At 36.2% G+C, this 144,179-nt stretch overlaps 1 pseudogene; it reads left to right on the top strand.

Moving 5' to 3' along the window:
* The first annotated feature begins 28,207 nt into the window (after positions 1-28,207).
* Positions 28,208-28,363, top strand: LOC150103372 (U2 spliceosomal RNA; annotated as a pseudogene).
* Positions 28,364-144,179: the final 115,816 nt, after the last annotated feature.

Here is a 144,179-nt window from a genome sequence, read left to right as displayed (position 1 = left end):
CTATGCATCAGAGAGTGCAGATAATATGGATTGGGTTTGCTGTAGGAATCTTTTTGTGACACTTAAGGATGGATTTGAGTTGCTGAAATCCTGGAGCATGTTTGCAAGAGAAGAGGTGATAACAGCTGATAGATTTGAGTGTGGAGTATTCCGGTTCTGGGTTTGTACTATCTGTTTGGAGCGGGCCACATCAGCATATGTTCTTACTTGATGTTGAAGATTCGTTTTCTTAAGGGGCTCAGTTAATGATGGGCGAGCACCAGTTGTCATGTTCTCACTCTTGGAGAACTGAGTAGCCTGAGCTTCAGGAACTCTCGCATTAGATGACGAGGTAGATTGATGACTGGGATCATTCCATCTGTTTTTGGGATGATGCATACACCCTCTATAATTAGCAGGGTGGGGACCCCCACAATTAGCGCACTTAGCCGGGGTGGTTTTTGGCTTGGCGCAGGTGTTTGTGGGGTGATTCTCGCCACATTTTACGCATCTGAACTGAGCTTTGCATAGCTTCTGGGCATGGCCAAATTTTTGGCACCGGTGGCACTGCCCAGAAGATGATTTCTTTCTCAATGGTTCTGTGGTGATTTTGAGTCCACAGATTGATTTTAAATTATAAATGTCTTTGTAGATGTTATGAATTTCTACTAAGACTAAAGGCATAGGTGTCTTATTTGATCTAAACATTCTAGTGACCTTTATGGGGGGTAGTTCCTGTAGGTTAAGGTCAGTAACTATTTCATCTGTGTCAATATCCTCAGAGACTCCTCGTAAGACTACTTTCAGATTTTTTTCAGAGGCAAGTGAAAATGTGTGATATTGGGTTCCTCTAGTATCCAGTTCCTTTGTAAGGTTTCTATAGTCAGCCACCGTGGTGGGCTGAATTCGTATTCCCTCGTCTGCATTTTTAGCAGACGTGTAATGAATTTGTGAATTTGCCATGATGGTTCTGAGTGTTGTCCATCTCTGCTTTTCCCTTAGGATAATCGGTGGCACCTTTTCATTGTGGGAAACAGAGGGATCTGAAATGGGAACATCCTCTTCCATACCAACAACATTTGTTGATTCAGCAGCAAGAATTTTTCTCTTCTTACGTGCGTGAGTTTCTTCTTGATCAGAAGGATTAGAGGTAGAGACAACTAGATTGAGTTTTTCCTCCACTTGTGGGGAGTCTTCATTTTCCTCAACTTCAACTTCAGGTGAGGAATACAAATTTAAGTAGCCGGGCCAATCCCGTTCAAACTTTTTGAGGAGCTTTTTAATAAAACTGAGTGCTAGCTTTTTATCGAGTGACTCAATAATAGTGTCGGGGTCAATCATGCTAGTAGGCCATGTCAACTTGAACTTCTTTTGTAGTTTATCAATGAGTTCAAGAGCTGGCTCTCTTTCGAGCAGATCAGCAAATACGTCCAGGTCAGGCACGCTCATATCGATTTAGTTGCGTATGTGCGTTAATAAAATATCCCGCAGGTCTAAAGACCTGCCAGCAGAAGTTTTTGTAAAATATCCCGCAGCCGCAAAGGACTACCAGCAATATCAAGCATAGGCGCGTCAACTAGCAACAAGATGTTAAAATACAACAACGACACTAATGGCAGTAGGCCTAGCGTATCGCCTTTGCGAAGTCAGTTGACTTACCTTGTATGGGAAATAAAATGTAAAATGCCTGTTTATTGCGGCAAGCAAATAACTGATATTACTAATGAATATAAGCATAAATCTCTGAAAACTTATCAGTCAAATACCGGACTATAAAATTATTCTTTTAAACATTTATGTAAGCAGAAAATGTACATTTTTTATTGGTGTATTTAATTTATTTAAAATATTTGAAAATTTTCAAATTCTTTGTAAAGACACTATATAATTTCTTCGAAACTATTCAGATTTCAGATGGTTTTATATAAATAAGATACTTATCTAAATATAAATAGAAATAATTACAACAAATGTGAATAAATACGAAACTAGTAATACACTTATGAATCTTTGAATCTTTCATCATGTGCTATGGTCAGTAGTGAAGTCTGGGCATACGGATAAATAAAGACGACAACTTGAAACGGTGAAAGAATGGAACCGCTTCGTAATTTTCATATAATGGTAGACGTTGTCTGGGGAAGATTTGATACTTTGTGACTCTGGAAATTCGAGGTTTTAAAAGAAAAAAGAAATCATAATACTAATGTATTATACAGAAGGATATTATGGATATATTCATATTTTATAGCCAAATATAGAAAGAAACTTTAAAAACCTGCCTAAGAGCCCTTATGTTTGCCTTAGTGCTTAAATTAGTGTTGTTAATTTAAATTAAAGTGTGTTGGACTTTATTATTTTTTATGATGGACTTTATTATGGACTTTTATTAGTGCTTAATTGCACTAATAAAAGTCCAACGTACGGGTTCTTCAACTTGTGTCCTTTCAAATAGTGCAAACCAGGCATTTCCGAATCGAAATTATATAAGCTCTCGTATATTTTTAGAAACAGTGTGCGTTTATTTTTATATTTAGCTATAAAATATGGCGCGGTCTATAATGTTCTGCTCCAAGTTATATTAGATATTCAAAATTAATATATTTTGGCCCCATACTTGAGTAATTCACTAAACGAATTGAGTTGTTTAAAATGATGAAAGAAGCTGATATAGTTGTTCATTACAAGCGACAATACCATAAAATAAATGAAAGAAATAACAATACAAATTAAATATATTTGTGTTCCTTTTCGTTCAAAACATTTTTCTCGATATAGACAGAAAATAAGTAATTAATAATTCATAATTTATTTCTGTGTTTGTTTTTTAATATATATACTATGATATTTTTCTATGGTACATTATGTATTCTGCTTTCTCACAAGTATCACTTGCAGTTATCTGAAAGAAATTAAATGAAATTAAAAATTTCTTTCTTTTTTTTTTTTTTTTGAAAACACAGTTGGGTCTCATAGTTCCAACTGTGTTTCCGTCATTCTGATCCTGGAATTTCAGAGGAAATTTCGTTTGAATACTTTTATAACTATGCAGTATGTAGGGCAAAAATCCTGCTAGTCGGTTGCGACTTCTTCACACATTTGGTAATAAAACCTTTGAATCACCATATGAAATTCAGAAAATTAATGCGATAAAACCAGAAATTCCAAATGTCAACATCTTCAGGAGCAGAATAAACTAATAAATAATTCCGAGATGTTGGGTGAAATAACTAATACACCAGGTGCATAATTTGCAATCTTATATGATTATTGTTATTGAAATAGCAGATTACGCACTTGAAGGTTCTAAAATTAATTGTTCAACTACTATGAAGCGCTGGCCTTTAAACTGTGAATTTGTGTTCTATTTTCAAGTCAAGGTGAATCCAAGACTAAATATTTGATAATAAACCATTATTTATAATCTGCACTGTAAGATAATAGTGCAGCTAACTGATATCGCTGATTGAGGTTGATTTTTTGTTATTCGGAATCTTTACACACCCACACACCCATTATCTTGCTGAAAGTGACAATGGTCAGTTCCGTCGAAACATTACAATGTAGGAAGGATTGAATTGTCCTGAAAGTTCAGATACCTCTAGAATTTCAATGTTCATGGACCCCCCCCCCCTCAAAGAAAGGTCGGAGGTCAAATCAGAAGACACAGGAACATACCACCTCACCGCCACTCCGTATTTCATTGTTGGGGTTACGCACTTTGGAAAGAGACGTTCACCGGATATCCACAACGCCCATAACCTTTGATCTGCTCGGTAGAGGGTGTTACGTGATTAGTCGATTCAAAACACAGTTTTTCCAAGCTTCCACGTCCCACTACACGCTCTTTTCACAACTGAAAAGGACTCTGTATGTTGATTCGGATAATGTGAAGCTTGCATATTGCGATCCTACCATGGAGACTCATGTTGTGAGCCTCTGTTCTGAATGCTTTTTGTGTAGACTCGTGTTCCGATGGATACTCGGAAGTTTGAGTTCAACGTGTGTATGCTTCGTAGCACCGGAAGGTCACGTTCGGTGAGTGTGATGAATCGTCTACTGCGGGATGCACTTTGGTGTTGTCTTGCATCTTCAAGAATCAGTGATACCATCAGTATCACTTATTGATGTCATTTCAACTGGACTCAGTTTCACTGGGTTGGGAGCATCATACTCTTGAAATTTATACCGGCTACAAATACGTGACTCGTTACATAGCATATTTCACCTTATATAGTCTAGTGGTTAGTCTAGTACTTTTGGGCTTCATAACCATATGCCTGGGAAGGATACTAGGTTCGATTTCCGTCGGTGACGTGAGGAGCTGAAGGATCTTCCTCAGCCATATCCAGGTTAGCCGGTCTTGAGCGTGGGCAGCAGATTTTTTTTTCTGACTGTTTTTCTGGGAGTTTTTCATCCCGCAAGCAGATAAACCGTCCCCGTGAACGCACAAGAATTACACTCATGAATACTTACAGGCATAGTGTTGACCATTTTACACTCGTATTTCGGTTACGAAATCTAAGCATGCTTGGAAGGTTGTGGACGCTTAAAAGTCTGTTAAAGCCACTCGATAAGATACATGTTTTAAAGAAAAACACTTTCATGCCTATATAGCCGAATGTTAAATTAGAAAATAACTAATTTATTTTTGAAAGGCACAACTAGTTTCGTCTTTCTAGAAGACTTCGTCGGGTACATAATTCATAGAAGGAAAAAAGAGATACACAAAAACGAAATTACTTTGGCACATCGCTAAAGTTCTAAATTATTAACGGTTTGCCCAAATAAGAATGAATTCGTGATCAAGTTGCGTTGTTGTAGTCGTGCACAAGGACGTGGTTTTTTCGAGATCGCCATAACTGAATAGCAGGGAACTGATAATCAGAAAGGTTGTGGCTGAGGTTGACATTAAGGTGAACAGGATGTAGTGCAACTGCTGTTCATTCGAACAGTTCATTCTTTCAACTTCATTATAGCGGTTTTAAATACTTTCCGATCTATCCCAGTTTACCGAGTGCATAGCGGGCTCATGGTGATTTGGATCAGAAGAATAAGCAGATGACTGGATAGGGTAGTGGTGATATCTGTGAGATGATCTTCGATACGAAGTTGATTGATTTTTCTATTTGTCCATGATATGGAGAATTACATCCACACGAAAGAGGGTACACACCTGGATACTTCATATTGTTATGTTTAAGTTGAACTGGTTGAAGCCAGTATTGAAGTTGTCTTAAGGGGATGGATACGATATTACTTTTATATTTTTTGAGAATTTTTGCCAATTTGTTAGAAATAAAACTGATATACGGAATCGTGTTTTAACCTTTCACATCATTACTCTCATCTGCAAGGTGTGTAGGTGTGTAAGATTAAATATAAATCAGGTTGAAAGACGAATAGGCGAATAAATTAAACAATAAAAAACAGTAATCATACCACTTAAAAAGCCGGACAGGTCTTTTACCCAAAACATAGGCCATCCCAAATTAATTAACATCTTAAGACCTTAGAAATTTTAGTTCGGTATAATAATAGCATGGTAGCCAATTAAGTGCAGCATTTAATTGGAGTTGACAATCAAATGCTACCAAACCAACATAAACAAGTATCGTTTCGCTAATGAATGCGTAGCAATCGAAATTAGATACCCATACGTTATCAGAAATATAAAAATTAATACAATTTTTTCAGTTTTTCTGAAAGATCATTGGAAGTATTTCATAAAAGTAACTGAAATCAGATTTTATTTAAATAATTTAACTTTCTTTGATAAATTGAAATAATTTAAGCTACACCATTTTAAATCTTACAGAATTATATTGAAATATTTTACTGGCTATAAGAAGTTGGAATTACAATTTAGTTATTCAGTTAGCCGTTTGTTTCATAGACAATATAAGTGAAATCACTCCCGAGCTGGTAAGGGGAGTTCTTCACATGGAGAAATGGTGGCGTTTTTTGAAAATCTTTACATGTTAAATTAGATAGATTAGATACACGTTAGATGTTAGATATGGTACGAGGAAGTAGATTTACAGAAGAGGTGTTGACAGCTCATCACAAACGGAAGTAGGGAGACTTAAACCTTGACCTACTTACTGCAAGGCACACTAACACCTCGTTGATTTTTTTAAAAAAAAAATAGTTTGTAATTTTTGTCTCAACAGGTTCATGGCTAATCCTTATAGGAGGGGGTAGACCTGAGAACCCGAGCTGCGAAGGCTTACGTCGAGGCGGTGCAGTCCCTTGTGGGCTGCATCACTCGGGCCAGGTTCTTCCCCCATTTTTCTAGTCCCAATTTTGCAGTCTACTTGTTTCATTCTTCCGAAAATTTCTACCAGTTCTCTTTATGATTTAGGCCGGAATTTATTTGTCTTGTTTTTTGTTTTTTGTTCTTTCGTCTGTCAAATATCTTAAAGGTTGTTTGGCGTACGAAAGCTGTGAGAACGGATGTGTGGAGATGATGTCTGCGGACCTTTTTAGCCTCAACCTTTGGATTATATAGTTAATCAGGTCGACTGAGGCCTCTGTTACCTACTACTATCTTGCTCTACCTTTATTTCACCCCGTTTGCTATCTGCTGACCCTCAGCACTCTTTTTACTCCATAGGCCGATGATGAAAGATATGAACTCTCACAATATCTCCTTCAAAATGTAAAGTAACATAAACTGCTCGCGCGTCATCAGAATTTTGTGCACACAAACATTAGAAAATCCTTTTTTTTATTTTTATTTATTTATTTATTAATAGAGTTTTAATTTATTTATTTTGTACGTGTATAACACAGAAGTTTACATTTTTACTATTATGAGTGTTCTATACGTATCAAGTGAGCATCAAAAATGTACTAACTTCCTTCCTTTATTTGTTCTTTTTGTTAAGTTTTCTTGGTTAGGAAGCGAAAACGGACAATAAAAAGTTGTGTTTGTGATTGGTGACTTTTCAGTGACTAGTAAACAAAACTATGGATAGATTAGTTCATCAATTAAATATTCTGTTTTAACATGATTGCGACATATTTTCAAGGCATAAAATTTCAGTGAATTACAGAATTTGCATTTTATTTTTAGATATCACTGCAAAGAAGGTGCGATAATTACTAAAAAATAGAATTACTTTAATTTCATCAAAGGTTATAAACACGATGTTATGACCACGGAAAACCGCCTAATTACAGCACAGAAATCTGTGTACCGTTGCTAAATAACCTGCATACTAAAACCGCTTCTTGTCCTGATTGCATTGCGCAAATTGTTGTCAAACTTTGGCTTCAGAACTTATTCCTCTCCTGTATCGTTTCTACAATGTTATACGTAGCTGATGTTTAACTTAATGCGTGGAAAGAATCACATTTCCAGCTTATTCAGAAAGCGAGAGAGAAAGTCGGAGGTTGAACTCTACAGTCAAACCACCTCCGACCAATCGCCATCTTGTCACTCTTCTCAAAATTAACGGAAAAATTCATCAATAGCCAATGTGTCAGTATTTAGATGAACCACCACCAATTAACCTCCGATCACTAGTATGGATTCCGCCATTCATTCAACATCTCCAGACGACCTCGGCTCACATCACCCTCTACTCGGCACGTGCTATGAAAGGTTCGGAGAAACTTATGCCGTCGTTCTTAACGGCAATCAAAATCTTGACGCGATTAAAAGCTCTGTTCCAGAGTTTAGGATCGAGGCCTTCTAAATAGTTAACTATTACGATTACGCATAAAAAAAAAAGAAAACACACAGTCTTGATGAGGTTCTTCACCAAGACAAGCAATCATTCAAACCCGCTGATCAAGCAAGCTTCAGATTAAAATGAAGCAGAATTCTACAAATACAAATGACCCAAGTGAATTCTATACTCAGCTGAACACAACTAATCTCACTGCCCTTCCAGGGCGAGCTTAAAGCTCAATAACTCTCCACTCAAAGAACTTCCCTCTCAGACAAAAAAGGGGAATATGAAAAGCATTTATGCTTCACCCATCAAACCAGTAACGTTCTGCGTTCGGCGTTTACAATAGTGACTTTTTTTCTTTCATTTGGTGATCATGTGGAAGCCAAATGAATAGGAAACAAGTCTAAAATATTCCTCTAAGATCTTCCAAATGGAATAACTGTTGAATTATTAGACACAAGCGAAGGAAATTTCAGTAAAATAATCAAATTAAATATTAGACTCTTGTTCATAAAATAAATTAAATTAAAATATTAAAAGCGAGTGAATTTGAAGCTTAAAACATTTACGAGAGATTAAAGGGGATAGATGGCGGCTCGGACCAAATCCTAGTCTTACTTATTTCTGTCTGAACACGTCACTATCCCAGAATGCCTACCCATCATCAACTGGGTAAATCTACCTTCCTCTTTTCTTCAGTTCGTAGGTGGAATACCAATAAATATCGAAAAACAAGAAAACCAGCCAACTTGGAAAAAGAATATTAGAAGAGCACGATAGATTACCATCTCTGCTAAGACAAGAATAACTTCTGACAGGCTATCGGATGAAATCAGTCACGTCATCGATAACGAAGGAAAACAAAGTCAAGCCCCGATGCCAAAGAATGACTTCCCCTCCCCCACTCCGGACTGCCAAGTCTTCAGCAAGGATTCAACTCTTGTCCGATTTGGTTAAAAACTGTCGAAGTGGAGGTGGAAAATGAAACTGCAGTCCCCTGTGCACTGAACAAATGTCCCTCTGAAAATGTTCGAAGCTCTTCGTGCGAATGGAAGATACCTATCACCAATACAAGGTGAAAAAAGAAAAAAAAAGTCTAATCCAACTATACAATTGCAGACAACTGTCATTAGAAAACTATAAAAGACAGGATATGACCAGGATTGGATATCCAACAAGATTATCAAAGTGACTGCTACACACATAGCACTTATGCACACGGTGTTGTCATTTGTGTTGAGGATCCGTTACTTCACATCTGGCTGGAAAATAGCCGATATGATCCTAACTCGAAACCACGGAAAGGAGCAGTTCCTTCCGAGACCAATCAGCTTACTCTCCAGTGTGAAGAAAATATCGGAGTGGAAATGAAGCCTTTTGGCTCATTACTTTAGTAAAAGGTTTAAAGACTTTTGGGTTCGCCTTTAATAATAAACTGTGAGTTATATAAATCCCTGTACGATCTACGCATAGTTCTAATTTTTAGCGGATGAAACCTGCTTATGAAACATTAATCGTTTCGTTAGAGAATAAATGATGGAAGATTACGAAACTGATATTAATATTGTGAAAACGTTTATGTCTCTTATATGACACTAGATGGCAGCACAAATAGTCAACATATAACTAGTTTCATTTAAAAAAAAACAAAAAATAAAAATAAAATAAAATAAAATATTTGTAGAATATAAGTTTTTACGCACGTAATTGAGTACGTCGGTACTGAATTTTAAAGATGCTTTCGATTTTTACATTGGTTCTGTTCTTCTAGTCTTTGTCTTAGACAAATTCACTAACGTAAATAATTAACAACCAAGTTAAAGAACATAAACGTCATGCAAAAGTCCTTGTCGTCTCTTCAAGATTCACGTGATTTCATAAGAATACTAAAACTGTTAACTTCAAAACTTATAAAGTACAGTTTCTTCTGCTCTCAGTAACCCCATAAATATAATCATTTCGCTAAGACCTGTTTCCCTTCTAAAACAAGAAAACAATTTAATTTGCGCAAACTTTTCTTAATCGAAACATATTTCTTCTTACATATATTCTGCCCAGTATCAGTTCGTTTCCTATTTGCTTGAAATATGAAGACAATTTTAAAGTTCCCGTTTTCCTTGTGGGAACTTCTTCCTTATCCCTAAACACAAAATGAATTCATCTCTTTCGGGTTTACACCCTCCTTACCAATAACCTTGTACTGCTCACGGGTACGCTGATCACCTTTTTTATACTTCCTCCACAACCTTTACTTTATCTACAACTCCTGATGAATAATACTATTCATTCATCTTACTCCTATTTGATTTCACCCCCTGACTCTGGGAATACAGTCTGATACTGCTGTCCTTAAACACTCTTTGATAATCTTAACAACTTTATAAACTCCATCTCCTTCTTTCCTTTCGGCCGTCGCTTCTTCCAATGTATGTCTCCATTGTTAAAATCCCCCATCTATTAATTACTCGACCTTCACTCATCATCTAAATTTGCCAGTGCATACCATCTACATTCTCCCTTATAGCCTGTCGATTAGAGCAGCAATTGGTTACATATTTCGTCCTGTTAATCTCTATCTCACGCAAAACCGCTTCAAACGAACTGCCATCTGCGTACCACTCATTTTGAGGCACTTTTACTCTTTTTGGCTTCAACTCTTCGTCTATCATTAGCAAAACCCTCTCCCCCATTCTGTACCCTCTGTCCTCCATGAAAATACTGTATCCATTGCATTCTATCCCTATAACTATATCATTCTTAGTTAACCAAGTCTAACTAATTCTTATAATTTTTGGCAATGTTGTACAAAGTAATGCCAAAAAATTCTTCACACTTATTCCGAAGACGTCTGGCATTAGAACACATAAATTGCAATGCTTGCTTCCTCCCACAACCTCCCTGCGTGTGAATTAGCCACGTAGATATACAGTTTATCACCTGGCTCCCTAGTAAATCCCATTTACCTGTTTCTGACACCATTTAATCTACCCTTTATCAAAAAAAGTTCTAAATGGCATGCGTGCAATCCGTTTAAATGCAAACCATCACTCTTAAATAATTCCTTCCTTTTATCAAACTCATCCCAAGATATTCATAAAATGAAGATTCGGTTTCATTTCTTTACCGAAGCTTTTACACAATCTTGACATCATTGCATTTACTATAATCGCTCGTATTTTAATTCAGATGAACGATCATCTCTATCGAATCTTGGTAGCACACTCATGATTTTTCCACTCTCTCTCTCTCTCTCTCTCTCTCTCTCTCTCTCTTTGAATTCATTGCTGTCATTAATTCATTCAAATCTTCCCACAGAAAATCTTTCGCTACTTAGATCATTCGTCCCCCACAACTGCAACAATCTCAACTCACTCCATCCCTCTGAAACTTCTCAGCCTCAATTATATCCCTAATCTTTGACCCTGGATAACATGCATTAATTACTTCACCATCTTTCACACCCTTAATTATAGAATTATCTGCGATGGCTGTAAACTGTGTATTCTGGCCCTTTGCGTTTTCTAGGAAGACAAACTTGAGTTTTTCATTTTCGTTTTAGTGGTTAGTCTAGTAATTGTATTATATTAAATTTATTATATTACATTTAATTTTGGTTATGAATTATATTAACTTATTTTATGATTTAATTTTAGACACCATTTTAGATGGTTAACTTATTGTATTACATTATAAGAAGAAATAAAGAAATTACGGGCTTACGTTAGCTGAAATTTACACTTACTAACCGACAGTATTTTTGAAAATACTTAAGTATTTTAGTTAAGATAAAAAGCCAAATTGCTAGTTTTCTGGCACCTTAATATAGAAAATAACATAGGATGTTCATCCAGTTAAGTATTGTTATATGCGAAAATAATGCTCTAGGATTATGGGGGGAGGATTTTTGTGATGTTAAGAATTTATCAGGTAAAAATTAGTTTATTGGATGCTAAGAATAAATAAATAAAGCATATATATATATATATATATATATATATATATATATATATATATATATATATATATATATATATATATATATATATGCTTTATTTATTTATTTTTATTTTTTAATTTTTTACGTATCTTATTACAATAATTCATTTCGTAGACTAAATGTCATGTGATCTGAGCAAGTTCGATAGTTGCATGCGGACGATATGTCCATTGCAGTAATTAGTTTTTACAGGTTAGATAATTTATGATTCATTTAAATAAATAAATAAATTTAATATTTATTTATTTACATAATATTATAAAAATTAAAATAATTCATTTTTGATATATTTATGTGAAAGAAGGTAATATTCAATAAATACCTCTTTGACGTGTAAGATAATATTTATATATAAATAATAACTTAATTAATAACTTGATTTCAGGGTAAGAATAGCTCCAATGCCGCCCATGCATGTCATACGAGGCAACTAAAATGGGTACCCATGGAGGGTAATGGATGGCAATGCTGTAGCCAATGAGGTTCTAACTGAGGCTCAGTTATTGCTGTTACCCCCCCCCCCCTCTTGCCATGATCAAAGCTTTATATAGCTGAATAACACCCTATCCTTACATTGTCCTCTACAGATAACGGGGAATATGAAAAGCATTCTTGCCAGTCCTTTTAAGGACAATCAGAATCTCGGCGACAATGCTGTAGCCAATGAAGTTGTAACTGAGGCTCTGCTATTGCCGTTACCCTGCCATGACTAGAGTTTTTAGCTCAATAACACCTCATCCACACAGATTACTTCAGTCAGATGAAGGGATAAAGAGTCAAGGACTTGGTCCATCTCTCCCGCACCCAAAAAAAATCGGAATCTCAGATGGGAGGGATGAAAATTAAGTTGAATGGTTCATTTTGAAAAGTCATATTTGGTCTTTATTAACTATAATTGACACAAGAGATATTTGGATTATAAAACCATAAGTTTAATACATATATGTACAAACTAGTAGACACATTTGTCTACTAGTTTGTACGTATATGTAGTAGTAGATATATGTTGTTATACTACAACATATATGTTGTTATCATTTGTACATATATGTACATATATGTTGTAATAGACAAATTTGTCTACTAGTTTGTACATATTTATCTATAAGTTGAATTGTTGTGGAGATCGGACGTGCTATCTTAGACTGTGCCTGATTGTATTTTAGGGAGGGAGATTTTCACTGTGTGCCCAAGTGAGTTCTTTACATTCCTTTTCCCTTTTAGTAGGGCATTACAAATTTAAACATTGCCAGTAGACCACCAGAGTCTACAGGATTTTTTGCTGACAGGCCCCTACCCCTGGGGGATTATATTTGTGGGCCAACAGGCTTACTTCACTGTAAAGACTCCCACAATCTTTAATGCTCTCAAACAGATCCAGCCAGCAGGAGAGGCCACCTCGATATGGAAAACATCAAGGAGCAGATCCGGATCTTTAATAAGGAGCAGTCTCTAGATTTACTGAAGTTCGTAAGGGACAAGCTTGAATCCGACTCTCCGGGTTTTATAAAGCAGTACAGTCAAACTAATGATCAGGATATAGAGGAGGAGAAGATAACACAAGGAGAATTCATTACTGTTCTGCCATCACATCAAAATACCCACGGCAAAACAACTCACAGGGGGAGCATTCAAACAAAAGATGCAGAACTCTGATGACCAGTGGATGAAGACTCACCAACACTAGATGTCCCGAGGAACACCGAAAAGGTTCCCCCAGTTATATTAAGGGACAACTATAAATGGACCATTGTCTCAGCAGCTTTTAGGGAACATAGCATCTCATATTCCTGGGCTAAAAACTTAGAGGAAGAAATCAAAATCCAGCGAGCGTCAGTAAATGACTATTGGCAAATGCAATGCTGATGGACAAAAAAGTCTTCCTTACCATACCTTTGCTTTACTCAGTGAAAGGAATCTGAAGGGGTATTTCGTGGCGTCACCGAAGGTGTTACCCCTGAAGTAATCACTGCTGATCTTATGAGTCAGGGTCTGACCCCAGTCAAAGTGAGCAGGATGCTCAGGTCAGATAAATAAACGCCCTATGCCATTGGTGCTGGTGGGGATTGACAAGTTGCAGAAAATGATATACGAACTGACTGCTACCTGTGGTCTCAGAATTTCTACTGAGCCAGTAAGGAAAACGTCGTCAGCTGGGCAGTGCCATAGGTGCCACAAAGGTTTGGTCTTGCCCAAAAACTATGCAAGGGCAACTTCAGGTGTCTAAAATGGTGCGAGGGCCACCAAACTATCACATAACCAAAATCCACGCCAGCCAAATGCGCCAAGTACGGAGGACCTCATCATGCAAAGAAAAAGGGGTGCAAGAATCTTGAGATAACAGGTATTAAAATTCATACTAACAATACCGGAAGCATCAAAATCTATGCCGCATACAACCCAGCTAGCATCCCAGGGTTGGCATCTGATGTCGATTCCAATTTCGGATCTACTGATTCCTTTATTATGGCTGGAGACTTCAACGACAAACACACACAGCTTGGTTCAGCTCCACAATCAACAATAAAGGCCGTACACTAAACCATTATTCAATATAAAACTTAATAGTTATAACCGGACCTACAGAGCCCCTCCATCACATCCCAGTTCGAAGCTCAGATGTACTTGATATAATCATACTCAGAATACCAGTATCAGCTGAAAACACTAAATGACCTGTCTTCGGACAACAACCCCATCCTGCTTAAACTCGGTACGCTCGAGCAACTCACTCCTTGGAACTTTTTTATACCTTGGGAGACACTCCCTAGATTTCTTCTAGAGCACATTGGCCCAGCCCCTGTTATTCACAATAAAGAGGAGATAGGCTTTGCTCTAAATAACCTAACCAGTCAAATAAGAAAGCACTATATTCAGTTACCCAAACTACAGCCTTTCACCCGATCAGTCGGATCCCACAGGAAATCATGGACCTAATAAAAGCAAAAAACAAAGCTCGAAAATGATACCTCAACACAAGAGCCCCACAAGATAAAACAATACTGAACAGATTAAATCGGCAAGTTCGTAAAACTCTTCAAAAGCACCGAAACCATGTTTGGGTAACCATGTTTGGGTAACCAAATTGACTAATTTAAACCCAGAGAACAAGTCCATCTTTAAATTCTTGAGATCTCTTTGCACTAAAAGGCAATTTATACTGCCAATACAAACCAAGAAGGGAATAGCCCACACAGACAAAGAAAAAGTTGAAGTTCTAATAGACAACTTGGAAAGGCAATGTAATCCTCCTTATGAAAATTTCAACATCAACCGTATCTACAAATTCACAGCCATGTCAAGCAAGACAACAAAAAAATAATTCAGAATCTATCACACCTACTTCTCCAGCAGAAATAACAAGTCTTGTAACCCACCTAAAGAACAAAAAGGCTCCAGAGCCAGAAGACAACCCCAACAGAATAACCAAATTACTACCCAGAAAAGCCATAATTCATTTAGTCAACATAATCAAGGCTACTCTCAGATTTCAGCACTTTTCCATAACCTGGAAGATTGCATCATCACTATCAGAAAGATTGGAAGGAACCCCCTATTCCCATAAAGCTACAGACATATCAGCCTTCTGGCCTGTCTTGGTAAGGCGGCTGAAAAAGTTATACTCACAAGGCTCCAATCTGAAACGGACAAGTTAGGAATCATTCCAAATATGCAATTTGCATTCCGTAAGGACGATAATACTGTACAATAGATACATTGACTGGTTGAGGAAATCACAAAAGCTACAAATGGAAACTCCATACAGCTGCAGTCTTCATGGATGTTACAAAGGCTTTTGACAAGGTGTGGCATCAGGACCTGCTTTATAAATTAATAAACTTTATAAAATCATAGAATTCAATGTACCCATTAAGTTAATAAAATAATAGATGCATACCTCAAAGACAGATTTATGCAAGTCAAAATAAATGAAATTGCATTAACTAGAAGCAAAATCCTGTCTAGTGCCTCAGGGCTCTCTGTCTCTCTCGCTCTCTCTCTTGCCTCCGATTTATTGTCAATTTACAAAGCTGACATTCCCCAAATGTTCTAGCAAGATCACTCACTCCCCCCCCCCCGATTGGCAATTAGTAGACTCCAAAGCAGTATTCATATACTAGAAAAGTGGATGGCTGATGGACTGAAGGATACAAGTAAACCCTCAAAAAAGTTCAGCTATAATGTTTTAATAAAAAGAAGGTCCAGAGCAAGAAGGACATACACCTATTAGGAATCAAGAATACATGGCGGACTGAAGTTAAATAACCAGGCGTGATATTTGACAAAAAATCTTTAATTCAGCAATCACATAAAACACATTGGCTCGAAGAGATCTAAAACAATCGCGCAACTCTACCCCATGATCAACAACAGAAGCAAGCTGGATGTGCGTAACAAGGTACTTATATATAAGACGGTAATACGCCCAGTCATCACCTACGCATCTCCTGCTTGGAGCCATACCTTGAATACAAATATTCAAAAAACTGCAGAGGATACAGAACAAATGCCTGAGGATGATTCTGGATGCCCATGGTTCATAAGAAACTCCCAGATTCAGAGAGAAGTCAACATTCCTTACATCTGCTCCCTTCTCCATGATCTAACAGAAAAGTTCTTCATCAAGGCAAGTAATCATCCAAACTTTCTGATCAAACAAACTTCGGACTACAACGAAGCGGAATACTACATATATAAAAGACCCAAATCAATCTTATGCTCAGCTGAACGCAGCTAATCTCAATGCCTCCCTCACAGACAAAGGAGAATATGAAACGCATTAATGCTTCACCCATTAGCACTTTCATTGCCAAGCTGAAAATTGGAATTTCGTGTGGTAGCCAAATTTTTAAAAATTTTTTATTATTTAGCGACGTCCACGCGATAACGCGTGATCGGCCGTTTGGTGAGAGCTCGCATTGCGCGATATCGCGTGATCTGCAATGAACATGTTAAACCAGCAATGTTCTGCGTGTTCTGCGAATCAGAAATCTCGGGGTAAAGAAACACTGAGAAATTGCAGGGTAACGGATTGCAATGCTGTAGCCCAGGGGTGGCCAACCTATGGCGCATGCGCCAAAAGTGGCGCATTGCATGATTAGAAGTGGCGCACTGAACCCCAGAGAAACATTTTAAAACATTTTGTATACGATTTATATATATATATATATATATATATATATAAACACAATTAACCTACCACTAAATTCCAGAGAGCGCACTTATTATACTTTTTTGATCTTGAAGCAATAGGCACCGGCAAATGCTGACATGCGTCACCAGTTACTCAATCAGTTTACAGCTGGCTCTCGTGTCCTAACGTTCAATGAACTTCTGATTCGATGTCAGTGAACAATTCTGTGTTTTCGACCTTATGTTTTTATTAACAGTTCTTTAAGTTTAAGATAAGATTTCTGTTTTCGTGAAGACTTAATATAGTTCTGTAAATTTAAAAATAAATTTTTTCATTTTGAACGCATATGTCAAGTTCATGCCCGCTCCCCTAATTTGCTGATTACTGAAACCTGCAATTATTCGGTGTATTTGTATGTGTGTTTTTATGTTTTTTTTATACAATATCTTTCCTTTTTATTTACTTATAGTAGGTTTATTCCTAAAATTTAACTGATCATCAGCAAAGCTTTCGTAATGAGGATGTTTGGGTTGTGTGTGATAATTGCCAACTGTTTTATGATCGACTGTTTTATGATCGACTGTTTTATGGCAGGAAATGACCTCGTATTTCATTGGACATAATATACTACGAGAGAGAGAGAGACGAAAACTCTCTATGAAGGAAATATATATGTGATTTTTAAACTTATAGAACTGTATTAGGCTTTCATGAAAAAAGGAATCTTATCTTAAACATGTAGAACTGTTTTTGAATGTTCATAATGTTTAAAACGATAAAATAGTTTAAGTAAATTATTTAATAATAAGCTTTTCTTTTTAAAGTATTTTTTACAGTCAGTTACCCATTACTTTGCAAAAGAAAATGAGCAGAAGAAAAGCAGAAGGTGATAGCAAGCGCCAGTTTAATGAACGCTGGGAAAATGAGTTCTTATTTATTGCGGGTCCTTCAGGAAATCTGTGTGCATTGTTCGTAAAAGCACTCTCTCACATAATAGTAGACATGATCTTAACAGTCACTATAGAAAACATCCAGCTGAATTAGAAGAAAACTGAAGTTAGTTCCTGAGTCTGAGTTGCGAAAATCATATGTGGTTAAGAAAAAGGAAGAAATGAAAAAGAGACAAAATATATTTGTGAAACGAAGTTGTAAAAGTGTGGCAATGCTGGAGACGTCTTATGAAATTGCCTTTGTGTTGGCTAAAAAACACGAGCCTTTCTCTGATGGAGAGGAAGTTGTTAAGCCCTGTCTCGAAAATTTTGCAAAATGTCTTCGTGATAAGAATGTTGAAAGAAAAGTAAACCAAACTGCTCTGTCCAAGCAAACAATTACAAGACGCATCAAAAACTTTCCCATGATGTTAATGAGCAATTGAAAGTCCATGTTCATGCTTGTTCTTTCTTTTCTTTAGCCTTGGAGGAATCCGCTGACATATGCGATGTAGCCCAATTAAGCATTTTTATAAGAGCAATTGATGGTAATTTTAACATCTTTGAAGAACTTATCGGTCTTGAGTCACTTCATGGAAAAACCAGAGGGACAGACATATTTGATAAAGTAAAGTCAAGTCTAGAAAATCAACAACTAGATTCTAGTAAGCTCATCAGTATTTGCACTGATGGAGCACCGTCAATGGTAGGTAGAGTTTCTGGGACCATATTTTATTACGGTTGACTTCCATTTCTGGAGAAAGGAAGAACTCCTGGAAGAAGTCATGTACATGACATCTCTAACTGTCCTAACACTTCTGATTTAACGTAGTTTTTACATCCTTCTGCTTTAGTTTGTTACTCGGTTCAGCTGCTCAGTTAATGTTCAGTGTCGACCAAATCTTGCTTCTCGAACTAACAATTACCCCTAGTCTTTTCTCGTCGTTATGCGATATATACATACACTGCATGGAAAAAAGTCAAACGCATCCCCTCATGGGAAACTTGAACCGTGCCATGTAACCAGTCACGGGAACTCACGAAATTTGAAAGAATTGTTGTGATAGGATAGCAGTGTTCCAGGCCTATCTGTTCGGCAAATTGGACCATCCCTGGTCAACAATCAGTGATACCATACTGAGATGGAAGGGCATCGAACCAATTGTAAGTGCATCTCCTAATGGACGGCTACCACACCCATCGAACGGCATTTATGAAGAGAAAATTATTACCATTTATTTGAAATCTCTTTAAAAAGGGTAAATATCTTTCACACAATGGGATTCACATATGACAATATATAAAGACTTCACTACTGACCGTGGCACATGATAAATACAAATCAATGCAGAGCATTACGGTCTGTAAGAGTGAAGCATAATGATTTTATAATCCCTGCTATCTGATAAGGTTACTGTGTAGGGGAAAGTTTATGAGCTGAGTGCTCTGCCCGAGTGATTGCCAGTTATAAATCATTGCTAGGAACTAGGACTCCTATATTTGAAGAAATTCGATTCATCGTAGTTAGCAGCTTGTTGAACTAATTCATTTGGGCGTGAGGACGAATTTGAGAAGAACTTTACAGGAAAGAGTAGATATATGGGATATTTGTGTCCCGATGAAGTTGAACATCTCTGATATAACATGATGCATTTAGAATCATGCCTAAGCATTTGTTTTGCACTCTGTGTAGTTTAAGGATGTTTGTGTTTGAAGTGTGGCTCCAGGAGGAGACGCATAAGGTATAATGGGACGAATTATCAACTGATAGAGAAGCAAGTTGATTTTGGTAGCTAGTTTACTATTGATTCCTATTGATAAGAGGATAGAGATGCGCGATGACTTTTGATGCCTTTGCACATGAGGCTTTTGTGTGGGGACTGAAGGTTAGATTTCTGTCCAGCAGCACACCGAGATATTTGATTTCTGCTTTCCAGGGAATTTTGATATTAAATAAGAAGATGTCTTCTTTGGGAGATATTGAATTTTTAGTCAAAAGCATATCGATGTTCTTTTGAGGGTTTACGTGCAGTCTCCAATTGGAGATTGCAAGTGCTCTAGTTTCAGCAGGTTTTCTGAAACTAGATGACTAGTGACAAGATGCGTTTTAAGAGATCTGGCTAGTATTGCTGTGTCGTCACCGTAGAGGGCTATCATGGATGACATTTGATTGTCCGCCATGGAAATCGAGAAAAGTATCGGTACCAGGACAGACCCTTGAGGTACTCCTACCAAGGTCCATCGCTGGGTAGATAATGCGCTATTTAATTTGACTTGCATTCGTCTGCCACAAAGAAATAACTTTAAAAGGTGGACAAGAACCAGTGGAATTCCGGTTGAAATCGTTGTATAGTAGTCCAAAATGCCAAAGCTTGTCGAATGCCTTTTCTAAGTCAAGAAAAACTGCTCCGGTGTATTGATGCCATTTGTAGATGGTGGTAATAAACTCAATCAGTCGATGGATTTGTTGAGTAGTGCTGTGAAACTGACCAAATCCAAACTGCTCTTTTGGAAGGGTATTGGACTTGTTTACAGAGACTTGAATTCTGGATAGGATAACTTTTTCTGCAATTTTACTCAAATTAGAAATCAGACTGATGAGACGATAACTTTGAGACAGCTGTAAATTCTTACCAAGACTTATAAACAGGGACCACATCAGCCAATTTCCATGTGGAAGGAATGTACTTGAATCTGAATATGTCATTTATTATTCTGGTAAGATGAACGATGGCCTCTCGAGGAAGCAGTTTAATAACTTTATTAGGAATGCTATCAGGCCCTGGAGCTTTTTTATTCTTTTAAATTCTGTATAATGTCATAAATGTCAGCTGGAGAAGTAGATGTGAGTTGGATGGTAGAGGTACCAGACCGTTTTAGCATGTATCTGATGTGGTGGTGAATTTTATAAATATGATTGAAGTTTAGGTTAGCATATGAAGGACTGCATTGCTTTTCTAAATTTTTACTGTGTTTTCAGCTTTACCAGCATCTGATTGAACAATGCCTAGATTAGATTTGAGAGGAGGAAAAGATTTATTTTTGTGTTTGATATTTCTCAGCAGTTTCCAGATGGCTTGATCACTGGGAGATATGGAGGCTAATTTGTCTTCCCATAATTTGTTTCTGTAGGCTTTAACTGCATCTCTAACTGCACTATTTAATTTGTTTTGAACCTTTTTGTCTTTGTATGCCCTTGTGTTATGATATCGTTTTCTTGCCTTATTTTTTTCCCTGATTAAGTTCATATCTTCTGGTAGTCGTTTAGGCTTATAGGCAGTTGTATTAGAGGTAATAGATGACAAGGTTACGTTGATTTGTTGAGTAAGTTTGTTGACTGCATATTTGACTGCTTCCTTGGAGTTGATATACGTCGATTTGTTGAGTAAGTTTGTTGACTGCATATTTGACTACTTCCTTGGAGTTGATATGAGGAACAGGGCCAGTGCAGTCTGGGAGCATTTTGGATAATTTGACTTCTTCCTTGGAGCTGATATGAGGAAAAGGGCCAGTGCAGTCTGGGAGCATTTTGGATAATTTTTCCAATGGTATGATGCAGAAGGAGGAGTCCCTTCTGAATACTTAGTTGGAGCAGAATTGAGTTGTGGTCAGAGGTTAATTCATTTAGTAAGTCCATGTTGTACTGGACTCACCAAATTGTCCTTATAGTCCTTATAAGGACTGGCTTAAAGGGGCGAAGCAAGAATGCTTTTCATCTTCCCCGTTATCTGTAGAGGACAGTGTAGGGATAAGGTGTTATTGAGCTATTAAATTAAAGCTCTGATCATGGCAGGAGGGTAACAGCAATAGCCGAGCCTCAGCTAGAACTTCTTTGGCTACAGCATTGCAATCCATTACCCTCCAAGGGTATTGGATTCAACGTCTTTAAATTCTTCACCAAATTGTTTCTTGTTTTAAATGTTTATGTAGGCAAAAATGTATATATTTTATTGGTGTATTTAATTTATTTAAAATATTTATATAATTTTCAAACATTTTGTAAAAAAATTATATAATTTCTTCGAAATTATTCAGATTTCAGATGATTTTATATAAATAAGATAATTATCTCAATATATAAATAGAAATAATTACAACAAATATGAATAAATTCGAAACAAGTAATACACCTTACGAATCTTTGAATCTTTCAACATGTACCATGGTCAGTAGTGAAGTCTGGGCATACGGAAAAATAAAGACGACAACTTGAAACGGTGAAAGAATGGAACCGCTTCGTAATTTTCATATAATGGTAGACGTTGTCTGGGGAAGATTTGATACTTTGTGACTCTAGAAATTCGAGGTTTAAAAAGAACAAAAAAACAAAATATCATAATAGTAATTTATTATACAGAAGGATATTATGGATATAGCCATATTTTATAGCCAAATATAGAAAGAAACTTTAAAAACCTGCCTAAGAGCCCTTATGTTTGCCTTAGTGCTTAAATTAGTTTTATGCATTAAATTAAAGTATGTTTGACTTTTATCAGTGCTTAAATTGCACTAATAAAAGTCCAACATACGGGTTCTTCAACCTGTGACCCTTCAAATAGTGCAAACCAGGCAATTCCGAATCGAAATTATATAAGCTGTCGGATATTTTTAGAAACAGTGTACGTTTATTTTAATATTCAGCTATAAAATATGGCTGGATCCATAATGTTCTGCTATAAATTATATTAGATATTTTAAATTAATATATTTTGGCCCTATACTTGAGTAATTCACTAAACGAATTGAGTTGATCAAAGATTAAAATGATGAAAGAAGCTGATGTAGTTGTTCATTTACGAGCGACAATACCATAAAACAAATGAAAGAAATAACAATACAAATTAAATATATTTGTGTTCCTTTTCGTTCAAAACCTTTTTTCTCGATATAGTCAGAAAATATGTAATTAATAATTGATAATTTATTTCTGTGTTTGTTTTTTAATATATATACTATGATATTTTTCTATGGTACATTATGTATTCTGCTTTCTTACAAGTATCACTTGCAGTTATTTGAAAGAAATTAAATGAAATTAAAAACTTCTTTTTTATTTTTATTTTTATTTTTGAAAACAAAGTTGGGACTCATAGTTCCAACTGTGTTTCCGTCATTCTGATCCTGGAATTTCACAAGAAATTTCGTTTGAATACAACACGTTTATAACTATGCAGTATGTAGGGCAAAAATCCTGCCAGTGGGTTGAGACTTCTTTCACACATTTGGTAATAAAACCTTTGATTCACCAAATGAAATTCAGAAATATAACAATTAATTGATAAAACCAGAAATTCCAAATGTCAACATCTTCAGGAGCAGAATAAACTAATAAATAATTCCGAGATGTTGGGTAAAATAGCTAATACACCAGGTGCATTATTTGCAATCTTATATGATTATTGTTATTGAAATAGCAGATTACGCACTTGAAGGTTCTAAAATTAATTGTTCAACTACAATGAAACGCTGGCCTTTAAACTGTGAATTTGTGTTCTATTTTCAAGTCAAGGTGAATCCACAACTAAATATTTGATAATAAACCATTATTTATAATAATGAAATAGACTATTATCTTACAGTGCAGCTAACTGATATCGCTGATTGAGGTTGATTTTCGTTATTTGGAATATTTACACACCCACGCACCCTTTGAATCACCAAAATTATCTTGCTGAAAGTGACAATGGTCAGTTCCGTCGAAACATTACAATGTAGGAAGTATTGAATTGTCCTGAAAGTTCAGATACCTCTAGAATTTCAATGTTCATGGACCCCCCCCCCCCTCAAAGAAAGGTCGGAGGTCAAATCAGAAGACACAGGACCATACCACCTCACCGCCAATCCGTACTTCATAGCTGGGGTTACGCACTTTGGAAAGAAACGTTCACCGGGTATCCGCAACACCCACAACCTTTGATCTGCTCGGTAGAGGGTGTTAAGTGATTAGTCGATATAAAACACAGTTTTTCCAAGCTACCACGTCCCACTACACGCTCTAAAAAGGACTCTGTATGTTTGGGTAATGAGAAGCTTGCATATTGCGGTCCTACCATGGAGACTCCTGTTGTGAGCCTCTGTTCTGAATGTTTTTTGTGCAGACTCGTGTTCCGATGGATACTCGGAACTTTGAGTTCACCGTGTGTATGCTTCGAAGCACCGTAAAGTAACGTTCGGTGAGTGTAATGGATCGTCTACTGCGGGATGCACTTTGGTGTTGTCTTGCATCTTCAAGAATCAGTGATACCATCAGTATGGTACCACCGATTGTTGACACAGATGGCCCAATTTTTCCACAATTCGATGATGCCATAAGCTTCCAACATGAGATCCTATCCCAACACCTCTTTCATACTCAGTCACTTCACTTGTTGATGTCATTTCAACTGGACTCAGTTGCACTGGGTTGGGAGCATCATACTCTTGAAATTTATACCGGCTACAAATAGGTGACTCGTTACATAGCATATTTCACCTTATATATAGCCTAGTGGTTAGGCTATATTTAAGGCATCCATATGCCTGGGAAGGATACTAGGTTCAATTTCCGTCGGTGACGTGAGGAGCTGAAGGATCTTCCTCAGCCATAGCCAAGTTAGCCGGTCTTGAGCGTGGGCAGCAGATTTTTTTTTCTAACAGTTTTTCTGGGAGTTTTTCATCCCCCAAGAGGCAAACCGTCCCCGTGAACGCACATAGATTACACTCATGAATACTTACAGGCATAGTGTTGACCATTTTATCCTCGTATTTCGGTTACGAAATCCAAGCATGCTTGGAAGGTTGTTGACGCTTAAAAGCCTGTTAAAGTCACTGGATAAGATACATGTCTTAAGGAAAAACACTTACATAACTATATAGACGAATGTTAAATTAGAAAATAACTAATTTATTTTTGAAGGGCACAACTAGTTTCGTCTTTCTAGAAGACTTCATCGGGTACATATTACATAGAAGGAAAAAAAGAGATACACACAAACAACATTACTTTGGCACATCGTTAAAGTTCTAAATTATTATCGGTTTGGCCAAATAAGAATGAATTCGTGAACAAGTTGCGTTGTTGTGGTCGTGCACAAGGACGTGGTTTTTTCGAGATCGCCCTAACTGAATAGCAGGGAACTGATAATCAGAAAGGTTGTGGCAGAGGTTGACATTAAGGTGAACAGGATGCAGTGCAACTGCTGTTCATTCGAATAGTTCATTCTTTCAACTTCATCATAGCGTTTTTAAATACTTTCCGATCTATCCCAGTTAACTGAGTGTATAGCGGGCTCATGGCGATTGGGATCAGAAGAATAAGCACATGACTGGATAGGGCAGTGGTGATATCGGTGAGATGATCTTCGATACAAAGTTGATTGATTTTTCTATTTGTCCATGATATGGAGAATTACATCCACACGAAAGAGGGTACACACTTGGATACTTCATATTGTTATGTTTACGTTTAACTGGTAGACGGTAGGATCGAAGTTGTCTTAAGGGGATGAATAAGATCCTAATTTTATATTTCTTGAGAATTTTTGCGAATTTGTTAGAAATAGAACTGATATACGGAATCGTGTTAAAAGCTTTCACATCATTACTCTCATCTGCAAGGTGTGTAGGAGGATTAAACAAGAGTTTTGAAATTATCTGCTTAGGATAATCATTCGTCTGAAAAATTTATCGAGTCAGCTTTAATTCCTTGGCGATCTCGTGTTCATCGCTAATAAGACTACGCGCACAAGATCCTAAACTAGAAATGATCCCGTACTTTTGAGGTGGATAATGATGGGACTGTGAGAGAAGATATCTCCTGGAATGCGTAGGCCTTCTGTAGATGGAGATTTTTAGTTTTTCAAACGAACAAATAAGTTTTACATCAAGAAAAGGAAGTCAACCGTTAAATTTTAGTTCTGCTGTAAATTTTATCCTAGGAAGTTAACTGTTAAGATGATTCAAATAACTCTTGGTGTGAATCTGGACCATGACTCCAAATAAAGAAAACGTCGTCTATATATCTTTTCCATAATCTTGGTTTTAATGGAAAGGAGTTTATTGCTTTACTTCGAAAGCTTCTAGATATATTTATTCGCTAATACAGAAATAGCGTTTCACCATCGTGAGCCGCCCAGTTTTTACGGAATCGTCTTAACCCTGCGATTTTTCACAGAGTAAAAAAACGTTTTTGAAAACAACTGGTGATGTCCTCGAACTTCAACTTACGGAACGTGGAAAAGGGAAGCATTTCGAAGTGTAATAGTATTAACACAGGTTCTTGTGCTTCTAAGGAATAAGCAAGCATGTCTTAAATATCTATATTTCTGGAGAAGTAATCTTATCTTCGTAGAGACCGAATTCTCAATTGTTTAAGCTGTGGACTAAGACAACAGGAATCATCAGAATGTAAGAGATTTTCTTTCTTTTCGTACCTTAGCTATTTATACACAGATTTTTTTTTAAAAAAATTAAACTAAAAAATGAGTTGACTAAATAAGAAATTAACCTGCATATTTGGAAGGTAAGCGTTTAAGTAACAGTCCCTGAACAAAAAGAGTGTGAATATCTAAATCCACTTGGAGATATTCTTAGGTAGGTCAATGCGCTCTCTTAGAATGCCGTGTTTAACATAAATAAATAAATAAATAAATAAATAAATAGATGAAGAAATTCATTTAATAACAATAAAGGTATAATTTGAAGATTAAATATAATCAGGTTAAAAGACGAATAGGCGAATAAATTAAACAAAATAAAAAACAGCAATCATACCACTTAAAAAGCTGGACAGGTCTTTTCCCAAAACATATGACATCCCCAATTAATTAACATCTTAAGACCTTAGAAATTTTAGTTCGGTATAATAATAGCATGGCAGCCAATTAAGTGCAGCATTTAATTGGAGTTGACAATCAGCGATTTCTTTACTGAAAGAATGCTAATACTACCAAACCAACATAAACAAGTATCGTTTCGCTAACGAATGCGTAGCAATTGAAATTAGATACCCATACGTTATCACAAATAAAAAAATTAATATAATTTTTTCAGTTTTTCTGAGATATTATCGGAAGTATTTTATAAAAGTAAATAAATTCAGATTTCATTTAAATAATTGAATTTTGCTCGATAAATTGAAATAATTTAAGCAACACTATTTTAAATCTTACAGAATTATATTGAAATAATTCACTGGCTACAAGAAGTTAGAATTGCGATTTAGTTGTTCAGTTAACCGGCTGTTCCAACAATTTAAAAGTTAAACGGTGCCAAAGTGGTACTTCAGCTCAGCCCAAATAAACAGTACTGGAAAATTTTTGACAAAAATTTGACTTGGAAAAGCCCGATCTAGGCACAAACGAAGAGGTGCTGTTCACCAACATAAAAAAATAGAAGGGGACAGCCCTTTCTCCGGGAGTTACTCTGGAGAATCGCCTACGGCAGACTCCCGGTGAAAGTGGTAAAATCAGCCTACAGCTCGCGACCGTGCAACTCCTTTTGCGGCGCCGTAGAAATCGTAGGGCACTTCTTCTTTCACAGCCCGCCAGTACAGCGTGTTTGGCACAGACTGGCTGAGGTGCTTGCGATCCCACCGCTTACATTCGCCGAAGTAGTCTTGCTACAGTTTCCTCCCCCAGTAACCAAAAACAAGAAACACCTGATTTTCCTAATAAATGTGATTAAACATCACATTTGGAAAAGCAGGAAAAAATACCTTCTTAACGAGGGGGATCGCATCTATCTCCGTGTTAGGAACTGTCTCTCAGCCTTCCTCCGCCGCTTCCTGGAGCTGGAAAGGTACTTACGGGAAGAAGAGCGGTTCCTGAGGAGATGGTGCGACCCACCAACCATCTGCCAGATCATACAGGGGGGAATCCGGTTGTGTCTGCACCTATAACACCTTCAAGTTGTAGGTGTTGACGCTATCTCGATCTTCCTTCCTGATCAGCGTTTAACCCACAGGTATCTCTAGTCCTTTCGCAGTTGAAAGTTTTTCTGTCCCCATGTTGGGGTTGACCTGAACAAATCCGGACTGCGAAGGCCAACATCGAGGTGGTCCCAAGCCCTTTTCAGGGCGGGGTCTTCCTGGCCAGGTCATCTCCCTTCTTTTCCTGGTTATACTGTTCTGGGTTTGCTCGGAAAACTCACCCCTCTATAGAATTGTCTTCCACATAGACAATTCTAAATAAATTGTCTACATTTATAAATATTCTACATAAATGTAGATATATTTACACTTGTTAAATTTGCTTAGTCTCTCCTTTTTTTTCCTTTTCAAAAGTGAAAAATCAACGACCGTTTTAGAAGCACCATTGGGGGAGGGGGGTCAACAGCTAAAACAGGTCAGCTGAGGCCTCTTTCATCTATTGTACTACTATGCACTCTATCTTTATTTCCTCTCCTACTATCTGCTGAACCTCAGCCTATCTTACTCCACAGGCCAATGATGAGATACGTTGAACTCACAAAATATATATGTAGTAATTGCTTCGGTAGTACATTTCTGATCGCTTCTCGGCCTTTTGGCTAAGATCAAAGTGTAGTATCTGTGCGCATCAGCTTAACAGGCTACTAGCATTTCGTAGTATCTGTTCTTACCGTTAATATCGGTACGAGTCCCATCGGGGTTCACGATATTTAACCGGAAATTTACAGATCTTCCCAAAGCCCGGACTGGGGAAATGTTAAACACTTGGTAGTGGTGGGAATAGCTTAGGTCCCCTAACCAGCTATGGCTTTGCCGCGTACGCGGACACTCGGAATAGAAGTGGATGCCGACCTGCATCCTCGATGTTTAGCCAAAGCCCTCATCGAAACAGTCGGTGCTGACCAGAAGTGTTAAATGATGCTGAAAATCCCACATGGAAATCAGGTGAAGTAACCATCTCCCTAGACATGAAAACGCCAGTTCCCAAATTTATTGTCATTGGATCTGCCAGAGTAATGATTAATTACTCTGGGGTGAAGAAACAATGTTTCCGATGTGGAGCCTTCACCTACCTTGGGGCCGACTGCCCGAAAACGAAGTGTAAAAACTGCCTCAAGGCAGGCCACAACCTGGATAAGTGGGAGGTAGCCTGCCTAAAATGTGGTGCCACAGACCACAAAGTGGACACCTGCCCATCAAGAACCCTGGCAGAAAGGATGGGAGGTGCCATCACAACAATTCCGTCAGGCAATACTAGCAGTATAGAAAAGAAAGACTCTCCAAACTTGAAGGCTGCAGCAGAAAGCCATACCATCCCTCCACCTAAGGAGAGCAGTGAGAAAAAAAATGCTGCCATAGAATCCAAACCCAAGAAAAATAAGAAGGGAAAAATCCATGAAGAACCAGCCAAAAAGCAAGCTGCCACACATGTTGAAATCGCAGGAGAAGAAGAAAAAGAAACAGAAAATATGGAGGCAAACAGCGCCCCCTTCAAAAGACCCCTCAGTCCAGAGGAAAAGAAGATGAAAAAAAACAGCAGAAACAGAAGAATTAGAGACTCCACATGCAAAACCAGGGAGACTCTAAAATATCTAGTTAAAGGTATCCCTGGGATGGCAGAAACATTTCAAGAAGCAATAGTGAGAATAGGGGAACCTGAGCTCCTCCTCACTGGGAAATATGGTCCCAATGTAGTTAGTGCAGAATAGGGTGATTTATTTGTTGAGGACATCAGCCAAATCACCCCTGAGCAAGTACAGGTAGCCATGGACATAGACGAGGAGGCGGCATCAGCGTACTTCATTGCGCTCTCCAAATTAGACATGGCCAAGGGAAGTAAGGTGGCTAAAAGAATAATGACTCCCATAACAAGCGACAGCCACAATAACCACCCCATGGTTTCCCATCCACAGCTATACTGTTCTCTAGATCCCACAGGTGGTGGAGGGCCTGAGAACCTGAGCGGTGAAGGCTTACAGCGAGACGGTGCAGCTACTTGTGAGCTGCATCACTCAGGCCAGACACTTCCCTCCAACTTTCTACTTTGGTTTCCAATCCTTTATATTTTTTTATTTTCTATGTACTTCATGTTTTTGATTTTTTTTTACATGTTCCTTTTTAGGATTTTTCCTTTTTTTCTAAAGTGAAAAATCAACGACCGTTTTAGAAACGCCCCTGGGGGGGCAAACAGCTAAAACAGGTCAACTGAGGCCTCTTTAACCTACTCTACTGCTATGTTCTATCTTTATTTTCTCTCCTACTATCTGCTGACTCTCAGCCTATCTTACTCTGTAGGCCGATGATGAAGATTTGTTGAACTCATAAATTATTTATTTCATAGACGACATTTGTGAAATCACTCCCGAGCAGGTAAGGGAAGTTCTTGACATAGAGAGGTGGCAGTGGCGTTTTTTGAAACTCTTTATTTGTTAGATTAGATACATGTTAGATATGGCTCGGGAAAGTAGGTTTGCAAAAGAGGTGTTGACAGCACATCACCGGAAGTAGGGAGACTTAAACCTTGTCCGACTTACTGAAAGTCACAATAACGCCTCGTTGATTCTTTTGAAAAAAAAATAGTTTGTAACTTTTGTCTCAATTCATGGATAATTCTTATAAGAAGGGGTAGACCTGAGAACCCGAGCTGCGAAGGCTTACGTCGAGGCGGTGCAGTCCCTTGTAGGCTGATTCACTCGAGCCAGGTTCTTCCCCCATTTTTCTAGTCCCAATTTTGCAGTCTACTTGCTGCTATGTTAGAACTGGTAGAAATTATCGGAAGATAATTTCTACCAGTTCTCTTTATGATTTATGCCGGAATTTATCTGTCATTTTTTTGTTTTTGTTTTTTGCTCTTTCGTCTGTCAAACATCTTAAAGGATGTTTGGAGGTTGCTGTGAGAACGGATGTGTGGAGATGATGTCTGCGGACCTTTTTAGCCTCAACCTTTGGATTATATAGTTAATCAGGTCGACTGAGGCCTCTGTTAACTATTACTATCTTGCTCTACCTTTATTTCGACCCTTTTGCTATCTGCTGACCCTCAGCACTCTTTTAAACATAAATTGCTCGCGCCTCATCAGAATTTTGTGCGCACAAACATTAGAAAATCCTTATAAAGTTTTTATTTATTTATTTTGTACGTGTATAACACGGAAGTTTACATTTTTACTATCATGAAGTATTCTATACTTATCAAATGAGCATCGAAAATGTACTAACATCCTTTATTTGTTCTTTTTGTGAAGTTTACTTGGATAGGAAAGCGAAAACGGGCATTAAAAAGTTGTGTTTGTGACTGGTGACTTTGTTCTGTGACTAGTAAACAAAACTATGGATAGATTAGTTCATCAATTAAATATTCTGTTTTAACATGATTGCGACATATTTTCAAGGCATAAAATTTCAGTGAATTACAGAATTTGCATTTTATTTTTCGATATCACTGCAAAGAAGGTGCGATAATTACTGAAAAATAGAATTACTTTAATTTCATCAGAGCTTATAAACACGATGTTATGACCACGGAACAAATGCCTAATTACAGTACAGAAATCTGAGTATCGTTGCTAAATAACCTGCATACTAAAACCGCTTCTTGTCCTGATGGCATCGCGCAAATTGTTGTCAAACTTTGGCTTCAGAACTTATTCCTCTCCTGTATCGTTTCTACAATGTTATACGTAGCTGATGTTTATCTTAATGCGTGGAAAGAATCACAGTTCCAGCCTATTCCGAAAGAGAGAGGGAGAGGGAGAGATATATATAGTCGGAGGATTGACTGTAGAGTCAAACCTCCGACCAATCACCATCTTCTCAAAAATAACGGAAAAATTCATCAATAGCCAATTTGTCAGTATTTAGAGTACCACCAATCAAAACCCGATCACCAGTATGGATTCCGCCATTCATTCAACATCTCCAGATGACCTCCGCTCACATGACCCCCCCCCCCCCACTCGGCACGTGCTATGAAAGGTTCGGAGAAACTCATGCCGTCGCTCTTGACGGCAATCAAAATCTTGACGCGATTAAAAGCTCTGTTCTAGAGTTTGGGATCGAGGCCTTCTAAATAGTTAACTATTACGATTACGCATAAAAAAAAAGAAAACACACAGTCTTGGTGAGGTTCTTCACCAAGACAAGCAATCATTCAAACCCGCTGATCACGCAAGCTTCAGACTAAAATGAAGTAGCATTCTACAAATACAAAAGACTCAAGTGAATTCTATGCTCAGCTGAACACAGCTAATCTCACTGCCCTTCCAGGGCGAGCTTAAAGCTCAATAACTCTCCACTCAAAGAACTTCCCTCTCAGATAAAAAGGGGAATATGAAAAGCATCTATGCTTCACCCATCAAACCAGTAACGTTCGGCGTTTACAATAGTGACTTTTTTTCTTTCATTTGGTGATCATGTGGAAGCCAAATGAATATGAAACAAGTCTAAAATATTCCCCTAAGATCTTCCAAATGGAATAACTTGAATTATTAGACACAAGCGAAGGAAATTCCAGTAAAATAATCAAATTAAATATTAGAATCTTGATCATAAAATAAATTAAATTAAAATATTAAAAGGGAGTGAATTTGAAGCTTAAAACATTTACGAGAGATTAAATGGGACAGATGGCAGCTCGGACCAAATCCTAATCTTAGTTATGTCGGTCTGAACACGTCACTATCCCAGAATGCCTACCCATCATCAACTGGGTAAATCTACCTTCCTCTTTTCTTCAGTTCGTAGGTCGAATACCAATCAATATCGAAAAACAAGAAAACCAGCCAGCTTGGAAAAAGAATATCAGAAGAGCACGATAGATTACCATCTCTGCTAAGACAAGAATAAATTCTGACAGGCTATCGGATGAAATCAGTCACGTCATCGATAAAGAAGAAAAACAAAGTCAAGCCCCGATGCCAAAGAATGACTTCCCCTCCCCCACTCCGGACTGCCAAGTCTTCAGCAAGGATTCAACTCTTGTCCGATTTGCGTTAAAAACTGTCGAAGCTAGAGATGGGAAATGAAACTGCAGTCCCCTGTGCACTGAGTAAATGGCCCTCTGAAAATGTTCGAAGCTCTTCGTGCGAATGGAAGATACCTACCACCAATACAAGGTGAAAAAAAAAAAAGTCTAATCCAACTATACAATTGCAGACAGCTGTCATTAGAAAACTATAAAAGAAAGGATAGGACCAGGATTGGATCTCCAAGATTATCAATGTGCCTGCTGCACACAAAGTACTTATGCACACGGTGTCGTGTTGAAGATCCGTTACTTCACATCTGGCTGGAAAATAGCCGACATGATCCTCACTCGAAACCATAGAAAGGAATAGTTCCTTCGAAGCCCAATCAGATTACTCTTCAGTGTGAAGAAAATATCGGAGTGGATAAGACCAAAGAGACTTCAAGACATGAAAGAGTAGATAAAGTCCAAACAACTGTGTTAATTTTTAGAGGTTCCTCAAGAAAAGGACAAAAAGGGCATAGCGATCATCTCGCCTATAAAATCTGGCTAGGGCAACTCGTAAATGCCGGTGAGTGTATTCCTGTACGGTCTCTGGTCAAATTTCGTACGAAACGTTTATAGTTTCTGTACTCAGCATTAAAATAATGTTGGATTTAATATCCACTTGATTTATATAATTGTTCATCGCCGAAATGAAGCTTTTTGGCTCATTACTTTAGTAAAAGGTTTAAAGACTTTTGGGTTCGCCTTTAATAATAAACTGTCAGTTATATAAATCCCTGTACGATGTACGCATAGTTCTAATTTTTAGCGAATGAAACCTTATGAAACATTAATCGTTTCGTTAGAGAGTAAATGATGGAAGATTACGAAACTGATATTAATATTGTGAAAACGTTTATGTCTCTTATATGACACTAGATGGCAGCACAAATAGTCAACATATAACTAGTTGCATTTAAAGAACAACGAAAAAATAATAAAATAAAATAAAATATTTGTGGAATATTAGCTTTCACACACGTAATTTAGTACGTCGGTACTGAATTTCAAAGATGCTTTCGATTTTTACACTGCTTCTGTTCTTCTAGTCTTTGTCTTAGACAAATTCACTAACGTAAATAATTAACAACCAAGTTAAAGAACATAAACGTCATGCAAAAGTCCTTGTCGTCTCTTCAAGATCACGTGATTTCATAAGAGAACTAAAACTGCTAACTTCAAAACGTATAAAGTAGTTTCTTCTGCTCTCAGTAACGCCATAAATATAATCACTTGGCTAAGACCTGTTTTCCTTCTAAAACAAGAAAACAATTTGATTTGCGCAAACCTTTCTTAATCGAAACATATTTCTTCTTACATATATTCTGCCCAGTATCAGTTCGTTTCCTATTTGCTTGAAATATGAAGATAATTTTAAAGTTCCCTTTTTCCTCGTGGGAACTTCCTCCTTATCCCTAAACACAAAATGAATTCATCTCTTTCGGGTTTACACCCTCCTTACCTATACCTTGTACTGCTCATGGGTACGCTGATCACCTTTTTTATACTTCCTCCACAACCTTTACTTTATCTACAACTTCTGATGAATAATACTATCCATCCATCTTACTACTGTTTGATTTCTCCTCCTGACTCTGGGAATACATTCTAATACTGCTGTCCTTAAACACTCTTTGATAATCTTAACAACTCTATGAACTCCATCTCCTTCTTTCCTTTCGGCCGTAGCTTCTCCCAATGTTAAAATTCTCCATAGTTAAAATTCCCCATCTATTAATTACTCGACCTTCACGCATCATGTGAATTTGCCAGTGCATACCATCTACATTCTCCCTTATAGGCTGTCGATTAGAGCAGCAATTGATTACATATTTCGTCCTGTTAATCTCTATCTCACGCAAAACCGCTTTTAGTGAACTGCCATCTGCGTACCACTCATTTTGAGGCACTTTTACTCTTTTTGGCTTCAACTCTTCGTCTATCATTAGCAAAACCCTCTCCCCCATTCTGTACCCTCTGTCCTCCATGAAAATACTGTATCCATTACATTCTATCCCTATAATTATATCATTCTTAGTTAACCAAGTCTCACTAATTCTTATAATTTTTGGCCATGTTGTACAAAGTAATGCCAAAAAATTCTTCACACATATTCCGAAGACTTCTGGCATTAGTACACATAAATTGCAATGCTCGCTTCCTCCCTGCGTGTGAATTTTCCCCGTCGATATACAATTTATCACCTGGCTCCCTAGTAAATCACATTTCCCTGTTTCTGATATCATTTAATCTATCCTTTATCAATAAAAATTTTAAATGGCATGCGTCCAATCCGTTTAAATGCAAACCATCACTCTTAAAAAATTCCTTCCTTTTATCAAACTCATCCCAAGATATTCATGAAATGAATATTCAGTTTCATTTATTTACTGAAGCTTTTACACAATCTTCACATCATTCCTATTCCTATAATCGCCCGTATTTTAATTCAGATGATCAACCATCTCTATTAAATCTACCAAATGGTAGAACACTCATGATGTTTCCACTCTCTCTCTCTCTCTGCATTCATTGCTATCATTAATTGATTCAAATCTTCTCATAGAAAATCTTTCGCTACTCACTCTATCCCTCAAACTTCTAAGCCTCAATTATATTTCTAATCTTTGACTCTGGATAACATGCATTAATTACTTCACCATCTTTCACACCCTTAATTATATAATTATCTGCGATGGCTGTTAACTGTGCATTCTGGCCCTTTGCGTTTTCCAGGATGACAAACTTGAGTTTTTCATTTTCGTTTTAGTGGTTAGTCTAGTAATTGTATTATATTAAATTTATTATATTACATTTAATTTTGGTTATGAATTATATTAACTTATTTTATGATTTAATTTTAAACACCAATTTAGATGGTTAACTTATTGTATTACATTATAATAAGAAATAATAAAGAAATTACGGACTTACGTTAGCTGAAATTTACACTTATTAACCGACAGTTGTATTTTTGAAAATATTTAAGTATTTTTATTTCGGAAATTTTTAGTCAAATGGGAGAATAATGTTCTAGGATTGGGGGGGGGAGGACTTTTGTCATATTAAGAATTTATCAGGTAAAAATTTGTTTATTGGATGCTAAGGAGGCTATGAATACGATGTGTTCGCGTGAAAAGGCGATAGAGATTGATATTATTCAATCGAAGTAAAGAGAAATCTGATAGAGAGTCTTGCCGATCTGGGAATTGCGACAAATAAGACAACTTTTCTGGTTGCTTTGAAGTTATCGAGGTTGAGTAGAAAATGTCAAGAGAGAGATTGGCAACATTTAAAACATTTGTAACGAGAAAACTTGAACACGGAATGTTTGAGCACTGCATAATTTGTGAAAGGAATAAAAAAATTAAAAAAAACAACAACTAAGGACTCTTTAGTATTCTTAATATGAATATATACGCACTGGAAATCCATACAGAAGCTTCCTAGAGATGAAACCTATTTCTCATTCCTTACGTAGAACACAAGCAAGCAAGTTCTTTGAACATCAGAATCACAAGGAAAGAAGAATGAAGCCAAATTCAACAAACAATGAAACCCAACTGGTAAACAAAAATGTACAAACGTATATATATAGAAGCTTTATTTATTTATTTCTATTTTTTATTTTTTACGTATCTTATTACAATAATTCATTTCATTGATTAAATGTCATGTGATCTGAGCAAGTTCGATAGTTGCATGCGGATGATATGTCTATTGCAATTAGTTTTCACAGGTTAGATAATTTACCATTCATTTAAATAAATAAATAAATTTAATATTTATTTATTTATATAATATTATAAAAATTAAAATGATTAATTTTTGATATATTTTTGTGAAAGAAGGTAATATTCAATAAATACCTCTTTGACGTGTAAGATAATAATTATATAAATAACAACTGAACTAATAACTTGATTTCGGGATAAGAATAGCTCCAATGTCTCCTTTTAGCTCACTAACACCTCATCCACACAGATTTCTTCAATAAGATGAAGGCATACAGAGTCAAAGACTCGGTCCATCTCCCCCCCCCCCCAAAAAAAAATCAGAATCTCAGATGGGAGGGATGAAAATTAAGTTGAATTGTTCATGTTTAATAGTTATATTTGGTCTTTATTAACTATAACTGACACAACAGATATTTGGATTATAAGACCATAAGTTTAATACATATATGTACAAACTAATAGACAATTTGTACATATATGAATTAAACCTATAGTCTTATAATCCAAATATCTGTTGTGTCTATAAGTTGAATTGTTTTGGAGATCGGACGTGCTATCTTAAACTGTGCCTGATTGTATTTTAGGGAGCGAGGTTTTCACTGTGTGCCCAAGTGAGTTCTTGACACTCCTTTCCCCTTTTAGTAGAGCATTACAAATTTAAACATTGCCAGTAGGATTTTTTGCTGGCAGGCCCCTACCGCTGCGGGATTATATTTGTGGGCCAAGAGGCTTACTTCACTGTAAAGACTCCCACAATCTTTACTGCTATCAAACAGTTCTAGCCAGCAGGAGACGCCACCTCGATATGGAAAACATCAAGGTGAAGATCCGGATCTTTAATAAGGAGCAGTCTCTAGAGGTACTGAAGTTCGTAAAGGACAAGCTTTTGTTTTATAAAGCAGTACACTCAAACTAATGATCAGGATGGAGAGGTGGAGGAGACGGTGGAGGTAACACAAGGAGAATTCATTACAGTTTTGCTATCAAAATATCCCCGGCTAAACAACTCACATTGGAGAGCATTCAAACAAAAGATGCAGAACTACTGATGACCAGTGGATGAAGACTCACCAACAAAGGATGTCCCGAGGAGCATCAAAAAGGTTCCCTCAGTTATATTAAGGGACAATTATAAATGGACTATTGTCTCGTCAGCCTTTAGGGAACATAGCATCTCATATTCCTGGGCTAAAAACGTAGAGGAAGGAATCAAAATCCAGCCAGCGTCAGTAACTGACTATAGGCAAATGCAAAGCTGATGGACAACAAACGTCTTCCTTACCATACATTTGCTTTACCCTGCGAAAGAAATCCGAAGTGGTACTTCGTGGCGACACCCGTGAAGAAATCACTGCTGAACTTATGAGTCAGGGTCTGACCCCAGTCAAAGTGAGCAGGATACTCAGGTCAGATAAATAAACGCCCTATGCCATTGGTGTGCTAGTAGAGATTGACAAGACGCAGAAAAAGATATACGAACTAACTGCTATCTGTGGTCTCAGAGGAAGGAAAACAAACTGCAGCAGTGACTAAAACTTATGCCGAGGATCTTTAATCTATCGTCCGTACTAACTGTCTCACTAGCTACAGGAATTCATCATGTTACAGGAATTCATCATTACAAACCCTTCGCCATCCTCCACAAAACGATTCCTGAAAGGACCAAATTCAATTCTGACAGCCGTCAATCATGAATAAAAGGAAATATAAACCTAACTCGCTCATCATCACTGCGTGGAACGCAAATGGTCTTAGTACAAAAATCCTGGAACTGCAAGAGTTCACTCAAAGATACAACCCTCATATAGTCTTAGTAAATGAAACACATCTCAGGCCAGCCAATAGCCCTTAATTACGGGGCTTCGTGATGTATAAAACAGACATACTTACCGCCGGTGTCGGAGGCACAGCCGTATATATCAAAACTTATTTAAGCCATAATGTCCTGAGAAATTCTTGAGATAACAGGTATTAAAATTCATACTTCCAATAACTGAAGCATCAAAATCTACGCCGCATACAACCCACCTATCATCCCAGTATTGGCATCTGATTTCGATTCCATTCTCGGCTCTACTGATTCCATCATTATGGCTGGAGACTTCAACGCCACAGCTTGATTCAGCTCCACAATCAACAATAAAGCCCGTACACTAAACAATTATTCAACATAAAACTCAATCGTTATAACCGGACCTACAGCGCCCACCCATCACAGCCCAGTTGGAAGCTCAGATGTACCTGACATAGTCATCCTCAGAATGCCAGTATCAGCTGGAAACACTAAATGAACTGTCTTCGGACCACAACCGCATCCTGCTTAAACTCGGTACGGTCGAGCAACTCACTCCTCCACACTTCTTTATACCTTGGGACACACTCCCTAGAATTCTTCTAGAGCACATCGGCCCAGCCCCTGTTATCCACAATAAAGAGAAGATAGACTTTGTTCTAAATAACCTAACCAGTCAAATAAAAAAGTAAAAATGCACTAAATTCAATAACCCAAACTACAGCCTTTCACCTGTTCAGTCGGATCCCAGAGGAAATTATGGACCTAATAAGAGCAAAAAACAAAGCTAGAAAACGATACCTCAACACAAGAGCTCCAGAACATAAAACAGTACTGAACAGATTAAATCGGCAAGTTCGTAAATCTCTTCAAAAGCACCGAAACCATGATTGGGAAACCAAATTGACTAATTTAAACCCAGAGAACAAGTCCATCTGTAAATTATTGAGATCTCTTCGCACTAAAAGGCAACTTATGCCGCCAATACAAACCAAGAAGGGAATAGCCCACACAGACAAAGAAAAAGCTGAAGCTCTAATAGACAACTTGGAAAGGCAATGTAATCCCTCTTATGAAAATTTAAACATCAACCTTATCTACAAATTCACCGCCATGTCAAGCAAGCTTTAAGGCAACAAAAGGATAATTCAGAATCTATCACACCTACTTCACCAGGAGAAGTAACAAGTATTATAATCCATCTGAACAACAAAAAGGCTCCAGGGCCAGAAGGAATCCCCAACAGAATAATCAAATTACTACCCAGAAAAGCCATAATTCATTCACTCAATATAATCAAGGCTACTCTCAGATTTCAGCACTTCCCATAACCTGGAAGATTGGATCATCCCTATCAGAAAGATTGGAAGGAACCCCTAACTCCCAGAAAGCTACAGGCCTATCAGCCTTCTACCCTGTGTTGGAAAGGCGGCTGAAAAAGTTATACTCACAAGGCTCCAATCTGAAACGGACACGTTAGGAATCATTCCAAATGAGCAATTTGCATTCCGTGAAGACCATAATACTGTACAATAGATACATTGACTGGTTGAGGAAATCACAAAAGCTACAATTGGAAACTCCATACAGCTGCAGTCTTCATGGATGTTACAAAGGCTTTTGACAAAGTGTGGCATCAGGACCTACTTTATAAACTCATTGAATTCAATGTACCAATTAAGCTAATAAAAATAATAGATGCATACCTCAAAGACAGATTTATGCAAGTCAAAATAAATGAAATTGCATCAACTAGAAGCAAAATCCTGGCTTGTGCCTCACGGCTCTCTCTCTCTCTCTCTCTTTCTTTCTCTCTCTCTCTCTTTCTCTCTTGCCTCCCTTTTATTGTCAATTTACATAGCTGACATTCCCCAAATGTACTAGCAAGATCAGTTAGACCCCCCCTCCCACACGATTGGCAATCAGTAGACTCCAAAGCAGTATTCATATACTAGAAAAGTGGCTGATGGACTGGAGGATACAAGTAAACCCTCAAAAAAGTTCAGCTATAATGTTTTACTAAAAAGAAGGTCCAGAGCAAGAAGGACATACACCTATTAGGAATCAAGAATCCATGGCGGACTGAAGTTAAATACCTAGGCGTGATACTTGACAAAAAAACTTTAATTCAGCAATCACATAAAACACATTGACTCGAAGAGATCTAAAGTAATCGCGCGACTCTTACCACATGATCAACAGCAGAAGCATGCTGGATGTACGTAACAAAGTACTTATATAGAAGGATGGTAATACGCCCAGTCATCACATACGCATCTCCTGCTTGGAGCCATACCTTGAATACAAATATCCAAAAAACTGCAAAGGATACAGAACAAATGCCTGAGGATAATTCTGGATGCCCATGGTTCATACGAAACTCCCAGATGCACAGAGAAGTCAACATTCCTTACATCTCCTCCCTTCTCCATGATCTAAGAGAAAAGTTCATCAAGGCAAGTAATCATCCAAACCTGCTGATCAAACAAGCTTCGGACTACGATGAAGCGGAATACTACAAATATAAAAGATCCAAATCAATCTTATGCTCAGCTGAACGCAGCTAATCTCAACGCTCCCCACAGGGTGAGCCTAGAACTCATTAACACACCACTGAAAGAACCTCCCTCACAGATAAAGGAGAATATGAAACGCATTAGTGCTTCACCCATTAAACCAGCAATGTTCTGCGTGTTCTGCGAATCAGAATCTCGGGGTAAAGAAACATTGAGAAATTCTAGGGTAACGGATGGCAATGTTGTAGCCCAGGGGTGGGCAATCTATGGCGTATGCGCCAAAAGTGGCGCATTGCATGATTAGAAATGGTGAACTGAACTCCAGAGAAAATTTTTTTTTAATTTTGTATAAGATTTAGATATATATATATAAACACAATTAACCTACCACTGAATTCTAGAGTGCGGCCTTGTTATACTTGTTTGATCTTGAAGCAATAGGCACCGGCAAATGCTGACATGCGTCACCAGTTACTCAATCAGTTTACAGTTGGCTCTCGTGTCCTAACGTTCAATGAACTTCTGATTCGATGTGAGTGAACAATTCTGTGTTTTCGATCTTATGTTTTTATTAGCAGTTCTGTAAGTTTAAAATAAAATTTCTGTTTTCATGAAGGCTTAATATAGTTCTGTAAATTTAAAAATAAATTTTTTCATTTTGAACGCGTATTCATGCCCGCTCCCCTAATTTGCTGATTACTGAAACCTGCAATTATTCAGTGTATTTGTATGTGTGTGTTTTTATGTTTTTTTATACAATATCTTTCCTTTTTGTTTACTTATAGTAGGTTTATTCCTAAAATTTAACTGATCATCAGCAAAGCTTTCGTAATGAGGATGTTTGGTTTGTGTGTGTGATTGTCAACTAATCGACTGTTTTATGGCAGGAAGCGATCTCGTATTTCATTGGACATAATATATTACGAGAGAAAGAGACGAAAACTCTCTATGAAAAAAATATATATGTGATTTTTAAACTTATATAACTGAATAGGCTTTCAGGAAAATAGGAATCTTATCTTTAACTTGTAAAACTGTTTTTGAATGTTCATAATGTTTAAAACGATAAAAATAATTTAAATAAATTATTTAATAATAAGCTTTTCTTTTTGAATTATTTTTTACAGTCAGTTACCCATTACTTTGCAAAAGAAAATGAGCAGAAGAAAAGCAGAAGGTGATAGCAAGCGCCAGTTTAATGAACTCTGGGAAAATGAGTTCTTATTTATTGCGGGTCCCTCAGGAAAACCGTTGTACATTGATTGTGAAAGCATTCTCTCAGATAACAGAAGACACGATCTTAACAGACACTATAGAAAACATCAAGCTGAATTAGAAGAAAAACTGAAGTTAGTTCCTGAGTCTGAGTTGCGGAAATCATATGTGGTTAAAAAAAAGGAAGAAATAAAAAAGATACAAAATATATTTGTGAAACGAAGTTGTGAAAGTGTGGCAATGCTGGAGACGGATTATGAAATTGCATTTGTGTTGGCTAAAAATCACGAGCCTTTCTCTGATGGAGAGGAAGTTGTTAAGCCCTGTCTCGAAAATTTTGCAAAATGTCTTCGTGATAGGTATGTTGAAAGAAAAGTAAACCAAACTGCTCTGTCCAACCAAATAATTACAAGCCGCATCGAAGAACTTTCCCATGATGTTAATGAGCAATTGAAAGTCCATGTTCAAGCTTGTTCTTTCTTTTCTTTAGCCTTGGAGGAATCCGCTGACATATGCGATGTAGCCCAATTAAGCATTTTTATAAGAGCAATTGATGGTAATTTTAACATCTTTGAAGAACTTATCGGTCTTGAGTCACTTCATGGAAAAACCAGAGGGTCAGACATATCTGACAAAGTAAAGTCAAGTCTAGAAAATCAACTACTAGATTCTAGTAAGCTTATCAGTATTTGCACTGATGGAGCACCGTCAATGGTAGAGAGAGTTTCTGGGACCATATTTTATTATGGTTGACTTCCATTTCTGGAGATAGGAAGAACTCCTTGGAAGAAGTCATGTACATGACATCTCTAACTGTCCTAACACTTCTGATTTAACGTAGTTTTTACATCCTTCTGCTTTAGTTTGTTACTCGGTTCAGCTGCTCAGTTAATGTTCAGTGTCGACCAAATCTTGCTTCTCGAACTAACAATTACCCCTAGCCTTTTCACGTCGTTATGCAATATATACATACACTGCCTGGAAAAAAGTCAAGGACATCCACTCAAGGGAAACGTGAACCGTGCCATGTAACCAGTCACGGGAACTCACGAATTTTGAAAGAATGGTTGTGACAGGATAACAGTCTTGCAGGCCTATCTGTTCGGCAAATTGGACCATCCCTGGTCAACAATCAGTGATACCATACTGAGATGGAAGCGCATCGAAGCAATTGTAAGTGCATCTCCTAATGGACCGCTACCACACTCATCGAACGTCATTTATGAAGAGATAATTATTACAATTTATTTGAAATCTCTTTAAAGAGTAAATATCTTTCACACAACATGATGCACATATGACAATATATAAAGACTTCACTACTGACCATGGCACATGATAAATACAAATCCACGCAGAGCATTACGGTCTACAACAGTGAAGCATAATGCTTTTATAATCCCTGCTATCTGATAAGGTAACTGTGTAGGGGAAAGTTTATGAGCTGAGTGCTCTGCCCGAGTGAGTGCCAGTTATAAATCATTGTTAGGAACTAGGACTCCTATATTTGAAGAAATTCGATTCATCGTAGTTAGCAGCTTGTTGAACTAATTCATTTCGGCTTGAGTACGATTTTGAGAAGAACGTTATAGGTAAGAGTAGATATATTGGATATTTGTGTCCCGATGAAGTTGAACATCTCTGATATAACATGATGCATTTAGAATCATGAGTAAGAATTTGTTTTGCACTCTGTGTAGTATAAGGTTGTTTATGTTTGAAGTGTGGCTCCAGAAGGGGACGCAAAAGTTATAATGGGACGAATTATCAACTGATAGAGAAGCAATTTGATTTTGGTATCTAGTTTACTATTGATTGCTACTGATAAGAGGATAGAGCTGCGCGATGACGTTTGATGCCTTTGCACATGAGGCTTTTGTGTGTGGACTGAAGGTTAGTTTTCTGTCCAGCAGCACACAGAGATATTTGACTTCTGCTTTCCAGGGAATTTTAATATTAAATAAGAAGATATGTTCTTTGGGAGATATTGAATTTTTATTGAAAAGCATGGCGATGTTCTTTTGAGTGTTTACTTGCAGTATCCAATTGGAGATTACAAGTGGTGTAGTTTCAGCAGGTTTTCTTGCAGTTTCTTGGTGACAAGATGCGGTTTAAGAGATCTGGCTAGAATTGCACTGTGTCGTCACCGTAGAGGGTTATCCTGGATGACATTGGATTGTCCGCCATGGAAATCGAGAAAAGTATCGGTGCCAGGAGAGACCCTTGAGGTACTCCTGCCAAGAGCCATCGCTGGGTAGATAATGCGCCATTTAATTTGACTTGTATTCGTCTGCCACAAAGAAATAACTTTAAAATGTGGACCAGATCCAGTGGAATTCCGGCTGAAATCATTCTATAGTAGTCCAAAGTGCCATAGCTTGTCGAATGCCTTTTTTAAGTCAAGAAAAACTGCTCCGGTGTATTGATGGCAATTATAGATGGTCGTAATAAACTCAATCAGTCTATGGATTTGTTGAGTAGTGCTGTGAAACTGACGAAAGCCAAACTATTCTTTTGGAAGGGTATTAGACTTGTTTACAGAGACTTGAATTCTGGATAGGATACCTTCTTCTGCAATTTTGCTCAAATTAGAAATCAGACTGATGAGACCATAACTTTCAGAGAGTTGTGGATCCTTCCCAAGACTTATAAATAGGGACTACATCAGCTAATTTCCATGTGGAAGGAAAGTATTTGAATCTGAACATGTCATTTATTATTATGGTAAGATGAACGATGGCCTTTTGAGGCAGCAGTTTAATAACTTTATTCTGAATGCTGTCATGCCCTGGAGCTTTTTTACTCTTTTAAATTCTGTATAATGTCATAAATGTCAGCTGGAGAAGTAGGTGTGAGTTGGAAGGTAGAGGTACCAGACCGTTTCTAGCACGTATCTGATGTGGTGGTGAATTTTATAAATATGATTGAAGTTTAGGTTAGCATATGAAGGACTGCATTGCTTTTCTAAATTTTTACTATACTTTTAGCTTTATCAGCATCTGATTGAACAATGCCTAGGTCAGATTTGAGAGGAGGAAAAGATTTATTTTTGTGTTTGATATTTCTCAGCAGTTTCCAGATGCTTGATCACTGGGAGATATGGAGGCTAATTTGTCTTCCCATAATTTGTTTCTGTGGGCTTGAACTGCATCTCTAACTGCACTATTTAATTTATTTAGAACCTGTTTGTCTTGGTATGCCCTTGTGTTATGATATCGTTTTCTTGCCTTATTTTTTTCCCTGATTAAGTTCATATCTTCTGGTAGTCGTTTAGGCTTCTAGGCAGTTCTATTAGAAGTAATAGATGATAAGGTTACGTTGATTTGTTGAGTAAGTTTGTTGACTGCATATTTGACTTCTTCCTTGGAGTTGATATGAGGAACAGGGCCATTGCAGTTTGGGAGCATTTTGGATAAATTTTCCCATGGTATGATGGTGTGAGGCGGAGGAGGAAGTCCCTTCTGATTACTCAGTTGGAACAGAATAGAGTTGTGGTCAGAGATTAATTCATTTAGTGATTTCAGGTTGTACTGTAATTTAACATTCTGGAGGGAAACTATATCCGGGACTTCGGAGGAGCCAATCGGACTGTAATGAGTTGGTACTGAGAGGCCAGCCACAGCTGCGCAGTTGGAACTTGAGTAGTTACACAGGATTCGGCCATTCTTGTTGATAGATTTACTACTCCAGTCAGAATGCTTTTGCATTTAAATCACCAGCGATAATGAACGGCCTTTAACTCCGAGGATGGCGTCCAGATCTAAGGTCAGCAATGCTTTATATTGTGGATTTTAGGCTGCGTAGATTTTTACTTTTCCAGCTGAGTTTGTGATGACATTAATACCTGTGATTTCAAGGTTAGTGGTTGGCTACAGAGTGGTGGTTAATGTAATTTCTGATTTCTGATAAGGATGGCTGTACCACCACCTCCACCTCTATATCCAATCTGTTATTCCTGTAAAGCTGGTATCCTCTGATTTTGGGGTTGTCAGCAGGCCTCAGGTGCGTTTAGTTAATTAATAATATATCTGGGTTATGTCTATTATATAATTTCTACTATTTTGTTCTTGAGGCCGTTTGCTTTCGAAGCAATAATCTTTAGAGAATCTGGGGTGACTTTTTTCTATACATCACAGAATGCAGATGAAATGGACTGGGTTTGCTGTAAAAATCTTTCCGTAGTACTTAGTACTGGATTTGAGTTGCTGAAATCCTGCAGCATATTTGCAAGAGAAGAGGTGACGATGGCTGTTATATTTGAATGTGGATTAGACAGAGATTCTGGTCTTGGACTGTCTTTTTGGAGAGGGTCACGTCGGCATATGTCCTTGTTTGATGTTGAAGTTTCATCTTTTTGGGGAGATCGGTTAATGATGGTTGAGCATTTTTCGCCCTATTCGGACTAGTGAGCTTGAGTTTCAGGAAGTATAGTTTAAGATAACGAAGTAGATTGGATTTTTGGCTCAGTACGTCTATTTTGGAGTTGCAGATACACCCTCTATAGTTAGCAGGGTGAAGGAAATACAAATCAAGAATGCTTTTCATATTCCCCGTTATCTGAAGAGGACAGTGAAGGATAGGATGTTATTGAGCTATATATAAAGCTCTGATCATGGCAGGAGGGTAATAGCAATACCCGAGCCTCAGTTAGAACTTCATTTGGCTACGGCATTGCCATCTATTACCCTCCGATGATACCCATTTTAGTCGCACCGTACGACATGCATTATCTACATTGGGTATGATACGTAAGTAAAGCCCTGTATAAAAATTAGAATTAGAACGATCCCCAGACCACTCAATAGTGGCCGAAAGATCGTCCAACTCAGCGTTGGCTCCACTCACTGACCCCCCCCCCCCACCACCACCACCGAGCAGACCCGCTCATATTACAGGAAAAAGCATCCACCGACAAAGCCACTCAGCGCGCTGTGCCAGAGAACACCCTCCCCAGAGACTCAATTTACGTGAGGAATACTTAAGTAAAGCCAACTCTAAAAATTAAGACGATTCCCGGATCACTCTCTACCAGTGGCCGAAGACCGTCCAACTGAGCGTTGGTTCCACTCAGTGACGGGCTCCCCCACCAACGAGCAGAACCACTCATATTACGGGAAAAAAACCCTCACAGGGCCGTGTCGTAGAATCAATATTCACTTCCAGGCAAGCCTCCCGAAATCGAAGTCTCCCTCACCGAGAACGAAATTCCGGAAGAAACCAGAAGAACACATTGACGTTAGGACTATTCTTAACCAGGCCACCACACGGAAAGAAAGAAGAAACACGAATACATATATCTGTCGTTATCCTTATGGGGACGATTCTTATAAGGACTATAAAAATTATTCTTTTAATATTTATGTAAGCAGAAAATGTACATTTTTTATTGGTGTATTTAATTTATTTAAAATATTTGTAAAATTTTCAAATCCTTTATAAAGTAATTATATAATTTCTTCGAAACTATTCAGATTTCAGATGGTTTTATATAAGTAAGGTACTTATCTAAATATAAATAGAAATAATTACAACAAATGTGAATAAATACGAAACTAGTAATACAATTACGAATCTTTGAATCTTTCATCGTGTGCCATGGTCAGTAGTGAAGTCTGGGCATACGGATAAATAAAGACGACAATTTGAAATGGTGAAAGAATGGAACCGCTTCGTAATTTTCATATAATGGTAGACGTTGTCTGGGGAAGATTTGATACTTTGTGACTCTAGAAATTCGACGTTTTAAAAGAAAAAAAAACAAAATATCATAATATTAATTTATTATACAGAAGGATATTATGGATATAGTCATATTTTATAGCCAAATATAGAAAGAAACTTTAAAAACCTGCCAGAGTGGTGCTTAATGTAGTTTTTAATGAAGATGGCAGTGCCACCGCCTCTGTAGAGTAATCTGTCATTTCTGTATAGGTGATAGCCCCTTATTGTAGGATTGTCTGAGGGTCGTAGATGAGTTTCACTGTTTAGAATAACATCTGGCTGATACCTAGATGTGAAGGCACGGAGTTCCAGGATTCTGTTTTTGAAGCCATTTGCGTTCCAAGCAACTATTTGAAGAGATGCTGGAATGAGTTTGTTACTATTCATTTATGAGAGCTGTGAGGATGACCTGTGTTTCACGAAGAAATCTTTTAGTGGAGGTTTCAGTAGGGTTTGATAGGCTAAAATTTTGTAGCATGTTTGCTAGTGAGGCCGTGATAATAGCTGTTAGGTTTTTAGGTGCTCTTGGTTGATTTTGTTCTGGAATTGGCCTAATTGTACGGATCACATCGGCATAACTTCTTGTTTGCTTTTGGTTGGAGGTCTCCGACTATGGCCGCTGAGTCTCTGGTTTTGATGTCTGGGCCTCTGGTTTTCTTGTACTGTAGGAGGAGGTCTGACTGATTGCCTCCATCCGTCTGTTCTTTGGGTGTTGAGTACATCCTTTGTAGTTCGCCGGATGAGGGCCACTGCAGTTGGCACATTTGGCCGAGGTGGTCCTTGGCTTAGTGCAGGTATTGGTTGGGTGGCTGTCTCCACATTTTAAACAACTATATTCCGCTCTGCATAGATTCTGGGCATGGCCAAACTTTTGGCACCTGTGGCACTGCCCATAAGATGATCTTTTACGGAGTGGTTCCGGTGTGACGATGAGACCATAGACTGTTTTTAAGTTGTAGATATCCTTATATAATTTTTTAACCTCAACAAGGACTAATGGCATGGGAGTTTTGTCAGTTTTGTACATTCTGCTGACCTTGACTGGTGGCAGATCCTGAAAATTTTGGTCAGCAGCGATTTCTGCTGTGTCAATGTCTTCACAGACACCACGAAGGACTACTTTTAAATTTTTTTCTGAACTGAGCGCAAAGGTATGATACTGGATGCCTCTGTTGTCCAGTTCCTTGGTCAACCTTCTATATTCTATCACTGTTGCTGGCTGGATCTTTATGCCTTCATCCATGTTTTTGGCCTTAATTAAGCCAATATGCAGATTGGACATTGTGGATCGTAAAGCTGCCCACTTTTGTTTTTCTCTAAGGATGACCGGAGGCACCTTTTCTTTGGGAGAAGTAGCGGCGTCCGAACCCAGAGAATCTTGTTCCATTACAGTATTGTCATTGTGCGGTTCTTCTGTTGTTCTTCGCTTTTTGCGAGCACGCACTTCTACAAAGTCTGAAGGAGTAGAAGGCATCGACTCGAAATGATCTTCAGCGACAACTTTGCGAGCACGCACTTCTACAAAGTCTGAAGGAGTAGAAGGCATCGACTCTAAATGAACTTCAGCGACAGCGTCTGAGACACATTCGGGAGGAAACGTGTCATACAGTTTAACTTTTCCCGGCCAATTATCACTCAGTAGCTTTCCCAGTCTGAGGAATTCCATGTAAACTTCTTCGAATTTGGTCTCATTCAGAAGCTTAGCCATCTCAAGAATTTAAAATGTGTTGAGACACAGATGGAGAAAGAGTAGAGATCCCTCAGGTGCCCCAAGCAGGCAAAGATAATCCTGTGGACTTTTGAGGGTGCACTAGCAAATCCCGTAGACACTCTTAGGTGTCTACCAGCAATAAATGTTACTCTATATATAAATATCCCGTAGATCAAATCGATCTACCAGCATCGGTAGCAAATATTTCACCTTAAAAATCCTCAGAAAATGAAGAACACTTTCCTCTATATATCCTCTATATATATATATAGAGAGAGAGAGAGAGAGAGAGGAAAGTGTTCTTCATTTTCTGAGGATTTTTATAGAGGAAAGTGTTCTTTGGGTGTTGAGTACATCCTTTGTAGTTCGCCGGATGAGGGCCACTGCAGTTGGCACATTTGGCCGAGGTGGTCCTTGGCTTAGTGCAGGTATTGGTTGGGTGGCTGTCTCCACATTTTAAACAACTATATTCCGCTCTGCATAGATTCTGGGCATGGCCAAACTTTTGGCACCTGTGGCACTGCCCAGAAGATGATCTTTTACGGAGTGGTTCCGGTGTGAACCACTCCGTAAAAGATCCAGACTTCACCGTTTCAAGTTGTCGTCTTTATTTATCCGTATGCCCAGACTTCACTACTGACCATGGCACATGATGAAAGATTCAAAGATTCGTAAGTGTATTACTAGTTTCGTATTTATTCACGTTTGTTGTAATTATTTCTATTTAAACTGTTAAAAAAATTAAACTGTGTTGGACTTTTATTAGTGCTTAAGTTACACTAATAAAAGTCCAACGTACTGGTTCTTCAACTTGTGACCTTTCAAATAGTGCAATCCAGGCATTTCCGATTCGAAATTATATAAGCTCTCGGATATTTTTAGAAACAGTGTACGTTTATTTTTATATTTAGCTATAAAATATGGCTGGATCCATAATGTTCTGCTCTAAATTTTATTAGAAATTCTAAATTAATATATTTTGGCCCCATACTTGAGTAATTCACTAAACGAATTGAGTTGTTTAAAATGATGAAAGAAGCTGATATAGTTGTTCATTACGAGCAACAATACCATAAAATAAATGAAAGAAATAACAATACAAATTAAATATATTTGTGTTCCTTTTCGTTCAAAACATTTTTTTCGATATAGACAGAAAATATGTAATTAATATTTGATAATTTATTTCTGTGTTTGTTTTTTAATATATATACTGTGATATTTTTCTATGGTACATTATGTATTCTTGTTTCTCACAAGTATCACTTGCAGTTATTTGAAAGAAATTAAATGAAATTAAAAACTTTTTTTTTTTTTTGAAAACAGAGTTGGGTCTCATAGTTCTAACTGTGTTTCCGTCATTCTGATCCTGGAATTTCACAGGAAATTTCGTTTGAATACTTTTATAACTATGCAGTATGTAGGGAAAAAATCCTGCCAGTGGGTTGCGACGTCTCTTTCACACATTTGGTAATAAAATCTTTGAATCGCCATATGAAATTCAGGAATATAACAATTAATGTGATAAAACCAGAAATTCCAAATGTCAACATCTTCAGGAGCAGAATAAACTAATAAATAATTCCGAGATGTTGGGTGAAATAACTAATACACCAGGTGCATAATTTGCAATCTTATATGATTATTGTTATTGAAATAGCAGATTACGCACTTGAAGGTTCTAAAATTAATTGTTCAACTACTATGAAGCGCTGGCCTTTAAACTGTGAATTTGTGTTCTATTTTCAAGTCAAGTTGAATCCACAACTAAATATTTGATAATAAACCATTATTTATAATAATGAAATAGACTATTATCTTACAGTGCAGCTAACTGATATCGCTGATTGAGGTTGATTTTCGTTATTTGGAATATTTACACACCCACGCACCCTTTGAATCACCAAAATTATCTTGCTGAAAGTGACAATGGTCAGTTCCGTCGAAACATTACAATGTAGGAAGTATTGAATTGTCCTGAAAGTTCAGATACCTCTAGAATTTCAATGTTCATGGAAACCCCCCCCCAAACCAAGGTCGGAGGTCAAATCAGAAGACACAGAACCATACCATCTCACCGCCACTCCGTATTTCATAGTTGGGGTTACGCACTTTGGAAAGAGACGTTCACCGGGTATCCGCAACACCCATAACCTTTGATCTGCTCGGTAGAGGGTGTTACGTGATTAGTCGATCCAAAACACAGCTTTTCCAAGCTTCTACGTCCCACTACACGCTCTATTCACCACTGAAAAGGACTCTGTATGTTGATTCGGGTAATGTGAAGCTTGCATATTGCGATCCCACCATGGAGACTCATGTTGTGAGCCTCTGTTCTGAATGTGTTTTGTGCAGACTTGTGTTCCGATGGATACTCGGAAGTTTGAGTTCAACGTGTGTATGCTTCGTAGCACCGTAAGGTCACGTTCGGCGTGTGTGATGAATCGTCTACTGCGGGATGCACTTTGGTGTTGTCTTGCATCTTCAAGAATCAGTGATACCATCAGTATGGTACCACCGATTGTTGACACAGATGGCCCAATTTTTCCACAATTCGATGAAGCGATAAGCTTGCAACATGAGATCCTATCCGAACACTTCTTTCATACTCAGTCACTTCACTTATTGATGTCATTTCAACGGGACTCTGTTGCACTAGATTGGGAGCATCATACTCTTGAAATTTATACCGGCTACAAATACGTGACTCGTTACATAGCATGTTTCACCTTATATAGCCTAGTGGTTAGTCTAGTACTTTTGCGCTTCACCACCATATGCCTGGGAAGGATACTAGGTTCGATTTCCGTCGGTGAGGTGAGGAGCTGAAGGATCTTCCTCAGCCATAGCCAGGTTAGCCGGTCTTGAGCATGGACAGCAGATTTTTTTTTTTTAACAGTTTTTCTGGGAGTGTTTCATCCCGCAAGCAGACAAACCGTCCCCGTGAACGCACATGGATTAAACTCATGAATACTTACAGGCATAGTGTTGACCATTTTATCCTCGTATTTCGGTTACGAAATCCAAGCATGCTTGGAAGGTTGTGGACGCTTAAAAGCCTGTTAAAGCCACCGGATAAGATATATGAGATATATAAGATACATGTTTTAAAGAAAAACACTTTCATGCCTATATAGCCGAATGTTAAATTAGAAAATAACTAATTTATTTTTGAAAAGCACAACTAGTTTCGTCTTTCTAGAAGACTTCATCGGGTACATATTACATAGAAGGAAAATGGAGATACACACAAACAACATTACTTTAGTACATCGCTAAAGTTCTAAATTTTTAACAGTTCGCCCAAATAAGAATGAATTCGTGATCAATTTGCGTTGTTGTGGTCGTGCACAAGGACTTGGATTTTTCGAGATCGCCCTAACTGAATAGCAGGGAACTGATAATCAGAAAGGTTGTGGCTGAGGTTGACATTAAGGTGAACAGGATGTAGTGCAACTTCTGTGGTCATTCGAACATTTTTCTTTCAACTTCATCATAGCGTTTTTAAATACTTTTTAAATCATATATGTACAAACTTGTAGACAAATTTGTACACATATGAATTAAAACATTGGTCCAAATATCTGTTGTGTCTATAAGTTGAATTGTTTTGGAGATCGGACGTGCTATCTTAGACTGTGCCTGATTGTATTTTAGGGAGCGAGGTATTCTCTCTCTCTGGCCAAGTGAGTTCTTGACACTCCTTTACCCTTTCAGTAGGACATTACAAATTTAAACATTGCCAGTAGACCACCGTAGTCTACAGGATTTTTTGCTGGTAGGCCCTACGCCTGCGGGATTATATTTGTGGGCCAACAGGCTTACTTCACTGTAAAGAATCCCACAATCTTTACTGCTCTCAAACAGTTCCAGCCAGCAGGAGACACCATCTCGATATGGAAAACATCAATGAGAAGATCCGGATCTTTAATAAGGAGCAGTCTCTAGAGGTACTGAAGTTCGTAATGGATAAGCCTGAATCCGACTCTCCGGGTTTTATAAAGCAGTACACTCAAAATAATGATCAGGATGGGGAGAAGGAGGAGGAGGAGGAGGAGGAGGTAACACAAGGAGAATTCATTACTGTTCTGCCATCAAAATACACCCGGCAAAACAACTCACAGGGGGAGCATTCAAACAAAAGACGCAGAACTACTGATGACCAGTGGATGAAGACTCACCAACACTGGATGTCCCGAGGAACAGAGAAAAGTTCCCTCAGTTATATTAAGGGACAATGATAAATGGACCATTGTCTCAGCAGCCTTTAGGGAACATAGCATCTCATATTCTTAGGCTAAAAACTTAGAGGAAGGAATTAAAATCCTGCCAGCGTCAGAAACTGACGATAGGCAAATGCAAAGCTGATGGACAACAAAACTCTTCCTTACCATCCATTTGCTTTACCCAGTGAAAGAAATCTGAAGTGGTACTTCATGGCGTCACCGAAGGTGTTACACCTGAAGAAATCACTGCTGATCTTATGAGTCAGGGTCTGACCCCAGTCAAAGTGAGCAGGATGCTCAGGCCAGATAAATAAACGCCCTATGCCATTGGTGCTGGTAGGGATTGACAAGATGCAGAAAAAGATATACGAACTGACTGCTACCTGTGGTCTCAGAATTTCTACTGAACCATTAAGGAAAACGTCGTCGGCAGGGCAGTGCCATAGGTGCCAAAGGTTTGGTCTTCCCAAAAACTATGCAAGGTCAACATCAGGTGTCCAAAAATGCTGCGAGGGCCACCAAACTATCACATGCACAAACTTCACGCCAGCCAAATGCACCAAGTGTGGAGAACCTCACCCTGCCAACAAAAACGGGTGCATTGCACACCCTAAGAACCGCGGGGTGAGCAAAAAAAGCTGCTTTTCCCCCAGACCGCAGCGACACTTAAGGCAGCTGCGTAGGTCGCGCACAGGTTCAAATAATCTCCAATTCTACAACTCAGGAAGGAAAACAAACTGCAGCAGTGGCTAAAACGTATGTCGAGGCCGCACGAGATAAAGCTATTCCATCCCCTGAACAAATAACCTCTAATCTAACATCAGTACTAACTCTCTCACTAGCTACCGTGTTACAGGAATTCAGCATGACAAATCCTTCGCCATCCTACACGAAAAGATTCCTGCAAGGTACCCATTCAATTCTGACAGCCCTCAATCATGAATAAAAGGAAATATAAGCCTAACTCGCTCATCATCACTGCGTGGAACGCAAATGGTCTTAGTAACAAAATTCTGGAACTGCAAGAGTTCACTCACAGATACAACCCTGATATAGTCTTAGTAAACGAAACACATCGCAGGCCAGCCAATAGCCCTAAATTACGTGGCTTCGTGATGTATAAAACAGACAGACGTACCGCCGGTGTCGGAAGCACAGTTGTATATATCAAAAATTATTTCAGCCATAATGTCCTGACAAGGCCACAAACCAAGAATCTTGATATAACGGCTATTAAAATTCATACTACCAATACCGAAAGCCTCAAAATCTACGCCGCATACAATCCACCTATCATCCCAGTGTTGGCATCTGATTTCGATTCCATTCTCGGCTCTACTGATTCCATTATTATGGCTGGAGACTTGAACGCCACAGCTTTGTTCAGCTCTACAATCAACAATAAAGGCCGTACACTAAACCATTATTCAACATAAAACTCAATCGTTATAACCGGACCTACAGAGCCCACCCATCACAGCCCAGTTGGAAGCTCAGCTGTACTTGACATAATCATCCTCAGAATTCCAGTAGCAGCTGGAAACACTAAATGATCTGTCTTCTGACCACAACCCCATCCTGCGTAAACTCGGTACGCTCGAGCAACTCACTCCACCACACTTCTTTATACCTTGGGACACACTCCCTGGAATTCTTCTAGAGCACATCGGCCCAGCCCTTGTTAAAGAGGAGATAGACTTTGCTCTAAATAACCTAACCAGTCAAATCAAAAAAGCAATAAATTGTTACCCAAACTACAGTCTTTAACCCGATCATTCGGATCGGGTGAAATCCCGAGGAAATTATGGACCTAATAAGAGCAAAAAACAAAGCTCCAAGACGATACCTCAACACAAGAGCCCCACAAGATAAAATAATACTTAACAGATTAAATCGGCAAGTTCGTAAAGCTCTTCAAAAGCACCGACACCATGATTATGAAACCAAATTGATTATTTTAATCCCAGAGAACAAGTCAATCTGTAAATTCTTGAGATCTCTTCGCAATAAAAGGCAACTTATGCCGCCAATACAAACCAAGAAGGGAATAGCTCACACAGACCAAGAAAAAGCTGAAGCTCTAATAGACAACTTGGAAATGCAATGTAATCCCTCCTGTGAAAATTTAAACATCAACCTTATCTACAAATTCACCGCCATATCAAGAAAGCCTTAAGGAAACAAAAGGATAATTCAGAATCTATCACACCTACTTCTCCAGGAGAAATAACAAGTATTATACCCCAACTGAACAACAAAAAGGCTCCGGGGCCAGAAGGCATCCCCAACAGAATAATCAAATTACTACCCAGAAAAGCCATAATTCATTCACTCAATATAATCAAGGCTACTCTCAGATTTCAGCACTTTCCTATAACCTGGAAGATTGCATCATCCCTCTCAGAAAGATTGGAAGGAACCCTAATTCCCAGAAAGCTACAGACCTATCAGCCTTCTACCCCGTCTTGTTAAGGCGGCTGAAAAAGTTATACTCACAAGGCGCCAATCTGAAACGGACAAGTTAGGAATCATTCCAAATGAGCAAATTGCATTCCGTAAAGACCATAATACTGTACAACAGATACGTAGACTGGTTGAGGAAATCACAAAAGGCTACAACTGGAACCTTCATACAGCTGCAGTCTTCATGTTACAAAATCTTTTGAAAAGGTGTGGTATCAGGACCTGCTTTATAAACTAAAACACTTTATAAACTCATAGAATTCAACGTACCAATTAAGCTAATAAAAATAATAGATGCATACCTCAAAGACAGATTTATGCAAGTCAAAATAAATGAAATGCCATAAACTAGAAGCAAAATCCTGGCTAGTGCCTCACGGCTCTCTCTCTCTCTTTCTCTCTCTCTCTCTCTCTCTCTCTCTTTCTCTCCTCCCCCCCCTTTTATTGTCAATTTACATAGCTGACATTCCCTAAAACTCTAGTACAACCATCACTGCATTATATGCAGATGACACCCCTCTACTAGCAAGATCACTCAGTCCCCCGATTGGTAATCAGTAGACTTCAAAACAGTATTCATATATTTGAAAAGTAGTTGATGGACTGGAGGATACAAGTAAACCCTCAAAAAAAGTTCAGCTATAATATTTACCAAAAAGAAGGTCCAGAGGAAGAAGCATATACACCTATTAAGAATCAAGAATCCGTGGCGGACTGAAGTTAAATACCTAGGCGTGACACTTGACAAGAAAACTTTAATTCAGCAATCACATAAAACACATTGACTCGAAGAGATCTAAAGCAATCGCGCAACTCTACCCCATGATCAACAGCAGAAGCATGTTGGATGTACGTAACAAAAGAAGATGTAAGTAATAATTCATATATAGAAGATATATAGAAGATATATAGAAGATGTAAGTAATAATAATAATTCAAGGTATGGCTTAGAGCCATACCTTGAATACAAATATTCAAAAAACTGCAGAGGATACAGAAAACATGCCTGAGGATGATTCTGAATTTCCATGGTTCATAAGAAACTCCCAGATTCACAGAGAAGTCAACATTCCTTATATCTCCTCCCTTCTCCATGATCTAACAAAAAAGTTCTTCATCAAGGCAAGGAAAAGTTCTTAATCATCCAAACCTGCTGTTCAACAAGCTTCGGACTACAATGAAGCGGAATACTACAAATATAAAAGATCCAAATCAATCTCATGCTCGGCTGAACGCAGCTAATCTCAATGCCCCCCACAGGGTTAGCCTGGAGCTCAATAACACTCCACTCAAAGAACCTCCCTCACAGATAAAGGAGAATATGAAACGCATTAGTGCTTCACCCATTAAATCAGCAATGTTCTGCGTGTTCTGCGAATCAGAATCTCGGGGTAAAGAAACACTGGGAAATTCCAGGGTATTGGATGGCAATGCTGTAGCCCAGGGGTGGCCAACCTATGGCGCATGCGCCAAAAGTGGCGCATTGCATGATTAAAAGTGGCGAACTGAACCCCAGAGAAAATTTTAAAAAACTTTTGTATACGATTTATATATATATATATATATATATATAAACACACAATTAATCTACCACTGAATTCTAGAGTGCGCACTTATTATAGTTGTTTGATCTTGAAGCAACAGGCACCGGCAAATGCTGACAAGCGTCACCAGTTACTCAATCAGTTTACAGCTGGCTCTCGTGTCATTACGTTCGATGAACTTCTGATTCGATGTGAGTGAACAATTCTGTGTTTTCGAACTTATGTTTTTATTAACAGTTCTTTAAGTTTAAAATAAGATTTCTGTTTTCATGAAGGCTTAATATAGTTCTGTAAATTTAAAAATAAATTTTTTAATTTTGAACGCGTATGTCAAGTTCATGCCCGCTCCCCTAATTTGCTGATTACTGAAACCTGCAATTATTCGGTGTATTTGTATGTGTGTGTTTTTATGTTTTTTTATACAATATCTTTCCTTTTTGTTTACTTATAGTAGGTTTATTCCTAAAATTTAACTGATCATCAGCAAAGCGTTCGTAATGAGGATGTTTGGGTTGTGTGTGATAATTGTCAACTGATCGACTGTTGTATGGCAGGAAGCGACCTCGTATTTCATTGGACATAATATACTACGAGAGAGAGAGAGACGAAAACTCTCTATGAAAGAAATATATATGTGATTTTTAAACTTATAGAACTGTATTAGGCTTTCATGAAAACAGGAATCTTATCTTAAACTTGTAGAACTGTTTTTGAATGTTCGTAATGTTTAAAACGATAAAATAATTTAAATAAATTATTTAATAATAAGCTTTTCTTTTTGAAGTATTTTTTACAGTCAGTTACCCATTACTTTGCAAATGAAAATGAGCAGAAGAAAAGCAGAAGGTGATAGCAAGCGCCAGTTTAATGAACTCTGGGAAAATAAGTTCTTATTTATTGCGGGTCCCTCAGGAAAGCCATTGTACATTGTTTGTGAAAGCATTCTCTCAGATAATAGAAGACACGATCTTAACAGACACTATAGAAAACATCAAGCTGAATTAGAAGAAAAACTGAAGTTAATTCCTGAGTCTGAGTTGCGGAAATCATATGTGGTTAAGAAAAAGGAAGAAATGAAAAAGAGACAAAATATATTTGTGAAACGAAGTTGTGAAAGTGTGTCAATGCTTGAGACGGATTATGAAATTGTCTTTGTGTTGGCTAAAAAACACGAGCCTTTCTCTGATGGAGAGGAAGTTGTTAAGCCCTGTCTCGAAAATTTTGCAAAATGTCTTCGTGATAGGTATGTTGAAAGAAAAGTAAACCAAACTGCTCTGTCCAACCAAATAATTACAAGTCGCATCGAAGAACTTTCCCATGATGTTAATGAGCAATTGAAAGTCCATGTTCAAGCTTGTTCTTTCTTTTCTTTAGCCATGGAGGAATCCGCTGATATATGCGATGTAGCCCAATTAAGCATTTTTATAAGAGCAATTGATGGTAATTTTAACATCTTTGAAGAACTTATCGGTCTTGAGTCACTTCATGGAAAAACCAGAGGGTCAGACATATTTGACAAAGAAAAGTCATGTCTAGAAAAATCAACAAGTAGATTCTAGTAAGCTCATCAGTATTTGCACTGATGGAGCACCGTCAATGGTAGGTAGAGTTTCTGGGACTGTAACTTTACTTGAAAGATTTATAGGTCGTTCTCTACTAAAGTGTCACTGTATCGAAGAATATCTGTGTGTAAAAACTCTAAACGTGAAGCATGTTATGGTAACAGTTGTAAAGAGTGTGAATAAAATTAGAGCAAGAAGATTAAACATAAGAGAATTCAGAGAATATTGTGAAGTGCTAGATGCGGAATATGGTGATCTCATCCTTCATTGTGAGATGCTCTGGCTTTCTAAAGGCAAGTTCTCAGTCGATTTTGGAAGCTGAAAGAAAGTGTTTGTAATTTTCTGGAAGAGAAGGATGAGCTGCATGAAGAAAAAGCCCTGTTGTGTGATGAGAAATGGCTATTTGATTTAGCATTTTTATTGAAATAAATTTGATCTAAATTTGAAACTGCAGGGCAAGAACAAATTGTTTCCTAGCTTGATAAATAACATCAGTGCATTCAAAATGAAATTAAAACTGTTCATCTCCCAGTTAGAAAATGGGGATTTAAGTCAATTTCCACATTTAAAAGAAATAATGGCAACTTTACAGAATATACTGAGAAACTCAGATTATTGCAAGAGCCCTTTAACAGTTGTTTTAGCGATTTTGCCGAAGAAGAAGACTGCATACACTCATTTATAAACCCCTTTTCATGAACAAAAAATCTTGACGATGCCTAGTAACATACAAATGGAAAATTATTGATCTCAAAACCAATTCTTTATTGAAAATGAAATTTAATGAACGTCCATCACTCCCAGATGCTTCTGATATAATTAATTTCTGGCGATCGTTGTCCTGTGAACATTTTCCAGAACTGAAAAAATTTGCTCAGAGTTATAGTTGTCGTTTTGGAACTACATACAGATGCGAACAAGCATTTTCATAAATGAAAATGATTAAGAACAAAGTACGGTCGCGACTGACTGATTCAAATTTGAAAAACTGTTTGATGCTTTCTGTAACTGATTTAACTCCAAACATTACAAGCTTAGCAAAAGCAAAGCAATTTCAAACGTCTCAATAAAATAATTAATGTTTGTCTTGTCTTTATATGAAATCCTTTTATTTAAAACTGCTAAAAGTCTATATTACCATATATATAATAAATCATTTTATGGATAACTGTTAAATATATCCATATTACCATATTTTACAAAGGCTGAAAAGTGGTATAAGTTTGTATGGCGCATCTTAACTAAAAATGAAAAATAAAATGACGCATGAACTATAAAAGGTTGGCCACCCCTGCTGTAGCCAATAGAGTTTTAACTGAGGCTCGGCTATTGCCGTTACCCTACCATGACCAGAGCTTATAGCTATATAACACCCCATCTACACATTTTCTTCAACCAGATGAAAGGATAAAGTGTCAAGGACTTCCATTCAAGTAAGAAAATACTTCAACTTGACCTGTCAACACTTGAATTGCAATTCAAGGGAGAGGAATTTTTTTTCTTTCCTATTTTTTTTTTTATTATGAAAGGAAATCCGAGATGCTAAACGTTTTTATGCGATTACATTCAGAATCATTTGGCTTTGGATGAGAAAGAGAGATGAAGTGATGATTTATTCAGCTTGAAGCAGAATAAATCTGCTGTAATAACATTGAATATTGCTATTCAATGTTATTACATAGGGTTTTTGGCTCCACTCATATTTGCCGTGAAGACAGTATTCTCTGAAGAGACAGAATACAAGAATCAGTGACAATGGAAAACAGAATATGGAGATGTCTCTAAGGAAGTTTGCAACAACTTCTCTTTCTCTATTTGCTGATGGTGTTCAAGATTACTGTGCATGATCACCGAGGAATTTCCAAAATCAGTATAACCAATTGATATCCACAATGTTAATTATTCGTCGGAGAATTCATTTTGACAGCGAAAACCAGTGTTATGATGGATATGAATAATGAATAATTCGCTCTGTTAACAGGGAGATCAAATTATATATGAGAGTGTCCTTTTAAACCTCACAGAAAACGAAACAAAGAAGATGAAAATTGCTCCCAGAAATTCTTCCATTCACACTGTAAACCCCGCACTTCAACCTTTTAAGCTCAGCGTAAAATTTGAGTCTTGCCAAGTGAAACCTTCAACACATATCCGCACTCTTCAGCTAAAAAAGTAAAGAAATAAAAATAAAATACGAATTTTAGTAATAAGAATGAGAATTGAAGGATGATTAAAGATTAATAATAATAATAATAATAATAATAATAATAATAATAATAAACTTTGTATTATTTATTTGCAGCTTTTGATTTTAAATGGTTATCGCTGCTTAAAAAATTTCATTTTAACTTCATATTTACGCCATAAATAAAAATAATGTTCCATTTTATTTAAAACTACGTCACAATTTCGTTTTATGTTGCAACAATCGATTATTAGCAATGCGCGAGCATAAACGACACTGTTTTCGGTGACAGTTTCTGAATTGCTAACAACAACCTCGAACAGAACAATTAGCTTTTATTTGTTGCGGTTTTAATTACGTGCAGAAATGTGTCCATCGAAGGTATACGAAAAGACTAGGAAAGGTTTTGATTACATGAACAGGTCCTTAATTCTCCACAAATTAGACTTGAACGATGGTGAGTATATTTCTTCAAATTGTTGTTCATTAGTCGAGTAGAATCTAAAGAATGCCATATTTTTTTTATAATTTAGGAAGCTCGTATCCGAGATGCAAAATACATAAAAACGCATAACGAGTACTTGGAAATATTCGTGTTACGAATATTTCCAAATTAACATCTCGGCGATACCACGAGAAGAAATTATGGTATTTCAGCCCTCAAAGGTATAGATTAAAAATGATACGGATAAGGTCAGTTATCCAGAGATTAATACTGTTTGTTGGAAAATTGATGTTTACGTCAAAATAGGTAGTTAGCTTCTGTTGTATTCACAGGGTCAGCGAACATCACATGGAAATGCTGCACTCTGGCAGATTAAACAGCCTCATGGATACTGAAGAGCTATTATTTTCATCAGACACAGTCCTAACTGCATTTTCTATATCCATATGATCAATAATCTTTAAATGATCCATAAATCATTAAAATATCTTAATGCAGACATTATTAAAGGTTACATAAAATTTAAAATCCTTTATACAAGAAAACATTTCTAAAGATTAGATACTAAAGGATAAAAATTATGATAAACAAATGTTGAAGTAATTACACATTTACAGTCTCCATAATAATATAATTCCAGATTTTAAACGTACTGGGATATGTTCTTATTTATATTTATATATACTGACTATAACCGAGACTAGAATAAAAATTAAATTTATTCAAAACGCAACATGTTTCATCGGATTGTCCGACTTCTTCAGGTGTGGGAACATAGAAAGCAAGAAGAAGTTATATACCTATATATATATAATATATGTATATATTATTATATAATATATTTATCAATTATAATAACATTATAATAATTTTAGTGTTTTTTATTGAATCCCGTTGTAGTCTCAAATTTGTGTTTTGTTACTGTTTCTTGCTTATTGCATATACTTCGTTTTAGCTGGATTATCATTGGTATAAATATTGCAAATGCAATGAATAATTTCTGTATACATGATTTATATATTTAAAAGCACATAAAATATTGATATATTTGATATCTTATGGAGCACCGAAGTGATGCGTTGGTTAATTTTACAGTGTGGACGTTTTAAGTGTATTACATTCTGTTGACGTTTTTACGCATGCGTTGATTGTAATGTAGCAATCGGAACAAAATTAGTTAGCATTAGTAATAACATTAATATTTATTACTAATGCTAACTAATTTAAGACAAAAATTAATACGTAACTTTTTTTTTTTTTATGATTTCTCTTTCGTTCGATGAAGATTCGTTTTGGAAATCATTTTTCAGTCTGGAAATAACATTTCTTTTTTCCGATTTAGTAACTTTTAAGTGGATCAGTTTGTTCTTAAATTTATACTTTTATTTATATGCGTTTTCCTTCTCCTGTTGTGTCTGTGTAACTGCGTCAATACGATATCGTTCTTATCACTCTTCCCCACTATTCATCGGTGTGATGTATACTGTTTATGTTGTTGATTATTTCGATTTCTGTAATTTGTGGGTAATAATAACACTATTTGTAGTTTAACAATCAGTCAATATATAATTCAATTCGGGGATTGTTATTACAGTTGGAATAATAATATGACATTTCATTGTTTCAATCGCTTTAGGGACATTTAGACCTTTTGCTTTACACTACACGACGGATATCTATCTGGAGCAGAGAAAGAAAATAGCAACAGTAACAAGTCTTTCCAACTAACTTATCTGGTACGTTAAACATCATTTTTTTGTCTCTGTTAACGATAACGAATTTATTTGAATTAGTAATTTAAAAGTAGAGAATGTGAAGGTTTTCCATCAGTGAACATACAGGAAAAACAGCAATGAATTTTTCAATAATGATTATAATCAGTTAATTGGAATTATTAAGAGGAATATATGAGTGAGTACATATTAAAGATCACGTTAAATATTACAGCAAAGAGGTGAATCTTTAAAAAAAAACAAGTTGAAAGACCAGCACTGTAGATTGTCCAAAGATAGAATAGCAATGAGAAATTTAAAGGATTTTGATTTAAATCTCTGATATTCTTTCTTCTGAGGAAATTATAATTTTTTATATATTTGAATATATTCATTATATATTTCATTGTATTATTTATTGAATATTCATTCACATAATAATGCCAACATAATAGGTTTAAGAAAATTAATTATATATAATATGATGTTTATAATCGTTATACTGTGATAATTATGCTCATGGTTAGCATTTGTATTTTCATCGCTAACCAAAACTACGCTACTTCTGTGATTTATCGTCGCTAGATGGCAGGACTATACATCGTCATGGGAAGTTTGTGATTTGCCAGAGCTACGCACAAATAATTATTAGCGTTAGAATTCGAATTACACAAAAACGCTCTTATTTTATCACTCATTCTTCTAACTTTCTTTTAATTACTAATTTGAATATTCTATATATTTTAAAATAGGCCTTTATATTTCTGTTTCTTTTTTTTAATTACATCACTTTATTCCGATTGTGAATTTTGTTTTATCAATCCGCTCCGAAACACCAAATTGTCTTAGTAGAGTTTAGAAATTTAGTTTTATGTTCCAACATAAAAATGTGCACAAATTCACATGGAGAGAAGAGGCAAGGAATAAGAAAAGTCTCATTGACTATGTTATTGTTGATAGTGATGTTTTCTCCCTGGTGCAGGACACCTGGGTGTACAGAGGATTTGAAATTGGAAGTGATCACTATTTAGTCTTGAGCAGGATAAAATTGAATTTCATATTGAAAAAAATAACATGTAAGAAAGTTTTAAAGCGAATAAAAGTTGAGCAGCTCTCAGATGTGAGCTGTAGACTAAAATACAGAAAGATTATTGAAGGAAAAATGAAAGAGTTTGAGAACAGGAATCAAACCTTGGAGATTCAGTGGCAAACTCTGAAGAAAACATTGATTGATTCTGCCAGAGAGGCATGTGGTGAGGTTGTTTGTAAGGATAAAAAAATCAGAACTCCTTGGTGGACACAGGAGGTTAAAGAGGCAGTGAAGGAAAAGAAGAAAGCATACCAAAAGTTCCTGTCAAATAAGTCAGCTTGTGCTCTTAGAGAATATAGAGACAAATGCAAGAATGCTAAACACTCTGTAAAACTAGCTAAACAAAAGTCATGGGAGGACTTTGGAAAGAATATAGAAAATAAATATCAAGAAGGTGGCAAAATATTCTGGAGGTTGTTGAAGAAGCTTAAGAATGGAGGAAAGAGTGCTATAAAAGGAATTAGAGATGATAAAGGTGACATGAAAACGGGAGAAAAAGATATCCTTAAAGTATGGAGTAATTACTTTGAAAAACTGCTAAATGAAACAAGCAGTGATAACAGCACAGTGGTAAAAAACACTCACCAGGCATGCAGTCAGGAATACATATCCATACTTGAAGTAGAAAAAGCCTTCAAAGGCTTGAAATGTGGAAAGGCAGCAGGAGTAGATGATATTCGACCAGAAATGCTGAAGTATGGTGGTATAAGAGTCTTACAGTGGCTGCACTGCATAGTTCAGAAAGCCTGGACAGAGGGACGAATTCCCGATGATTGGAGTAGAGCTCTCATAGTACCCATATATAAAAAGGGAAATAAAACTGCATGTGAGAATTACAGAGGTATTTCCCTACTTAGTGTTCCTGGCAAGATCTATGCAAGTATACTTGAGAAACGGTTGAGAAGAATTGTGGAAGAAAAGCTTGGTGAAGAACGACAAATAGTCGAGAAAGCATGGGAATATAACAAAGATCTGTATTTAAGTTTTGTCGATCTGGAAAAGGCATATGACAAGGTGCCAAGAGAGAAGCTATTCAATACGCTGCAGTTATATGGTGTCAATGGGACATTATATCAAGCAATACTTAGTCTTTATTTGAGTTGCAAGTCAGCAGTTAGAATTGAAGGAAGTACAGGAAGATGGTTTAATGTTAAATCTGGTGTGAGACAAGGATGTACATTATCCCCTCTGTTATTCATTATCTATATGGATCACATTATGAAGGAAAGTGGTATTAAACATGATATCAAAATTGGAGATGTTAATGTCAGCTCTTTGCTTTATGCGGATGATGTTATACTTCTAAATAAATCCGCTACAAGTCTGCAAGATTCTCTGACTAAATTGAATAGCTCTTGTAATAGATATGGTATGAAGGTCAGCAATAAAAAGACAAAGACAATGAAAATAGGCAGAATCATTGAAAATGTCAACTGTGTTGTGAATGGAGAACCTGTGGAACAAGTAAAACATTTCAGCTATTTAGGCACGATTTTTACTGAAGATGGTAAATTAAATATAGAAATAGACAGCAGATTCAGCAAAGCTGGTATGGTGGGAAGTCAATTGAATAAATTCATATGGAATAAGAGAGAAATTAGTCGGAACACTAAATTAGCTGTATACAAGACAGTGTTCAAACCAGTTTTAACTTATGGATCTGAGAGCTGGGTCAGAAGTAAAACACTTGACCAAAGACTAGAGACTGCAGATATGAGAGTCCTGAGAAAGATTATAGGCGTGAACAGATGGCATCAATGGCAGTATCATATTAAAAACAAGGATATTAGGAAAGAACTTGACATTGTCAGCATCCAGGAATGCGTTAGCAGAGCTAATCTCAGGTGGTATGGTCACTTAAACAGAATGGGCGAGGAAAGATCAGCAAAACAAGTGTTCTCTGCCAGGTTGGCAGGAAAACGACCGAGAGGAAGACCAAGATATAGGTGGATTGATACGGTACAAAGTGCTTTAGACGATAGAAATATAAGATCTGATAATATTGGAGTGTTGACAAGTAACAGACTGATTTGGAGGAAAACTGTAGATAGGAAATTAATAATGATGTAATTTTTTTCATGTAGTACTATCATATCCTGTACACCCCTTGAGGGTACATGGCAGGCATTTGATGATGATGATGATGATGATGAGTTTAGAAATCGACAAAGAGTCGCCTTTTACAAATATTCTTCCCCAAAGTATCTCCATAGAAAGGTGTTGTTGATCTCCAACTTTAGAACTTTATCAGTTTAATTAAATTTATACATTTAATCTGCTAAATGTATAAATGAATCATATTTTATTTTGAAATTATCGTTATCAATTAAATGACACAGAAATTCATGTTATCGATTTTACAGTGTAAACATTTCGGAACTGAATTCTTTGTAGAGTGAGTTATAAAATATCTCCTCAATTTCTAAATGGGTGTACTAAATCTATTACAAAATTTTAACAACATTTTTAATTATTAGTATTATTTAAATTTAAATAATTATTTCTTTCAGATTTATTTACAATTTTGTTTAAAATTTATTGAAAAACGTTTATTCTCATTTGTGTGGATTTCACATTACAGTTTATTTCTTCATCAATTAATCAAATCAACTCAAAATTATTTTCTCCTTTTTCTACTAAATTTCATCGAATATTTCTTTCTCTGAATACATCCATATCTTATGTTTTCCATTATTATTTTTAATCAATTAATTCCATCTTTATTGTTATTCTAACTTCTTATTCGATTTTGTCCTCTTTTTCATTCATTGTTTTCATATGATTCTGTTATTTTATCATTTCTTTCATATTTTGCCTCATTGTAATAGTTTAAAGGAGATATTCTAAGCAAATTTTTATTTTGTTTTATCCTCAAGTGGACCAAGAGATAAATAAGTCGAAGACACTGCTCTGACGAGTTGTTTTTTTTTAATATGCGAACCAACTATCTTGAGTACTTTACTTATGCCTTTCATTTTGAATAAGAAATTAATAACTTGAGTATTATTTTTTTAATCCACCACATTTTCTCAGTTTATTTGTGAAATTTCCTTCTTCTGTATTTTTCACTTCTGTTCAGTCAAAATGGGCTGCTTTATAAGAACGCATTTCATTCTTTCGCAGATTTCTCACGTCACTGAATGGTTGCAATCGATTTAAAGAAATTCTGGATTATTATCAAAAAAAAATAAAAATAAATAAAGCCCGTGCTGGGTTAAAGAGAGTCGGGTGACTATCTGTAGTCATTAATCCGTGATTTTCATGATACTATTTTAAATAAACACATGCGCACTATTTTAAAAGAAAAAAAATAACACTTATTTTGGTATATTATAAGACTTTCACCATAGAATTAGTGACGAAATAGGATGAGATATTTAAAATCACCCTTAAGATTCTCGATTATTCAACTCAGAGGTTTCGAAAAATCAGCATTTATTAATTTCCTTTCAACATTTTACATTCTCTCCATTTCTCAAATATTTCTATTATTTCTAAATTTCAACTTTCAAGTGGACAAATCAAGTAGTAGAAGCCTGCGGAGAGTGAACAAGTTTTGAGTCAAATATTCCGTTAACCAATAATGCTTTTATTTCTTGGGAGTTTACCTTTGTGTGTTTATAAGTTATATTTTTAATATAAATGTAAGTTATGCTGAAATTAGTCTGTTCATTGCTAGGATTATCAGAATTAATAATGAAATGGGTATTATTTAATAGTGAAAACCAGCAGAATGGACTTAAAAAGAGAAAGAACTAATCACACTTTTGGGGTCGAGGATATCTGGTGAACCTCTTTGGTTCGTAACGCCGAAGAAAGATAAGTCATTTTTTTCAATTATTTACTTATAATACGAATTTACTCATAAGGTTTGGCCAAGATGGCTAACCAGTGACAAAAATTGCTCAGCTTTATTTCGATTACTTCTGACATTTGTGTACATAAACTGCAACATCTCTTAATCCCACAACCTTCTTTACACTTTGTGTTGCTTATCCGAATAAAATTAAGAACCTGGGTGGCTACATTTGGTGTCATGTGACCACTCTCCCACTTACTAATCGCTAGGTTGATTGGACCGCTGCAAACGTGCATCCCCCCCCCCCCTCTAAACATTCTACTCTCCCTGATTCTGCACTTCCAAACTCTCACTGTGCACACTTCCTTTTGATTGCAAATCCATTCAAATGAAGTCACTCGCCTTGAATAAATCCTTCCTTCCAGCAATGTCACTCCACACACTCACTGGGATGAAGTCCACACCAATCCTGATGCGCAGTCTGCCAGTGACTCATTTGCGATCATTGCTTTCTTTCTCGGTTAGCCTTAATAACATTGTAGCAAGATACTCTCAACTTTTACTTCGTAGCTCTTCTCTTTCATTACACCAGCAACTATTTAATGTCTTCTCGCATTCCACTCTTGTCATCTTCTTAGTCATTTCTATCATCCAAAGTGAACATCTTCTTCACTTTCACTCTCTACATCCTTCCAACATCACTACCATCTTTAATCTCAGCGCCATATATATACATACATATGCGTGTATATATTTATATATATACAGTTATCCCTGGACTTACGTTCGTTCGAGTTACGTCCTTGCGGAGATACATCCTTGATCCCGTAAGGAAATAAATACCATTTTCGGCTATACTTTCGAACAAGACGCAAGCGAGCATAAAGTAAAGCACGCATAGTGGCAACAGCGCTTTCAACGGCAACCTCCCTTGGTAGTCGATACGTGTCTTCAACAGTTGCTCTGTTGATGTTTTGTTTGAGAAATGGGTATTTGCGTATGTATCGTTAAATATTTGGTACTGTTTTGTGCAACATGCACAATCAAAACACCACTAGTGAAAAAAGCACAGAAAAAGAGGCAATTGATCTTGAAACGAAGTTGTAAATTATATAGCAACATGAAGCTCGTAAGTCCATCAATATGATCGCACATGACTTCGGTAGTCTCATTCTACAGTGACGACCATTTTGAAAAATAAGGATAAAATCTTAGAGGCTGTGAAAGGATTTGCTTCCATTAAATCGACGTTAGTGACGAAGCAACGACAAGATCCTATCTGTGATGTGGAAAAGCTACTTGCATCATGGATAGAGGAGCTGAACCAAAAGCGCATACCCCTTAGCACTAGGACCATAATAACCCGTAATGCACTAAGTATCTTCAATATGTTGAAGGAGAAAGCAGGACTTTCTTTTTTCTCATGCATATTAAATATTTACCATAGCAAATATTTAATATGCATGAGACGTTCTTGTTTCGGAAAAAAATGCCAGCGGACATTCATCCAGAAAAAAGCTAAAATCTATACCTAGTTTCAAAGAGTTTTTAATATCCGTATTACGATTCTGCTACGGATAATGTGGCTGGATATAAACTGAAATCATTTGTGATAGGGCACAGAGAGAATTCACGAATCTTCAAAAACATTAGGAAGCATACTCCAGTTGATTATCGGAGCAATAAGAGGTCGTGGATGACTCAAAAATTGTTTGAGGACGCCTTAATCAACTTTTATGAGAGTGAAACAGTGTGAAAGAAAATGTAGAATTTAAAATTTTATTAATTCTAAATAATGCTCCAGGTCATCCGCCTTATAGAGGTGATCTTTACCAAGTTCAAGGTCATTTTTTTCCCTCCAAACACTACTCATTGATCCAACCGATGGATCAGGGAATGCTTGCAGTGTTTAAGGCTTATTATCTACAGAGAATTTTTTTCCAAGCCATTTCTGCTACTGAAGGAAATGACCAGACTCTTGTGCAATTCTGGAAACATTCAATATTTTTCATGCTATTAAAAATATTGCTGTGGCTCGGGACGAAGTGACCTCTCAATGTATGAGTGGCATATGGAAAAAGACATTAGAAAGGTTTGTGCATGATTTTGGAAGTTTGTAATAGTGGGTCTAGCAAACAATATGAATCTCGAAGTGAAACATGACGACATAATTCAACTCATAGAAAGTTTCCCTGAAGAGTTGACCTTTTGGTCAACTCTTCAGGGAAAACTCTTCTGGGCGAACTGGAGGAACAACTGTTGCAGAAGAGAAAAAATGAGAAAAGGAAGAGGGGGGAATAGAAACCGGAAAAGGTAGTTAAACAATTTAAACTGAAGGGTTTTGCAGAAGTGTTCTCTGCAGTTAGCGATGTTCTCAAAATGGCTGAAGACATGAACTCCAATGTTAAATGCTACTTAATAATAGAAACAAAAGTACATGATGCGTTTACTTGCTATGAACATTTATGATGAAAAGAAGAGAAATAAGCAAAGCCCATTGGACATTTTCATCAAAAAACAAAGGTTACAAAAGAAGAGTCACAGTCTGATCGTTCACACAGGGAAGGTAATGAAGATGTGATTGTGGAGGAAAATTTGGGTGATTATTCTCCTGTTTTATAGTGGCAGCAACGCACACAGTGCAGTTTTGTAATAAGGTTTAAAAATTGAAATGACAGTATACTTATTACGGTTAAGTTCCTAACCCCTATAACGCTGTTGATTTAATGTATCGACTTACGTCCTGCCGGATGAAAAAAACGGAACCCGAACGTAAGATGACTATACCTGTTATATTATCTGTAGACTGGTCCCTACTCTTCTTTCCCTCTGTATTTCTTTTCACCTTGCTCCTTCCCCCCAATGATATTAGAGTATTCGAGGGCTAGGGGTGATTTTCTCCTATTTACCTATTTTTTTTTATCTCATGCACCTGCCCACCCCCAGTTAAAAATGGTGAAGACAAATGAGAAGATTATACCGCATCGGTCGTCGCGCGGGTTACCAAGGACCGCACTGGATGTTAGGCTTCCTGGACAGCTAGTGACAAATGGGCTACAGGAGCAAGATCCACGGAACTCGAAAGTATTTACTAGGAAAAAGTGGAGCATGGCTGAAAATAGACAAGTCATGCAGTGCTTCTACAGTTCAAACCCATCAGTTAGGGGATTTCAGAAACGAATGTTCCAACTTTGGCTTGAACGGCACCCAAATTCTGAAATTTCATTCGAAAGGCTGATGCAGCAACGCAGCTTCATTATCAAACGCAAGGTATTTAGTGAACTTCAGTTGGAAGCACTGAAACCTCAAGCTGTAAAAGGAGACCGTACTGACCCTGAAGTGACTAAGAATATGAATGAAGCAGAACCAGACTCCAACGTGCAGAATGCTGAAAATTTTGAAAATATACAAATAGTTGAAAGGAAGCTATCAGATAGAACTCACACGAAAAATTATCGAGCAAATGAACAGCAACCAGGAACGAGTTAGGCTTCCAGTATTGAGACAGTACCTCAACAAAAACTCAAGGAACTCCTACAAGAGGCCAATAAAGTTGCAAGGGATATTCCTACTGGAACTATTGGGCAAACGAATCAACTTATGTATTCAATAGCCTACGTCGTAACATCTGAATTAGGATATAAGATTAGTGAACCCAAAAGCAGTAAGGCTCAGGAACCAAAATGGAAGCATCGACTGGAGAATAAAATTCTTAAACTCAGAGCAGACGTGAGTAATTTGAAAAACCTTAAGGAAAAGAATCTGAAAAACACAAAAATCCGAAATAACCTCATAAAGAGATATAATACTGCAACACTATTGATGAAGTATTAGAGGAAGTGAAGCAAAAAATAGTTGCAGTTGCAGCTAAAATAAGAAGATACAATGCACGCATTGAACAGTACAAGCAAAATTCGATGTTTCGCGCAAATCAGCACCAGTTTTACAAGAAAATTGATTGCTGCAGGAATGATAACTTTAAAGAAAATATAAATATAAATACCAGAGACAAAGAAAATACACTAAAGTTTTGGAAAACGTATGGGACGACCTTAAGAGGCACAATAACAAGGCAAAGTGGATTGAACAAATTACGAACGAATCTCAAGAATGAAAAATGGACCAACTGAAAATAACAACTGAAATGGTTCAAAAGCAAGCTAAAAAAAAATAAAAAATTGGTCAACACCCGGGAAGGATGAATTACATGGCTACTGGTTGAAATATCTAATAGGCTTACATGAAAGACTTGCTAACCAATTTTATGATGTTTTAGAAGGAAAATGCAAAGAAGAGTGGCTCACAGCAGGGAAAATGTTTTTGATAATAAAGGATAAAGAAAAAAAGGTCCAAACCCAGAAAACTTCCGACCAATAACCTGCCTGCCAACAACTTTTAAGCTACTCACAGGCATACTAGGTGATAAAATTTACAGCTATTTTAAAGCAAATTCTCTTTTCCCAATTGAACAAAAAGGTAACAGCAAAAATTCAAGAGGCACAAAAGACCATTTGCTGATTGATAAAATGATTCTTAAAAATTGCAAATGTAGAAAAACCAACCTTCATATGGCTTGGATAGATTATAAAAAAGCGTTTGATTCGGTGCCTCATAGTTGGATTTTAAAATGCACAGAACTATTTGGTATTAGCGAAAACGTGCAAAAATTTTTGCAATCCAGCATGAAAACCTGGAAAACAACGTTGGTTATAAATAGAGAAGAAATTGTAGAGGTAAACATAAAAAGGGCATCTTTCAAGGAGACTCATTGTCTCCTCTATTGCTTATATTGTCATTGATCCCCCTAACTAGAATTTTAAATAAAACTGCTCGTGGTTATTAAACTGCGCAAAAGAGTGAAAAGATATCTCACCTTTTATACATGGACGATCTGAAGTTGTATGCAAAATCAGAGAATGAACTCGGAACGTTGCTAAACACTGTGCACATATTCAGTCAAGATATATCAATGGATTTTGGCTTAGACAAATGTGCAATTGCTGGAATAAGAAGAGGAAAGTTTGAAGTTATGAACGAAATCGAGCTGCTCAATGGTGAAATAATCAAGGCAATAAAATTCGAAGACAGCTACAAATATTTGGGAATTTTAGAAGCATCACAAATTCTGCACAATAAGATCAAAGAAAGAACTAGAGCAGAATACATAAGACAATTAAGAAAACTCCCTAAATCAATGCTTAATGGTGGAAATTTGATAAAAGCAATTAATACCTGGGCGATACCTGTTCTGAGATATTCAGCAGGCATTGTTGAATGGGCCCAGCTAGAGATGGAAGATTTAGATCGAAAAACTCGAAAATTAATGACAATGCACCATGCCCTCAATCCTCGCAGTGACATTGATAGGCTCTATCTATCACACAAAAAAGGAAGTAGAGGATTATTACAAGTGAAACAAGTTACTGAAGAAGAAAAACGAAATTTAAATAATTATCTGCAGCAAACAACGGAAAAATTTCTAATTGAGGTAAGGAAAGAGGATTTATTTAAACCCATGGAGACAAAATTGGAATACAAAATCGACCAAGTAAAAGTGAGCACCGAAAGATGGAAAAATAAGGCATTGCATGGAAAATACCTTCACAGCATAAAGGACAGCGCTGACAGCAACTTGATCTGGCAATGGTTGAGAAATGGAGCACTAAAGAAAGAAACAGAATCGGTAATTTTTGCAGCACAAGAACAGGCCATTAAAACCAACGTTATGAAGGCAAAAATACAAAAAATTCAAGAAGACAGTAAATGTAGATTGTGCAAAGAAAAAGAAGAAACGGTAGACCACATTATAAGTGGATGCAGCAAAATCGCACAAATCGAGTACCATAAAAGGCATGATAACGTAGCTAAGATAATCCACTGGCATTTATGTAAAAAGTATGGGTTTGAAGTATCTAAAGACTATTGGAAGCATAAAGCTCACCAGAAAGTGGTTGAGAATGAAAAAGCTAAAATTCTCTGGGATTTCAAAATCCAGACTGACAAAAGCTTGGAATGTAATACACCCGATATTACAGTGGTTGAAAAAAGTGAAAACAAGGGTGTTAAGTTTATCGAAATATCAGTACCAGGAGATAGTCGGATTGACAACAAAGAAAATGAAAAAATTACAAAATAAGGCGATTTGCAAATCGAAGTTGAACGAATGTGGCAAAAGAAAACGAAAATTGTTCCCATAATAATAGATGTTTTAGGCGCCATCCCTAAAAAACATCTAGAAGCACTCGAGTTAGATGGATTAAAAATTAGGCAGCTGCAAAAGGCTGCTTTGTTCGGCACAGCTTTCATTTTCAGAAAGTATTTCCACAACTCATAGGCCCTTGGGTAGGGCTCGAATTAGTGGATATATATATATATATATATATATATATCAGATCTCTGCATTTTTAAGACAAAATAACAAAAGAACATTCAATGAATCTACTACTCAAACATTTGAAGAAAGTGTATATATATAATATATATATATATATATATATATATATATATATGCGAGGATGGCCTAAAATGTTCTTGACCTCGACGATAGATAGAAAGTTTATCGGAAAGTTTTTTTTCTAAGTTGGTACATCTGTCGTAAGCATGCATGTCAAATTGCAAATAATTCTATCAAGTACTTTGTTTTATACAGCTGTCTGTATAAAACAAAGTCTGTAAAAGTGTGGTCTGTATCCCTTTAAATAGATAAAATTGAGTATAGTGGGGTTAAAAAATTCTATGTAAAAGAAGATTTTATGCCAAACTAATTTCATTCGAAGTTCATAAACGTTTATAGGCATTCTTCTCCTTCGTTTTCGACAGTTAAGAAATGGCCTGCCGAGTTTAAACGTGGGTATACCAAGCCTTGAAGATGATCCACGTATTTCATTTATAAAGTGTACGATATGGTATTGGATGACCAGCGAGTCAGATTGCTGAGAATATATACATTTTAAAAGAATGTGTAGGATATATTTTGCATGAAGACTTGCAAATGAAAAAGCTTTCTGCAAGATGGGTATGCGGCACTTGCTCACAGCAGATCTAAAACTCACTTGCACGAAAACAGTGGACAGAAGCGAGTTGTTCGGCGCCAAAGAAGACAAGGTCGGTTCCATTTGCAGGAAACATAAATGTTTATATAAACATTTATGTTTCTTTATATTATTATATAAACATAAATGCATATAAACATAAACATATCTGATATATATATATATATATGTATATCTGATATTTGAATATTATTTGTTTTACATATATATATATATATATATATATATATATATCGAGCTATTAAAGCTCTAATCATGGCAGCAGGAGGGTAACAGCAATAGCCGAGCCTCAGTTAGGACTTCATTGGCTGCAGCATTGCCATCCATTACCCTCCAAGGGTATTAATCAGGGAAAAAAAACCGCTCCTTCCACTCAACCAATGTCCTTATAAGGACTGGCTTAAAGGGGCGAAGCAAGAATGCTTTTCGTCCTCCCCGTTATCTGTCTGTAAAGGACAGTGTAGGGATAAGGTATTATTGAGCTATTAAAGCTGTGATCATGGCAAGAGGGTAACAGCAATAGACTTGCCTCAGTTTGGACTTCATTGGCTACAGCATTGCCATTCATTACCTTCCAAGGGTCTTAATTGCCGCATCTTACGGTCGATCATCTCCTTCCAACCGAGAATCTACTGCTGAACTATTTGGAGGAATCGTACGTAAAACGAAAATTGGTAAGATTAAATTTGAATGTTATTTATTTTATAAAATTCTTTAAAAAATGTCTAAATATTAATCACGTTTTAATCTTATGAATGATTTAATAAGAGTTTTGTAAAAAAAAATTAAGAAAAATTTAGAAATATGACATATTATTTATATATTATTGCGAATGCTATCTTCCTTATTATAATATGACTGCAAAAATATTCTATATCTTGAAATATGATTAGTTTTGAACTACATTATGACTAACGATCCCGTTTATTAAACCTTTTATAAGTTGCGTTGGCATTAATAAATAAATAAATAAGTAAATAAATTTGAAAAAAAAAAATTATATATATATATATATATATAGACACACTCTTTGTCCAAAAAGAAACCGAACTTTTCTAAAATAGGAGAAACTATTGGCGCCACCTGTTGTATCTTTTTGTTGTCGAAAGCGGCAACGTTCATTAGTTTTGTGTCAACTGTTTATGAGATTTTGTTTCATTACAAGCCGAGTTATAGTGCCATGAGTGACAGTGTGTTTTGACCAACAGTCGGAAAATGAGTTCCAAACAGAGAGCTGCGATTTTCAAAGTGGTCGTGAGATGCTTGAGGACGACGAAAAGCTAGGCCGTCCAAAAACTGACTGAGCGAAGTTAACATCTAAAATGATGTGCGTGAGTTCATCAAAGAAAACCCGAAATCGTCCATGAGATTGATTGAAAATGAATTGGGGATTCCAAAATGAAGTGTGCACAACATTTTGACCAAAGTTTGGGCCTTCTTAAATTAAATTCGCGATTTGTTCCCCAGAAGTTTATCGATTGAAACTTCCTTGAAACGATCATTACTGGTGACGAAACGTGGTGTTTTGAGTATGAGCAGGAAACAAAGCGCCAGATTGCTGAGTGAAGACCACCAGAAGAGGGCCATCAGAAAAAAAAGTCGCTTGAAGAAGTCAAAAGTAATGACAATGCTGATTTGTTTCTATGATTCCGAGGGCATTATCCACAAAGAATTCGTTCTGCCTGGCCAAACGGTCAATGGTAAGTTTTATCTCGAAGTTTTGAAGCCATTGATAGCGAGAATTCGTCGCGTACGCCATGAATATCGTGAGAACCGACCGTTCCTCAAAACACACTGTCACTCTTCGCACTATAACTCGGCTTTTAATAAAACACATGTCATGAACAGTTGACACAACACTAATGAAAGTTGCCGATTTCGACAACAAAAAGATACAACAGGTGGCGCCACTAGTTTCTTCTATTTTCGGTTTTTATTTGGACAGAGGGTGTATGTTATAATCTATGTAATGATATAGATTTTATTATACTTTTTTATGAAATTTATTTATTTTTATACTTTTATGAAATTATATAAAGAAATTCTAAATACTTAATAGTTTCAATCCTATGAATAATTTAATACGAGTTTCATAAAAACTTGAAGAAAAATTTGGAAATATTACATTTCATTTATGCAGTGTTTATTATTATAATCTTGTTGTTGATTTGAAAGAATAAAACTTTTTACTAAAAGAACACTTTCGAGCAATGGACATTCTGTATTCAAAATTCAAGGTTTTTCAAAATTCAAAATTCTTCCATCAGAAATGATTCGCTGAAAACAGAAAATTCGAAATAGAGAGAGAGAGAGAGAGAGAGAGAGAGATGTATCAAAGATCTTAATACATATTAAATAGTCTTCTTCATTGATCTCCATCCATCTTTGAGGGAGGAGGTTTCCATTGGGATAATGAAAATGGTCGCTACCCGAAAAGCATCCCTTAATATTTATTTGGCCATTTTAAATCTATAATGAAGGTTTTTTCGTGTTTCTGATGACAATCGCAGTACTTCTAATATTAGTTTTTCACGTGACTGAATTTATATTAGAGAATAACAGGTTGGTATGAACTTATTAAATTCCTCAAATGAAGGTATTACCGATTTTGAAATTTCTTTTGAGCCAACAGGTGAAGCATTTAAAAATACTTATTTTGTTTAATTTATTTACTAATCTGTCATTAAGTTAGGGAAGGTTTAAGGGTGTTTTGTCTTCTCCCTCCACTTTATTTTTATGTGCATTTTCCCATAGTTCTTAAGCCTTTTACAAAACTACACGAAAATTTCTGTTGTTATAACTTCTTTATAAAAAATCATAATTATGATAATATTTTATCGTAATATAGTTTTTTTTCTCATTAATATAAAAATCAATCACTTGTTTAATGATATTCGGCAATGTGAAAAAATTAAAAAGCTATGTTTTTGTTTCCCCCATCATAATATGAATTGCGAATATGGACCTTTGATATACAGTAATTCGCATTGTCGGCTAATGTAATGAATGTTTAAGGTCCTTTAAAGGACTTTAGCGTTTGCTTTAGCAATCAATCAAATACTTGATTGCTAAAGCAGTCAAACATTTGTTTTTTGGTTTACATGTTAGAACCAATTCTGCTTACTTTTATTATTATTATTTTATTCACATAATTGATACACAGTTAAAACAAGATATCATATAAACAAGAATTTGTCTGGTGATACAGAACGATTCAGATTCTACCCAAGAATCTAAGAATGGTCCGTCAGGTAGCGTCGTAAAATAGGGACTGTTCCAAGTAATGCTGTTTTTTATAGGTGATATGGGGTCACTTCATTGATGTTTAATTGCTGTAAATCAGGGGTGGGGAACCTTTTTAGTATCAAGGGCGAAAATTGCTAATTTAAAAATTTCCGCGGACGACTGGCAAATATTTTACTCATGCAGTACTGCGAGTACTGTAAGAAAAACAAAGTCAAAAATGAATATATTTTGATACGCGGAAAATGTCATGGCGGTAATTGGGAAGCAACCAATCAGAGAAAGTCTGAACTTTGCCGTGAGAAATGCTCCTGATTTCTTTTTATTTTAATGGCTGGTCTCGATTTGATGGTTGCCAGACGTATGACGATTATATTTTATAATATAGTTATTTTTGATTTTGTATATTTAAATATTTAATTTAAAGAAATTTAATTATAATAAATTTAAATTACTATAAAATTTTATTTACATGTACATACGAGTACATCAGCAAAGGGGCGAATTGAAATAGACTCGCGGGCGAAATTTCGCCCGCGGGCGAGGGGTTCCCCACCCCTGCTGTAAATAGCTGGATAGCTTCTTTGAAGTTGCACCAAGTGCACCGACAACTATTGGGATGACTTTGGTGTGTTTAAGCCACAGTCGGCTAACTTCGATTGCCAGATCTCGATATTTAGTCATTTCTTCCAGTTGTTTGTTTTTAATGTTGTTATCACTGGGTAGTGCGATATCAATAATCCTAACCTGTCGATGTTCGATAATTGTGATGTCAGGTCTATTGTGTTCCAAATGCCGATCAGTTAGTATTCGAAAGTCCCAGAGAAATTTTGTTGTTTCGTTTTCCAATACTGTCTCTATTTTATGCTGCCACCAGTTATCAGAAGTAGGAAAGTCAAAGTTTTTGCATACATGCCAATGAATAATAATAATCATCATGATAATAATAATTAATTATTATTATTGTTATAACGGGCATCTCCATGGAGTCGGAAGACTCATCGCGTGAGACCTTATATTGACTCACTAACCATTATTCACAACAATACCTATCCTAACTCTTTTTAAATTCATTCACAGACGAAGCAATCACAACCACCTCTGGCAAACACGTTCTATACCCATCCACCATTCTCCTATCAAAACCTCTAGTTGTATTACAGTGATAACCACACCGTAATACAATTTACGGGGATGACTCTTCTTCTACTGATTTTACTTTCACTTATTTTAATATATCCTCGTTTATTTTAATTAACTTCGATGTATTTTGATTATCATAAACTTCACTCCTTAAAAATATATTATTTCGTGCGTGTGCTCTTGAGAATGTTCTCCTCTGAGAGTGTAGCATATGACACTGTGAAACCACATCTTGAAATATGATTAGTCTTGTACTTTATTTTGATTAATAACCCTGTTTATCAAGCCTTAAGATTCAGTTTTCTTTTCTCTATTATGTTCACTCTCATATAATCTTTTATATCCGAAGTAAGAGCTGAATTTTCAGCAAGGCTATCATTTCATTACTATTCGATATTTTATTTCTTAGTGCTGTTTATTTTAGTGTAATGTTTAACATAAATATTGCTCTATGTAGGCTACTTTACCTACCTGATAATATCATCTGATCACAAGGAATTTCTATAACGTTGCTGCTTATTTAGAATTATCTAGTACCTTCTCTCCCTCCCTCCCCAACACTTACACAAACGCACACTAACGCACGCGGCATATTTCATGGAACAGCCGTTTCTCAGTTTACTTAGAATGTACGGTATAAACGAAGTGCTTCACATGTACACCTTGGTTTTATCCCAGAAACTCTGATGCTTCATCGCGCGTACAGGAAAATCTGCCACGAGAACACACGCAATTTGCAGAAAAAAAAATAGGATTAAGTGTCGATGGCTGTTGCACAAGTGTACGATTTGGAATTGGAACATAAATTACCATTTTGGGTAAGAGGATGGCTGCGTGACAAATATCTAAAGAGGTGTAGAGGAAGGATGTGAGTCTACAACGTCTAAGATGACCAGTGGTGTACCTACACCAGTGATCAATCCTTGGTCCATTGCTATTTCAGTATTTATATTAATAATATCATTTTTACATGAAAAATGATATTCAACTCTTTTGTCAAAAAACAAATTGACAAATTTTTGAATTTATTAATTCGTGGATTAGGCCTACTGGGGATACCACGGTAAAAAAAGCGCTCCTGGTACTCTACCTCTGAGGTGGTGTGGAAAGGAGTACACCTTTTATCTCTTTTCTTTTCTTTTCTTTTTCTATCAATTCTCATTTAAACGGAAAAGCCAAGATTATTCTGAGACGCTTTTCTAGCTGCGTGTTTTCTTGTTTTATGCGTAATCAAAATAGCTAACTGTGCTCTACTTTACAGCTAACAACCTTCTATTACAAGTCGATATACATCAGGGTTCCTACGAATTTTAAATATCAGGTTAATAAGCGGCTAGGACTTGAGAAAAACTATGTATGAAATAGATATGTAACCTTAATATACAATTCAAGATTATGCATTATAAAATATTTAACGGTAAAGTTATTTTATTTTTGACTCTCTCAAAATTACCTTTTTATTTTATCAATAAATTCTATATGAGTACAGCAACTGTCAATTTTTTTAATTTAAAATCAATCGAATTAGAATTTTGATTGAATTTCATGGTATAGAATTTCATTACTGTTTTAAAGAGGTTCTCCATGAAAATGGAGAAAACGCAGGATTGTCCAGAAAACTGAAACAGAAGTACAAAGGAAAGTTCCAAAAAGATAGAGACATCTCAAAACTAAATGAAGACAAGCTAAGAACAGCATATCAGAACATATTGGAAACTAAGCTTAAGACCCCAAGTGAAAAACAAAATATAAAAACAAGAGCAGAATGACTAACTACAGTGCTAAAAAGCAGTAGAGGAAGTAATTCCTGACAGAGAAAAGATCAACAAGAAATGGATAACTCAGGAAACTCTAAAATTGGTACAAGAGAAAAGAGAACTGAAACTCAAAAGAGATAATTCAGAGGCAGAAGATGAGCTATACCGCCAAAAATGCAATGAAGTACGAAAAGCAGCAAGATCTGATAAAGCCAAATGGTTGGAGGACCAGTTCAAAGACATTGAACAGTACTATGGAGAACACAAAAGTAGAGAGGTCTACAAAGAAATGTCAATAGGAAGTGGCAAACAAGATCAGTAGCAGTCAAAGATGAAGATGGGAAAGTATTGATGGACAAGACAGAAATCATACACAGATGAACAAGACATTGCAGCGAACGGTATAAAAATCAATGAAATAATACTGCAACAGAAGTAATCAAAGAACTAAAAGTAATCTCTCCACCAGCAGAGATCTTTGAAAATGACATCTTGGAAGAGAATGTGAATAAGGCTATAAAACATCTCAAGAACAACAAGAGTCCTGGAGATGACAACATGATAGGCGAGATGCTAAAATAGGGGGGAGAATCAGTTCTAAAAGAAATGCATAAGCTATGTAATGAAATATGGAGATCAGGGTATGCCTCCGAAGAGTGGAAATAATCGGTCTTCGTTGTTCTTCATAAGAAAGGCAGTGCTGTAGAATGCACCAATTACAGAACTATTGCATTAATGAGTCATCTTGCCAAAGTAGTGATGAAAATACTAACAGAGCGCCTGAAGGGGCATATGGAGGCACATCTTCCGGATGAGCAAGCTAGATTTCGACAAGATCGAAGTACAGTGCAACAAATACTCCCACTGACTAATCGCAGATAAAGCTCGAAGAAAGAACAAAAAGATATATTGCTGTTTCGTGGACTTCCAAAAAGCATTTGATAATATTGACCAAAATATAACATGAGCTGTCTTGGAATCCTATGGTGTGGACAATAAATTGATCCTCCTGCTGAAAGATATAAACAGCCAAGCAGAAGCAAAAATCAGGATAGCAGGTGCTACTGGAGATTGGTTTTCCACTAGTCAAGGCAAAAGACAAGGGGACCCAATATCACCAGTCATCTTCATCACACATCTGGGAAGAACACTAGATAAGATTAAAGAAGGAGGTGGAGGCATTTCAATAAATGGCACGAGAACAAACTATCTCTGCTTTGCTGATGACATCGTCCTGATTGAAGAAGACGCAGCAAGGCTGGAACAGACATTACAAACACTATACACAGAAGGAAAATGATATGGACTAAATGTCAACTTTGAAATATCTAAAACAATGATATTTGGACAACAGGAGTTACTGAACAGAGTTAAGATAGACATATTTCAACTGGAAAATATGGAACACTTCACATATCTTGGATGCCACATGACGCATGACTTGGACCCAAGGCAGTGGGTTCAAGTCAAGTGGGTCCGAATCATATCAAAATGGCATCAGACACCTACGGACATTGGACCCATGGTTGTTGTTGATGATGATGATGAGATGTCGCTAGAAGTCAGTCATCAGCCTGTTCACGTGTTTCGCCTTCAGTATCTTCTGTTTCTGTACAGTTAATATTGAAATAACTAATTATTAAGGTTTTCTGAATATAAATGAACGATACTTGTATTAAAAATTATTTAAGTTTTAATATAAAAGTGTAAATATAACATTATAATATATTTTGACAAATTTACAAAATTGTTTTCAAACATTTCTCAAAAAATAAAGAAATACATTATACACCATATATTTTGTTATGAATAACTTCTATAACAACTATGTCTATAAAACTTTCTAATAATTTCTCTCATTATGAATGATTATAATCATTCAGCTCTGTCTATTTTCAGAATCTTTCCAGGGTATCTTCTCGGCCTTTTGGCTAAGATCAGGTGTGTAGGAGATTAGTAAATTGTTTAGTTAGTGCAAATTTTAGTATCTGATAGCTCCGATTGTAGTATCTGACAGCGTCTCATAGAGGCACTTGATAATAAACTACAGCAGCAGATACAGAATAAACCCCGGATTGGAGCAAGAATAAAACATTCGGTGGTGGGAATAGCTTAGGCACCCCCCCCCCCTCACCAGATATGGCTTTGCCGCGTACGCGGACCCTTGGAATCGAAGTTCAAGCCGACCTGCAATCTCGATGTTTGGCTAAAGCCCTCATCGAAAGCGTCGGCGCTGACCAGATTTTTGGTTTTACTCCATTTAGTGGTGGCCGCTTCCAAGTAGTAGTAAGGAGTGAACAAACAAGAGACAAACTGATTGGAAGATTCGAATGTAATGGAAAAACAATAGTCCCATTTTTGGTAGGGAGCATTATCAAACTACTTAGAATCCCCAGATTCCCTTTAGAATATATTGAAACCGATGTAAAGATTATCCACGAAATATTCGGGAAATGGGGCGTTGTACACAAGGTGGAAGTCCTAAATGACGCAGAAAACCCCAAATGGAAGGCGGGCGAAGTCCACATCTCCCTCGAGATGAAAACGACCGTTCCCAATTTTATTATTATTGGATCTGCCAGAGTAATGATAAACTACCCTGGTGTAAAAAACAATGTTTTAGATGTGGTGCCTTCACTCACCTTGGGGCAGACTGTCCTAGAGTGAAACGTAAAAACTGCCTCAAAGCAGGCCACAACCAAGAAAAATGTGAGTCAGCTTGCCTGAAATGTGGGGTCATTGACCATAAAGTGGACACATGCCCATCCGGAACCCTTGCTGAGAGGATGGGTGGTGCAATCACGCCAGCAACTCCACCAAGCAATGGAAATGACCCAGCACAGGAAACTTCTCCTCCTTTCGAGGCTGCTCCTGATATAACAGAAAACCATACCTCCACATCTAAGAAAAACTGTAAGGGGGAAAAAACTTCCACAAGCAGTAAAATCCAACAAGAAGAAACAGTCGTTGTTGAAACCATCAATACTAATACAGATATAGATAAAGAAGAAGGAAAAATCGAGGTGAACACCAACACTTCCAAACGGCCATTAAGCCCACAGGAAGAAGAGTTGGTAACGCCCAAAACAGCAAAAGTATCTCAGACCGCCCACCCAGAAGTCCCTCATGCAAAAGCAGGGGAGACTCTAAGCCATCTCATTAGAAATATTCCGGGGGTCGCGGAAAAATTCGAAGAAGCGATGAAAAAAATAGGAGAACCTGACCTCCTTCTCACAGGGAAACATGGATCTGACATCGTCAGTGCAAAATGGGGTGACATCTTCGTTGATGACATCAGCAAAATCACCCCTGAGCAAGTAGAGGTAGCCCAGGATTTAGACGAGGAGGTAGCTTCGGCGTTCTTCATAGCTCTCTGCAAACTAGACATGGCCAAGGGAAGTGAGGTGGCCAAAATAATAATAACTGCCCACAACAAAAGAAAGACACAGTAACCACCTTGTGGGGTTTCTGTACACAGCTTCACAGGTGGGGGAGGACCTGAGAACCCGAGCGGCGAAGGCTTACAGCGAGGCGGTGCAGTTCCTTGTGAGCTGCATCACTCGGGCCAGATCCTTCCTCCATCTCTAAGTTTACCTTTCAATTTTTGTTTTTCTCTGTACTTTTATTTTGTTTTGTTACGTTTTCCTTTTCAGGATTTTTCCTTTTTTGTAAAGTGAAAAATCAACGACCGTTTTAGAAACGCCCCTGGGGGACAAACAGCTAAAACAAATCAACTGAGGCCTCTTTAACCTACTCTACCGCTATGCACTCTATCTTTATTTCCTCTCCTACTATCTGCTGACTCTCAGCCTATCTCACTCTACAGGCCGATGATGAAGATTTGTTGAACTCATAAATTATTATTTAGAAAATCTTAAACTTTTGTTATAGACAAAATTTATTAATTCTTCTCTTTAATTTAGTATAGTCATCAAAACCATATATTTCGCATAACTCTTTTAATGCTTTCATGGGCATATTTTGAAGTTCAAATTTTACTTTTCGCTTGCATTATTTATATTTTGGTTTATAAAGTTTTCTAAATCTCATTTAATTTAGAATATCCTGGAAAAGTTTACTTCCACAGATAGTGTTGTTCTCGAATCATCATTAAAAAATTACAAAAATCTTTATCCTAAAGCCGTCTAATTCAAGGTCTTTTAAGCGTGAATTTTAGATTTTTATGAAGTTTCTTATGATATCGATTTAAAACCACTTGGCCAGACCAGGACTTCCCGTGTGTAGGAAGAACATTAAACCAACAGAAACTCCTCTAATTGGGTTGTTTGTCATCTCTAAGGACAAGAGGCGTTTATCGGTGCAGCTTTCAATGTTAGAAATGAAATTCTCCCTACAGATAAAAACAACATTATTTACTTTTACATAAAAGTAAAGGGTGTGACGCTTTAGGCAAAGTATTTTAAATGCCACATAAATATAACAGAAATTAATGACATTAACGTCAACAATAAGAAGTACATATACAGCTGGCAGTAGGGGTTTCTTAAAGGTCACTTCCTTGAGACAATAAAAATTAAAATTTTAACTAATTGTTTATAACTAAAAAAAGGAGTTATGCAGGGTACTAGTGCATTGAATGTTTTCAAATGAGTTTACATGAGTTTACGTTAAAATAATCGATTATAGACGATACACCGAGATGAGAGATTATAGAATAAAATCAAAATAAAAAAAGGAAATGAATCCAAACAGGAATCTCCGAGTGAATGATTTCACTTTCCATCTGATGCAGTACATAACAAGCGTTATGATATTTGAAACAGCTAAAAGGTATCACAGTCCTTCATTTTTTTATTAAATGAAGGACCCATAACTAATAAGAAGTAATACCATCACTACCAAATCAAAAAACACATCTCAGTACAAACATAAATGAAATATGTAGGAAGTATTTCCAAATAACAAATAAAAATCGATTACTTTTCAGCATAAGCAATTATTATTAAATTTAAAAAATAAAAATCTCTAAAATCTCTCTAAATTGTATACCGTGTGTTGTGATGTGTTACACACCAAATCAAAATATAATATGTCATTTAATCAAGATTTTTGTATAAAAATGATGGTTTATTTAAAGTGCCAATAAAATAAGTATATTAGTTGTGGTGTAGGTATCTTTTGTATAAAATACTTGAGCGAATTCATGTAGCTTATTATTTCAAGCAACCTAATCTCCTAACAGATTTGTCTTTGATGTTCTCTATCCAGACATGCGCACAATTCGATTTTAATATTACCACTCTTTTATATTACTCTCGTCACAGCAAGAGGAATCTTTATGTGGGCTTTTTCTAATGAAGGTGAGTTAGCAGATCTTTTGAGATAGCAGGGATTTGTCTCCACGCAATTTACGGACTAAAAATATTATTTTTGGTCTTAGGGAGGACAATGTACGAGAAAACGCACTCAACTTACAGAGTAAAAATACTATTTTTTGGCCGTAGTGGAATAGAGTGCCCACTTACAATAAATTCTTAAACTTCTTGGAGGTGTCTAATATGTATCTGAATTATTAAAATCAACAAAAGTTGTATATATTTATTAATAATAGTAATATTACTAATTATTACTATTATTATTAATATAATACTAATAATATTATATAGTAATTAGTATATAGTAATAACAGCTCGCAAATGGTCTCTATATGATCTTGAGAGTGGCTTAAATATTGAGCTAAGTGAATGTGAGCTGTTTCGTGAATATTAAGAAATTGTTAATGCGAGGATATATTCAAATAAAAGTCGAATAAATAGCATGTTTAAGTAAAAAGATATTACATCCCATATCGTTTCTTAGCCGAATAAGAAACTCAAAGAGTTTCATGCCGAATATAGTAGAAACTATATAAAGTAATACAGCTCCTAGGAGCTAAGTTCACATTATGGGTGAATATCAAGAATAGTGATCGGAGCTTGCTCCACCTTAGACATGAGTTGCCTCAGCTTGCACTACCTTAAGGGTCAGTTGCTGCAGTATCCAGGTATTTGCTTACGCTTGGAATCGCCGAACTTTATATAGTTTCTACTATATTCGGCATGAAACTCTTTGAGTTTCTTATGCGGATAAGAAACGATATGGGATGTAATATCCCTTAACTTAAACAAGTCATATGTCGCCGAATTGAAGCCTTTGGCTCTTCATATATCGAATAAATAGCATATATGATGGTATCAATGAGAGCATTTTCATATGAAATAAGATGGTGTTTTAATCGAAATGAAATTTAATTTCAATTAAATTGACATCAAAGAAATTGTAGCAACTCGGAAGGCTTACAGTTTATTTATGATTATAATTTTAATAAAGTCAAAATATCGAATTCAAAAAAATGGGAAATAGTTCAGAAATTTACTTAGACAAAGATCTCCTTCTCCTCCTCCTCCTCCTCTGTCTGTATGTTCTGGGAATGTTGAGAAGAACCTACGTATCTGCGCTCATAATTGGAATAACATAGGGCAGCACAATCGCAACTTGCCAATGATAAAAAAAAATACCATTAATTCAATAATGGTTAATAAAACTCAATTGTTATGCCTTCCATAAAATTATATGGAAAACTAAAAAGACAAACAAACAAACACAGCGATGGTTTCAAATGCTACTACTAATAGTGATACTACTTATTTTATGCACATTATTAATTAATTGATTAGTTTCGTATTATTATAGCAATTCCGTACACAATAAGTCCAGTATTGAATATTCAATAGAAAAGATTCTTACCGATGAGGGCCTTTATTTTTTCCTATGTCCTCAACCCTGCAACTCCACATACGTGGCAGCCTAAACCACGTCCAAAACAAGTGATATTGCCGAGTGGTATGTCACATTCGTCCTGAAATATTAAATAAAACAACTATTTTAATATTAATTACCCACACGAAACTTCTGAAAAAAATCTAAACTTCATAAAAACAAATTATAGCAAAGCTGTGGAGCTTAAGTAGAAAAAAAGATATTGAGATGATAATGGAAACAGATGGATGCCGTTATAGGCATCTTGATATCCTAGGCACGCACCAAAAATTCGAAAAAGTCTGAAAAGAAAGAAAACTTCACTGAGATCTAATAAAAACACATTATTCATTGATGGAAAAAAAAAACTTCCTTCAGCAACTTAGAGAAGGATGCTCGAATAATTGCCATATGGTCAGATTTAGTTTTTTTTGCCACCCGAAGCAAAATCTGTTTATCTCATTATTACTGCATTGATGGAATGCTGCCCTTATAAATGGTCTGGCCCAAATGTATTCTTGCTTTGTTGGTGTGCTGCACTGGGTGCCATTTTTAACAGAGAAAGGCACTGAATGCAGGTAATATTTCACAAATCCTTTATTTTCATATACCTCATTTATCATACTTTATTTTCATATATCGCTGTGTTTGTTTGTCCTTGCAATGTCATCATGCCCTCAATGTACTCTTGGTCTCAGTTGGGGATGTCGTTCTCTGGATGTTCCATTAAGTAATAAATAAATGGACAAAGGCATTTTTGTCAAATGAAGGAGGAACTATTGTTCTCAGTCGACGTTCAACCTCTTCCCAAAAGTGTTCTGTGGGTTTAAGCTGAGCTGTGTTTGAATTGTCTAGAAAGGGTATATAGGATCCCTTGTTTATTTTTCTTAGCAACAATGAACTTCGTGCACTCAAATAAGTATCCGATTATCATTTCACGGTCACTGCACTTAACAAACAGAACGGCTTACTCCGATTAATAACGTTCTTTTAGTAAATGGTACGAAAACATCCCCATGTCATTTGACAAGTGTGCATTGTGGTTCGTCACCCAATACCATAACTTTCTAACAGTCGTTCCGGCCGAAAGTAATCCAAGACACAGAAAAACACATCAGGTGAAAAAACCGGCATATAAATGAGATCAGCGGTTGTTTCTGAAGTTATTTCAATCTTATATCAACCTGTGAGTAAAAGAGTAAAAGAAAGACGATTATTTCAGAGAGGAAATAGATGAGTGGAATTTCTGAAACTATCAGTGAGAGCTATTTCTGGGATATTAAGCATTCGCAGTGTACACATCAAGATGTTGAAGAAATAGTGCACACCTGATAATGAGCCATGATACAGCAATGTAGGTCTGCCTAAAATACAAACTGATAACCAACACTCTTCTGAAAATTGGTTACTTCTCCTTGCAATGTCATAAGGAGTTTTGTCATAAGACTGCTACTGAAACTGCGGGTTTGTGAACATGAACGTCACCGTACACAAACGTTCATGTTTGTATAAAGATCTATGTAAAAGTTTAGACTTTTCCCAATGGATCATATGGTTTGGATTTTCAATTCCGTGTTGAGAGAGGCCAGATTTCTGCGGTTTAAAAAGACTAATGTGGTCTTGATGTTCCGAGATGCGTTTCTGAACAGACCTACCTGTCTGTCCAAAGTAAGACAATTTGCATGAGCATGGAATCTCATAAACGCCAGGCAACATCAAAGGTAAGAGTTTGTCCTTAGGAGACGGTAACAAGTGGTAAATTTGGATGTATTAAATAATTAATTTTTTTTTCTTCTTACTTCTGTAACATATTACGCACGTTTAATGAGATTCTATTGTAATCATCATGCGCCCTAACTGTATGTTATTCCTATTATTGTTTAAACTACTGTACTGATGATGTCCTCAGATAACTTAGGATGAAATATTTACAATTAAATAATTTTCACTGTGGTTAATACGTGTGTTTCTTTTAATTATGATCGCACCACAGGTTTCGTTATTTAAAAAAAAATAATATATATATATATATATATATATATATATATATATATATATATATATATATATATATATATATATATATATATATATATATATATATATATTATTTTTTTTTTAAATAACGAAACCTAATAGTTGGAAATATTTTTGCTTCTAGTGACTACTTTTTCAAAAGCACTAGAACATACGGTTTCTTCATTACATTTCGTGTCTTTTAATTAGTGCAGTATCTAGGTAACCCATTCCAACGATTGTGTTTTTCACTATTTTTAAATAAATTTTTAACATTCTTTATTCTATGAATGTATTTATTCCAAGTGTTGCAATTTACAACGTTTATATGTAAGGTACATGAAAAAGGCAGCATTTAATCGTATCTTTGTGCTTGCAATATCAAAGAACTCATATGAGTCTCATTCTTCGTTGTGTGTGTGGGGGGGGGGGACGAGAAAGGTGCTTACGGAATTTTTATCCGAAGCACTCGAATATTATCTTATAATGAATAAGATATACTCATAATTTATGCCCTATTAAGAAAGAGAAGAGGGAAAAGAATTAACAATTTTTGTTTTTGATTCAAAGATTTTATGCTTTTTAATGAAACATATAATTATTATTAAAAATGTATATACTTTTAAATGAAATATTCAATAGTTTTCATTAAATCTTAAAAATAACAAAAACACCATTTAGATTCTCATATGAATACTCTCTTAATAATATGTAATCTTAAGTTAACGATAAAAATAACAATGATTTTCTTTCTATAAACTGGTGTAAGTTTGTGCGGCGCATTTTCAGTCATTCATTGTCATTTAGGATGGATTACAAATGTTTGCAATTATCGGGAGTGGTCATGAATCTATTACGAAAAATAGTTTATGTTCTGCAAGTGACTTGATTTTAACGTTCGTGTTTGTAAAAAGTAGTAGCTGTCATAGCAAATCTATGTATCTACGTGTGTATGCACAAGACATAAGTTCCTTTCTTATATTATCTTAATATAGTACACGAAGGAAATATCCTGTTTTCACTCAAAATACTGCATCAGCAAATAACAGACGAATTAATGTTCAGTAATAAATACCGCTACCAACGCTATTTGTCGAGAAAGAAGAATGGTGATATTTGCCATCAAAAATATTCTTCTGCAAAAGTATTTGAGCAATTCTAAAATTGTGAAACCAACCAAAAAATCTCGTAACTGTTTCAAAATTTCCCATTGAAATTTCTCATTACTTCATCGGATTAATATTTTGAAATTGCAGTTCAATCACGGGAAATATATGCGCAATGTCAAAAGCCACACAAAAAAAGTCCTGAATTCGTCCTGGTGAAAAGTTTCAGAAGACCAAAGAGAACAGAAGCTCTGATAATGAAATTTTACAGCATTCAGCGCTTTTCACACTGCTTGCAAACAGTGACACTACCAACAAAGATGACAGATGACCACAAAGAAGAACTCATTATAAATGTTCTGTAGATGTGTACATGCAGATATTTCTGTATGAAGGGCGACAGATCCACAACTGCCGTTCTTCAAACGGAAAGTACGACGCTTTGCTAATAAATAAACGACAAAGCACTCAAACGTCACCAGAATAGAATACCAGAAGTTATATAACAACTGAAGAAACTACATTTCAAACTAAAATGTAACAACAACAACAACAGAATAGGCATAAACGTGTATACTACCTAATTAATGAACTGTAAACGCAATGTCAGGAGGAACACAAAATGCTAACTTGTAATCGGTCTTTCTCTAAAATATGTCAAGTATTTTGTCTCTCAATTCAAAAGAATGTGTTTCTGCTTCGTTTGGTAGTAGAGGCCTCGAACAGATGAAGAAATATATTCAAGATATAATCCTTATTTACGAAACAAGTGTAAATTCCCAATCAAAACTATCGATACATTGGATGGAGAGGCATCTTTACCATCATCACTATTCAATCCATCAATTGAATTCAGTTCAAATCCTTTCAGTATAATCGCAACAATTAGCTTTCGCACTCGTTATCGATCACCTACCAAGTAAAACTCATCAGCACGTAAGAAGACGAACATGTCCTGAACGCCCACATAAAAACACTAAACCACGATATCTTGCAGGTCTTCAATATTTGCATACAAAAGCACGATACTCTGGTGTTTGAAATATTGAATTTCATACAATACCTTCTTTCTGCAATTAGCCACAAATGTCATCCATGAGGACATTGTCATCTTTGTGGGATTGGAACATAAAATCAGAAAATTTTAGACTAGTTGATTCCCCTGAATCAAGCGCTCTGAATTCATGAAGTACAACCCTGCACCTCCGTATGAGATAGGCCAGTTGAGAAGCCCTTCATTAGTGACATGATAGACAACAATTCATCATAACCAATGCCAGTGTTGCTTCTAATATACAATTTGATGTATAATTTATTTCATGTATAATTTAATTAATAACTAAGGTTAATTAAGATATTTCCTTTAATAAATAATCCTAAACCAGACTTAAAAGTTAACTTTCTAGGTGAATGATTGAAGATAAAATCAACAGATGGCAGCACCTGAAAATTCCCAGTTCATTTCTACTTGGAGATAAGAACAATGGAATTTTGAAAGAGAAACTAACAAAATTACACACCGTTGTTGGGATTCATAATCTGATTACTTTTTGAATTTTTTTAAATCATAAACAATGATGAAATTCTACACTTTTTCCAGGATATTGAACTATTTTTTAAACTACTCCAAGCTTGATTCTATGCATTGTTGTCGCTTCATATTCCAATTCAATAACCGTGCAAAATATTTGTACATCAGAAGCAACTATTTTGTGCATATTCTGTATGTGAAGCAAACAAACAGATATTTTTCTTTATGCATTGGAAAGACTGGCAACACGTAATTTTTTATGATTATCAATAACTGCAGAAAATTATGTCAGGTCAAAGGAATGAGCAATTATTTAAACAATATATAATTGAAATAATAAATAATTCAGTTAATTAATTAATTTCTGAAAGGTATTTAAAATATCTGTAATTTATTTTCGGTTGTTCATTTATCTGATATAGCTTCTTTGTACACTTTACAAGAATTGTATTTATATATAAGTGGAAAGCAAATATATATAATATAGAATTCAACGTAGGCAACCCCCAATACAGATGATCTAGTTTTCTTATTTCTTACACCACGGATTTTAAAATGGCAGCTCGCAGTGGACTTTTGGTTCCCAACTAGTTTGAACTGTCCAGTTAGTTAGTAACTAAAAAGTATGGATATTGAGGAAAAATCTGTAAAATTTAATAAATAGTCCTTATCCTTATAAAGACTGGCTTAAAGGGGCGAAGCAAGAATGCTTTTCATCTTCCCCGTTATCTGTAGAGGACAGTGTAGGGATAAGGTGTTATTGAGCTATTAAAGCTCTGATCATGGCAGGAGGGTAACAGCAATAGCCGAGACTCAGTTAGAACTTCATTGGCTACAGCATTGCCATCCATTACCCTCCAAGGGTATTAATCACCGCATCTCACGGTGATACGTAAGTAAACCCAATCTATGAAAATTAGGACGATCCCTAGACCACTCAATAGTGGCCGAAAGACCGTCCAACTCAGCTTTGGCTTCACTCAATGATGGCCTTCCACCCGCCATCACCGAGCAGAACCGCTCAAATTCCGAAGAAAAGCATTCACTGACAAAGCCCCTCAGCGGAAAACACCTTCCCCGGAGACTCAAATTACTCCCTTAAGGCAAAAACCTTAAGAGAGCGAATTCCAAACTCTCGAATCTCTGCGTCTCAGGGGGTAACAGCAACAGCCGAGCCTCAGTTAGAACTTCATAGGCTAAAGTATTGCCATCCATTACCCTCCAAGGATAACCATCCATTATCGCATCTCACGGTCGATTAACTCATCTCCTCCTTTAATATTTAATATTGCCATCCATTACCCGCCAATGATAACCACCAATTGCCGCATCTCACGGTTGATTAACTCATCTTCTCTTTTAATATGGTGAGCTTTATTATAAATATTTTATATAAAGTTTCTGACGGTGTACAATGCAATTATGTATTCTCTCCTTGTACTAATTTTATTTATCTCTTTATTTATTAACTAAAATATATCTTTAATTTTAATTTTATTCATTTTACTTTTAATAGTTTGTGAATTTTAGGAATAATTGCTTCATTTTCCTGACGTTTCCACTTAACATTAGGGTTCTGTAGTATACACTTATCTTTACAAAGGCAGGCTAAAATGTATTAGATTTCAAACAGTAAGCCAAAGTGACAACCATTTGATACCGTTATTCTACTGGCCTGACCTCTAGTGAATAAAAACTACATCCAAGCTATATTCTATTTATAACATCATCAGAGAACAAATTCCTACAGATAGTGAGTGGTGCCCTAATTTAACTAACATGAGAGTTGTATTAGAGCTAAGATCCTGGATTGCTTACAGTCCTAATTATAATTAACTCTTAGACCAGTGGTTCCCAAACTTTTTCGATTCTCGGCGCTCTTACTGAATCCAGGTTTTCCCAAGGCGCTCTATCTGAAATTCTAACAAGTACCCTTTGCGAAATAGCGAATATTTTTTTAATTAAAGGATTAGGTAAAAATAAATAAAAGACGTATTTAAGATTACAAAAAAACGTAATTGAACATATTCAACTAATTATCATTAATGGGATGGATGAGCCTGTTGATCACAGCACATTTTCTCAAATCTCGGAATCAAACTGGACACAGCCACCCTCATTTCCTTCTCCACATTGATTTTCGCGCGATACTTTGTTTTTATCACAGCGAACGCCGAAAAACCAGTTTCGCACAAATAAGAAGTCGCAAATGGAATTAAAATTCTCTGAGCTTTTTCACTCAGAAGGGGATATTCATCTTTTACTGATATCCAAAATTCAGTTAATTCCATGCTGCTAAATTTTGTTTTCAACGTATTGTCGCAAGACAACTCAATAAGATTCTCTTCTTCTGCAGCAGTAAATTCAGATGGAGCACTGGCATTAAATGGATCTTGAATCCATGCAAATTTATCGATATCATCATTTTGAAAATATTTCTCAAACCAGGTGATAAGCTGTGATAAGTTTTCTTCAAAAATGGATTTCATACCTGGAGAGAAATCAACTCCATTGGAGGTCAAAAACTGTTGAAACAAGGGGAAACATTCTTTGCCTCCGTCTTCATTCATTTTTCTTTTCCATAGTTTTAGTTATTTTTTTTATAAAAGCTGAAATTTTCTCAATCGACTATAAAAGTGCATGTTGCATCCCTGCAGGGAGAGATTCAGAGCATTCCTCTTTTCAAAAATATCACATCAGTATGCTAGTTTTACCAAAACATCTTCATTCACAAAATTTTCGGTATACTTGTAGTCTTCCTCTTTAAGAAAAATATAAATTTCCTGTCGCAGTTCAAACGTATGAGACAAAACATTACCACGAGAGAGCCATCGCGAAGTGCTGTAGTACAACAAAGACGTATGCTCGGATCCCATATCCTCACATAGTTTTTTGAAAAACTTTGCCTTCAACGGCCGATTTTTTATAAAGTTTACTACATTCACTACATATTCTAAGACCTGGTTCAATGAAGGGATCAGATATTTTGATGCAAGTGCTTCCCTGTGAATAACGCAATGGGTCCACAGTACATCAGGGGCTTTGCTTCGAATAAGTGCCCCTGCAATCCTCCATAACATCAGTAAGGACATCAACGCACTTAGTCCACTTCAAATTATTTTCGGATATAAAAGTATCAAGGATCTCGAACAAGTTTTGAGCCTTAGCACCGGCAGTGATACTTTTGCAAAAGAGAAGGTCTTCTACAATGTTATTACCATCTATAAACCGTACATAGCAAATAAAGTGAGCATTATTATCTGGGGCCTCATCCAGCTGCAACCCAAATTCCTTCCCTTTTATTTTTCAATTAATCGATCATTGAGGTCCTCCGCTATGTGCTGTATTCTGCGACTGATGGTGTTATTGGACAAAGGCACTTTTGAAAGCAGATTCCCAGCAGACTCACCGATCATAATGTTCACCATATCTGCAACAGCCGGTAGAATGAGTTCTTCTGCGATGGTACGAGGCGTCTTATATTTTACGATTCTATGTGCCACCTTGTAAGATGCTAGCAAAGCATTGTTTAGTATTGACGCCTGCTTATAAAACTACCTTTTTGTTGATTTAACTCTTTTAACTTTCTGGTAAAGTAATCACGAGATGTACTAACCATGCTGGGATGATTGGTTTCTAAATGGCGTTTCAACTTACTTGGTAAGCATGCACTCTGATGACAAAACTGTCATACACAGTACACACTGTGGCCTCCCTTCGCCATTGACTTCTGTCGACGTAAAACCAAAATCCAAATAACTCTCATCATATTTTCGATATTTACGCTTCTTCACACTCTTGCCACTATTTATCGGTGTGCCCCTCTTTATTTTCTCTCTCACAACGTTTATTACTGTTTAGTAAAAACCGATCCATTTTTAAAAATACATACGAGAAGAAATAAGAAATACTTCAAAAACTCCACTTGACTAAATCACAACAATATTCAGTTGATACCATCTCCGGAAACTAATTCAACACTAAGACCGCTCGAAACCGACAGCTATTTATATATGAACACAAATTCGAGAAACTATTAAAACAATCGAGAAACTTAATTATTGTAGAGCGCCATCTAGTAACCATTTATAGAGGCTTCTGCAAACAGTTATTACTAAGTGAGTTACTGGTTTGCACCAGGTCCGCTAAATGTTGCGTCCTATCACATTGAATTGAAAATGGAAATAAAAATATGAAAATTTTGTAATCGCGGCGTCCCTGTAAGGAAGCCGCGGCTCCCCAGGGCGCCGCGGCGCACATTTTTGAAACCACTGTCTTAGACTTAAAGGTTACGTGAGTAGGATATATGCCTTCCATATTCTTGGGATTTTTAGACCATCATTATTGTTAAGATTAAGGTCGTTGATAAGAATTTCACAGGCCTCCTTAAATTTATTCATACAACGTTTTAGTGTGATGTAAAGAACAGGTGCCTTTCCAGTCAATTCCATGTAGAGTGTTCACATGATCAGAAAGGCCAGCTTCACCATGCATGATTTGTGGACATGAACGTCACTACATTTGACTGGAAAGTATTTGTGGAAAGTATGCCCCTGTGTCGTTTATGTTCCTTCATTCTGATAGGAATTTGATCCTGTTTTCCCTATATAAAATTCCATTCAATTTCCCTATATAAAACTCCGATTCATTGCACCTGTAATTGCAAATTACAGGTGCAATGAATCGGAGGAAGCGGATCCTTGGATGAGTTGAGTAAGTTCTTGAATTTTTGCAGGAGGTTTAAAGGTGGCTTTAAGGTTGTATTTCTGTAGTATTCTGTTTATTTTATCTGATATTCCTTTAATGCATGGAATGGTTACAGTTTTATTGTAGTGCCCACGTTTTTCTTTTTTTTTAAAGTGAGGTCTTGTGATTAATTTTGTTGCTAGTATTTTGGCTGTTGCCTTTTTTCAGGAAGGTATTGCTGATGACTTTTAATTCATCTTTAAATGCTTGTTCATTGGAGCAAATTTTCAAAGCCCTGTTTTTCTAGTGTCTAAATGGAACTTCGTTTTTGTGTTGGATGGTGGCAGTGAGAGTTTATGTGTATGTATACTTGCCAGTATGAGTAGGCTTATAGTAAACGGTGAAGGAAAGACTACCGGATGAAAGACGTGTGACAAGTGAAAGCGTGTTCAGACTTTCAGTCTCAATTGTAAACACACTTCCTTTTCTAGAAACGGCGGGAAATTAAATTAATTATTTCTATCACGTTGTAGTCTCCGTAATTTGTCTGAAATCACTGCTGATTGCAGTGCAACACTAAAGGGAAGGTTATTATTTGGGTTATCTCCTTAAATTCTGGTATGCGATCTGAAAAGTTAAACTTAAGCCTAGCAGCTAATATCGTTACAAATAATAATCAGGTTACCGGAAAATATTTAAAAACATTGGGGAGTCTGGATTACAGCGCTTTCAAATACTGAATTTGAAAAGCAATCATGCTACTGAAAGAAATTGCGTTCCCAGCACTGTCAGTAACGTGAGTACTATTTGGATGCATGAAGAGTGTAAGATTCCGTGGATGAAATGACTTAGAGGAAGCTGCGTCCTATAGAATGAAATGGTTTGATAAAATTTAAAAAGAAAATGATTTATTCCCTGATGTGCCCACATCGTGTCACTTCGTCATGGAGGATAAATAAAGTAATTTCTGCTTTGAAATTCGAAGAGAAAGGGATGGAGGCAATGGTAGACCAAAATGCTTCCAGTAGTACGATTTTTAACACACAAGAGCGTAAGACTAATTTGGAATAAGTTCGACGAAGGGCGCCTTTGAAATGCATGCAGCAACAATACTAATGAATCCGCTTTTTATTTCCACTGAGTTTCAACTGCGGTAAAAAAATGAAGGACACTTACAAATATCCATGGATATTCAAGCTGGAATCCTTCCTTCTCTTGTCACTGTTCGAAAAAGGATATGCAATAAAGTCAAATTATATAACTGTAGTAGTATCCAATCTAAGAGGGCGGGGTATCCAGTATAACAGATGTTATACCGAGGTCGTGGGAGTTTTTTTTTCATGGAAACAAGGGTGTTTTCACTTCTCAAAACAAGCAAACTCATGACAGAAGAAGAGACGAAGTTAACAGATAAAAGACGTTCTAAGAAAATTAAAAAAAACCCGTCTTATCCTGGGAGTAATGTTTCAGAAGCCATCGATATTTCAGTAAGTCCAAAGGCTTAAAGGGAGAAGCACCGAAGATGAAGGAAAAGAAGATCCTTCTAATTCGGATTTTTCAGCCTTCCAAACTGTATGTAATTAACAGTATTTAATAATCATTTCAGCTTAAATTTTTTGTTGTTGTTTTTTTGGAAATACACACAATGAGAAAAAACGGTAGGGCACAAACGATGTTCGCTCTAAATTCTCTAAAAACTCTCTGCATATAAATACTTCCAACCAACACAATTAAATAGTAGATGAATATACGATTTATCCCCTACCCCCCGAAAAAAATCAAAACATGGCTTATCCTAATGTGTATGAGAATACTTGAAAAAAGAAAAATTTTTTTATTTTTCAAGAAATTTCACAGTTGAGGATGCAAACAACGAATCTACTAAGAAATAAGTGATAAATTTCCTCTTACTAACAACGTTAGCTGCAAAGTAGATGGAATTTCATTTCTTCCAACCACAACTCTGAAGTTGAAGATGTGCACATAGTCTTTCTTAAGTCCAAAATATCATAAAAGCCAACAAGGTGGTGTGTTGTTAATGCGCATGTGCAGTGGCTGTAACAACTCATCCTCCTTATTCAGAAAGGAAAAAATCAAACTGTGGATTAATTAAAAAAAAAATTGAAGAGCTGTGCTAACTTTTAGCTGCTTCGAATATCATAACGCTTGTTATGTAGTGCATCAGATAGTAAGTATGAAATTATTCCCTCGGTGATTCGTGTTCGGATTCATTTTTCCCCCCATTTTATTCTATAATTTCTCATCTCGGTGTATCGTCCGTTATCGATTATCTTAATGTAAACTCATTTGAAAATATTCAAATGAGTAGCTACATAATTCATGCAATAGCAGTTAATTAATATTTTAATTTTTTTTTATTAGGGTATTGTCTCAAGAAAGTAACTTTTAAGAAATCCTTACTGACAGCTGTCTTACTCGTGACGTTAATGCCATTAATTTCTGTTGTATAAAGCGCTACATCCGATAAAAGCTTCCTGTACTTATTTAGATGACAAACCGCTCAATTATAGGAATTACTGTTAGTTTAATGTTCTTCACACACACACACACACACACACACACACACACACACATACACAAATACACACAAAGTCCTGATATGGCCGAGAGGGTAGTGTATTTCCCCTCCTCGTTGGAGTGAAACTTGGTTGGAACGAAACTAATAAATGTTTTATACTTTTTCTGAGTATGACGAGAAGTTAAAGCAGCATAAGCCAATGAAGGCATCCTTCTTGGTTTAGAGTATCGTTTATTAACCCATGGTGTTTTTACTAAGTTGCTTATAACAGCTTTTCTATTAGGAGATAATGTTTAGTTTCTGTTAAGGTCTCCATAAATTTTTTCTCAACTACCGCATGTTAAGAAGAGAAAACTTAATGAACTGTGGATTCTAAAAACACCAGTGTATCATATTCAATGTAGGTATCAAAATAAAAATCGTATAAAATAGCATTTAGCAAAATCATATATTTAAAAAAATAAATTATGAAATATTAACGAGGAATAAAGGCCCAGATTTTATTTGATAGATAGAAATACTCAAAGATTTATTTAACAATTTATATAATAATATTCCTGATAAAAAATAGTCCCTGAATTTGGAATGGAATTAAAGTGATATCATAAGGAACTTGAAAAAAAAATCTAAAATTCATTTTTAAAAGACCTTAAAATAGAATTTAGGATAAAGATTCGTTTCAAATTTTTTCTAATAAAGAATCGAAAATTACACTATCTGAGAAAGTAAAAATTATCTAGGATATTCTAAAATAAACGAGATTTACAAAAATGTGTAAACCAAAAAAATAAAATAAATAATGCAAGCGCAAAGTAAAATATGAACTTCAAAATATGTGCATGAAAGAATTAAAAGTTATGTGGAAGATGTAGTTTTGATGATCATACTCAAGTAAAAGAGAAGAATTAATAGATTTTGTCGATAACAAAAGATTAAGATTTTTATAAAAATTGGAACGATCTCAGTGATGCATTATATATGAAGTACTCTACATTATATAACAGTTAATGAAATTATATAACTATTGATGAAACAGTTATTAGCAAGTTTTTTAAAACAACAAACAAACTTATAAATCTTTATAAGGACTGGTTTAAAGGGGCGAAGCAAGAATGCTTTTCATCTTCCCCGTTATCTGTAGAGGACAGTGTAGGGATAAGGTGTTATTGAGCTATTAAAGCTCGGATCATGGCATGAGGGTAACAGCAATAGCCGAGCCTCTATTAGAACTTCATTGGCTACAGCATTTCCATCCGTTACCCTTCAAGGGTATCAATCACCGCATCTCGCGGTGGATTCGTCCAGATTTTTCAACAAACAAATTTCTAACTTCTAACTTCTATGGCTGGATGGACATTAAACCCTTGGATTTTTATCCCGTAATCGGTATTTTTTTTAATTGTTTAAAGAAAGAAAGTTTTGAGCACTTGACTCGCCCTAATCAGGGCTGTGTAGAAATATTTCAATCTGCGATCAGGGCCGCCTTTGGGCGTTTATGTTTCCATCTGTCTTTTTCATCGTAATCTGATGACTGACGAATGAGTATGTTGGGATGGAGTGATGCCTGAGAAAAGTACTTGGTTGCAAAGTACGTAGGTCTGTCTGGCAGGTTTCCGTCTTGGTAGAGGATAGTATTCCTTACAAACCACGGGGCATCGAAGGTCATTCGGAGGCATTCGGTTTGGATTATTTGTAATCTTTTGATGTTGCTAAGGGAGGTGTGGCTGCACGCTGGTGAACCGTAAGTTAGTATGGGTCTGATGATTGCTTTGTATATTCTTAATTTGTTTTCTGGACTAACTTTGCTTCTATGGTTGAGTAGAGGGTAGAGTTGAGCAATTTCTGAGGTTGCTTTGTTGCAGGCATGAGAGATGTGGGAGTTGAAGCTGAGATGGTTATCTAGTTTGATTCCCAGGTATTTTACTTCTTTTTGCCATGGATATCAGTATTGAACATCGTGACTGCTCCATAATGGTCTGCTTTCTTCCTTATAAATAGTATGGCTGTGCGTTTGTATGCATTGACATCAATTCCCTATTTCCGAAATCATTTTTAAAGATTCGTTGCAGCGTTTTGTAGTCATTGTGTGGCTAGGTATGGTCTGAGCGATCTGGTCAGTATGCCATATCATCTGCATAGAAAGCCATGGTGGTTGATGCTGTGATTGGAACGTCTGAGATAAAAATGTTGAAGAGTAGCGGCAATAATAGGGAGCCTTGTGGGACACCTGCTGTGATACTTCTTGTAGTGGATCTGAGTCCACGGAGTTTCACTTGAAATTTTCGGTCTTTAAGATAAGAGTCTATGCTTTGAATTAGGTTTAGTGAGTATTTTGCAGTTATTAGTTTGTGGCGAAAGCCTTTGTGCCACACTTTATCGAAGGCTTTCGCCACATCCAGGAAGATTGCACCTGTATGTTGTTTCCAATTAAATCCGATAGTTATATATTCTATAAGTCTGTGGATTTGTTGAGTTGTGCAGTGACCAGTTGGAAAACCAAATTGTTCTTTTGGGATTAGGTCTAGATTGTCCGTTTCGTTTTGTAGGCGTTTTAGTATTACTTTTTCAGCTATTTTCCCAAGGCCTGACAAGAGGCTGATAGGTCTGTAATTCTGGGGGAACTATGGTGCTTTCCCTGGTTTGTGGATGAGAATTATATCTGCCTGCTTCCAGCGAGTGGGGAAGTAGTTGAGTCTTAGCATCGCATTGATGATAGCCACTAGATGCATTATTATTTTGTGAGGGAGTGCTTTTATAAGTTTGTTTGTAATCTGATCAGGACCTTGTGCTTTTCTGTTATTGAAGTTCTTGATTATTTGGTATATTTCATTTGGTGTAGTATAGCTTGTGTTGTCATGGTGGTGGTATGATGAAGTGCATAGCGTACTTGACTGTGGATGTTTTCAATGAAGCACAAGTCCACACGAGTGTAGTTTGGTTGAAATTGCAGCTCCAGGGTGTCTGCAAAAGCTTCTGCTTTTTCTCGGTAGACTATACCTCTTTCTCCATGGATTTGTTATATGTTGGGGTGATCGCTGCGAAGGGCTTTAGTCATTTTCCATGATGAGTTATCTACAGTGTTTAAGGAGCTTAATTTCCTCTCCCATAGTTGATTCTTATGGTCTTTGATTGCATATCGGACTCGGTTTGTTGCCCTGTTAAGCTCTTGTTTATCCTGGGGTGATAGTATTGCATGGTATCGACGTCTAATCCTGTTTTTGTTGCGGATAAGCTTTAGAATCTCTTCTGGGAGCAGGTTAGTTTGAGCTGGAGTGGTAACTGTGGAGGCTGTTGCAAGGCCAGTTTGGATTGTGCTTTCCAGTTTATTGAACGCTGTGTCTACTTCTTTGGGTGCAAAGATGGTTGGTATAGGGCCTGTGATGTTGCAGAGAGTTGCGTTGAGCTTCTTGAGATTTGTGTAGGATGGTCCGGAGATGGTTTCTGCTTCTCCGCCTAAGCTAAGAAGAACTGGATTGTGGTCGGAGCTAAGATCATTAATAACCTGTAGCTGGAATTGGTGTGGGGTCCTCCTGAAAATGGTTATATCCAGCACGCCAGGTTTGCCAAGTGGTCCGTAGTGTGTTGGTTCAACAGGACCTGCTATGGTGATGTTTCTTGTCATAGCGAATTTGTGGAGGCTCTTCCCATTATTATTGGTGTTTCTACTGTTCCACGCAGAATGTTTTGCGTTTAGGTCTCCCACCACTATTGTTGTTTCGTTTGTGTCAAGAGGCTGGGAGAGGTCTGAGGCTATGAGTGGTTTGCCTGGAGGGTTGTAGACTAAATATAGTTTTAGACTACCTGTGTTGTTGGTATGTATTTCAATTCCAGTTTCTTTCAGGTTTGTAGTTGTTGATTTCTTGATATCATTGTATCTTATGCTTTTTTTAACAAATATAGCCGTTCTGCCCCTTCTGGCATTGAGTCTATCTGTCCTAAGTAGTGTGTAGTACCTTATTTTGGGGTTGTCTCAAGGCCGAAGATTCATCTTGTTGACTAAAAGGATGTCTATCTTATATCTTTCAGCAAATTCTTTTAGTTCTAGGAGGTCGTTGTTTAGCTTTCCAATAAGCAATTTGTATTGAGTTAGCTATAGTAACCGTGTTATCCGTTAATCATGGAGAAGATGACTTGTGTGTTTTTGAGGAATTTATTGGTGTCGGCCTGATTGGGATTTGTTTTGCTAAAGGCCGTTAACATCTCTCCTAGAGTAGCAGCTAGGATTGCTGCAGAGGTCTGGTTGCAAGATGCCGGTTTGTTACTAGTAGAGACCGCAGATATGTATGATTTCTCGGGAGTAACAGCCCATGTTCTGATTTCTGGTGTAGTTCGCTTCTGATTGGGCAGGGGTAGTGCCTCTCTAGCCTTCTGCAGGTTGGATGGGTGGAGTGAACATCCCTTGTAGTTAGCTGGGTGTGGGCTGCCACAGTTCGCACACTTAGAGGGCGTGGTTCGTGGTTTGACGCAAGTGTGCGAGGGATGGTTGTCACCGCACTTGTAATCCGCTTTACATAGCTTTTATGCATGCCCATACTTTTGGCAGCGATGGCATTGACTAGCTGAAGCCTTTCTTCTGAGAGGTTCGGTCTTGATGACTAAGCTGCAGACTATTTTAAGGTCGTAAATTTCTCTATGGTTTTTGCTGATCTCGACCAAGACCAGAGGCATAGGGCGCTTGTCTGCTTGCGACATGCGCGATATCTTAATTGGCTCTAGGACTTGTGATCTGAGGTCAGTAGCTATTTTTTCAGCTGGTATGGTTTCAGCCAGACCTCTGATGACCACTTTTAGATTTTTTTCACTCTTAAGCTGAAATGTGTGATATGGGACTTTCAATTCATCCATAAGTCTGGTGAGCTGGCAATAGTCCGAAGTTATTTCTGGTTGAATCCGGATTCCTTCATCTGTACTCTTGGCTGATGTAAATTTGATGTTTGTGTTCTTCATCATCTCTGTAATTAAAGACCATTTTTCTTTTGTTCTTAAAATTACTGGTGGAAACCTCTCTTTGGGTTGTGCCCTGTAGTCGATCTCTATTCTTTCATTAGGTTGTGCTGTTAAGTCCATTGTAGTTGTTCTTTCCAAGGGTTGAGGTATTATTTCAGGTTCTGTAGCTGGCGACCCCTTCTATCTATCAGGCTGTCAGCAGAAAGAAGCCTGATAGTTTGTAGAATTATCTGAGTCCACTTGGAACTGGTCGTTAACCGGCGATATAAGCTCTCTGGTGTTATCTTGAGGAGTGCTGGGGAGAGGGTCAGGGGATTGATTGTTCTGTTTCAACCTCTTCTATTTGATGGATTGCGGCCCTTTCCTAGCCATTTCATTTGCAGCTGGCCTCCTACATGTTTAAAGATTGCCAAGAGCTGCTTGAAGTCGAGCTCGTCATATGGAGAGTCCATAATTTGGCCTAAGAGAAAATAGCAGTTGCTCAGGTTTCCCGAGTAGTTTGAGTGATCCTGTAGACTTTGAGAGTCTACTAGCTAATCCCGTAGACAGCTTAGAGTAATCATCTACCAGAAAAAAGTTAGTTTATTATAGGTGACTGTCCTAAAAACAGGGAAAAAGGAGTTTCGGGACTTACTTGGACACAGTGCAGAGACCTACCTCCCTAAAATACCATTCATCCACCACTGGTCTCATTGCGGGTGGTGCCTGCCGGCCATTAGACCTCTGCATATTTCATACATACAGAGGGGGAAATAGTAGATCTCAAAATGCGAGCTTCCCGAAAAACCTGATATAAAATTCAACTGGGCAGAGTATAAAGCCACGCAATCCATCTAGAGATTGAACAAATAAACCTTATAGACCATAAGGTTTATAAATGTAAACCTATGAAGCCCTTATAGGACTTCATATAAACCTATGAAGTCACCTGTGCATTTTTTTTTTTTTTTCACCTGTGCATAAGTTTATGAAGATTTTTTATAGAAGTAATTCATAATAAATAATACGGTGTATATTATATTTTAAGATTTTAAACATATTTAAACTATTTTGCATATTATAATATTATTTTTACATTTCTATATTAAAAATAAAATAATTTTTAATAAAAATTATGATTTATTTATATGAAAATTAATATTTAATAACTATCTATTTCAATATTCACTAGAGCGATGCTATAATAAAAACCGTAAACTTGGTTACTTTGCAAAAATATTTTGCTCTTTCAACTTTGAAATGCAGTTTCTTTTCTTTTTATTTTTTAAATACATACTTAATTGGATATTTATCGACTTTACATCAGAATTGGATGAAAAATATATCTTGATTTGTGCTTGGTTTTATTTTTTACTAATTTCAATATTATAGTGCGGTTTTTTTTAATGTTTTTCCTCTTGTTCTTTAGCAACAATTGCATTTAAAAGGATTCAGATTATCCAGATGAAATTTTGAGTTTTCTGAATTTTGATTTCACATTCCCTTTGTGTTCATTGTATCAACGGTGCAAACAGAATCACCGAGTGACTGAGAAATATTAAATATGCAATTAGATAATTATCACCTGTGCAAACCGCTAAGAAGATTTTAATTTGTATTTTAGATTTATATCACAAAATGCCGTAATAATTTAGTCTACTTATTCGAAATAATAAAGCAACAGAAGATACTGATTGCAAAATCACGTGTACAGGCTGTTGACTGACTTGTAGCAACATCTATCGACAACATATTATTGGACAGATTTTGTGTACAGTAGAGCATGATTGGTATTTGGTATTTATATATTCGCATTTTAATCGAAGAATGGATTCACTCTAATAAAATGTTGTAATTAAAATATTTTCACATAAAACTTTATCGTGTTTCTACAGAAATGAATAAACAATGCAGACGCCAAGTTTGAGAAGTATGAAATTCGAGCATCTTTTCCAAATTAAGAACAAAAAAATAATTCATCTGATTTCATTGAATATATTGTAATAATTATATATTTCGTAATTAAGTATTAAGGATCAGAGAGAACGTCTACACACGTGGGTCCATTTGGACTAGGAATTCGGAATGAGAGAGGACAAAAGTTTATTGATTTCTGTAACAAACACAATCTCATCATAACTAACACTTATTTTGAGCAAAAACCAACAGCAAGACACACATGGGAAAGTCCGGATGGAAGATACAAAAATCAATTAGACTATATTGTAGTCAGTAAACGTTACTTCAATGGAATACGGAACTCAAAGGTGATGCCAAGTGCTGACTGTGGATCTGATCATAGACTGGTCTTAATGAAGATGAATATTCGCCTGAAAACAATAAAATTTAAAAGAAGTCAACCCCTAAAATGGGATCTGCAAATGGTACAAAAACCGATTATAAAATCAAAATTTAATGAAAATATTTCATTAAATGCAAAACGAAAATGAACCCTCTAAATGGAATAGACTACAAGCAGCTATCATAACATCTGCTAAAAACCAGATCAATAAACAAGAAGAAAGAAAGAAAAAACCATGGATAACTCAAGAGGTAATCAACCTTATTGATGAAAGAAGAACATGGAAAAGAGGAGCAAATGAAGAAGAAAGGTTAAGATATAAAACTTTGGATAAAAGAATCAAACAGTTATGTAAAAGATTGAAAGAAAACTGGATAAATAGGCAGTGCACTGAGATAGAAGAATTACAAAATAGGAACAAACCCAGAGAAGCATTCCTAAAAGTGAAAGAACTTAATGGAAAAACAAAACTCACACAGTCTAATAACATCAAGGACAAAGATGGAAACATACTCATTGATAAGGAAAAGTTAAATGGAAGATATGTGGAGTACTTATCAGATCTCTATGATGATGATAATGGTAACATGTTGGATGATTCACGACACCTTAAGTTAAACGTAACAACAGATACAACTTTGCCCACAAGAAAGGAGGTAGAACACATAATTAAGAATCTTCCTAATAATAAATCCCCTGGGTGTGATAATATTCCGGCTGAGTTTCTGAAAGCTTTGATTATTTAGTGGAATCCATTCAGGACATCTATAAAACAATACAATTACCTGAAGTTTTTATATCTATCTGTATACCAATTCCAAAGAAACATAATGCACAAAATTGTGAGGATTACAGAACTGTGAGCCTAATATCCCATGCATCTAAAATTATTTTAACCTTCGTTAACAAACAAATTGAAAGAGCCATAAGTGGTGAATTGAGTGAACAACAGAAAGGCTTCAGAAGAGGAATGGGAACCATTAATACTATCCTGGAACTAAAAATACTAATAGAAAGATCACTTGAAAGAAATAGGAACATTTACATATGCTTCATAGACTTTCAAAAGGATTTTGACAGAGTAAAACATAAAATAAAATATTCAATATATTAGATAAATTAGACATCGAAGATCATGTAATTAAGATTATAAAAATGATTTACTCCAAACAGAAAATGCAGCTGTTTAACACTGAGATTTCTGAAGTGAAAATAAAAAGAGGAGTTAGACAAAGTTGTATCCTTCAACCAAATCTATTTAATATCTATAGTGAGACAGTGATGAAAAAGATTGAAAATCAAAAAAGGAATCAGTATCAATGGTATAAAATACAACAATCTTAGATATGCCGATGATACCATTCTAATAGCAGAAAACAGAAACTAATTAATCAAATTACTACAGCTACTAATTGAAGAATGTAAAGAATTTGGATTAGATATTAATGCAAAAAAAAACAAATTTATGAAAATCTCAAAAGAAAGCAGATCCGAGCCAGAAATATTCATAAACAATATCAAAATTGAACATACAACAGAATACAAATATTTAGGCACCTACTTTACTGCAGATGGAAAGCAAGATAAAGAAATAAAAATGAGAACAGCAACCATTGCTAAAGATGCATTCTGGAAAAATAAAGATCTACTCAGAAGTTCTGTGAGTATCGAGACAAAGAAATGAATGATAAGACCATTAGTGTGGCCAATTTTCACATATGGAAGTGAGACCTGGATATTCAAGAAGAGAGTAAGGCATCAGATAATGGCCTTTGAAATGTGGTGCTATAGGAGATCTCTGAAAATCCCATGGACAGAACTTGTGACAAATACAGATGTCCTACAGAGAATGAGAACACAGAGATCTTTATTACAGGAAATGATTCAGAGAAAGATGAGATTGGCAGAACATGTACTGAGAGGTTCAGCAGGACAGAGGATATTAACAGTTTTAGAAGGAAAAATTATGGGGCAAAGAGGCAAAAAACGAAGGACATGGCTTGAAGATATAAGATCACGGACAGGATCACATGCCTATGCAGAAACAAAAAGGAAAGCCACCAACAGAGAGAACTGAAAGGACATGGTGCTGCACCCTCTCACTGAGGAAGCTACATGAAGAAGAAATTAAGTATTAATTATATTTAATAATGTCGTTTAATTTCATGTAGTGGTACAGAATCGCTACCCAGTCGACCTGGGTAGTCGATTGGATAGCGTACTTGCTCTCCAGCCAACAATTTGTAGATTCGACTCATTTGAATCTTGGAATCGCTATCTACAAAGAACTTCAGTATTTTGTCCTTATAATTCTTAATATCATATCAAATATCAAAGAGTTATTGCACTGAACAAACACGGTGCAGTTGTTTCAATACTTTTAGAGCACATTTCACAGTGATTGCGATATCAAGCCTAACGCGCAAGTCCATATTGATGATTGATGGCGTAGAGGTTTTGGGACAACTCGAGTACCCTTAGTAATCGTCCTTTTCGTCGGTGTTCCTGTATTATGACAAATATTCTCACCTGCAAGAAACATCTTACAAAATGATCGGTGTTTGGTTCCACACAACAGCCTTATAAGGACGGGCTTAAAGGGGCAAAGCAAGAATGCTTTTCATCTTCCCCGTTATCTGTAGAGGACAGTGTATGGATAAGGTGTTACTGAGCAATTAAAGCTCTGATCATGGCAGGAGGGTAACAGCAATAGCCGAGCCTCAGTTAGAACTTCATTGGCTACAGCATTGCCATCCATTACCCTCCAAGGGTATTAATCATCGACTGTTTAAGTAAAGGTGATATCTCAAAAATACGGACGATCTCTAGGCCACTCCATAGTGGACGAAAGACCGTCCTTATCTCAGCGTTGGTTCCACTCAGTGACGGGCTCCCCGACCACCGAGCAGAACCGCTCAAATTCCGAAGAAAATAATTCACCGACAAAGCCCCTCAGCGGCCGTGCCGGAGAACACTTTCCCCGGAGACTCAAAGTGCTCCCTTAAGGCAAAAACCTTAAGAGAGCGAACTCAAAAACTCTCGAAACTCATCACCCAAGGGGGTAACAGCAACAGCCGAACCTCAGTTAAACTTCATTGGTACAGCATTGCCATCCATTACCCTCCAAGGGTATTAATCAATCACCGCATCTCACGGTCGAGTTCACCTCCTTCCCACAACAGCCTTTTTTTTTTAAATTACTAACATATACAAAATTTATCGATAAAATAAAAAGGTAATTTTGAAAGAGCCAAAAGTAACGTAACTTTACTCTTAAATATTTTATATTAGAAAAATTTTAATTGAATATTAATGTTGCATATCTATTTTATACAAAGTTTCTCAAATGCTAACAACTTTTAATTTGACATTCAAAAATCGTAGGAATCCTAATGTGTATCAAGTTGTAAAAGAAGATTATTAGTTGTTAACTAGAACGAATGTAGATAGTTAACTATTTTGATTTCGCAAAAAAAAAACAAGAAAAACGTCTCTGAATAATATTGACATCGCTGTTTTAATGAGAATTGATAGAAAAGGAAAGAGATAAAAGGCGTACTCTTTTCCGCACCACCTCAGAGGTAGAGTACCAGGCGCGCTTTTTTTAACGTGGTATCCCCAGTAGGCCTAATCCACGAAGTGATTAATTTAAAATGTTATCAATTTATTTTGTGACAAAAGAGCGAATACCATTTTTCATATGAAGAAAAAATGATATTATTAATATAAAGATTGAATAGCAATGGACCAAGGACTGATCCCTGGAGTGCACCGGTGGTCACCTGAAATCTTGAAACTCACATTCCTCCTACACCTCTTTTTGATATCCGTCACAGAGCCATCACCTTATCTAAAACGGCAATTTTTATTCCAATTCCATATCCTAAACTTATGTAACTGCCATCAATGCTTAATCCTCTCAAAACCTTTAAGAAAGTTCAAAATTCCCATGTTGTAACCATCATGGTTTAGAATCATCATCAGTGTTGATTCTTAGGCACATCAATCTTTGTACCACCCTTGTGAATTTTGTGCGTTATGTTTATTATTATGTGAGACCTAAAATTAGCCCAATTAATCATCGCGGGAGGGCGCTGTATTCTACTGTGCTACACACATCTCAGCGTCTTCTCTACTACTTAATTCTCCAACTACACATAATGACACCACTACTACTATTAACATTATTTATTCATCACACCCACAATAAAAACAGCAATATTTATTTTATTTTTTTAATAAATCGGGTGAGTTCTCGTCGCCGATTTTCCTGTACGCTCGATGAAGAATCCGAGTTTCTGGGGGAAAAAAAAAACAGAGTTGTACATATAAAGCACTTCGATTGTACTGTATAATGTACATGCTAAATAAACTGAGAAACGTCTATGGTGTGTGTGTGTGTGTGTGTGTGTGTGTGTGTGTGTGTGTGTGTGTGTGTGTGTGTGTGTGTGTGTGTGTGTGTGTGTGTGTGTGTGTGTGTGTGTGTACTAGATAACTCTAAATAACCATTAAAGTAAAGAAATTCCTTTTGACCCAATGGCATTATCAGGATAGGTAGCCTACAAAGATCGACCTCCTTTGTCAAGTATAATAAAATAAACCACTAAGAAATAAATTAGCCTTTCGTAATGAAACAATAGTCTTAATAAAAATTCAGTTCTTACTTCGGATATAAAAGATTATATGAGAATGAACATAATAGAGGAAAGGAAACAGAATATTAAGGCTTGATAAACAGGGTTATTAATCAAAATGTAGTACAAAACTAATCATATTTCAAGATGTGGTTTCACAGTATCACACAGTACATTGTCAGAGGAGAACATTCTTAATAACATACAAATGAAATAACATATTTTGGAGAAGTTAAATTTACAATAACTACAAATATATCGCAGTTAATTAAAATAAGTGAAATAAAATCAGTAGAAGGAGAGTCATCCCCGGAAATTATGTAAAAGTGGTGTGGTAAACAAGGGTGTTTATGACTAGATTTCTTTTACTTGGAGGCTGGTGAATGGGTAGAACGCGTTGAAAGAGTTGGTTGTGATTGCTTCGTCTGTGAATGAGTTAAAGAAGATATGATATGTATTTCTTCTGACTCCGTGGAGATATTCGTTATAATAATAATAATAATAATAGAAGTAAGCAGAATCGGCTTTAAAATTATGGGAAAATGCACATAAAACAGAGGGAAAACGAAAACCCTTTAAACATGCTCTAAGTTAATGACAAATTAGTAAATAAATTAACCAAAATAATATTTTTAAATGCTACAACTGTGGCCTCGAAAGAAGTTTCAAAATTCCTTCATTTGGAATTTAGTAAGTTCATTACAACCTATTATTCTTTAATATAAATTTAATCACATGAAAAATTGATATTAGAAGTGATCAGCAAAGACTACTCTGCCTACTACAATCATTGTAGCAGGCAGAGTAGACGTTGTTTAATAGACTTAGACAACAGAAACACGAGCAAACTTTCAATATAGATTTAAAATGTCCAAATAAATGTTAAGAGAAGTTTCTTTGTAGAGCTCATTTTCATTATCTCTCTCTCTATGGAAATCTCTTCCCTCAAAGATGGATTGAGTTGTTTGAGGAAGAATATTAAACATGCATTAAGATCTTTGATACCCGTCTGCCATTTACAAAAGTTAGATCGTAGACTTTTTTTTTTTTTTTTGGAATCGATTGCATACGAATCGCTCCCATGCTGCAGGATGGACGCTAGCAGAATGTAATGAATTCTGTACATGCTAAAGAGGTGGCCTTACTTCACGAGCACATAACCAGTACGTTATCGTTGGGAGTCATAATCTTTTATGGTAACCAGGATGTTCAAGATTCTTCTGATGTCTTTCTGACAGAAGGTCGCAAGAAACACGTAACACATTGTCCTGGATAAAGAAGGAAGAGAACGCTATTTCATTACAGCATCTATAAAAGCGATCTTTTTACCTTATTCGACATTAAAAATGCGGAAAGCTTATTCAGTTCACCATAAATATCAAGTGCGTGCTCAATATAATAATCAACTGAATGGTGAGGAAAACATTTTGATTTAGCAAATCATATCGGTGGAAAGGAAAGAAGATTACTCTTCCTAAGAAACTATATTCTTTAATAAGTTTAGTTTAATCCTTTATCCAAGTGTGAGCAAACAAAGTTTGCGCCTGAAAGTATCTTCAGGACTGGGGTAAGGTAGTGCAACACCAGGGAGACTCCTTGCAAAGGTGGAGAAAGATCTCACCACTCCTATCTCAGTATCTCCCATAATGCAAAGCACATCTTCTTGCGGATATGTGTAATGCTATGCATTAAGGCAAGGGCCACTACCCATACCGGTTTCGACCTTTATTGAGGTCCCGTCAGTGGGAGCCAGGCCCAGTAGTGAAGACACCAAGGCAGAAGCACTTTCAACATCTTTCTCTGAATCCGGAGTAATTTAATAATAAGGTGTACACCCTTTGGCAACTCCTATAGGTTGGGATGCCCTCTCATTGCTTCTGTCTTGGTGTCTTCACGAAACCAGTCTAGCTCATCACTGATGAAGCCTCAAAAAGGGCTGAAACCGGTGGGGGGGGGGCTATTATGAGTTCGCTCTCTTAAGGTAGTAATTTTTCTGCTGCCTTAAGGGAGTAATTTGACTGTCCGGGGAAAGTGTTTTCCGGCCCGGCCAGGTGAGGGGCTTTGTCGGTGAATGCCTTTCTTCGGAATATGAGCCGTTCTGCTCGGTGGTGGTGGAGGGTGGAAGGCCATCACTGAGTGGAGCCAATGCTGAGAGGGACGGTCTTTTGTCCACAATTGAGTGGCCTAGGGATCGTCCGAATTTTTAGAGACGGCTTTACTTATTCATAAGGTGGAAACCGGTATGGGTAACGGCCCTTGCCTTAATGCATAACATTACACATATCCGCAAGGAGATGTGCTTTGCATTATGGGAGATACTGAGATAGGAGTGATGAGATCTTTCTCCACCTTTGCAACGAGTTGTCTGGTGTTGTACTACCTTACCCCAGTCCTGAAGCAACTTTCAGGCGCAAACTTTGTTTGCTCGCACTTGGATAAAGGATTAAACTAAACTTATTATAGTGTAACCAAGTGAAAAATAAACTTTCAAAACTGTATTCTTGTTTTAATCCTTCTCCATTGACATCAAGTTCCGAAATTAAGCAGGCCTCCCCCCCCCCTACCCCACAAGACTCCGTACGTGTCTCTGATTGATGAAGAATTCAGATCGCTTTGTTTACTTCGGAAAAACGTTTAAAAGCACTTTTCGCTTTATTTGTTGATAATAAGTCATGAGACCTGGATTATGTCAAGTGTATGCTGAGAAAACGTAATGCTAAAATAACGATTGAAAACACAAATTCAAAATAAGCACAAAAGTCCAATTTAATAAATTTGCATGGTTTAGAGTTAACACATCGCTATATCTTTTAAATAATACAAACTCTCTCTATCTCTCTCTCTCTTTCGGAATTTCTGTTCTCAGTGTAAGAAAAAAGATTGTGGATTTTTTTTTTCATTCTTATTGAAGAAATCATTAAAAATATCTTGAATTTTGAATACGAGTTGTCCATCGCACGAAAGTGTTTCTTTTCGTAATAGGTTTTTATTTTTTTAAATCAGCAACAACAATAATAAACACCGCATAAATGAAATGTAATATTTCCAAAGTTTTCTTAAACTTTTTATAAAACTCGTCTTAAATTATTTAGAATTTTGTTTAAATAATTTCATCATACTTTAAAAATAAATTTTATATATATATATATATATATATATATATATATATATATATATATATATATATATATATATATATAGATTTGATTATCATTTTTATAAAATTTATTTTTAAAGTATAATGAAATTATTTCAAAATTATTTAAAAAAATGAAATTATTTAAAAAGGGGTTGGTGTCGAGGCTAGTTGGTAAAGAGACGTACTGTCGGAGAGCTCCAGAAAGATTTGTGATTTTTGTTGATTTATTAAATATTTTGTTAGATTTAATTGTGTAATTTTAATATATTATATTTAGTATAGTATATTTAGTATATTGTAGTCTTATTAGTGTAGTTAGTGTGCTAAAGTGTTTTATAACATAATCTGTCGGGAAGTCGCCGCTAGAGGGATTCGTAGTGTGTAGTGTTCGTGAAAGCTCCTGATAAGATAAGCATTATTTTCAGTTATCGTTGATAAATTTACTTTAATATTGCATAGTTTTGTTTGCCTTGCGTATCTTAGTGCGTCTTTTTGTGTGTTTTTGGTGTTTATAATTTATAATTTGATAAAATACGTTACTAATAAGTATGGCTCAGTACGAAGGAAAATGGCGGCCAGTAATGATGGTTCGCCATCTTCTTTCAAGAACAGTAATGTAAAGGAGATGATTCAGTGTACTATCTGCGAAATGTACGCTTTGCGGAGTGCGGTCAGAGTGTGGTTCGATGATAATAAAGAAGTGAATGTGTGTAGAAAATGTAGGGAGAATGAGGAATTGGAGTGTATTTCGGATCATGAGTGTGATATTTTTGTCAACTTCAGAATAAAGAAAATAGGGATATGACAAGAAACGGTGAGGTTGTATCAGAGAATTGTGAGAGTGTGAATGATAGTATTAATGGTTTTACAGAGAATAAAAAAGATGAGATAGATGCAATGAGTGAGATCGCCTTGTTGAATGGTGCGATACAAAGGGCAAAACAGCAGCTAGAGCGTATGAGCAAAAGTCGACTAATTGAACCAGCCAATAATAAAAAGTATGACAGGAAAAATAGGCGTATGAGTGTGAACATGAACAAAATGAAGGATAGAGTGCTGTATGGAGACTCGTTAGTACGAGGTGTGTTAGTAGAGGATTTGACAAAATCGTACCAACCTGGTGCGACCATAAAGGATGTAACTGAGTCTATTAGAGAGCAAAAGGAAAGGGTGAAAGAAATGAGTGTTGTGGCAGGTACGAATGATTTGAAAGGAGATAAAATGGAAATGATAGAAGACCTGAATGAATTGTTTGAGGTAGTAAAAGAAAAGAGTGAGAGAGTTAGAATGATTAGTCTTTTGCCACGGTATGACAGTGAAATGTTTAAAAGTAGGGCCATAATTGCGAATGACTTTATGCGTGGGTTGTATGACGAGTGGTGTGGAATTTGTGGATGTGTGGAGTGAGTTCGATGGGCGAAAGGATCTATATAAGATGGATGGCTTGCATTTGAATGGTTATGGTGTAAGGAGACTCGAGAAAGTGTTGCTGAATGTAGTGGATATGCAAATTCAGGGAAACTATGTTTATTAAGGGGGGAGGGTAGATATACAGTCCTTAGGGAGGCAGTTGAATGTATGAATGAATATAATATCGCCGAGCGAATAAGGACAACAAATAAGAGTGGGATAGTTAATATAAGGCATCAAAATAGGGTTGGGGCTAATGGGGGTCTTAAATTCATGTACACTAATGCTAGGAGTATTAGGAACAAGAAGGAAGAGTTTTTGGCCATGGTTGGCACTTCAAGACCACAGGTTATTGGTATTAGTGAATCATGGCTGACTGTAGGTGATATAGCTAGTGGGATTGAATGTGATGGGTATAGTGTGTTCAGGAATGACACGGAGAATAAAATGGGGGAGGGGTATTGTTGATGATAGCTGATGAGCTGCAGCCAAGGAGAATAGAAGTTGAATTGCAGGATAGAGAAAAGAGCATATTTGAGGCCATTTGGTGTGACATTGTGGATAGCAGAACTAAATATACAATTGGGTGCTGCTATAGACCAGGTGATGGAAAAGATGGTGGTGACAGTAATCACAAGCAAATAGAAGAAATGAGTGGAAGGAGGGTGATTATTATGGGAGATTTCAACTATGGTCGCATTTATTGGAGTGAGGAGAGGACACACGGGAGGAAGGAATTGGATTTTATGCGGTTATTAAGTGATAACTATCTGCGACAGCATGTAATGGAAAATACTAGGGGTCAGAGAGTGCTTGACCTAGTAATTACATCTGAGGATTTGGCTGTAACAAATATGACCACATTGCTACCAATTGGTGAGAGTGATCGTAGGGTCTTGACTTGGGAAGTGGCTAAAGGTGTGGAATTTTCAATAAAGACAGGGTATATGTGGAATTATCGGGCTGGAAAGTATGACAAGCTTAGGAGTTTGATTGGTTCAGTGCCATGGCATGTACAACTGCAAGGACTAGAAGTTGATAGTGCAAGGGAGGCAGTTAAGAAGTGTTTGTATGAAGCAATGGCTGACTGTATACCTAGAGTCCGAATAATAAATCAAGCAAGGGTTAAATGGATGAATAACACCATTAAGCTTGAGCTGCAAAAAAAGAAACAACTATGGAGGGAATTTAAGGAGAAAGGTGACCGGCAGGCACATGAACGGTATAAAGCGCAAGCCAGAAGGGTAACGAGTGTGGTAAGAAAAGCAAAAAAGGATTACGAAAGAACATTGGCCATGCAGGCTAAAGAGAATCCTAAACAGTTTTGTAGATATGTAGCAAGTAAAAGGGAAAATGTACATGGCAGAATGATTTTAAAGAATGCCGATGGTAGGGAGGTAACTGAATCAATTGATATAGTTGAGTTACTTGGTGAGCACTTTGCAAGTATATATCAACCAGGTGGTGACATTGCAGAAACGAATAAACCAGTAGATTATACGGGAATTGTGGTGAATGAAGTGGAGGTGAGTAGTCTATTGCATAACCTCAATGTCAATACATCCGTGGGATTGGATGGTATACCAGCTCGTGTCGTACGAGAAGCAGCTAAAGAATTGTTAGTACCCTTGACCATTTTGTTTAATTTAAGTCTCGGGTCTGCGTTAGTCCCGAGGGAGTGGAACGAGGGGAAAATAGTTCCACTGCATAAAGGTGGTTCCAAGACTGCTGTTTTAAATTACCGACTGATTAGCATATCAGGAATCATTGTCAAGGTCTTAGAGAAATTAGTCAAGAAAAGAATACAGGATTGGATAGATGAAAATGGGATAATGTATGGGGGACAACATGGTTTTGTGAAGGGTAGATCATGCCTCAGTAACTTGCTTACGTTTTATAACACAGAGACGGCTGAAATGGATAGGGGTAGTGGGTTTACAGTGATACCACTGGACCTTGCCAAGGCCTTTGACAGGATACCACATGGAACCCTAATCAGTAAACTTGAGGATGGGGATAGATATAGGATTGGTGAGATGGATAGGAGGGTGGTTGAAGGAGAGATACCAGAGAGTGGTTTATTCAGGAGTGGAGTCTAAAAGACGGCTTGTGACTAGTGGTTTGCCGCAGGGCTCTGTTCTTGGACCACTGCTTTTCAATTTGTTCATCAATGATATAGGAAAGGATTTGAGAGGAAGTATTCACTTGTTTGCTGATGATGCAAAGTTAGGTAGAGAAATTGTGAGTGCACAGGATGTCAAAATTTTACAGGATGATTAGGATAGTTTGGAGGACTGGGCTAGGAAAAATGTATGTCAATTTAATGTGGCAAAGTGTAAGGTTATGCACTTTGGGGTGAAAAGAATAGCAGCAGTATATCACATTGGTGGAACCGTACTCCAGGAGATTGTTGAGGCCAGGGATTTGCAAGTGTTGGTGGATAGGGAATTGGAGTTTAGGGGGCACATTGCAAAAGTGGCTAAATCAGCTCATCAAATCACTTGGCTTCTGAAAAATACTTTAACATGCAGAGACAAACAAGTTGTTGTTCCTCTGTATCGAGCCTTGATAAGACCCCATCTGGACTACGTGCCCAGTTATGGGCACCAGGGTTTCTTCGTGATGGGGAGGAAGTGGAGAGGATCCAGAGACGAGTGACCAAGATGATAGCAGGTCTGTGGAATGAACCTTATGAGAATAGGTTGAAGATTTGTGGGTTGCAGAGATTGGACGATAGGCGAAGGAGGGGTGATATGATTGAGACATTCAAATTACTGAAGGGTTTTAATAATAATAATAATAATAATAATAATAATTTAAGGAAAATTCTATATATATATATATAGAATATATATATATATATATATATATATATATATATATATATATATATATATATATATATATATATATATATATATATATATATATATATATATATATATATATATAATGCAAACAATATCCAAAAAAGGTTTGAGAACCAGGATTACAAGTCATAATGTAGATCAACATTATTAATATTTAAAGGTATATAAAACTCTTATAACCATTTATAAGATTAAAATATAATTAATATTTCGGAATTCTTTAAACAATTTTATAAAACAAATAATATTCAAATCTAATCTTACCAATTGTAGTTTTACATATGCTTCCTTCAAATTGTTCAGTAGTAGATTCATTGATTGCTGGAATAGCCTGGTTTTGTTGATTAATACTTGGAGGGTAATGGATGGCAATGCTGTAGCCAATGAAGTTCTAACAGAGTCTCGGCTATTGCTGTTACTCTCCTGCCATGATCAGAGTTTTAATAGCTCAATAGCACCTTATCCCTACACTGTCCTCTACAGATAACGGGGAAGATGAAAAGCATTCTTGTTTCGCCCCTTTAAGCCAGTCCTTATAAGGACTATATATAAGGATTATATAAGGATATTGATTGCTAATATTGTTGAATCTAATATCTCCAGGGATCTGAGCAATATTTGCTCAGGTTACGTTATCAATTATATCAGATTATAATATAATCTAATAATAATTATAATATATGTAATATATCCTACTGCGAGCGGGACAGCTGACTCGACTACTGAAAGACCACATAGAATAGCTAATAAATCATGTGGTCAGCAAAAGACATGAAGTATGCAGTCAACCGCAACATAAGATCATTATACTCACCTGGAAAATTCCAATTAGTCCAGGAAAATTTTAAAAGATTGAAATAGAATATTTTCGGTCTGTCAGAGACACATTGGTTCGGAGAGGTATTTATGGATTTACCAGAAGGAAGATTATACATCTCAGGAAGAAAAGATAACATACACAGAGAAGTAGCTGCATTATTAATTGAGAAGAAACTTACACACTCAGTAATTGAAATAAAACCAGTGTCTGCAAGAAAAATCACTGCCAAATTTCAAGCTAAAGAAAGAGGTCAAATAATTAAAAGAATCCATATATATGCACCAGACAGTAACCATCCAGAGGAAGAAATAAAAACTTTCTATGAGGAAATATCGGTTGATGTTGCCTTATAGAGAGAACTGATGACAGTGATGTGCGGTTTTAACGCTATAATAAGACAGTTTACTGTATAGACAAAAAAGATGTCATGGGACAATTTGGATACGGAGAGCTCAACGAAAGAGGAGAACAATTACTCCATTTCTGTAAAGCAAATTGTTCAGTAGTAGAGTCATTGATTGCTAATTTTGCTAAGTCCAAAATCTCCAGAGACCTAACGATTGCAAACACGTTGTTCTGTCAACGCCCTATTTATAAATACACATGGTAATCCCCAGATGGTAACATAAGGAACTGCATAGATTAAGTCATCATATTAAGAAGTTTATTAAGAAGTTTCGATTTTGACATTGACCATGAAATATTAACTGCTGAAGTGAAAATGAAATTTAACAGGAAAATAATTTCAGTAAAGAAGAAAGATTCAGTCTAAGAAAACTAAAGGACAGTTCAATCAGAAGTCAATTTTAGAACAGATTCGCCTTAGATTAAAACCCTCCATATCTCAGAACAGCGGAAAATATAGGGAAGCAGAAAAAAAAATTGCAAAAGATGTCCTAGGTACCAAACCCAAAATAAACATCAGTGGATAACCCAAGAAATCCTAACCACAATAGAAGAAAAAAGACAGACCAAGAAACTTGTAAACCAACAAAACAAGGAAGAGAATAAAGAAAAATCCAGAGCACTAAACCTAAAGTTGATAACCTTTGCAAAAAAAAGCCAAAGAAAAATGGCTAGAAGAAAAAGCTAAAAAATGCCAAGAAGCATACCAACAATACCGCCTGAGAGTTTTCCATGACACTACAAGAGAAATTATAAAAGAATTCTCATCCAAAGTAGTACCAATGATAAACAACAAGATGGCTAAAACCGGTGATATCGAAGAGATATGGAAAACCTGTACGAGCCATTTTAAGATTATCTTCCATCAATGAAATAAAACAACAATGCCAACAGAGGAAAATAACGATTACTCATAATCTTAAACTAACAAGTTAGATACGCAATATAACAAATGAAAAACAATAAAGCACCAGGTATTGATACTATCCCTACTGAACTGTATTCATATGAAGAAAGCAAGCACATCAATAGAGCATATAACAATCCTATTGAACAAAGTACAAACAGGAGAGATACCAAATGACTGGAGAACTGAAAAGATTATCCCAATATACAAGAAAGGAGACAAAAGAGATTGCAGAAATTATAGACCAAGCAATTTACTCTCTCAGACTTATAAAATATTCGTAAGAATTATAAACATAGATTAAAAAGCACCTATGAAGAACTAATAGGCACAGAATAAACTGGTTTTCGAGGAAACTATTCAACAATATACTAGATTTTCACATTGTACCAACCAGCAGAGCTCAGCTGAGAATCACACAAAGAGCTATATGTTTGTTTATGGACTTTAAACAAGCTTTTGATAGCATTGATAGAGAAATTATTCATACAATTCCACTAGAAAAAGCAAGAGATAAATATATAATACAGATTTTGATAAAATATTACTCTAAGAAAAATGCAATAATTAAAAAGGACAAACTCACAACAGTACCCATAGAGATCCAAAAATGAGTAAAGCATGGATGTCCATTACCTCATGCCTATTCAACCTATATCTAGAAGTTGTAAGGATTCAATAGATAATGAGCCTCGAATCAATATCAATGGACTAAATATAAATAATAGCAAATATGCAGAAAATCTTGTTCTTATTGAAAGAACCCCAATTAAACTACAAAGGTTGATAAACAAACTAAACGAAACGTGTAAAATATATGACATGGTAATAAATGAACAAAAGAAAAAAAGTGATGAAAATAGGGGAGAAAAAATTAACATCTCAGTCACCCTAAATGGAGAACAAATAGAACAAGTAGATAACTGCATATATCTTGGATCAAAACTAACAGAAATAATAGATGCACTCGAAACAATCAAAAACAGAATAGCGATAGAATGGACTACCACGGGAAAATTACACAAAATCTGGAAAACAACTATGATATCTAAATAAGTCAAAATCTAACTATATGAATCAATAATCACACCAACAGTTATCTATGAGGCAGAAGTATGGGCAATTAAGAAACGAGGGGGGGGGGGGAACAGTTAGCGTTTGAAATGAAATGTTTAAAAAAATAAATAAAACAAGTTGGATAGAAAAGAAAACAAATTGCACAGTTCGACAAGAATCATCATAATAGAAAACAATGTTGGAAAAAATTAGAAAACAACAACTGAAATGGTCGGCCACGCTGTACGCATAAACGCAGACAGAATATCTAACATCCTAATAAATACTTTTACAACCGAAAGAAGACCCGGAAGACCAAGAATCACCTGGCTGAAATCAGTAAAGAACATTTCAGAATGTAGAACTTATAATGAATTTATTGAAAAGCAAGGAATAGAGAAGGCTGGAAGATCCTGCTCAATAGAAGATTCAACCCGTCTTAGACGGAAGAGAAGAAGTAGAAGATATAATATATATATATATATATATACAGTATATACGAGAGTGGTCTGAAATGTTCTCGGCCTAACAATGAAAAACCGAATTTATAATTTCAAAATTATTTTCATTTTTTAACATAATCTCCCTAAAGACTAATACATTTATTCCAGTGATGCTCCATCGCCATAATCCCAAAGCCCTCTACAGCTGCAATCACCTTTTGATTCGAAGAAAAACGCTGACCAGCGAGGAAGAGTTTTAGTTTTGGGAAGAGACAGAAGTCAGAGGCTGTCATATCTGGAGAATAGGGTGGATGTTCCAACAATTTATAGAGCAAATCCCTTAATTTCCTATTGTCAATACACCTTTGGGCAGGTGTATTGTCCTGATGAAAGATGGTTTTTTTTTCTTCTCCAAACCGGGTATTTTCTCACGAATGTTTTCGTGTAGTCTGGTTAAAAGATCAATGTAATATTTCTCCGTTATTATTTTACCATTTTCAAGATAATTAATAAACAAAATGCCTTTAGCATCCCAAAATATTGATGCCATGACCTTTCCTGCTGATGGAAATCTTTGATACTGAACAGCGGCACCCATCTTGCGCAAAGCTTTTTCATTTGCAATTATTCATGCGAAACATATCCTACACGTTCTTTTGAAATACCCATAATCTAAGCAATTTTACGCACTGTGACTCGCCGGTCATCCAATACCATATCGTGAACTTGATCAACGATTTCTGGTGTTGTTACACTTTTTGGACGTCCTTCACGTGGATCATCTTCAAGGCTAGTACGGCCACGTTTAAACTCGGCAGCCCATTTATTAATTGTCGCAAACGAAGGAGAAGAGTGCCAATAAACTTTCATGAATTTCGAATGAATTTCTTTTGGCGTTAAACCTTCTTTTATAAAGATTTTGTTAACCGCACTATACTCAATTTTATCCATTTCATACATACAACACTTTTGCTTCAGACAGCTGTATAAATCAAACTACTTGATAGAATGACTTGCAATTTCACATGGATGGGTATGACATATGTGCGAACTTAGAAACAAACTCTTGCTGATAGTGTTGCCATGTATGGTAGAGACCGAGACCTTGTCAGACCACCATCGTATAAATATTACTCAAATCTTACTAGTTGTAGTTTTACATATATAGTACTGCCTTCAAATACTTGAAGACAAGAAGAAGTATTGCACTTTTCTGTTTTAATTCAATCTGTGCAGCGATATGAGGTTGTAATCTGTAGAGGCTGTAATCCACTAAAGCGATTGGTATCGTTAATGGCCTAAGGAAATTTACAAGATTAACATTTTTAGCATTTTGTAATTTGCTTAAATTGATATATAAAATAAATATAATTCAAAACTTACCGATTGCAGTTTTCCATATATTTCTTAAAATATTTGGTGCTAAATGACTAAGAATGAAGCGTTGGAAATTGTAGAGAATGGATAGATGGTAGATGAGAGATAGTCCACATACATAGAGTTCTTCAAAGAAATAATCGTCAGATTCAGTGATGAAGAAACACCTGGAGGATGGTATAACAAACAAGCGACAGAAAGGGAATGAAATATTGGGTTTTGTATGGCAATTCATTAATAAGAAGAGTGTTTGAGGAGAGTTGTGAAGAAATCGTGTTTTCCTGGTGCTAAGATTACGAATGGTAGTGATGAGATAAGGATTCAGAGCGTGAAGGTGAAAGACATGTTCATTTTGGATGGGAGAAATGACTAAGAAGGTAACAAGAATGGTATGCAAGAAGACAGAAAAGAGTTGCTAGTGCATATAAAAGAGAAGAGCGATGAAGTAAAAGTTGTGAATCCGTTGCTATAGTGTTGTAAAGGCTAACAGAGAAAAAAAGTAATGATCTGGAATGAGTCAAAATGGCAGATTGCGCATCAGGAATAGTGTGGGCTTTGTGGATGTGTGAAATAACTTTGAAAGAAGGAAGGATTTATACAATGCGGATAGCTCCATTTGAATGGATTTGCGGTCAAACGTATTGAGAAAGTGTTGTTCCCTGACAGTTTGGAAGTGCACTGTCAGAAAGAGCAAAATGTTTAGGGGGGGGGGGGGGTGCAGGTTAGCAGTGGTCCATGAAACCTTGAGATTAGTATGTGGGAGAGTGATCACATGATGCCAAGTGCAGCCACCCAGGTTCTTAATTTTATTAGGATAACTAACACAAGGTGTAAAGAAGGTTGTGAGAATAAGAGATGTTGCAGTTTATGTACACTGACCAGAAATAAAGGTGAGCAGTTTTAGGCATTGGCATTGGTTGGCCAATCTTGGCCAAAAGTTATAGGAATCAGTGAGGATTGGTTGACCGAAAACGACATAGTCATAGGAATAGAATGGAAACGATAGAGTATTTTCAGAGAGGACAGAAAAAACAAGATGGAGAAGGAGGTTTTGCTAATAACAGCGAACAACAAGACCAAACACACAATTGGTTGTTGGCATAATTCAGTGGGTATACACGAGAATGTGCGAGTAGATAACATGTACTAGCATATCAGCATGATGAGTGCAAGTCGAGTAATTATTATGGGGATGTGGATATATATTGGGAGAAGGAATGGGCCAAAGGAAGCAAGAAAACAGAATTTATGCACCTGCTGAGCGATAATTACCTGATGCAGCATGTAAGGGAGGGACACGAAGTTTCATAGAACTGTATCTAATCACTGAACTAAACAGTCCCCGATCTGCAGTACCCTTTAATGAAATATTTAATGAAATATACACGATTTCCTTATTCTAAATATCTCCATCTTTCGCGCGTACTTATAAAACAAATAGTACCATAAATTAAATCAGTGTTATCAAAGAGATTCACGAAATATCCTCGATCCCAAAAGTGTGATTAGTTCTTTCTCTTTTTAACACCTTCATTGCCAAGCTGAAAATTGGAATTTCGTGTGGTGGCCAATTTTTTTTTATTATTTTATTTAGTTAGCGACGTAATACATTCTGCTGGTTTTCACTATTAAATAACACCCATTTCATTATTAATTCTGATCATTCTGGCAATGAACAGACTAATTTCAGTATAATTTACATTTATATTAAAATATAACTTGTAAACATACAAAGGTAAACTCCGAAAAAATAAAAGAATTATTGGTGACCTGAATATTTGATCCAAAAGTCGTGCACTCTCTGCAGGCGTCTTATTCTAGGACTTAGAATACGGAAATTATAATATTTGAGAAAGGGAGAAAATGTAAAGGGCAATTTTTTCGAGCCCGCTGAGTTGAACATGAAATCGAGAAATAAATGAAAATAAAATGAAATCGCATTTTTTTTTCCCGAACAGAGCAATTTGATGTAATTCTTAAAAATCGTTTTAAATATATCATCATCGTTTCGTCACCAATTCTTTTATGAAATTCTTATAATATACTTAAGGTTTTTTTTTTCTTTCAAAACAATGAGCATATGCTTAACTAAAATAGTTCCCAAAATCTCACGGATTAATGACTACCGATGGTCATCCGATCCTCTTTCACCCAGCATGAACTTTATTTATTTACGTTTATTATTATTATTTTTTTTTTTTTTAGAATAATCCAGATTTTCTTCAATACGATTGCAACCATTCAGTAATGTGAGAAATCTGTTAAAGAATGAAATGTTACAAAGAAGCCCGTTCTGAATGGACAGAATCAGAAAATACAGTATTGGGAAATTTCACCTGATTTAAGTGGAAAAAGAACAAGAAAATTAAAGGCCCATTTCATAAAATATATAGCATGTTCTAATTAGTAATTAAAAGAAAGTTAGAAGAACGAGTGATAAAATGACAGCGTTTTTGTGTACAGTACTTCTAATCCTTTACGCTAAAGACGCCAGTGTTTGTGCGTAGCTATGGCAAATCACAAGTTCCCACGATTATTTACAGTATCGCCATCTAGCGACGAGAAAACACGGAAGTAGCGGAGTTATTTTGGTTAGTGATGGAAATAGAAATGCTAACTCTGTGCATAATTATTACAGTATAACGATTATAAACATCATATTACATATAATTAATTTTCTTAAATCTATTATAATGTTGATATTATTATGTAAATGAATATTAAATATATAATATAATGAAATATATAAAGAATATATTCAAACATATCAAATACATTCCTGAGGAGATAGAACATCTGGGATTTAAATCGAAAATCACTTTAAAAAAGGGAAAAAAAGAAATGTTATTTCCAGACTGGAAAATGATTTCTAAAGGGAATGCAAGCATATCACTTATAAAATGTATTAACTCGCCTAAGAAGAAAATAATAAGAGCCGTTAATATATCACAAAACATACTCTTTGCTATAAATGACTTCATGGAATGAAAGAGGAAAAAAAAAGAAGAAGAAGAAAAAGAAAGCTGCTCTTTTTAAAGTTAATGCATCCTTAAGGAATAAATATTCGTTTTATTACTAACGCTAAGTAATTTGTTGCGATTACTACATCACAATCAACGCATGCGTAAAACCTTCAACAGAACACATACAATTAAAACGTACACACAGCAAAATTAACCAACATATCACTTCGGTGTTCCATATGGGCATCAAATATATCATCATTTGATGTGCTTTTAAGCGTATAAATCATGTATACAGAAATTAATCATTACATTTACCATATTTATATACAGATAATACTGCTAAAACTAAGTATAAGGCCATAAGCAAGAAACAGAAACAAAACACAAATTTAAGAATATCAACGGGATTTATTAGAATTTTATGACTTATTTAGGAGTAGTGGTTACAGAAGATGGAACAACAGTTATGGGGGGAAAATCAAAAAGCTGAGGCAACAGAAGCGTTTTGAATTAATGAATTATTAATGTTCTCTGGAAAAAGTAAACAGACTACAATAAGAATTATAAAATCCAGTGTATGATACACATTGAACTATGGATGGAAACATGGACATATACAAAATCCATATTCAAATTATTGCATACCTTTGAGATGTGTTGCTATAGGAGAACACTCAAATTTTATTAGGAGGGGAAAAATGAAGATGTTTAAGTTAATGGAAACCAAAAGAGAACTCTTGGAATCCTTATAAAGCACGATACATATTAAAAAATCAGCAGAGAAAACGTCTCTAGAAATATTGGAGGGAAAACAAAGGATAGAAAATCTCCTGGTAGAACAAAAACTTCTTGGGTTGATGATGTAAAGAAATGGAAGGGAAACAAGATTTATTACGGGATGAAAAGAATGGCAGAGGATCATCATCTCTGGCACACCTTTATTGCTGATCTAAATTATACATCGTAGCACCTACCCTACGGTCACATTCAGTGAGTGTAGTGGGCTGTCTACCCTGGGTAGTACTTGCAGTTTATTCCCGTCGCTTCCATCTCAGTATGGTATCACTTATTCTTGACCTGGAATGGCCCAATTTGTCAACAATTTGCCAAAGAGATAGGCCTGAAACATGTCATCTTATCACAACGCCTCTTTCAAACTGCGTCAGTTTTCTTCTCTCAATCATTTCACGTTGCGTTGACTTGGCTGCATCATTTCTCCAATTTATACTGGCTACAAACAAGTGGCTCGTTACATGCCATGATACACCTTGTCTATGCGGGTGTTCGGTGACTTTTTTCAAGCAGTGTATTCTAGCTGAACCTGTCCTCCATGCCTGATACTTGTGATTACTAATTTTTTATTCGACACTTGGAGGCAATTTTCTTTTAAGCATGTTAATTAAGTGGCATCCATCTGAATGAAGCACACACACACACACACACACACACACACACACACACACACACACACACACACACACACACACACACACACACACACACACACACACATAGACTTTCGTATCAAGATTGCTTCACTTCCAATCAGGGCATTTATGTTAGAGATGAAAGATGATAACTCCTTATTAACTCTATTGCACTGAACCATAAGTTTAAGATCTCGTATCTTAAAAAATTACGCATTTTTTAAATGGTAAATGAAGAGACATGTTGGACAAAGACATATTTTTGGCAATCTGGTATTATTGCTGGAACAATAACTTCATCCTTGGGGTGAAGTCTTTCCACGTGTTATAAGGAGCAGCGAAAGACTTAGTGGAGAATTCACATTTGAGAGGATGTTGAAAATCACTTCTCAAACTGCATTCCGATTGCCATCTAAATAATACAAAAGAGCTTCGAGAAGGTTGCGCCGAATGGATAGAACGAAAATAAGAACATTTACTGAAAGAACAAGGTGGAACTTATATACATTTTCAGTACCAAAGAAGATATAGAAGGCTGGTTGTTTTGAATCCATGAATCAGCTATTGCTATGAGACAAGTGTATTATATTTAATAATTGCGTGTATTCTTCTTCTTCTTCTTCTTGCCGGTTTTCTGTTTCGTGGGATGAAAATCGGAGGAGAAAACCCATGCTAACTCCTTATAAGACTGCATTAGTCATATTCAGTAGAAAAGTTCTTTTAATGATTTCAGTTAGGCTGCTCGTTAGAATCTCACCGTGGGCATTGATTATAGGATTGTTTTTAGGTAGGAGTTGAATTTAATCATCTGGGGAGAGACCCTATTAAGCTTCAATGGAAGCCTGAAGGGACTCGAGAAAGTTTCAGTATGTGATCTTTACGGCAGAAAAGGCAATTACTTAATTTTAACTCACTTTAGTACTAATGTGGTATTTTTGCCAAATTTGTGTGTGGTGAGAGTATACAATATAAAGTGTTGCAACGTTACGAGATATTAATAATAAACGTATTAGTATCGATAGCCACAATACAAAATTATGAGATTACTAATTATATGAAGAGCCAAAGGCTTCATTATGAGATGAAAATTGTCTTACAACATCAATCATATAAAGAATTATCACAAAAATACAGAGGTTAACAAGCTGTCATAATGGTTGAGAGTATGCATAAACTGTGCATAGGTAATGTCTCAAGCATTTAGATGATGCCATTTTGTGTTATTTGGATTTTTGTAAGAGCATAAATGATGAAATTTATATTTATATTAATGAAATCATAATGGACTTTTAAAATGTTTTGCAATAATTTAAAAATTTTAAATATATTAAAATTTTCTACAATATGTTTTATAAAAGTATTTACATCCTAAAATATTTTAAAGATAATTTTAGTCCAATTAAAATTGTAAATTCATTTCACCTAAAATGGTTCATTTAATCCACTCATATCTTCAAAATAGATCAATGCAAGTAAAAATCAACGGTTCTACATCCTCCCAGCGCCACATCTTTGCTGGAGTGCCGCAGGGATCTCTGCTGGCTCCATTGCTGTTCTCTGTATACATGTCAGACATCCCACACAATCCGATGACTTCCATTTTGGCCCTATATGCAGACGATACGGCAATACTAACCAGATCTCTCAGACCCCTTTTCATTACCAGAAAGCTTCAAGAAAACATTCTAAAGCTGGAGGGTTGGTTCTCTAAATGGAGATTGGAAGTCAACCCCCAGAAAAGCTCAGCCGTTCTTTTCTCAAAAAGGCCAATGTCTCCTGTAGGAGATTAGTTACTATTCAATATTAAAATTCCCTGGCAGTCAGAAACAAATTACCTGGGTGTAATTCTCGACAAAAAGCTATCTTTCAATCAACACACCAAGTCTGCATGCACAAAGGCATCTAAAGTCATAGCACAGATCTATCCGCTAATTAATAGAAATAGCAAGCTCAGCAACGGAATCAAATTGCAGCTATACCAGTTGACGATTCGTCCTATAATCACCTATGCCTCTCCGGCCTGGAGCCACACCTCTAATGCTAACATCATCAAAATACAGCGAGTGCAGAACAAGTGCCTGAGAATGATTTTGAATGCTCCGTGGTATGTTAGAAACATTCAACTCCACAGAGACACAAATATTCCCTATATCTTCTCTTTTCTACGATCCTTAGCCACCAAGTTTTTCCTAAAGACGTCCACACATCCCAACGATTTGGTTCAACAAGCTACAGCATACGATCCAACGGACATATTCAAATACAGAAGACCAAAAGCTATATTGGTCTCCTTTAGTGATGCATAATCTCCATGCCCAATCAGGGCGAGCATTCTGCTCATAAATTTTACCTTCACTGCAACCACAACAGATAGCGGGGAATATGAAAAGCATCTTGCTTCACCCCTAAAGACATAAATGTCAATTGTCAATTGTCAATTGTATTTTGATTAATAATTATATTAATTTTAAATAATAATCTTTTTCCATTAATTTTTCCATTAATAATATTATTAATTAGCAAGTAAAATATTTATGCTATATCAACAGTCTTGTTTAGTTCCAGGAAATTCAAATTAATCCAACCGAATTAGCGTTGAATCTTTTTTTACGCAGTTTTACCCAAAACTTATTCGATCCTAATAATATCATTTAGCAGATCATCAATTTCACAATTTTGTCTTCAGTAATCCTTCAGTATACTGCATTTAAAAGTTGTTGTTTGTTTTCCATAGTTCTTAATTTACTTTTCCTCACTAGGTGGATTTGTCATTTCCCTTTTGCTTGGTTGAGTGACACTCATATTGTTATTTGGTCACAGTTTCACAAAGCAATTTGAATAGCACAATATTTATCGTATATTATCATCTACCGTCGCTTTGACAGCACAAAATAAATTCTTTTAGAATCTGTTTATGTGTGTGTTACCAGTTTTCTTATATTTATCATTTAAAATCTAATAAAAGTAAACTTACTCTACTAATTATATGTTTAAATGACTCATGCGAGGTGAATGCAGTTCAGTCTCTGTCTGATGATGAATCACATTAAGTTTTTCTAATTCTAACTTTTCATGTGTATGGAGGAGTAGAATAATTTTCATTAGCTCACAACTCATTTAATCGAACATTGAGTTATATGAAAACCGTATGCTCATCTGGGATGCAACATACGTAATCGAAGTTGGAATGATATTTCATTTATAACTAAAGTAAAATAAAAGATATATTTATTCTACTTTCACACCCTTATAAACAGAAAACTGTGACTTTCTTTTTTCTCTCCTTTTCTTTGACACAGACCTAAGGTATTGTGTATCGAGATTATTACTAATTATGGTCTTTTAAAATAATTCATACGTAGTGTAATGTTTAGTTTTGTAAGAGATTAGGGAATCAGTCTGAATTTTCTGTATTTTGAATAAAGCTCTACATATGCTGTCAAAACCACGATCGGCTTCTGACTGATTTTATGAATCTTGCCAAGGAAAACATATAAATAAATAAATAAACCATACTGGAAGATTACCATATCGTCCCATTGACATATAATAATTTCAGAAAGAAATTAAATTGTAAGATTGCAATGCGGTAATCCATTTCTACATAAAGTCCTTTCTGACTTCCAAAATATTACAAATAAATTTCTTTGAAATCTGTTATTTAAATTTGTGAACTTCGGAGATATTCTAGAAAGTTGTTTTGCATATAACCAGCACTTCTGTTTTAAGAAAGTTCAGTTATTAACGAAATCGTTTAACAAATGTGGATTATCCTTCCATCTAATGATTAGATTCCATCCACACATTTCCAAATTTAAAAATTAAACCGTGTTTAGATGGCACGCATTTAAGGATGATGAATCGAAGTCACATACCTACCCATTCTGCTGCAAATGTGGATAATTCGAAGTTCTGAAAGTAAAGAATTAAGAAACGCTACTTAAGAAGTGAGAAACATTCCAGTTTTTATCCGATAAATGCCTTCGCTTACTTGAGACATCGGTGCATCTAAAGTCGCAACTGTGTTGAGACACAGTTGCGACTTGTATGGAGAGTCATTATTATTTCTGATATTGTTAGCCAGTTAATAACAATCACTAATTAGAGACGGTTTGCTTATACTGCGCTATTATTAATAATCTATTATTGCAGGATACTACGAAATGATGACGTTTTGTCAATTTTTTAACTTTTTTATTTTTTACTCTGTAGTCAAATAAAAAAACTGTATTAAAAAATTAATAATGTCTGACGCTCTCCAATTTTTAAATCTAAGGACATTTTAGATTACAAGTAATTTTTGACTCAAATAATCACACGAATTTCTGTTATTGATCATTCCTAAATCTGTATTTTATGTTGCTGCAAGAAATAAGTTATGCCTTCCCTCCCCCCAAACATGGTTGCGAATATTTTGTTGACGCAATCCTCTTCGAAAGGAATTCTTCAAATCCTTTGTTAAAATCATTGGAAATTATTTCAAATGCAGCATTGCAGATGAATTTCGTGAAAGTTGTTCGATGGCCTTTCTCTTTCTGAATTCAGCAAAAATTCGACTTTCTTCCTCTTCTTGTTCAATTATTATTATTATTATTCGCCTCTTTCTAGTTGGAAATAACATCTTAAGACAGTTACTGGTATATTTTGAGCAAACGAGGGGGAAAAAAATTAAGCAGTTGTTGCCGCCATCTATTAGCTATTATATGAACTATATAATATTTATAAGATATAAATTATATATTACATGACCAAGGAGGGATTCGAACATTCGACCTCTTTAGTTTGAGATATAAAAAACTTTTTTGTCTAGCCAATATAAGTCCAAATACAATGTACTTGAACAAAAAGCCGCTGAGCTTTCAGTGAAACCCTAAACCACATTAGAATATAAGATAATATGCGGATTCCCCCCCCCCCCCCAATTGGAAATCGTGTTTTTCGATTATAATATGAATCACCGAAAGTAATTTGTCCTCATAGTAACACAGACTCCAAGGTCACTCATTTCCAATGTCACAATAGAAATAAACCAGTATTTTCGTAATTTAATACGAAAATGCTGATTATTTCACTGTGTTGAAAACGCTAATTTCATGACAAACGTTTAGCATTTTAGGACGCAGGACGCAGGACATATATGGCGCAGAGGGTGAAGCTTGACGCTTTTCATATTCCCTGTTGTCTGTTTCGGGAGCAGTGATGGGAGAGATTTGTGAGCTATTTTAGCTCGCCCTGAGTGGGCAGAAGTGGTTATTCGTCGTTGGGTGTTAGGATGGCTTTCGGTCTTTTATGCTTCCAGTAGTCATTACCGTCATAGTTTCCGGCTTGTTGTATCAGTTGGTTTGGATGGATAGATGTCTTCATAAAGAATTTTTCTGCTAGGGAGCGTAGTAGTGGAGAGATGTAGGGGATATTTATGTCCCGGTGGATCTGGGCGTTCCTGATGAACCACGGGGCGTCCAGAATCATTCGCAGGCATTTGTTCTGTAGTCTTTGTAGCTTGAGGATGTTTGTCTTGGAGGTATGGCTCTAGGCTGGGGAGGCGTATATGACTGTGGGACGGATCACTGTCTTGTACAGTAGTATTTTATTTGTTGAGCTTAGTTTGCTGTGTCTGTTGATCAAGGGGTATTGCTGGACGATAACTTTTGAAGCTTTGGTGCATATGCTCTTGATGTATTCCTAGGTATTTTGCTTCAGTTTTCCAGGGAATTTTAGAGTTGAACAGGGTGATGTCTCCTTTGGGGGATGCGTTTAGCATTTTATATAAGTCCTTATAAGGACTGGCTTAAAGGGGCGAAGCAAGAATGCTTTTCATCTTCCCCGTTATCTGTAAAGGACGGTGTATGGATAAGGTGGTATTGAGCTATTAAAGCTCTGATCATGGCAGGAGGGTAACAGCAATAGCCAAGCCTCAGTTAGAACTTCATTGGTTACAGCATTGCCATCCATTACCCTCCAAGGGTATTGGATTGAATGAATCAATCACCGACTATGTAAGTAAAGGTGAAATCTCAAAAATACGGACGATCTCTAGGCCACTCCATAGTGGGCGAAAGACTGTCCTAATCTCAGCGTTGGTTCCACTCAGTGACGGGCTCCCCGACCACCGAGCAGAACCGCTCAAATTCCGAAGAAAATAATTCACCGACAAAGCCCCTCAGCGGGCCGTGCCGGAGAACACTTTCCCCGGAGACTCAAATTGCTCTCTTAAGGCAAAAACCCTAAGAGAGCGAACTCAAAAACTCATCGCCCAAGGGGGTAACAGCAACAGCCGAACCTCAGTTAAACTTCATTGGTACAGCATCGCATGTCTTTGCTGAAAAGTACTTTTTATAAATTTTTAGTGTTCTAGTACGTTCACCAACAGATCTAGCACTTTTTTCCTTCCGAATAATAATAATAATAATAATAATATAACAACATGAGAGTTAGACATATGATTTTAATATATTTGTCTTCTCCCACCTCTCCATATGTCACATTCAGTGACACAAGAATACGATTTCTCTTTTTTTCCATACACCTCTCACTGTTCGCTAGTCTTCCCCCCCCCCGGATCCCTTACTCACGCAACCTGAGTTTGCATTAGCCAATGAAAATATATTCTTTGCTGTTGAAACACTTCACGCGCGTTATAAGTTCAGTGTTTTTATTAATTTTATTAACAAAAACTTGTTTAATTCTTCATGGAAAATATTATTATTTAGATTTTCCTTTTAAACATGGACAAGTAGCAAGAAAAACTTTCAAAATTAATTTAAATTTGATTCTAAATCTCAGGGGAAAATGTGTAGTGCATCAATCAGTAAAGTACATGAACGAGCCATTGAAAGTGAAGATCTCAATGCCAGCCCTTCCCACTCACAAGAAACCACTTCTAACACAGGTAATTCGGATAAAAGAAAAAGTGATAATAGTTATGATTCAGGTTTACAAGGTTCATCTAAAAAGATGAAAAAATCATATAAGCAAAAATTCAAAGAAGAATAGTTGGAGGATCCCATTCTTAAATCCTGGATCACTTCAAGTAAAAGTAAAGGACACACTGTTTATTGTAAATTTTGTGATATAAGCATTAATGATAGCAAACGTCTAATGATTCGTCATGCAAACACTCAAAAACACTAGAAGAATGTAGAATCTAAAAGAAGCACACTAGGTATAATGTCGTTGTTTAAATCCAGTTCCAAATACCACTCGGAAAAATAAATTAAAGAGGCAGAATTAAGATTAAGAGCATATGATGCAGACGGTTCTTTGCACCCCTTCCGTAGGTGCAAAGAACCCGGGTGGCACAATTTACGGACGGTATAATCAAACACGTTCATAAAAAAATAAGGAATAAATAATACACTGAACTGTTTGTGCATATTTGTCACCTTCGAATGTGAAAGATTTCAGTGAGGGGCTGGGTAGTTAAATAAATGGTACGAGCTTCAACACAACGTACTTTAATCACTGCTCTCAACACACTGAACAAACATTCTAGGAGTTTCTTGAGTTTTCTTCTTGATGTACCTGTGTTTCACTCAGGACTTCTCCATGAGTGCAGGTCACAAAGATGCCTCCAAGGATCTCGATCTTGAGCCTCTCTCTCTCTTCCATGTTATCCCCATAGATTTCACCAGTGGATCTTCTCATCTTATAGGTGGTCTTCCTGGTTTTTTCTTTATTCTTGTTGCCAGTTGAATATTCTAATGTCCATCTGTTATCCCTGAGACTGGCTATGTGACCTGCTCATCTCATCCTGCTTTCGTATACTGCAGTTACCACATCTTTTATGCCTGATCTCTTTCTTAATTCCGTGTTTCTAACATGTTCCATTTTGCTGATGTCACAAATCCTACGTTCTATTGCACGCTAAGTTATTCTGAGAGTCTCTTCTTCTTTTCTTGTCGTGTTTCATGTTACATTATAGGAGTATGTTTGTTTATTACATAAAAATAAATTTTGTTTTCCTAGTTGTGTTTTTTCTTTATTTTAATATACATTCCTCTTAATGTGCAGTATAATAAAATGATTCGTAACGTGTTATTATACTTAGGGATCCTTTAATTTTTAATGGAAGGGGGGGCACAAAAATTTTGCACTCAGGCGGGGCAAACCAAAGGAACGACCCTGGATGCCGAACACAATCTGCTTTTGTGCTTTATGGATACTCTTCCAACTCTATTGAAACCAATTGCTCCTGAGTGAAATTGCTAAGAAAATACAGTGTGGACGCACTAAATGTAACCATCTTATAAAAAAATGCTTTTGTTGTAGATTCACACAATGACATCTCAAAAAAAAAAAAAAAACCCTCCTTCGATGAATGGACTCCTTTTGACAAAAGAAAAATTGAAACATTCATCAGCTGCAGATTTTACTATTTCTGAAAAGTTAATTAATTTAGCAAAATCTGATAAAAATAATGAATAAATACTTCCAGTGTTTTTCTTGTGGGTGGTAACCCCCTGTATAAATGTAAATAGCATATTAAATAACTGAAAATTTAATGTTGCATTATTTTAAACACTAAAATGAGACTAAAACTTATATGGTAAATTAATACAGTGAAGTGCTAGAGTTACAATGGGGACTCCTGTTATGACGATTGACAACTGCAGCTCTTGGACTCATAGATGACCACAGTGAGGTGAGTTTTGACTTTTTTTCTTTTATCTCCGATAGCAGTTTTACATTGAGTTAATCTATGATAATTAGGTATTGATATCGTAAAATGCCCTAAATAGGGTGAAACGAAAACAAATAAAAATTTAGTACTTTTTTTCAGATCTAGTACCTTTTTCCTGCATAAGTTAGTACAAAATATTTTTGCTGGGTGGTCACCCTGCCCACACATAGTCACCAAAAAACTCCAAGAAAACCTATAAATATTAGAAAATTGGTTCTCCAATTGGATCTTACAAATAAACCTCTTGAAGAGCATAGCTGTTTTCTTTTCCAGAAGAACAGTATCTCCTACAGGGGACATCTTCCTGTTTAACACCAAAATTCCTTGGAAAACAGAAGTCAGATACCTTGGTGTACTGCTGGACAAAAGACTAACTTTCAACCACCACATCAAGGATGCGTGTGCAAAGGCATCAAAAGCCATCGTCCAGCTCTATCCCCTAATAAACAGAAACAGTAAATTACACACCAGAATCAAACTGCTCCTCTACAAACTGATGATTCGTCCTCTATAATCACTATGCTTCGCCAACATGGAACCATACCGCCGATACTAATATCCTCAAACTGCAGCCAGTGCAAAACAAGTGCCTTCGTATGATTTTGAATGCCCCATGGTTTGTTAGAGATGTTCGACTTCATCGGGAAAGCGACATCCCTTATATCAACTCTTTCCTTCAGTCTCTTGCAGCAAAGTATTTCCTAAAAACGTCTACGCATCCCAATCCACTGGTGCAACAAGCTGCTGACTATGATGAAACGGAGCTGTGCAAACACAAAAGACCTAAAGCCATCCTGATTTCAAGAAATGGCCTGTAATCCCCTTGCCCATTCAGGGCGAGCATATTGCTCATAAACTTTTTTCTTCACTGTATCCATTCAGACAGCGGGGAATATGAAAAGCATCTTGCTTCACTCTTCGAGTCAGTAAAGTTGAAGTTGAAGTTCATTTAAATATTTAAATAAACACCTACTGTGTTTCGGCTTATGTAGTAGTGACAGTTTAAATTTGTTTCATTCCGAATTATTTTAATCTAAATAATGATTTAGATGAATAATGTAAATAATTTAAACCAAAATTAGAATGAATCCACAATTTTCAATAAAGATGCCGAATCCCATTCAACCAGAAAGCGTAATTGCTGCTCTTTAACTTCGAATTGTTATGTCAAATTTTTCTTCTAAAAGAATTCAATTCAAATAAAAATTTGAATTCCTTGATAATTATTAAAAATCAGCTACTGCCTGTTATTCCCCTATCGGGAGTAAGCGAGGCCATATTAGCCCTAAGTAACGTTTTTGGACACTGAGGGGGAAACTTTAATCTCCTCCAGTAACCAATCAGAAGTAGTTTGCCCAAGACTATCACTAATTATACTTGGCATCCGATGAAGACAGGCAGATGACAAAAATAAGAATTATGAATAATTAAAGGATACAGGACAATATCTTTCGAGTCGGCTTGCTTCATTTCTAATTTAACACCGTCTACCTGAAAATTCAAGAGTTCTGTCTTATATGTGAAGGCACTTATATAAGAAAGCTGTTTCAGACTGCATCCTCTCTGTTCAAACAACCAAACAGAAGAACTTGCTTTCACTCACATATTTCCGGGAATTAGACCTCAGCACCTCTCATCAAAAGATCGCAACAGTCTACAGTGACAGTAGAAGCACTACTGACGGCATATAAAACCAGAACAACTAGATGGCTGTTCTGGTGTTTTATGGTGAAACAAATCTGGTTTGTCAAATATATATAGATGTCAAATCTGGTTTGAAACCTCATTCTAGAGGAATGAGAAATTAAGTTCTGCTGGAGAAGGACGACTACCGAGGTAACAAGAAACTAGAGTGCCGATCAGTTGGCTAAAGAAACAGCTATAAACGAACGGTTAGAAATAAGTTATCAAAAGTACTATAAAATATTTGCAGAAGAAATACGCAACAACAAAACAATTCTTGACAAGTATCAGAATCACTCCGGCTGAAATGCAAGCCATCCTTCGAGGTTTATCCCGCTACTAGCATAGAAAATGGAAAATTAAGATTTTCCATTTTCCACATGTTTTCCACACTTCGACAGACTGCCCGTCACTTACTATGACTGTCGGCTACTGGACTCCATCCGGATGTCCCTAATGCAAGACATCATCACTTCGGGAGACGAGTGGCCAGTGTGAAAACAGAGAATTATCCGAAAGATTACTCAAAATTATTTATTTTTGCCAAAAGCATAAACTTCCAATCCTTTTAAATTAATATAACTACTCATAACATTTGGATTATGTAGTATAAAATATGTAAAAGTGCGAATATGTACATATAGATGTAAAATTATAAATATCAGTAGGAATATTGATACAAAAATATAAATGTTACTCAGTTATTTAGAAGCTACAGTAGCGAATAAATTAATCCGAACAAGCCGAATATTATTCAAGTTTTTGTTTTTGATTTCGTTTTTGTTTTTCACAATACTTTTAGTTTTGGTTTACTATTTTCGGTTTTGATGTTTTAACTTTCTCTACGATGTTTATTAATAGTGTTGTGCGTTTTCAGTAGTGTAAAAAAGTTGACATTCGTAACGTTTCATTCATTTTGTGTTTCATTTTTATTCCTAGAAAATGGATGCATCTCCAAACAAGCGTTCAAAAATAGGTACTCTTTCTCATCACCCATCTATGACTCAAAGAAAAATTGCCAGTGAGCGTGGTGTTGGTTTGGGTACTATTAATGTGATTTAAAAGAGGTTTAGGCAGATAGGTACTACCATTTCTCCTGATAGAAAAGTAATATGTGGGCGAAAAAATAAAAACTACACTATTCTGAGATCGTTTACCAGTTAGGAAAAGCAAAATGAATCCAAGGTTGTCGGCTGTAGAATTAAATAGAGATTTACGAGCAAGTGTGATTAATGTTTCATCGAAGATTGCTAGAATCAGAAAGAACTGTCCACAGACCAGAGAGAGAGAGAGAGAGAAACAACTGTTGACGAAGGCTGTGCAGAAAAAGCGGCTCCACTTGGGAAAAATTTTCAAAGATTGGACTGTTGAGAAGTAGAAGAAGGTCATATTCTTAGACGACAGCCATTTTGTGGTCAAGGAGAGCGAGTACTATGTTCACCAATCAGCGGCTGAGAAAACGTCTTCCGCCCACTTTCGACAAGCTCCATTACCCAGCTAAAAGAATGTGATTAAATTTACACATGTCCAGGATCACTTGTGCCTGTTGACGGTATGATGGAAAGTGACCAATACATAAAATATTGGAGAAAAGAGTGGTCCCACGGATCCAGAAAGACAAAGAATTTATCTTCTCACAGAAACTGCCTCTATGCCGCATTATAAAAAAAATTGAAAGAGGTCCTCAAAAATGTCAAATTGTTTCAGTGGCCATGTAACTCTTCTGACATTAACCCAATTGAAAATTTGTGGGCAATATTGAAAGAGAGACTGGAAAAATTGAATTGTGATACGAAGAATAACTCAATACAGTTCATCGTAAAAGTATGGTTTCTAGATGCAGAAGTCAGAGAAATATATGTTCTACGTTGGTAGAGTCCATTAATAGGCGAATTAATGAACTTATTAGGAACAGAGGCGCACAAATTAATAGGTAAAGTTGGAGTTTAATTTTGATACTTATTTTCTTGCTACATTAAAAGTTTTCTTTCAAATGTGAGTGTCCGGATTAATTTGTTCTCTACTCTGTATGTAATAGGTATATGCAATGTATGCAGTGGAGCACGTAGAAAATGCGAGCATCACCTCCCAGTAGGTTTATTATAGGGAGGAACATCTCGCACTGTTTCATAAAGCATATAGGGATGCCGGAAATGAAAAATCTACTTCCCCAGAGAATATTTTTTTTTAGTTGCAAGATGCAAGAATGAGAAAAGAATATGAACAGAAATAAATTAAATAAAAGAAACAACAACAATAATAATTATATTGATCTCAAAATATTTACATATATGCAATAATCGTCTTAAGTGACTTCCTAACATATTATTTTACAAAGTACTCCAACTAATCTGCAACTAAGTGCTGCAGATTATGGTTTATTTTCCACATTAGCTTTCTATAAAAAAAATCAATAATTTTATTATTAAAATTATGATTATATATTATGCTTTACAAAACATATTGTTCTGGTTTTTTAACGATGAAATTCATTAAAATTTTCCTCAATTGTTACTGTAGTTGATAATTTATAGTTATGGTTGAATAAGCCCTATAACTACAGAATTTAAATGTAATACTCGTAAATGGATTTTTTCCCTTGAAAAGTCGGTTGAGATGTACTTTCTCAGCTTGCATCCTCCAAACTCTTTACGTGCGTCCCATTCACACGCAGGGACGCACGCACCTCCCCCCCCCCCCCAACGCAATAATTTGGAATGTCATGACGGGTGGCTCAACTGGAAACCCTGAACTAATACATTGTGTTTCATTAAGTTTGTAAGGTGTGTAGGGTGCGTATTTCTTGTTCATAGTATGTCCTCAAGGCTCTTTTCACAGTATTGTAGTTTGTAAGGTTCCTCTCTTCAAAAGGTAGTTAATTTAACATGTCCGGGATGTAGACGCTTCCAGTGGCCTTTTCGTAATGATTATTATATTTATATATGATATAATTAGTTGTCTGAGTTCTTGTTATACGGTATGCATTTCTAACTGCCCTGTTGACATTGAAATAATATTTTAGCATAGTTGCATAGTGACATAAGTGCTTTGCTGGTGTTTTTTGTTCTGACATTGCGGTGTATATAAAACAGGTATTGTCTCTTTGTTCCCAAAAGATCAGTTTTATCATTTTGTACTTTAATGATATTAATCTATTTAATTTGTAGGGTGCACAAAAAGCGTTCGTTGTTATAGCGTATCTTAGTATATTTTGGCATAGTGCATTGTATATTAGTGTTTTTAGGTATTTGGGAACTATGTCTTCAAACCTGTAGAGTTTACCATTTGTTGTTCGGAGTTTGTTGTGTAGATGGATTATGTGGCTATTCCAGTTCATATCTCCATCGAAGTAAATTCCAAGGTATTGTATTGTTTCAACCTGAGTGATTGTAGTGGTTTTTACTGTTCTGTGTGTTTTTTATGTTGGAGAGTGGATGTTGTATGGTTTTATATATATATATATGAAAGTTCTCTGTGTATGTTGCGAATTTCCTTAGTACGGTCCGCTCCATAATTCGACTGATAATTGATAATGTTGCTATTAGTCTGAAAGTGCTGCTTAAATTTCTTTTTCGATGTTTGTATATGGGTTTGATTATGGCAGTCTTCAACATACTTGGTATTTGACTAGTTTTAAGTATTTTATTTATTAATTTTAGTAGGACAGGGCACAGACTAGTTGCGTGTTTTTTGATATCCTTAGATCTTATAACATCGATATCTGGGCCTTTGTTTGGTTTGATTTAATGTATTACAGAGAGAAGTTCTGCTTCTTTTATGGTTGGGAACCACATTGTCTCAAAACGTGATCCAAGAGGAGGATCACGTTTTCAGATTGGAGGGTTATTTCTCTGTGGTTCATGGATGGAATCTACAAGTATTTGTTAAAGTCATTTTCTAGTTGTTAGACAGAAAGAAATGACACATTGTGAAGAAATAATGTTTTCATGAAACGTTTATGGAACTGTATTCTTCCCGATCGTTGCTCGTTTCCAATAACTGCACATTTCACTTGCTCAGCACTTAATCTAAAGTGGAATTATTTTCATATCTTAATGAAAAAAAAAAGAAAAGTGGTGTTGCAACTCTGTTTTTAAAATATTTTATTGATATAAAATTACTTAATGTTTTTATTGCGCTGTAAAATCATATTTATTTTATACTTTTACAGTCTTTAATCATATTTGACCAATTCTCTAAAACTCAATTCCTACACGCCAATGGAACCGTTTTGACAATAATGCTGCCGAACACGCCAGGTTAGTATTATTTTATGTATTGAATCGAATAACAAATTAGAATAGTTGATTTAATATTGTCTATAAGTTGAAATGCACAATTATCAATGGAATCGATGTCGATGTTATCTCTTTGTTCTTATTTTACGAATAAATTTTAATGTTTTTTTTCTCCACGATAGTTTAGAAATCTTTAGCACATTTTGGTACGGTGTATGGGCTACAATTTACAACAGTCGTGAAAATATGAAAATCATAAAATAAGAACTAAAAGAGCATTTCTTTTTGAAAATCTTAGTCAATAGCTTAAGATTTCAGTTTTTGGACTTAGTAACCGAGTAATAAATTACACCACTTGAATCACAACTTTGGTCAAGTAGACTCCGTTTGTAGGGTTTAGCAACTGCATACTATTGGTGTAGAAGACACACAATGGTACACCATAAAACCTTTACAAGGAATATACAGTGATGGATAGGATTACATTTAGATTGGTATCTTTTTCTGAAATTATCAAGAATCTGACCAGTAGAAGAGCAGAATTATAATTCTGTTATTGCTAGTAATATGACGTAAAGAATCGTCTTGCATTGTTTCGGCAGAAAGATCATTTGTAGGAGACCTTAGTTTTGATGAAAAAATAGCAACCCTTTCTTTTGTGAATAATAATATAAGTATTATTTAAACCAACCGAAATATCAACAGCT

Source organism: Typopeltis vanoorti, chromosome 9 (genome assembly GCF_054136105.1).
Source record: "Typopeltis vanoorti isolate ZY-2024b chromosome 9, IOZ_Tvanoo_1.0, whole genome shotgun sequence".
NCBI classification, from domain to species: Eukaryota; Metazoa; Arthropoda; class Arachnida; order Uropygi; family Thelyphonidae; genus Typopeltis; species Typopeltis vanoorti.
The sequence above is the reverse complement of the archived record's forward strand: the minus strand, read 5'-3'. Positions and strand labels throughout refer to the sequence as shown.